This window comes from Canis lupus, chromosome 9 (assembly GCF_011100685.1).
Source record: "Canis lupus familiaris isolate Mischka breed German Shepherd chromosome 9, alternate assembly UU_Cfam_GSD_1.0, whole genome shotgun sequence".
NCBI classification, from domain to species: domain Eukaryota; kingdom Metazoa; phylum Chordata; class Mammalia; order Carnivora; family Canidae; genus Canis; species Canis lupus.
In genome coordinates, this window is record NC_049230.1 from 32,649,577 (window position 1) to 32,793,755 (window position 144,179).

General features: G+C 41.9%; 4 protein-coding genes, 2 long non-coding RNA genes and 1 other non-coding gene across 22 annotated transcripts; 5 read left to right on the forward strand and 2 right to left on the reverse strand.

The window, feature by feature from the left end:
• Window positions 1-2,329: 2,329 nt before the first annotated feature.
• On the reverse strand, window positions 2,330-6,149 carry SRSF1 (serine and arginine rich splicing factor 1). The gene is made up of 4 exons (XM_038547851.1): window positions 5,808-6,149; window positions 5,216-5,400; window positions 4,669-4,841; window positions 2,330-4,469 (listed from the first exon to the last, which is right to left on the reverse strand). The coding sequence occupies exons 1-4, from the start codon at window positions 5,999-6,001 to the stop codon at window positions 4,275-4,277; spliced, it is 747 nt and encodes a 248-aa protein (XP_038403779.1). The 5' UTR covers window positions 6,002-6,149; the 3' UTR covers window positions 2,330-4,274.
• Window positions 5,314-28,484, forward strand: LOC106559300. 5 transcript variants are annotated; one of them, XR_005364576.1, is made up of 5 exons: window positions 5,324-7,010; window positions 15,218-15,356; window positions 21,242-21,556; window positions 24,991-25,109; window positions 28,288-28,484. It is a non-coding gene; the product is annotated as an uncharacterized LOC106559300 (long non-coding RNA). The 5 variants fall into 5 exon arrangements; XR_005364577.1 differs by lacking the exons at window positions 24,991-25,109; window positions 28,288-28,484 and having other exon boundaries at window positions 5,314-6,864; window positions 21,242-21,694; XR_005364574.1 differs by lacking the exons at window positions 24,991-25,109; window positions 28,288-28,484 and having other exon boundaries at window positions 5,316-7,010; window positions 21,242-21,694.
• LOC102155836 lies at window positions 23,046-70,460 on the reverse strand. 6 transcript variants are annotated; one of them, XR_005364581.1, is made up of 5 exons: window positions 70,296-70,453; window positions 54,552-54,768; window positions 54,008-54,126; window positions 25,373-25,461; window positions 23,046-23,712 (listed from the first exon to the last, which is right to left on the reverse strand). It is a non-coding gene; the product is annotated as an uncharacterized LOC102155836 (long non-coding RNA). The 6 variants fall into 6 exon arrangements; XR_005364582.1 differs by lacking the exons at window positions 23,046-23,712; window positions 25,373-25,461 and adding exons at window positions 47,545-47,892; window positions 49,543-49,626; XR_005364580.1 differs by lacking the exons at window positions 23,046-23,712; window positions 25,373-25,461 and adding exons at window positions 49,646-51,860; window positions 52,531-52,818 and having other exon boundaries at window positions 70,296-70,460.
• DYNLL2 (dynein light chain LC8-type 2) lies at window positions 58,118-79,184 on the forward strand. 7 transcript variants are annotated; one of them, XM_038547857.1, is made up of 3 exons: window positions 58,118-58,182; window positions 74,993-75,131; window positions 77,087-79,184. In XM_038547857.1, the coding sequence occupies exons 2-3, from the start codon at window positions 75,000-75,002 to the stop codon at window positions 77,222-77,224; spliced, it is 270 nt and encodes an 89-aa protein (XP_038403785.1). In that variant the 5' UTR covers window positions 58,118-58,182; window positions 74,993-74,999; the 3' UTR covers window positions 77,225-79,184. The 7 variants fall into 7 exon arrangements, with proteins under 7 accessions (XP_038403785.1, XP_038403786.1, XP_038403780.1 ...); XM_038547858.1 differs by lacking the exon at window positions 58,118-58,182 and adding an exon at window positions 70,550-70,668; XM_038547852.1 differs by lacking the exon at window positions 58,118-58,182 and adding an exon at window positions 70,676-70,772.
• On the forward strand, window positions 71,018-71,077 carry MIR1844 (microRNA mir-1844). Its single transcript, NR_049390.1, has one exon. It is a non-coding gene; the product is annotated as a microRNA mir-1844 (primary transcript).
• A 48,602-nt stretch (window positions 79,185-127,786) lies between the features above and the next one.
• OR4D1 (olfactory receptor family 4 subfamily D member 1) lies at window positions 127,787-128,728 on the forward strand. The gene has a single exon (NM_001388877.1). The coding sequence runs from the start codon at window positions 127,787-127,789 to the stop codon at window positions 128,726-128,728; it is 942 nt and encodes a 313-aa protein (NP_001375806.1).
• A 9,468-nt stretch (window positions 128,729-138,196) lies between these two features.
• OR4D2 (olfactory receptor family 4 subfamily D member 2) lies at window positions 138,197-139,142 on the forward strand. Its single transcript, NM_001388809.1, is given in 2 exon segments — window positions 138,197-138,243; window positions 138,245-139,142. Coding segments are annotated over 2 exon segments (945 nt in total).
• The last annotated feature ends 5,037 nt before the right edge of the window (window positions 139,143-144,179 follow it).

The following is a 144,179-nucleotide window of genomic DNA, read 5'->3' on the forward strand; positions in this document are numbered from 1 at the left end:
GAGTCCATATCATGTAACAGCCCCAGCAAAGCCTATGCCAACTGTGTAATGAAGCCTCAGTATTTCCGCTAAGACCATGTAGTCCCCATAAGTACAAAACAAAGGCATCGATTCTGGTCAGGTTTCACATTTAACGTTTTCAGAATTTTTTGGATAAGAGATTGTGAACCTGTTTTCTGCCTCTGTACTCTTCATACTGGGATGGAACTAAATGAAACCACAGGATGGTTATGTTACAACAAAACGTCAGTCTAATAGTTTCTTTAATACTTTATGGTAAATACATACATAAAAGTTATTTAAATTGTAATTGCGGTACAACTTCATTATACAAAATAAAAAGACACATCTAAGAAATTGATCTACATAGACAATGTGAAGGAAAAAAACCACACCAGTCGTAATGAGCCAGAAGTTTCAAAGATAAAACTAAGAAAGCTGAAATTCTAGAATCATATTGAACTTAAGGACTACAATAAATGGACATGGGAGCACTCAAGATTTATGTGGGTATAAAACTTAGGGGAAAAACTTTTTAAACGAAGAAAATGTTCATACAGTCCTTGAAAAAAATTACTAAACCAATTTTAAAAATAAAATTCAGGTCCCAAAAAACTAGGAATCAGAAAATGGGTTTCTTACCTTTTGCTTCCAGAAGGATGTGGGCTGAACAGCAAGGTGTGTTATTCAATCTGATGTTAATGAAAAATAATTGCTTCTTAAGTTTTTCCTTGGTTAGAAAATAACAAACTAATTACAGGCTCCCTACACTATTCTAAAGGAACATAAATAGGGAGAAAAGGGGAACAATTCAGGGCCACCTTTAGTTCCAAAACTGACGTTCTTTAAATAGCTGTCAAAATGGATAAAGATTAAGGTTCTTTTCCTAAGACTGAAAAACAAAGTCTGCATCTTCCCTCAGAGGTTTTAGCTGCCTGGTCTGGTACCCGGCTACCTTCTATAAATATGCAGCCAAGTTCTCTAATCTTCAGTTTATTATCAGACAATATTTTGTGTCCCACGTCTATTCTGAGGTTGGGACTACTTAAACTTTTAGTAGAGCACAGCTCTCAACTTAGCTTAAATGCACTATCTTCAGTGAAGGCAATTTTATCTTGGTTTCCAACACATTTAATGAACACATGCTTAAGTCTAACTCATACTAACATTTCAAAAATTAGTCATTTAAAAATATTTATATTCTATACATGAAACATAGGTTTCAAATAGTAAAAATCTTTCCACTTCTTGACTGTTGTATTTTAAATCCTTGCATAAAAACTAGTAACTTCCTTAATTTATACCAACCAAGTTCTTTACTTAAAGGAGACTCTTAAGTTTTGAACTTAATATCCCATTCTCTTCCTTACATTCCGCAAGGTTCATCTAAATGTTTCGGTTGGGTGTCCTTATGTAAATATCTTAGGGCCCATTTCTTCTATTACCACGACTATGTATAGTTTTTCCAAGGTTTCAAATTATGTCACCTGCATAGTGGTCTTAAATTCAGCTTCCAGCTCTGATTAGCATCCAAGGCAAATGTTTAAGATTTAGTTATTTCTTTTGGGTGCAGAAAAAAGTGTTTTGATGGTTTTGACTAGCTATGAGGAAATCAAAAGAAAAAGATTAGGGATTTTAAGTAAAAATCTCCTCCCCCAACTCAAATGAAAATATAGCACCAAGGGGCTATCGAAATAAAAAGATACAACAACTAGCAAACTAAGATATAAATCACTGCTTTGGTAGGTTTTGGATACAGAATCAGCTTATGGTTGAGAAGGGTTTTGCAAAGCAAAATTCTAAAGAAAGCCCAGCTTTTTATTGACAAATAAGCAGTTAATATTCTAGTGTATTATTCACATTTCAGAAAAAAATGTAATTTGTGTTAAGGGTGCTAATCTGTGCTTAATTTAACATTTAATACTTACCAATTTTTGAGAAGAGCATGAAAACCTCAAAGGCTATCCCCAAGTTAACATTAACTGGTCACTACCCAATTTTGCATAAAAGCCTATGTTGTCTAGATGATCACCAAAAATTAAACATCTATAAATTTAATCATTTTTATCAAAGTATGGGAAGATTATCTTTCAGAAACTAGATCACCCCCCATTTACCATATTATATACACAATTGCCTTATTCTTAACCTTATCTCCCCCAGAAGTCTTTTACAATTAACAATAAGAGATGGCTAACTCCACTTACTAGATTACCTTTCAAGAACCTTTAATTTACTAACACACAACATAATCTCATCAAAAGTATTAACTGATAAACTAGTCACCCAACTGAAATTTTACATGAAGAGGAAAAAGGACAACCATGCATAGTTTTTTAAAAAATGTTTATTTTTTTCAAAGAAAAACGGCAATAGCCAATTGGAAACCTACTTATTCTTCAACTCCAATTTTGTTTTTTAAATTTAGAAGTGACTTACTGATTTACTATTTTAAACAAACCCCCCCTTTCCCCTTTAAATGTTTACCATCTACTCGTGCTGAATCCTTCCAAGGAGATTGCTCCAGCGTATTATCTCCAGGTCCTCGCTTTGCTCCTTTTACCAAAAAATGCAAAACACAATTCCATCGTGCATCTTAAGGGCTCCAATCGTCAAAAATAGGAAAAAAAAAAAAAATCTTTGGAATAGCCAATTAAGTTGAATAAAAAAAAAAAAAAAAAATCCACACGAATGCGGTTTGGTTGGGGCAGGAATCCACTCCTATGTTCCTGGTAATCTGATCCCGCTCCATGAATCCTTGTAATTCATCCTCCCTATCCTATCCACATTATGATTTGAATCCAATGATCCAGCTCCAAGGATTGGGATCCAGTGAGCCCTCTCCAATCCAAACCTTTATAACCAGCAAAACCAAAAAAGAGGAGGCAAAATGTTAGATACTGTAATCAAAAAAGGTTTCTGGGGAATGATGAGTTATGTCTGTCATCAGTTTAACAGATGTACATCAATAACTATCAAATTCCCCAAAACAAGTTTCTGAATGGTGTTCAGATAAATTTTAGAAACTTAATCATCATAGAGACTAATTGGAAGAAGCATTTTATATTTACAGTTCAACTGATAATGCCAACACTTGTTACTGTACAGCGTATTACAGGTTTTGTGGTTGCAAAAAGTTATGTAGTTGAAAAGTTTACTCGTATTGCTACCCACCCTAAGGCTAAACTAAACCTAATGCTCCCATCTGCAATTTAATTTGTAAATTAAAGTGTTTTAAACATGAGTCAATTATGAATATTAGTTTAAAGGGGAAGGTGAGACTTAAAAATATTCCCAACTAGATTATCTACACCAATACATTGGAATTCTATTTTGCTTTCATTTTGTCTTAAAAAAATGAAATAGCAACGCTATATCAGTCACACAGAGGACATGCAGATTTAGCAGTATTGATATTATACTCTATCTGGTTGGAATTAAAGACACCCTGTACCCACATGTACACCAACAGCAGGTCACACATTAACAGTTGTAACTAAGCACTGTGACAAATTAGCCAGTTCTTCCCACATTAGTCCCTATTAAAACAAAAAAGGGGGGAAGGGAGCAAAATAATTGTTACAAAATGGGCAATGTAATTTTGCCACAATTGCCAAGGTTTAAAGAGCAAAGCAATTGTAGCTAAAGATAACTGCACAAGATGTTTGCAAGTGTTTTAAGGTAGATGTATATATATATATATATATATAATCACTTTTATCCCTTGCCTTTTAGTATAAGGTCAATACTGCCAATTTCATCTGTGACAATAGCACTTGGAGTCATACCATTGCCTCCATTATTGATCTGATCCTCCTCAATCCTCCTTTTGACAATCCTAAAATGATTGAAATGTGCTCCACAATCCTTAATCCAAAGCATTCTTAATCCATCTCTTCAGATATGTCTACAGAAAGACACATGAAAAGCAAGATAAACATAAGAACTTCCCCAGGTAAGATAACCACAAACACCCCCAACATCCCAGTTCACACAAACCAGAGCAGAATAGACATTTACACAATATCACAGTCTGAAGAGCATGGAGAATTAACTAAATTTCAACAATCCTGTCTATGACATCACTTAAAATACAATTTATCAGACATGAGGGGAATGTAGATGTTAGGAGCAAGGGGATATTACACAAGAATGCAATTCAACACTTTAGCCCATTCTGAACAAAACAGTTTGAATTAAAAAATGAAAAGATTGTACTGAGTAAAGGAAAACTGTATACAACATGGGTTCTACAAAAAGTGTCACCAATCATCTTATGTACGAGAGCGAGATCTGCTATGACGGGGAGAATAGCGTGGTGATCCTCTGCTTCTCCTTGGGGAGTAACTGCGACTCCTGCTGTTGCTTCTGCTACGGCTTCTGCTACGACTACGGCTTCGAGATCGAGATCTTCCATAACTTGGACTTCTGGGCCCATCAACTTTAACCCGGATGTAGGCAGTTTCTCCCTATTGAATAGACAGAACTTTCGATTGAAAGATCTAAGCTTTCACCTGTCTTCAGGCATGCTGAACGAATACAATGTAACTAAAACCAGAAATCTGGTATTTTACTTGGACACCCTTGCCTGAATCTTACCTTCAAATTCCACTGTTAAGACCACTGTATCCAATTCTGGCCAAAGAAAAGAGTAAGTGTAAAACCTACCTCATGAGATCTAAACTTAGTGTTATCCAGTTTTCGAACTGCATAGGTCATATCTTCTTTCCGTACAAACTCCACGACACCAGTGCCATCTCGGTAAACATCAGCATAACATACATCACCTGCTTCACGCATGTGATCCTTCAAATCCTGCCAGCTTCCACTTGGAGGCAGTCCTAAAAAAGTATTTTTTCAATACCAATCACCCTAAATTTCACACTACACTTAAAATCTATACTAGAACGAAAACCACTTTAAAATTAATCAGATTCAAGATCGTAGGTAAGAGAGCCATTAATTAAGATTCTGGAATCCAAAGTCCCAAATTCTCTGTAAAGTAAGGATCTTCATCGTCCAGGCATCCGACCTAATGGTAGGTAACTAGCACACTGGTACACCTCCACTACGGTTATCCTTTACTAAACTCACCCGAGAAACTAAATTTAAGACCTACCACAAAAACAGGCATTTGTCAAAACCACTCACGCAAGGGAACACTTAAAAGTGGCTCCTGTCCCTCCTCAACAACCCTCACCAACAGAAAACTCACCGGAGACAACCACTCTGTTTTCAGAACGCCTGGATGGGGGCCCATAGCGGCCTCGGGGAGCCCCGCCACCTCCACCCCCGCCGCCGCCTCGGCCTGTACCACGGCCGCTTCGAGGAAACTCCACCCGCAGACGGTATCCATCGTAATCATAGCCGTCGCGACCGTACACCGCGTCTTCCGCGTCTCTGCGTGATCAGAGAAAGCAAGAGGTGTAAGAGTAAGGCCCGGGAGGGGCAGCTAACTCAGTCGGGAACTAGCGGCCCCCGCACATGCGCACCCAGCGAGGAAGAGCCCACATGCGCTGCATAATAGGAATGGCCCCTCCCCCACCCAGAAGCACGCCAGGCTCCCGACCACTACACCAGCCCTCGGCGCCTCAGTTTCCCGCTCCGAGACGGAGAGTCCACTCTGGGGACGTCCGTGGGCCCAGCCACCAGAGAAACCACATCGACTCGGCTCTTACTCGACTCCTGCATGGGCGACACAGTCTTACCCCCAACCTAAAAGCCCACCTCCCCATTCTCGGTAACAAGGCCTTTCCCCAACTACTCCAACTTATTGCCTCCAGGCGGCGAGGCCCAGGCCGCCTCACCGAGGGTCCTCGAACTCAACGAAGGCGAAGGGCGGTCCTCCGCGGCGATTCTTGAGATCGATGTCGCGGATAGCTCCGTATTTGTAGAACACGTCCTCAATGTCCTTGGTTCGGATGTCTGGAGGTAAGTTACCCACATAGATGCGGCAGTCGTTGTTCCCTGCCGGGCCACGAATCACACCACCTCCCGACATGGCGGCGACGAAAAGCGCGGACTCGAGAACAGGCCTTCCCACCAAGCCTAGCGCACGGCAGAGCGAGCCCGCAGCGACACCACGTCTCCCGCGGCCCCTCCAAAATGGCGCCTTTATCAGCTCGGCGCACGGATATGGGGGGAGGGAGGAAGAGAAGCGGGAGGAAGCTGCTATTCGGCCTCAGTACGCACGCGCAAGAGCGTAACGGGTGCTGCGAGCGGTACGCTCACGCATGCGCGACGTCACCCTCCGCGCGAAGGGAGAAAAAAGTTCCTCGCGTTCTGGATTTGTGGAGTGGCTCGCAAATGACGTGACCGGCCCTTTGGTAAAAATTAAACAGAGATCCCTCGTCCACGGAGCTACTAATCCCTGACGAATCTTAAAGGATAGTCCGTTTTCTCAGGAATGAGTCTCTTTTAAAACAAGTCCGCGCCTTAAAAGCATTGGGTGAAACCTAGCCTGGAGCCTTGTCCCACGATGCTCTGCGGCGTTAACGGCCTTTGGCGGGAAAGACTGCTGGGGGCGGAGCTAAGGGGGGAGGGACCTGGCGGTTGCTCCGGAAACGGGAACATCCTCGTAGAGGGAGGCTGGTCCCGGAGCTCCGCTGTTGGTGCTTCAGTCCCGAGCTGAGTAGTGATTTTGTTTTCCTGCCCCCTCTGGTCTCAGGCGGTGGGCTGCTCAGACAAGTGTCTCATTTAGGGCAACCCAGCTTAGACCCGGTTCCACCGCCGGCTCAGAACTTGACTTTGTATAGCTCAGCTCAACACGCCTTGACCTAGTGGCGGTGGCCGAGCCCTGACCAGTCAACTAGGACTGAGACCTCAGCTTCTCTTTAATCGCCCATCACTGGGCCTAGCGCAGAGGTGAGGTCCATTGAAAGGTTGAAGAGTGAATTGTGCCTGTTACGTATCCAACTCTTTCAAAAAAAAAAAAACAAGAAAAAGCGCGCGTGTGTTGGCAGAATCCTGGAGTTTGTTCCTCTTTCTGACCTCATTCCCGAGCCTCTCAGGTAATATTTAAACGAGCTGGGGGGATGTGTTAGAACTGTGACCCCTGGAGACCACAGTTGCTGCTCAGAACTGATCCCACTTGCATGGCGGCCCAGGGAAATAAGAACCTGTTAACATTTTTTTCAGAGATATCTGAAATCTGGATTTTTATGTAAAATGTTGGGATTTTAAAATATTTGTAATGAATTCAACTTTTAAGAAAACCCTGCCGTCATAAATATGCTAAAACATCTGCACTCTGAGTTTACGGAGGATTTTCTTCATAGTATGTATTTGTTTGCAATGGTCCCCAAGGATGTGAAGCAGTTTACAGAGGTAACCTAGAACATTATTAAAACTGTACCAAGAACTCAGGGGGAATAGGAAAATAAGAGGGGAGGAATTTAAGATGAAGTCATGGATAAGGATACTATACAAAATGCCTGAGGTAATTGCCTGCCCAGTTACTAAAGATGGACTGCAAATTTGACTCCAGTCATCCCAGAAGTCATAGGAAAGAAGGGAACACAAGTATATTCAAAATCCTAAGTGCCTTTGAGATTAAAAAATAAGTACATTGTTTAGGAGAAGGGCATGTTTTCTTCGTTCTAAAAGTTGATTGAGTGCATTTTACCAATGTCTCTGAGTGATCCCGAAATAAAAAATTCAGTTTGATCCTGAACAGATTCATAGAGGATCTTTGGTAGTTCTAGAACTCTGTGATGGTTTCCAAAATTATGCATATACACGCATGTACTTTTTCTGCAAAGAGGATTTGAATTTTTAGTTAGATTCTTATAGGGGTCTGTAGATTCCCAAAGCTAAGAGACCTCTGAAAATTTTAGAGGGAAGGACAGATTATCTATCTTTTAGAATATCCTTCATTGATTATCCATCAGTGGGATTTTTGAAACTGGGCTTTTAATTAAAAAAAAAAAGAACCTGATTATTTTCAAAATGACCAAAGAAGCTGACCAAAAAAGACACTATTTCAACAAATTTTTTTTTTAATTTTTGTTTTTATTTATGATAGTCACACACACACACACACACAGAGGAGAGAGAGAGAGAGAGAGGCAGAGACACAGGCAGAGGGAGAAGCAGGCTCCATGCACCGGGAGCCCAATGTGGGATTCGATCCCGGGTCTCCAGGATCGCGCTCTGGGCCAAAGGCAGGCACCAAACCGCTGCGCCACCCAGGGATCCCTATTTCAACAAATTTATTCAGTTTTTAGCACTGTGCTACTCGGTTAGTAGCAGAAAAGACATTAATTAATTAATTAATTTCAAGACATTTTCATTCCAGAAAAATAAGAAAATTGTAAATTTGCTTTGATTTATTCTTGTCCAATTTCAGGCAGTTATTTCTTTTTTTTTTTTTTTTCAGGCAGTTATTTCTGATGTTCAGATGAATACAAGTAGAATTTAATATAGAATGAATAGGATATTCTTGCTCCTCTCTTGGCTTCTTTTATTGTATTTGATGTAACCAAATTAGAGATTCTGGGGTCCATCATGAGGTCAGAATATAGCAGGAAAAGTCTGAGTGGCTCTTTTTTTTTTTTAATTTTTATTTATTTATGATATCACAGAGAGAGAGAGAGAGGCGCAGAGACACAGGCAGAGGAGAAGCAGGCTCCATGCAGGGAGCCCGATGTGGGACTCGATCCCGGGTCTCCAGGATCGCGCCCTGGGCCAAAGGCAGGCGCCAAACCGCTGCGCCACCCAGGGATCCCTGAGTGGCTCTTTTTTAAGGTCTACCAGGATGACATTAGTTTGGTGATTATTACAGTTAAGGCTGTGATCTTTTTTAAAAAAGTATTTTATTTATTTATTCATGAGGCACACAAGAGAGAGAGAGAGAGAGAGGCAGAGGCACAGGCAGAGGGAGAAGCAGGCTCCACGCAGGGAGCTCGGTGTGGGACTCCATCCTGGGTCTCCAGGATCATGCCCTGGGCAGAAGGCTGCACTAAACTGCTGAGCCACCCAGGCTGCCCCTCTTTTTTTTCTTTTTTTTTTTTTTTTTAAGACTTATTTGAGAGAGAGCACGAGTGTAGGGGTGAGGGGCAGAGGAAGAAAGAGAGAATCTCAAGCCAACTCTCATCTGAGCACAGAGCCCTCCACAAGGCTCAATCTTAGGACTTTGAGATCATGACCTGAGCCAAAACCAAGAATCTGAAATTTAACCAGACTGAGCCACCCAGGTACCTCAAGGGCGTAATCTTAATATCAGTATCCCAGGGGATCCCTGGGTGGCTCAGCAGTTTAGTGCCTGCCTTTGGCCCAGGGCGCGATCCTGGAGTCCCGGGATCAAGTTCCACATCGGGCTCCCTGTGTGGAGCCTGCTTCTCCCTCCTCCTGTGTCTCTGCCTCTCTTTCTCTCTCTCTCTCTAATAAATAAATAAATAAATATTTTTTAAAAATATATTAGTATCCCAGAGTTAATTAACATATTTTAGTCCACAAGAGTAAAAAATAAGAAAGCAAGCAAACCAAACCATTTATTCATTTTTTGGGAGGCAGGGAGTGGGGGGAACAGATTCATTTTTGGTAGCCAGGATGCTCAGATTGTATACACCAAGACAACTGTTTTGGCAGGTCTGGAAAACAGATCAGGCAGTTGCTTAGTAAATGAGTAATCAAAGCAAAATGAGGCGAATTGTTTTGAGAGATCTCATTCAGATAGTGGTGAGACCTTAAAAAATGACCCCTGCCCCACTTCAGAGTATATGTCTTCATTTATACCCCTTGGATTTTGTGTGTCTGCTCCCTGGACAATGATGCTGGGTAAAGACTGGAGATTTTTTTTTTTTAAGTAGGCTCCACCTCCAGCACAGAAGCCAATGCAGAACCTGAACTCAGGACCCTGAGATCAAGAGTCAGATGCTCACCTGAATGAGTCACCTAGGCACCCTGACAAGTCTCTTTCTGTAGCAGATCTTCACATAAACTTTGAACAGCATACTAGACAAATTAGATTTCTGCTAACCGATTTACAACCACTTCCAGTTTTCCTCCTGAGATTACATCCTCACCTTAATTAGGGGTTCACAGTATTTGCGAACCCCTCAATTACACATTCACTGGTAGTTTTAGGGCTGCTCCCACAGCTAGCTAATTTATGAAGTATACATTTTATTAGCTTAATCCTCAGAAGTTGCCTTATTTTTAACACTGTTGCTGTTTATAAAAAGTGACTTCCTCAAAAAATTTTATTTTATTTTTTCTTCTTTTTTTCCTCAAAAAATTTTAAATGCTTTCAATTCAGTCTAGTAAATATATACTAGTGTCGGCACTATATTTTACCCTGGAAATAATTACTTGAGGGAAAAAAAAAGGTTGAAGTCACACAACCCAGTTTTTCAGTTATTTGCCGAACACTTTATTCTCTATACCTGTGGTGATAGTTATGCAACCCTGTAAATATACTAAAAATCATTGAATTGTACGTACATAAAGCAAGGGAATTGTATAGTATGTAAATTGTAACTCAATAAAATTTTTTTTCTAAATGGGGAAAAATATTTACAAAATCAGGTAAGTCACTCGCTAATGCATTTCTCTAAAGGCATTATTGGGGATAGTGAGTATTCTAGAATAATTTGCACTGTAATACGGCTTTTTTTTTTTTTTTTTTTTTTAATTTTTTTTTAATACGGCTTTTTGAATCTGGAAGTTCTGTTTTCCATATTCATGTGTCAATCCCTACTGTCTTCCTTGGGGATTCCTTATTTTTACTGGGTAAAGAGACACAGAGATGAGGAATATTTGATTCTACTGTGTACAGGAGTTCCCTTCAGGAACAGTTCATTTGCATGACTCTGTTCCCTTGTTCCACTTGCTTTAGTGCTAAATATTCTCTGAAAAAGGAAGGACTAGTATATATCTTTTTATTTCATTTATATTTGTCTCATTTCTAGCAAACTCTACGGAGGACAGATTTCTGCTGTAACTTCTTTATTACCAGTAAAATCTCTGTTAAAATTATTGACAGTTTGGTAACTGCCTTTTGAAAGAGGTGGGCCGTTAGATGAGCAGAATGTTGTTTCTATGGAAACCTCATCATGTTGCTACCAGTGGATAGACACAATGGGTACAAGGATTGTTTTCATTTCACAGTATAAAAATGATGGCCACTTTACAGGCCCAAATAAGTCCTCTAATAATATAGTCTGGGTAATCTTATTTTAGGACTGGCTTCCCTTATTCTTTGACTCTTCTTGTTTTGTTTTTGGCCATTTCTTCCCATCGTTAATAACAATAAGATATGATCTTGCCAGAAACCAGCTATTAAAATGATGTTACAAATAGATATATTTTCACCATGTCTCCCTCTTCCTATTAATATTATGACTCTCTCTTTCTTAGTTCTTTCCCTTAAAAATTAAAACTGCAATTCATGTTGCACATTTCCTAATTGGAGTAAATGGCTCTTTAAGGAACTTTATGGTTTTTTTTTAAATTTTTTTATTTATGATAGTCACAGAGAGAGAGAGAGAGAGAGAGAGAGAGGCAGAGGGAGAAGCAGGCTCCATGCACCGGGAGCCCGATGTGGGATTCGATACCGGGTCTCTAGGATCGCGCCCTGGGCCAAAGGCAGGCGCCAAACCGCTGCGCCATCCAGGGATCCCTCTTTAAGGAACTTTATTAAAAATATGTCGGATGGGCAGCCCGGATGGCTCGGCGGTTTAGCGCCGCCTTCAGTCCAGGGCGTGATCCCGGGGACCTAGGATGAGTCCCGCGTCGGACTCCCTGCGTGGAGCCTGTTTCTCCCTCTGCTTGTGTCTCTGACTCTCTCTCTCTCTCTCTGTGTCTCTATGAATAAATAAATAAAATATTAAAAAAATATGTCGGATATGCTTTATTTGCCAAAAATGCTACTCTTTTTTTTTTTGACAAATCTTATAACTTGGGTCCTGTATAAGTGTTAGCTGTGACTATTAGTAATAGTGATATTATATCTTAGTAATGCTATAGGTATGTTAGAAATATATATATATTTTTAAAATATATATATATATATTTTAAAGATTTTATTTATTTATTGGACAGACAGAGCATGCAAGAGAGTACAAGCAGGAGGAGTGGCAGAGGGAGAAGCCAGCACCTCACTGAGCAGGGAGCCTGACTGATCTGGGATCATGACCTGAGCTGAAGGCAGACACTTAATGGAGTGAGTCACCTTGGCCACCCCTGTTAGAAATAATTTCAATAAAAATTTTTATTTAAAAGTTTTGAGAGTATAGGTATTTTTTTTTAAAGGATATCCCAGATTAGCTTAAAACTGTCAGAGTTATTTTCTAGATTTACTTGCAAAGTGGAGTAGTTGCAGCATAGACTGCATGATCCACAAGCCTAAAATATTTACTGTCTGGCTTTTCACAGAAAAAGTTTGCCAATCTCTGACCAAGAGGAAAATAACCTGTTCTTGTGATTTTTACTTAAACCAGATTCAAAATACAGTTTTGTCATGGTCTCTCTTCTTTCTACCCCAACCCCCAGGTGTTTTTATCACGGGTAATATTTTACATTGTTAATATTTGTAACCATAAGTAATACACTTTTTAGAAGTAACATTTTTTACAGGCGCTTCATTAACCATTACTGAAGTTTAGCATATGGTACCTAGAACTGGTGGAAACCAACTGCCCTGCGGGTGGGACCAGCTTTGAAAAAGAGGTGTTGTTGATCTGCTCTGCTTGCATTCTTTTGTAATTGCATTCTTTTGTAGTGTAGTTGACTGAAAATTGCCAGTGCAAGAGTGAAGGTTTCTGTAACCATTCTTGCATTGAAGTAATGCAGCATGCAAAGAGTTCATAACAGGTTTTGTTCTAAGTAAATATCTAATAATGTCCATTCACTGTGGAATTTGCAGATGAACTTCCCCAAAATTTGCAGATTATATTCTACAGTTCTGGTATCCTCCCAGCTTTCAGGCTGGTGCTGGCCCATTATCTAGACCCATGCCAATGAGGCTCTTCCTTGTCTGGCTCATACCTGCTTCCACGTGGCCAGAGCCACTATGCCTCACCAGATGCAATTCCTTCGCAGTTATTTTCTATTCTGTGGAATCCAGACACCAGGGAAGAAAACATTCTTTCCTTTGGCTTCAGAGTCTCCATTTCCAGTCTTGGGATCTATCTTGTATATGATTGAGAGTGAGACTGTTTGCCTTTAGAGGAACTTCTTCTCTTTCTGCAGGAATATAATCTCTCTCTCCACCTCCACCAGAACAATTTCATCAGGTCTTAATGGGCCAACATTGGTATATTTTCTGAAGTCTGGATTGTTCACAATTAATACCACATGTAGGATAGTCTTAGTACATAGTCAAGGATGAACCTTGCCAGCCAAACATAGTCCAGTATATTTTTTCTTTTCCAGTTCCATTTCCTTTAATAAGAGATGAAGTCTATCTTTTATGTGGTCTTTTGGATCTCAGTTTCTGATACAGTGCATTCCACATCTTAAATAACATACTCATCCCTACAAAAGCATATCAAATCAGTAATGAGCTAAGAAATATTTCTATCTGTACCTTCTTAGCCCCTCTAATAATTTAGAGTGGAATAGCATGTATTGGGGCAGCCCAGGTGGCTTAGCAGTTTAGCGCTGCCTTCAGCCTGGGCCTGATCCTGGAGACCCAGGATGGAGTCCCACATCGGGCTCCCTGCATGGAGCCTGCTTCTCCCTCTGCCTGTGTCTCTGCCTCTCTTCTCTCTCTGTGTCTCTCATGAAGGAATAGCATGTATTTACCAAGCATAATTTATATGTCCAAGTAATATATTCAGCTTCTCAATCTAAAATATCTGCATTTAGAAAAAAAGCTTTCTTTATAGTTTTTCCTCAAAATGAGCAAGTGGGTGTTGCTTTAAATTTGCACAACTAGAGGGATCCCTGGGTGGCACAGCGGTTTAGCGCCTGTCTTTGGCCCCGGTTGCCATCCTGGAGACCCGGGATCGAATCCCACGTCGGGCTCCTGGTACATGGAGCCAGCTTCTCCCTCTGTCTACGTCTCTGCCTCTCTCTCTCTCTCTCTCTCTCTCTCTCTGTGACTATCATAAATAAATAAAAAATTTTTTAAAAATTTGCACAACTAGAAAGCCCCATTAGGTAGGCTTCTTAACACAAAAGAAACAGTCTAAAGGATTATTCAGATCCTTCACCTTTATGGATACAATAACTGCTTATCACTCTAACATGGTCTTTTTTTTTTTTTAGCTTCAACTAAATACAGTTTTTTTTTTTTTTTTTTAAGAATTTTATTTATTTATTCATGAGAGACACACAGAAAGAGGCAGAGACATAGGCAGAGGGAGAAGCCTATGGTCCATCCCAGGACCCCGGGATCAGGACCTGAGCCAAAGGCAGATGCTTAACCGCTGAGCAACCCAGCCGTCCCTAAATACAGGTTTTAAAAAAGTTACAGTCATGTTTTTTAATAATGTTTTATCAAGTTACAGTGCCAAAAAGTTTCTTATAAACTCCTAGTTTGCTAGTTCACAAGACCCATAAGAATATTTGGGGCTCTAGTTACATTTCCATCTGACAATGTACTCTTTAAATACTCTAATTGCCCTTAAGAAAATCTCTCTCTAAATGTTGATGCAGCAATTTGTATTCAACAATCTGAATGCCAAAGCCACACCCCCACAGATTGAGTCTTGCCTGCAGAGCACCATCATTTTTGAGCCTTTGTCCTAAATCAAAGAAAGTACTTGCTTGGGGATGCTATAAAGCAATGGAAGCTCTCACTAAGCATGATTTGCACTGTACCAAGTTACTAAAGTGGTTTCCAAAGTTTGCACCACTATAAACAGTAAAAAAGCTACCTGTATCAACTAAATTGTGTTAGGTAAGCCTACAATAATGAAACAACCTCAGAAATTTCAGTGGCTTCACAAAAGGTTTACTTCTTATTACCTAATGGCAACCATGGGTGGGCAGAGGCACTACTCTACAGATCTTCTTCTAGATTCTAGAAATCTCGAATTCTGATCTGGTGTGATGGGTTTTTGTTTAAATTCCCTAAACCATTTACTCGTGTGATTTTGTACAAGTTCCTTAACTTGGTTAAGACTCTGTTTATAAAATGGAGATAATGATAGTACTTTTAGGGTTGTTATAAAGGTTAAAAGGTTAAATGTGATAACATGTAGAAATCGACTAGTAGTAGAGTGCCCTGTACACAGACGTTTTCACTAATTTCACAGTGCTTTGTATTCAGGCTCTGAACTCCTGTGCCCTTGGATTATCAACATTTGTGGTTCAGATGTTAGTCCACTCTACTTTGGAGGGAAGAATAAATGAAACACAACTTTGTCTTGTGACTAACTTGATATCGTGGGGATCTAGCTTAGTAGAAGGTAGGTGAAGTTCTTTTTGTTTGTTTTTGTGGCAGGCAAAAAGGGTTGGGAGATTTACCGGCCTATGCTGAAAAAAAAAAAAAAAAAAGTTGAGAAATTCCCTCTGTGTATCACATAAAGAAGCAAAAGTGTCCCTGGCCTCTAGGAGGATGCAGGATACAGCCTCCGTATCCTGGAGCCTCCTCCAGCCAAATATATAACTGGAGGAAATGTGATGTAGCTCTTTTGCCCTTCTGTGTTTCTGAAGAATGTCTCCCTTGTGGAAAAGCTGACAGGATGATAAAAACCTGATTAATGTAATGCTTTTCTCTATTGCTCAGGGCTTATCTGTGTGTGTGTGTGTGTGTGTGTGTGTGTTAAAAACTAGGTTCCGGGGATGCCTCGGTGACTCAGCAGTTTAGTGCCTGCTAATCCTGGGGTCCCAGGATCGAGTCCTGCATGGGGTTCCCTGCATGGAGCCTGCTTCTCCCTCTGCCTGTGTCTCTGCCTCTCTTTCTCTCTGTGTGTCTCAAATGAATAAATGAATAAAATCTTTAAAAAAACAAACAAATTAGGTTCCTCTTTGCTGATCTATTTCATGTGCTGAGCATCAACCTATTCTTATAACAGTATAGACTTTGGAGGTAAGCAGATCTGAATTTGCATCCTGACACCTTCACGTGCTCATTATATTATCCAGGACATCTAAATGCATGTCCTTTTAAAAAATAATAAATAAATAAATAAACAAATAAATGTCCTTTTATTAATCAATTCATCTGTTCCTGTATTCATTCTCATTCTGAACATTTATCTTGCTATGCCAGGCCCTAGCTGGGGTACTTCAGGGTTACAAACATGAAGAAACATAACACCTACCCAGAACAGTTTGCCTTTGATCCTCCACAGTAGCCTACAAAGTTTCCTGATCAGTCATACCATCATTAAACACTTTTTTTAATCATTAAACATTTTTTAGCACAAACCTCTCATGTATGTACATTTTTATATATTGACTTATATATATACATATATATATATATGTATATATATGACTTCTATACTGTTGTGTACATAATAAGACATTTGATTAAAAAACATATGGTGGGGCACCTGGGTGGCTCAGTCAGTTAAGCATCTGCCTTCTGCTCAGGTCATAATCTCAGCATCCTGGATCAAGCCCACATTGGGTTTCCTGCTCAGCAGGGAGGCTGCTCCTCCCGTCCCCCCCCCCCCCCCCCCCCGCCCCCGCCCCTTGCACTCTTGCTTACTCTCACTCTCATTCTCTCTCTCTCTCTCCCCCACTCAAATAAATAAAATCTTTAAAAAAATTTAAAAAGATGGTATTTTAAGAGTGCCTGCATAGCTCAGTCCAGATTGTCCAACTCTTGATTTTGGCTCAGGTCATGATCTCAGGATTGTGGGATCGAGCCCCACATCAGGCTCCCCTCTGGGTGCTGGGTGCTCTCCCTCTCTCCCTCCCCCTCTCCTACTGCCCCTACCTCCCACTCTCTCAAAAAAAAACAAAAACAAAAAACAAAAAAAATATGGTATTTTATTATACACCACCTGAGTGTATACACCCAATTTTATATTATTTTTTAAGATTTTATTTATTCATGAGAGACCCAGAGAGAGGAAGACACTTAGGCAGAGGGAGAAGCAGGAACCCCCAGACTCCAGGATCACGCCCAGAGCCATTGAGCCACCCAGGTGTCTTCCCCAATTTTAAAGGCTACTTATCTAGTGATAAGTTTTTCTGAACTTCACTTTCTTTCTGGGTTTTGTTTTTGTTACGTAAATTAATCCATTTACTAGGCTGGCAATGTTTCAAATGCTATAGCTTCTACTGGTCTTTTAACTTCTTCAGTTTTCTGGTGGCAGACTTTGCTGCGAGGGTACAAGTGGTGGTGTGGGTCCAGGCACTACCAGCTACTGTTTTCATTTTCATGCAGACACCACAATGCCAGATCCCCACAACTTGTCTCTTTTTTTTTTTTTTTTTTTTTTAAGATTTCATTTATTTATTCATGAGAGACAGAGAGAGAGGCAGAGGCATAGGCAGAGGGAGAAGCAGGCTCCATGCTGGGAGCCCAATGCAGAACTCGATCCCGGGACTCCAGGATCACACCCTGAGTTGAAGGCAGGCGCCAAACTGCTGAGCCACCCAGGAATCCCCACAGCTCATCTTTTCATCTTGGTTTTGCCACAGAATGAGTTAGTGCATTCGGGGTGCTGGCTTATTTCCATCTTCACAATTTTTCTGAGGGAGGCACTGGAACAGATCCTGGATTTACCAATTCCAACCTTCTTGGTGTGTTTAGCTGTGTCCCCACAAACTAGGTCTGACTCCAGAAAGGAAAAGATGCGTTAAACTTCACTTTCTTCATTAAAATTCTGATGATGAAATCTTTCCCACGGTATTGTTGCTCATTTACTCAACAAATTTCATTGAACACTCTGATGTTAGATTCTGTGTAAGGGGCTGGAGAGATAGTGCTAAATGTCAGTTGTATTTTTTTAATGTCTAAGGGGAGTTTCTGTTGCAGGGCGTTACTATTTATACCTCATGTTTTAATTGATATTCAATATATTAAAATCCTTAAGTTTTAAAATCTAGTTTCTCAGGGCATCTGGGTGGCTCAGTTGGTTAAGTGTCTGTCTTCGGCTCAAGTCCTGATCCTGGAGTCCTGGGATCAAGACCTGTGTTGGGCTCCCTGATCAGTGAGGAGCCTGCTTCTCCCTCTCCTGCCCCCCCACCTGTGTGCGCGCGCGCTCTCTCTCTCTCTCTCTCTCTGTCAAATAAAGTCTTTAAAAAAAAATGTAGTTTCTCCTATGTTTTTAGAATCAAACATTTTGGTAATTATTAATCTTCTGTAAAGATAAGATCCATTATTTTTACTTATTCTATGATTATTATTCAATTAAAACTTACTTTTAAAAGATTAAATCCTCGACATTTAGCATGTTAAGTAAGTAGTTCTCAAGTTTCACAAAACATTTAATTACAGATTCAATATAACTGATTCTTTCAAATCCTTCAAATTCCTAATGTTAGTCCTCTACCAGTCCGGGTTCAATATAGGAAACTGACATCTCTAGGTTGTCTTAAGCAGAAAGGGGTTGAATATAGGAAATTAGGTACTTGCCAAATTGTTGGAAGCAATGGAGGAGTGGACTCGAGGTATACCTCTTGGCATGACTCCCAGAACATGACAGAACTGATCTATCAAGAATGTTGCTGCTTCTGCCACAATCAGGAAAATGGAGATAGGAGGCCAGAACCTGAACTACTGAGACAAAATAAATCCAACAGGGGTCATAGAGCTGGGACTAGGAAGTCCTAGTCACCACCACCACGATTGCCTTAACACTGAATTGTGCTATTGGGCTGCCACTTCTGCAATTGTTTCTCAACACCCAAGAAGTTAGAAACTAGATACTGGCAACCCCAAATTTTACTAACACAACACACTGCAAAGTGCCAAGAAGATGGGCTTTGCCACACTTCTATCTTCTGTCTTATTTGGTCCTTGTTGCTCATGTGTATGTTGTGGTTCTTCTAAGTGAACTGAAATTTCCAGGAGGAAAGGTGTCATGCCTTCTTTTTTTTAGCCTGTCATACAGGCACACAGAGGTTGCTCAGTAAATACACACTGATGCTTGGGTATTCAGTATATTGACATTTGATACTGTCATTTTGATGTCCTGGTTTTGATTATCCTAGTCTTCCATCTCCTTCAGCTTAATTTCCAGTATGCCAACCATAAGCAATTGAGCATGCACAGTAAGTATTATTGAAATGCGTAAGAAGAACTGGATCATTTCCACTGGTAAGTCAGAGACCTTCATTGTGGACATTACTGTGTACCTATTTTGCTGTTAATAACAGATGGTTTAGGAGTGGTTGTCTATAGCAGAAAGTTTTATAGTTTATATTAGGGCATAAGTACATCTAATTGGCAGAACTTCATTTATGCCCTGTACCCTAACTGTGTAAGTGTGTTGGGAATGGTACCCGTATAGGGTACTTATGGCCATCATGCACATTTAATACAAAGCAAAATTTCCTGTTGTAACACTACTTACAATCCAATAATTATCTAAAAATTCTGTTTAGAATGTTAACCAAATTCTCTTCAACTTTTTTTTTTTTTTAAGATTTTATTTATTTATTCATGATAGACAGAGAGAGAGGCAGAGGGAGAAGCAGGCTCCATGCTGGGAGCCCGACGCAGGACTCGATCCCGGGACTCCAGGATCGCGCTCTGGGCCAAAGGCAGGCGCTAAACCACTGAGCCACCCAGAGATCCCCCTCTTCAACTTTTCATATTAAAATCAAATATTATTCAAACCTTTCCAAATAAGTATGGTTCTAGAAGACTTCTGGTTTTCAGATAGCAGAGTATAGACGTATCGGTTCCACTATCATCTCAAAAAACACAAGAACAAAGACCATAGACCAAATCCTCTTTGATAAAACTTAGAAGACGCCTGAGGCTTTAAACCATACGCACACGTAGAAAGTGGGAAAAGTAGAGAAAGTAGAAGTGGGAAGTCAATGAGTGACTTGGCAGCCTGGCAGAGTTGCAGAAGGGCACCCAAAGCAAGCTGAATTCTCTCACACAACCTATGAAAGACTCTGAAACAGGGTGCCAGGTACCTGAGTGGTGGAGACTGACACAAAAGATAGAAGCTCTGGAAAATTTTGACCCAAAGCAAAAGAATTGTAGCCAGTTCTCCCTCCAGTCAGGTCCTGCCCTTCTATATGCTGCTTACAATCAACTTTTTAGTGCCTACTCATAAATATGAACGGTCAGTCAAGGACTGCCAGAAAATATCCAACAAGAGGCTGAAACAAGTAGGGAAAAAGAGCAGATGTGTGTGGTGTATTTATAAAACAATTATGGGGGCAGCCCCGGTGGCGCAGCCGTTTAGTGCTGCCTTCAGCCCAGGGCTTGATCCTGGAGACCCTGGATGAGTCCCACATCGGGCTCCCTGCATGGTGCCTGCTTCTCCCTCTGCCTGTGTCTCTGCCCCCACCCCCTCTGTGTATCTCTCGTGAATAAATAAATAAAAAATCTTTAAAAAAAAAAACAATTATGGGGTAAGAAAGGAACACTCTTGAAACTTTTAATTATGATAGTAAAGAAATGAAACGAATTCAAAAAGCAAGGACACCTCTCAGAAACTAGAAAAACAGATGACACTGAGAGAAAAAATAAGAAAATTAGAGAATTCAGGAAGTTTAAAAACTACTAATGAGTATTCCAGAAAAAAGACAGAATGATAGGGAGAATATTATCAGAGAGGTTAGTACAGAAATATTTCCAGAACTAAAAGATAGGAGTCTTCAAATGGATAGAGATCACCAAATGCCCAGCACCATGAACTAAAAGGAAACTCCCCAAATTATATCCTTGTGAAATTTTAGAATACTATAGGTAAAATATCCTAAAATCTTTTCATGAAAACAAAATACATCACCTACCACAATCTCCCTCTCAGCCCTGAATCAGAATATCAGATTTCTCAGTAACAACACTGGAAGCTAAAACAACAATCACAATGAAACAATTCCCTGACGTTTATGAGTAAAAATTTATTTTTGGTGTTTAGTTCTATACACATCCAAACTTTCAGTCATGAGCAAAGCCAGAATTTTTATTTATTTATTTTTTATTTTTTATTTATTTATGATAGTCACACACACAGAGAGAGAGAGAGAGGCAGAGACATAGGCAGAGGGAGAAGCAGGCTCCATGCACCGGAAGCCCGACGTGGGATTCGATCCCGGGTCTCCAGGATCGCACCCTGGGCCAAAGGCAGGCGCCAAACCGCTGCGCCACCCAGGGATCCCAAAGCCAGAATTTTTAATGATTTATCTTCCATTCATTATTTCTCAGGAAGGTGCTGGAAATTTGTTCCAATAAAAGAAAGAAGTAAACCAAGAAAAAAAGAAGACATTGGATGCAGAGAACAAGAAGTTTATGTGGAGAGAAACAATGGAATTTCTAGTATGATGTCAGAGGGCAAACCCAGGAAGACAACTCTGCAGCTCTTTTTGAGGACAGCTAGTCTAGATTAGAGCAGAACACTGAAAAACTGCAAGTGTGGTGTCTTTAGCAGGGGAAAAAAGTAATGGATAGATCATCTGAAAAAAGTGACCATGTAAAACTTGTATTGAAACATTTCAGTATTGAGTATTGCAAGATTTAATGGTAAGTTCAAAAATATTTAAGCGCATGAAAAATGAGGTTGGTGTATCCATACAATGGGATGTTACTCAGCAGTTAAATGAACTATGAAAAGACATGGATGAATCTTTTTTTTTAAATAAATTTATTTTTTTATTGGTGTTCAATTTTCCAACATTAATACCCAGTGGTCATCCCGTCAAGTGCCCACCTCAGTGCCTGCCACCCAGTCACCCTCACCCCCTGCCCTCCTCCCCTTCCACTACCCCTAGTTCGTTTCCCAGAGTTAGGAGTCTTAACATGGATGAATCTTAAATGCATACTGATAAGGGAAAGAAACCAGTCTGAAAAAACCACATACTGTACGATTCCAATTATATGACATTTTGAAAAAGACAAAACTGTGGAAATGATAGATCATGGTTGTCAGGGACTCAGGAAGAGGGAAGTGAAACACATGGGCTTAGGATGGTGAAACTATTCTGTAGGATACTCTAATGACGAGTATAAAACATTAAAATCTATAGAACTTTTTCAAAAACCCATCTTTACAGCACAAAGAGTATAAAGTTTAATGCATGCAAATTTTAAGTATCATTTAGGAAGTTGAGGGAACCCAGTATAAAATGCATAATGTGACAAATCTAAATATATTGCAAATATATGAAGCAAGCTCTCTGGTGGGAGTGGGAGAATAAAGTTCTTACCTAAGTAACTTTGGAAATGAGTGTAGTCTGTAAAACTAAAGGCAGAAGGAACTGTACATAAGCACTGTATACACACTGATAAACGGATTGCTTCCTGGGTTAATAATTCTGAAAAAAAACTGTATATTGGAATTGAACCAGTAAGTAAGTGGAAGGCTGATGGTGAGAGCTATGTTCTCAGTATTGGAATGGGAGCTTATAGACAAGGAGAGAAAGACGCAAGGATGATTCATGTGGTAATTGGAATAGAGTTGAAGATGGTATGAACTCATGTTTATATATAGAGACTCAACTACATATAGAAATATTTATAGATTTGAGGGTATACATAGATTAGCATACTGTGTATATCTCCTATTTCTGTCAGCTGGGAGGGCCTAGAAGCAAGACACCCTAGTAGAAATGAGCATACCTAGCACTCAGGTCTTGGCTTCTAATACCATTCTCCGGTAGAAGGAACCAGAGTTCCTTGGAGAAATGACTGTAAGCCTGTAGCATTTTGTAGTGCCAGAAAGTAAGAGAATGCTTAAAAAAAATCTGGGAAGTCTGGGTGGCTCAGTCAGTTGGGTGTCTGACTCTTGATTTTGGCTCAGGTCATGATCTCAGGACTGTGTGGTCCGAGCACCACATCTGACTGCTCAGTGAAAGTCTTCTGGAGATTCCGGGTCTCCTTCTGTGCCGCCCCTCTGCTCTCTCTCTGTCTCAAATATTTTAAAAATAAGGGATGTCTGGGTGGCTTGATGGTTAAGCATCTGCCTTTGACTTAGGGTGTGATCTCAGGGTCCAGGAGTGAGTCCTGCATCGGGCTCCTTGCAAGGAGCCTGCTTCTCCCTCTGCCTATGTCTCTGCCTCTTTGTGTCTCTCATGAATAAATAAATAAAATCTTTAAAAAATATATTTTAGAAATAAAATTTTAAAGAATCCCACCATAATGATGGAGATATTGTCAAAGGCATATAGGAGCCCCCTGACAACTCCCAATGGCCAAACTGGAACAATTTTAAAATAATGAAAAAAAATTGTATTGGATAACCTGAAGTGTAAAAAATAGATATCCATGAGTTTGTACTGTATAAATAAATGATTGAATAAATAGGGAGAATAGACAAATCTCCCATATAGAATTCATTTATGAATGTATGTAGAGTTAACCCCCCATTATTAACTGTGGGCTGAACATAGTGACTTTAATGAGGCAGGGACTGTTGATCCTCCCTTAAGCAAGAAGATCAAGGTTAATGCCAACAGTGATAAGTCCTATCAATAATAGGTACACCTGGTATGATCTAATGAGAATAGTCTTCTCAAAAATAAATTACCCCACACTAATAATGATAAAAACATAAGACAAATCCTCATTGACAGTTATTCTACAAAATATCCGTCTAGCATTCCTCAAAACTGTGAAAGTCATAAAAACAGGGAGGGTCTGGGAAACTCTCAGAACCATGAGGAGTCCAAGGAGACAGGATTCTGGATCAGAAAAAAACAAAACATTAGGGAAAAATTGAGGAAATCGGAATAGAATATACTTTAGTTAATGCATGATTATTGATCCATTAATTGTGATAGCTCTACCCCAGTGTAAGTAATGTAAGCTGTTATAATAAGGGAAACTAGATGGAGGTGTTATGGGGTCTCTCTGTTGCTATCTTTGCAATAGTTCTGTAAATTTAAAACTGATCTAAAATAGAAATGTTTCTTTAAAAACTGAGTTAATTATTAATTCCGGGAAAGCTAAATAGGTTTATGAGAGATGAAGTAAAATCACAGTATACTGTTGGATCAGCCTTGAACAATGTTTACATAGTCATGGTAACTAAAATGTAAAATGTGGACCCAAGCAAAAACTGTGATATAACTGTATTTGGAGGTTGGATGGGGGAGGGTGTAAGAAGTAGTTAACACACATGTATCATAAGAAGTCACTGCAACTGATGAATCAATAGAACAGTATATCACATAAATGTAGAGGTAATTACGAGAAGAACTAAAAGAATGGAAAGTGTTTACTATTGGAATTGACTGGGAGCTATTGTTTTTGGTCGTCTCAAGTCACTATTTTACTTTTTAAACTATATTGAAGAATATAGTTTACATTGCAAAGCACGGAGTACTTCGATAAAAATCTTAAAATATCTAATGACAATAAACATTTCAAATTAAAATCACAAATTTGATAGGTTAAATTCTCTAATATGTTGGCTTTTCTAAAACATCTCAAACATCTACATCATCTATACCTTTATGGGATGGTAAAAATCTCTTATCTAAGAGAAGCCAACCAATGAGACTTATTTTAAAGACTCAGGACCATGATATAGTTCTAGATTTGAGATATAGTAAGATATTCTGTACCGAGACGTTGGTTCCTAGTTAACTAATTCCACGATGATTCTACCTAAACTCTAGGTTTTCATGCCAGTCTCTTCTTAAAACTCCAGAAATAACACCTGCAGATGCAGGCAGGAGAGACTTCTGCTCTAGTTTCAGCACATAGGACAAATACACATTTATTTAAAAAACACAGGCACCTTGAGGCACCTGGCCACTCAGTAGAACATGAGACTCTTGATCTTAGGGTTGGGGGTTCAAGCCCATATTGGGTGTAGAAATTACTTTTAAAAAAATCTTAAAAAATAAAAATAAAAAAAAAATAAAAAAAAAATCTTAAAAAACACACCACATAGGTTCCTTAATTTTGTTATGTGTATTTTACCAAATATTAAAAAATCTTTTTTTTCCCTTTAGGTAAAAATGACAGTCTTAAGCATAAATAAGCCTCTGAATGTGGTAACCTTTTTCCCCCCACATACATGGTAGTACCTGCTACATATTGAAGAGGAAGAAACAAACAAAAAGCCCCACAGGTACCTCTGCCATTCTTGATTCTATGCTCAGTTTAGAACCAACATGATCTCTCCTAAACATCTACTCTTTTGAGTTTTTTTTCAGGCCCCAGGGCAACACTTCTCCACAGCTCATGCCTAGTATCTGTGAAACAGAATAGGTTGGGCTGCTGTCTGTGTTGGGGACAGAATGCTATGGATTTGAGTCACAGAGGGTTTAGGTAGCAGAAAAGACTAACATTAAATTCTTTCTCTCAGATAGCATAAATGCAATAGATTCTTACGTAATGTAGTATTTCCCAGTAGTGCCAAGCATCCATTTTTCTTGCTTCTCTTTATGTTTCATTCATGGTTCACGCTGATTAGTGTGATACTTGCAAAAGTTACAGAGGACAAAAGAAAAAAAATAACTAAAATGGACTTCATTGAAAGAACATTTGCTTCCAAGGATAACATCAAGAAGGTGACAAAACTGTACAGAATGGGAGAAAATGTTTGCAAATCATATTGAGAAAGGAACCTGTATCTAGAATATATAAAGAACTCTTACAACTCAGTAATAAAATGACAATGTAATTTTTAAAAAATGGACAAAGAATCTGAATAGACATTTCTCCAAAGAAAATATATAAATAGCCAATAAGCACATGAAAAGATGCTTGACATTATTAGTATCAGGAAAAGCAAATTAAAACCACAATGAGAGTGGCGCCTGGGTAGTTCAATTGGTTGAGCGCCCAACTCTTGGTTTTATCTTTTTTTTTAAGATTTTATTTATTTATTCATGAGAGACACACACAGAGAGATAGAGGCAGAGACACAGGCAGAGGTTGAAGCAGACTCCATGCAGGGAGCCCAACGTGGGACCCAATCCTGGGACCCCAGGACCACGCCCTGGGCCAAAGGCAGGTGCCAAACTGCTGAGCCACCCAGGGATCCCCTCGACTGTTGGTTTTCCCTCAGGTCATGATCTCAGTGTCCTAGAATTGAGCCCTGCATCTCTCTGCCTTCCCCTCTACCCCTCTGGCTCATGCTGTTTCTCTCTCTCTCTCTCTCTCTCTCTCTCTCTCTCATAATAATAAATAAATAAATAAATAATAATTAATTAATTAATTAAACAAACAAATTCTTTTTTAAAAAATGGATGAATTGTATGGTATGTGAGTTATATCTTACTAAAATTGCTGTTTTAAAAAATGGCTTTGGGACACCTGGGTGGCTCAGCGGTTTAGTGCGCCTGCCTTTGGCCTAGGGCATGATCCTGGAGTCCTGGGATCGAGTCTCCCATCAGGCTCCCTACATGGAGCCTGCTTCTCCCTCTGCCTGTGTCTCTGCCTCTCTCTCTCTCTCTGGATCTCTCATGAATAAATAAATAAAATCTTAAAAAAAAAAAGTGCCATCTATGGGGCACCTGGCTGGTTCAGTCAGTAGAGCATATGACTCTCCACCCCAGGGTCCTGAGTTTGAGCCCCACTTTGGGGATAGAGTTTACTTTTAAAAATGCCATCTAGCTCTTATTCTGTGCCTGGCCTATGGTAGAGACTGAAATAAAAGTTCTTTTTCTCTTTCCTCTTCCCCAAACTTCCCAACCTAGAACACCCCTGAAAGACTTGCTAGATTATTTTACCTCTGACAGGATTTTTACCCACCACCATCTAGGTGATCAGGTTTTCTCTCTACACAAACACCATACACTTTAGACTTTGCCCTTCCTTTTTTGCTTTCCACTGATCGCCAGCAAAGGAATTTCCTAGGATAGGACAGGATACACTGACACTCATTTGATTGCTGAGGAAGCAGCAACACAGACCAGCTCAAAACCGCTTTGTCACAGACTGCTTCTGTGGGCCCTTCTCCCTCCAGGGATTACTTCGCTATATGACTTCTACCTGCCTCACCTTCCCCTCTCTCTAGTCCAAGCCGCCCATTTCCTCTACACTCCCGCTCCCTTAATAACAAAATGCTCTTTCTGTCTGGGCATCAGATTTACCTGTTATTAAAAACTTACTTAAAGTTAATACAACAGGGACACCTTGATGGCTCAGTGGTTGAGCATCTGCCTTTGGCTCCAGTGGTGATCCCGGGGTCCTGAGATCGAGTTCCGCATCGAACTCCCTACAGGGAGCCTGCTTCTCCCTCTGCCTATGTTTCTGCCTCTCTCTCTGTGTCTCTCACAAATAAAATAAAATCTTTTTTAAAAAGTTAATACAACAACTACCAGTAAATATTAGTTTCTTCACAGCTTCCTAAAACTTGATTAATATTTCCCTGAGTCTCTAATTTACCAAGGTCTCCCTGAATCAGTTCTATTGTTGGCTTGGTGTTAGATTTTGGACTTCATTTGCTTGTCTGTAAAGAGAAGTGAGTGGAGGGTGAATGGAGTCCAGATTCTCTGAGGCTCTTCTGGTTCTTAAATTTTATCTTCACTTATTCTTAAGCCTTTTTTAACAGCCACTCAAGATAACTGATCCTATTGCTGCCTGTATGTTACTTCTAATTTTTATAGCATTGGTGTTCAATAGGGAGCTGAAGGCAAGGAGGTGAGGGCAAGGATTAGAACCTGGGCCTCTGTGTTCTTTCTGTGTTTCTTGTAACCCAAACCCACTCTGGAGCACAAAACCAGGTGACCATGAGCCCTCAGTATGCTTATTCATCTTCTTGTAATATGAACTACCAGGGCAAAGAATAGTGCTAAGAGCTTCACATGAACTATTATTTAATCCTCAATATAACCCTATTGTTACTTTCCAGTTTATAGATGGTAAACTGAAAGACAGAGTAAGACCCTAGCCCAAAGGCAACCAGCTGGTAAAACAGTTGTCTAGGATGGGTAACCAGGGATGCTAAATCCTTAAGGCAAATGTTTGTATATCTGAGGAGTAATGTTCATTCTGATGATCCTATATCCGCCTGAATGGGGTTCTCAAATGGTCGTATGACTGGGAAGAAAAATAGGTGCTATGTTCCTTGATACTCAGAGTGGGACCCAGACAGTCACCCAGCAGCAGATAAGTAGGCAATCTTAACATCTGTTGGCAAGATTCTTGGAATGTGGGAGTCTCTAGCCTTTCTCTGAGTGATGAAATTTCAGTCTGTTTTTCAGTCTGTTGTGAAAATATCATTGTAATCAACTAAATCAACTAACTAACTAACTAACTAACTAACTAACTAACTAACTAACTAACATATTCTCCTTTAGAATCCTGTTCTGGTGGCCTCAAATGAACCCAGGGTCTTCTGTGTCCAGTTGAAGTTTGCAAAGCAGAACCTTTAAAATACTTGAACCATTCGAAGCAGGACCTCAAGTCAAGCTGTTGCCATAAAAACACAAATGTTGGGACCCAGAAGACACTAAGAAAAAAAAAAAAAAAAAGAAAGTTTTGTTTGCTCTAGAAATGTTCTTAAAAGTAAGACAAGCCCCGGGGCAGCCCGGGTGGCTCAGCGGTTTAGCGCCGCCTTCAGCCCAGGGCGTGATCCTAGAGACCTGGGATAGAGTCCCATGTTGGGCTCCCTGCGTGGGGCTTGCTTCTCCCTCTGCCTGTGTCTCGGTTTCTCTCTCTGTGTCTCTCATGAATAAATAAATAAAATCTTAAAAAAAAAAGTAAAGCAAGCCCATCTCTGTCCAGGACCAAAGGAGATTAAACTGTGCATAAAGGAAAACAGAAGAAAGGTAGTGACCTATCATCAGATTTAGGTCACTTGGGCCTGGGAATTACCTAAGACGCAGAAGTTTGCCTAAAAGCAGGGTTATTGGGAGAATCACTGAACTTTGAGCTAGGGAAAAAACTTCAAAGTCATTCACTTTAATAATTTTATGACAGAAGGAAAGGCTGCTTAGAAAGAAGGTGGTTTCCTGAAGGTCACCAGTCTGAAGTGGCAGTGGCAGTGGCAGAGCCAGAGGTGGTGACCAGACCTCCTTATAGTTTTACTTCTAGCAGCTCTGGCTGAGCCAGGGGAAGCATGTGAACAAGGAGAAAAGTGCAAAGCATACCTCCCCCATGCCCCCCGCCCCACGGGCTGGTAAACAAAGAAAAGGAGCCACAGGAGGAGGGTTGGAAGAAAACTGCCGTAAGAGATTGAAGAGATGGGTGACTTGAAGTCCTCCTAGGGCTCGGAGCAGAGCCAGAAGGTATTGGGGGGAATCAGAGAGATTCATGCTCGATGGAGGAGGGAGGTCAAAAGAGGGGATGAAGGATATCAATCTGGAAGTGTTGTGCAGGCTGCATTTGAGGAGGGATATTTTAAGGCAAGGAGACCAGTGAGGACACTACTGAGGAATGCATGGGCTAAAAGTCCTTTTACTTCTTAAATATATGAGAGGGAGAGATGTGTCAACCTCGTGCTCATACTCAGCTAGAATTCAGACTTGTTGGGACATATCAGATGAATAGCTTGGGCTGCCTTCCATGACCTCTAAACCCCTAGAGTAATTTCCAGAAGGTCCACTTCCATCCTCCCTTGCCGACCTGCCTGCCTCAGCCGAAGTGAATCCACTTTACCGTGGGCACTCCTACGTACAAAGAGGTCTATTGATGGCACATTGGTGGACAAAGAAGCAAGTGGCAGCAACTGCTCAATGCTTCCCCCCCACCAACCCCACCCCTTGCCCAGCCCAGGGTGGGATTCCTCCCACCGGGAAAAATGGAGCAGATTCTGTGCTCAGAGCTCCACCTGCATGGAGGTTCAGCTGTATCACCCTCCATCTCTGCTGTCCAAGCACAGCTGGTGGAGTCTGGGGAGTCAGGGCTTCCTCAGAATAGGCTTCCATCAGCTGCGGACTATGACCAGGGCCTGACCTTGGGTACCAGTTCCCCCAGCTCCACCCTGCAGGGGCAGGCCTGCTCCGGACTGGACGCTTCCTGCCAGTGGTTCCTGAGAATCTTATCTCTCATTGGCTAATCTCGCCTCTCCTTTCTGCCACCGGTTTGAGGAGTAGGGTCTGTTTATGAATGGCATAACTGTTTCCATCTTTCTTAGGGAAGCAATTGAACAAATCAGTACACTTTTGAAGAATTGTTATTAAACAAGCGCAGCTCCTGAGATGTAATTATAAATCTAAATTCGCTCTCTCGTTAACCCTTTAAGTCCAGTGGGGCTGCAGGTTTGCTGCACCTGAATAAGACTTGAGGCAGTCCTCACGATTTTCTTGTTTTTTCTTAGTCTGTGTTTACCTGAAGTCTGAATATAGATGCAACTCAGTGATTAACATGTTCAGATAATCATTAAAATTTCAAATATGCTGTGAAATTAAGGCTTTTCCCCTCTGAACTCAGGCTGAACATAGGCGGTAGGCAACACTTCCGTCCCTCCCCTCCCATCTTTTTAGCTGTGGTCTCTGATGCTTACGGTGTTGGAATGGGAAGAAGCAGGAAAGTTTCCACTTGATTGGTTCTGGCATTGGGATCTGGCATTGATGTTCTCCGAACTTGCCAGGTGTTTAAAGTGGACACTTTTATGTGCTTTATTATATCCACCCCTGTCTTAATCATTTAGGGCTGCTGTAACAGAGTACCACTGGGTGATTTATAAACAACAGAAATTTATTCATGCAGTTCTGGAGGCTGGAAGTCTGAGATCAGGGTGCCAGGAGGGATGTGTTCTGGTGAGAGTGCTCTTCTGGTTTACAGACTGCTGACCAGTCAATTTGTATCCTCGCGTGGCAGAAAGACAGCAAGCTAGCTCTTTGGCCTCTTCCTAGGAGGACATTAATCCCATTCATGAGGGCTCCACCCTCATGACCCTACTACCTCTCAGAGACCCCACCTCCTAAATATCATCACATTGTTGGGGGGTGGGGGTAGGATTCCAACATAAGAATTTGGGGATGATACATTCAGTCCCTAACACCACCATTCCTGGGGACCTCTCACTTGTAGTTCTCTCACTTTGGGTGATGCATTTTCCTTTGGCTCACTGCTTATTCCTTCTTCCACCTTTGGGAATCCAGCCACACCTTCAGGTTCTCCCTGAAATCCATTGGTCCCTCTGGGCTGCTCTCTTATATAGCATCTTTGACTATCCCAGGCCAACACTCTCCCTCACAGCTCTCCCTCTGCCCCAACAACTTAAGGATAGCTACTTTCCAAGTGTAACCCTTCTGTGCCTTTTGACATTTTGGTTTCTCAGGCTTGACATCTTTGAGATATGGGTCGAATGGAACTCAGAGCACAGCTTTCTCCAAAGAAAGTCTTTTTTTTTAAATTTTTATTTATTTATGATAGTTACAGAGAGAGAGAGAGAGGCAGAGACACAGGCAGAGGGAGAAGCAGGCTCCATGCACCGGGAGCCCGATGTGGGATTCGATCCCGGGTCTCCAGGATCGCGCCCTGGGCCAAACCGCTGCGCCACCCAGGGATCCCTCCAAAGAAAGTCTTGTCTGAAGTTTTACTTCGTTTGTAACCTAAATACTCTTTGCCATTTATTTTGTAAATCCTGGTCTAGCACTTCACTTTGTTATTTGGTATTTATTGTGATTCAGCTAAAGCTTCTATTTTAACATCTGATTTCATTTCATATAGGACACACCTTGAACCAGAATGCTTCTACTATCTGAATCCTAAGCATTACTATGACGTTTACTCCTATTTTAAAACATTTTTGGGGAGGTGCCTGGGTGTCTCAGTCAATTAAACATCCGACTTGATTTTAGCTCAGGTCATGATCTCAGGGTTGTGAGATGGAGCCCAGTGTAGGGCTCTGTGCTCAGTGGAGAGTCTGCTTGAGATTTTCTCTTCCTCTCCCTCTGCCCCACTCCCCCACGCTCTCTCTCTCAAATGAATCTCTCTCTCTTTTTTTTAAAGATTTTATTTGAGACAGAGAGTCAGAGAGCATGAGCAGCAGGGAAAGGAGAGAGAGAGGGACAAATAGATTTCCCACTGAGCAGGAAGCCCAATGTGGGGCTCAATCCCAGGACCCTGAGATCATGACCTGACCCAAAGACAGACACTTAACTGACTGAGCCACCCAGGTGCCCCTCAAATAAATAAATCTTAAAAAAATTTTTTTTTCATCATGATAAGTGTACTCTTTAATCTTCATCATCTATTTCCCCATGCCCCCACCCACCTCGGCTCTGGGGAACCATTGGTTTGTTCTCTATAACTAAGAGTCTATTTATTGGTTTCTCTCTCTTTCTTTTTACTTTTACTCATGCATTTACTTCTTGTTTTCAAGCATAGGACACTTTACCATTTGGATATATTTCCTAAGCCCCACCATTTGGATCTTACAGATTCAAATCTAGACTCAAGTGAGAGAGGGGGGCTCTAATTTAAAAGAGAGGCAGCAAAAAAGAGAGAAAGATTGAGAGAGAGGCAGCATTTCAGCTGAACTCTAAGGTCTTGGGGCATCCCTGTATGGTCCTCTAACACTGGAGGAGAGTTGCTCTCACTTTCAGATTTCTAGTGTCCCTGGGTTATGGTGTGAGATGGTGGAGCAGGGGCAAAGGTACACATCTTCAACAGCAGACTGAGACTTTGCTGGGGATTCCCTGCAGGAAGAGGCAAGAGCCAACAGAATTCCAAAACTTTGGGCATACATAACCTTGAGCATTTTACTTCTGAGTCTTGGTTTCCATATCCTGTAAAATGAGAAGTAAGGATCCCTATGTTCCTGATCACCAAGAGCCTAGGAAGTGCATTCTAAATTGAGATGTGGGTCACAAGTGTCTGGAATAGTTTCTTATAGTTACTCTACTTAGTCTCTCATCTTGGACTGTGCAGACCTTAAAGTCAGGGCCTATGTCATATTTGTTTTTCTTCTGTCCCAATGTGAGCACAATTTATTGGATGGAATTGTGACGCTGTTGGCTTGGGTCTCTTTGGAATGCTTGTGGTGTGGATTTGCTCTACAGAATCACATGTTTAACTTACACGTGCTCTCCATCATGCCAAATCTGCAAAATGTGCATGAAGGACCAGTACTACTCCAACTTCATCATATCCCACAAAACCCAAGTCAAAGCCCCGTTAATAATTGACTTGAGGGCACCTGGCCATTAAAAGTCTGCCTTCAGCTCAGGTCGTGATCCCAGGATCCTTTGGGGCTCCCTGCTCAGCTGGAAGACTTCTCCCTCATCCTCTGTCTGCTGCTCTGCCTGCTTGTGCTCTCTCTCTGTGTCAAACAAACAAATAAATGAGTAAATTCTTTAAAAATATAAATAATTGATTTGATAACTTTGTTTCATTTTCCAAGATATTTTTTGAAATGTTGGGCCCAATTTTCTTTGCTTCTACTTTTGTTGTGACTCAAAGTCTTATTCCTGAAAGAGTTTCCTTCCTTTCCCCCTTATTCTTTCAATAATGTCCTTTTTATCTTCACTTGCCTCCGAGTGTTTGGTGCGCCCTGTGAATTGTATTCATTCGCTGAGACGGGTGTGGAAGAAGCGTAGGCCAGGAAACCCCAGCAACCTCCATAATGCACGGGAGCCTTTAGTTTGGTGATTACTACAATTGTTACCTTGTGGAACAGTGAGCCATTAGCTGGTTCTCACCCCCCTATTAGTATTACCCTGTAATTTAATCACAATTAGACTCCTAGAAACATAGACAGAGGAAACAAGCGGGCAAAGGAGTCAGATAGCAGAAAGCAACAGCATTTAGGGGTTCTAATCAAAGGCATTGTTTTCGGAAGGTGCGGGGCCAAGAAGAGGGAGGTTGGAGCTCGGAATGAGGTAATTGGGCAAATGATTAAAGGGACTTTGCATTTTACTTTCTGGTATTGGGGTTGGAGTCTACTGGGCATTGATCTCTGGGCTGGGTCAAGCTGGGTTTGTTTAATAGCTATAGGGATGAGGGGTGCCTGGGTGACTCAGTCAGTTAAGCATCTGCCTTCAGCTCAAGTCATGATCCCAAGGTCCTAGGATCAAGCCCCATGTTGGGCTCCCTGCTCAGTGGGGTGTCTGCTTCTCCCTCTCCCTCTCCCCCTGCTCATGCTCACTCTCTCTTGCTCACTCTCTCTCAAATAAAGAAATAAATTCTTTAAAAAAAAGCAATAGGGATTTAAAAAGGCCTTGAGTGGTGACCCCCCATGTCCCCTTCACCTTCTTTCCCTGGAATCTGTGGGAGGAAGGTCTTAGAGAGGATCCTCAGAGGAAGTGTTTCTTTGTTTCATCTGGCTGCTTCCCTTGGGGCCCAAAGCAAGGTCTTGAATGTATGTTGAAATTGACCTCCTTTCTGAGGGGTTCACAGAGGCTCAGAGATACCATTTGCATTGGCTATGTGTTCGCTGGGGAAGTATGGATGTGGGCAGCGGACACAACCAGGGCTGGAAGTAGGGGCATTGTGAAGTAGAGGAAATTAGACCTTTTTACAGGACTGTTGTCCTACTCATGTCTCAGAAACCTGGACTGCAGTGTAGAAAGAAAGAACCCCAGAATCTGAGTCCCCAAGTGGCAAGGAAAATATTATATCACACTCCAACATGGATTGGTCCACAAAGAAAAGAGCCAAGTGTGTAAGTTCAGCACAGCCCAGTCCCTATTCATTCTTCAATAACAGTAGCCACCTTTGGCCAAAGTCAAGTTATTAATGGCACAGTTGGCTGAGGCCATGGCAGGGATATGGCAGGGGGAGGAGGGGAAGGGTGACTGGAACAAGGCAGGGTGAGCAAGAAGCTGGGAGCCCAAGCAGCTGTGAGCAACATCATGAAACACCTTGGAGGTCTCCCAGTTCCCTTTACTCCACTTCTCCTCTTACCACTTAGGATCCAGTCCTCCAGCAAATCCGCTAATGTGTTCAATAACAGAACATCCTCAAGGATATTAGAAGTTTCTGGTATTCCGGGATGTTCTGGAAGTCAAGGGTCCTTTTCCCAAAGTCAGAAGGCAAGCCCTAGGTGCCTGGGAAAGAGGACTTCTTCCTTCTGACTCTCTTGGCCTCAAATTCTCCAATTCTCATGGTAACCTTGTGATTCCCAAGTTGGGGGCTTTCCAGGACAGTGCTAGTTTTAAATATTGTATCCTATTGTCTTCATAAGTACTTGTGAGGCCACATGCCCTGATTTTGTTATGGGAAAAAACTGTAAGTACAGTCCTAGTTCAGAGCATTTCTTGTCCAGCTGAGTCTACATGAATCTTGCCCTTCCTTAGCACCTAGGCACAGTGGCATTTGGAAGATTTGTTGGAATCCCAGCTAAGGAAAAGTTAGCTTGCAGGTTGGTGTGGGAGCAAAAGTGACCTCCTGTTTTTTGAAGCTTTATTCTGGAAACCTCAAAAGGTATGCAAAAACCCACCCTCATTATGGACTAAGATTCAGACTTGTTTTCACCTGTGGTATATGGCTTTCAACTTTTCAGAATTCTCTCTCCCCCTGGCTCCCTGATAAAAGTCCCTTTATTAGAGAATAGAGCCTTTTCCTATAGAATGAGAGATGAGAGTTAACTGGCCTCTTCCTTCTGGGGCACTGTTTTTCACACTGAAGTTCTCAACCCACTGTTGGGTCATGAAATCAATTTATGGATCCTGACCTTTGGCAAAACATTGAAACTCTGTATAAATTTGGATATAGATATATATATACATATAGATATGGACACAAAATAGAAGAGGGAAGGGAAAGGAACAGATCATACTTGATTCGGATGAGTACTGCTTCAAGAAACATTTGTTTCTGTTTTATCTACCTGTGTGTGTCTTATATGTGGGTCACAACATAAAATGTATTTTCTCCCCCATGGGTCATAGTAAAAGAGTTGGACGGATACCTGGGTGGCTCAATTAGTTAAGTGTCTGCCTTCGGCTCAGATCATGATCTCGTGGTCCTGGGATGGAGCCCCTTGCTGGGCTCCCTGCTCATTGGGGAGTCTGCTTCTCCCTCTCCCTCTGCCCCCACCCATTCATGCTCTCTCACTCCCTCAAATAAATAAAATCTTTAAAAGAAAAATAAGAGACCACTCTCGTAAAAGAGGTCACCTTGGGATCCAAACTGCTAAGGCAGACCATCCCCTGAGAGCTGGTTCCTCTGGGAAAAGGGAAAGAATCACAGGCTGCTGAGCACCTGTGTGAAAGGAGCCTGGCCAAGGGCGGGAGGACAGGGAGTGCAGGAAGGAAAGAGGGAAGGGAGGCTTCTGAGCTGAACCCATTCCCCATCACCTCCAGCTCCCCATGACCTTCCGCAACAGCAGCCAGGATGCACTGAGCACCAACAGTGCGCCAGCACTCCACCAAGTACCTTAACTGAGTTATCCCTTTTTGAGTCTCACCATATCTGCCAAGATGAGTATTGTCTTTACAGTCCCCATTTTATTTTTATTTTTAAAATTCTTTTGAGGGCAGCCCAGGTGGCTCAGCGGTTTAGTGCTGCCTTTGGCCCAGGGCCTGATCCTGTAGACCCGGGATCGAGTCCCACATCCGGCTCCCTGCATGGAGCCTGCTTCTCCCTCTGCCTGTGTCTCTGCCTCTCTCTCTCTCTCTCTCTCTCTCTCTGTGCGTCTCATGAATAAATAAATAAAATCTTTGAAAAAATAAAATAAAATTCTTTTGAGTAACCTCTATGCTCAACATGGGACTGGGGCTCACGACCCCACAATCAAGCGTTGCATGCTCTACCTACTGAGCCAGCTAGGCACCCCTACCATCCTCATTTTAGAGATGAGGAAACTGAGGCTCAGGAGGTTGAATAACTTGCCTGAAAACACACAGCTTGTATCTAGCAGACAAAACTGGGTATCACACCCAGGTGTGCCTGATTTTTCAGCCCATGCTCTCATGCAGTCACAGTAGGCAGTTGGTTTCTGGCCTGGTGTTGATCAGTATCAGTGATTAAGTTGGGCCAGCCAGGGGCCTTGCCAGTGGGCACAGGGTAGGCAGGGCCAGGGAGTGAAGGAGCCTGCCTTGGGAGCCCTGGGCCAGGGGCTGGTGGCTGCTCCGGTAGCAGAACCCTCCCCCAGCCCTGCTCCCACTGGTGGCAGGCGGCAGCTTTGCCACCAGCAGAAATCGCTGCTAATTATAACCAAACAATGAGCAATCACAGCCCGCTGGCGGTTTAGCTGTCATTAGAGGTCTGGCAGGCTTTTCATTAGAACTTCCCTGCAGCCTGAAGGCTGCGGCAGGAGCTCTGGGCTCCAACTACCTTCTCCCACTCCTCCTAGCCTGGGCCCCCAGTTCAGTGAGGGCTTACTGAGCTCTTGCCCTGTGCTGGGAGGGTGGGGGTGGGGACCCGAGGCAAAACTTCACTCTGGCCTTTGGTGAGCTCACCATCCCCCCAGCAGTCTCTTGATTGGAATCCACAAAAGCCAGGCCCACTTAGCCTGGCAGAGAGGAGAAAGGTTTTGAACAGTGCTGTGTCCTTGGCTGCTTCTATCTGAAGACCTTTCTTGGGCACTGCAAAAATTTATTTTCTGCTATTTGATAACATGGAGCATCGCTTCTTGGCCTTTTGGCTAAGATCAAGTGATAACATGGAGCACAAAAATATTTGCTCCGTATAAAGGATCTCTAGTAGTGCTCATTTCTATGGAACATTCCAGGGAGAGGGACTCTCAGGATTTTGAGAAGCATAAACCTAGGTCAATAAGTCATTGGAGGCCTTGGAACCTGGAGGAGTTCCTCCAATGCCTGTTTTGAGGGCTCAGGACTTTGGGAAGGGTGTGAGGGAATAGACAGCCCCAGATGGTGGAGCAGCTGCCTCTGGTTTGGGAGAAATTTACTCTGTTAACCCTGTTAACACTTCCTGGGCTGAATTGTGGACAGGTGGATCCTTGGCCAAAACTTCAAAGTAGATGGCATTTGCCTTTGCCCCTTCATCCCCCTCTTATCTTTCCTGGCATTTCACTTCCCTCCAGTGTGCCCTGGGGACCATTCTTCCTGCTTCTATATTAGGGTTTCCTTGTCTGCTATCAACCAATCACTTAGGTCTTAGTTGGAAAGTCATCAAGATACTATCCTTCAGGGGAACCTATCATGGATGTTAGGGAGAGTTGGGGCCTATTCCCAGAGGAATCTATAATGCCTCCCTAGCAGAATGCTTGCCCAGAGCAATGGAGCATGGTATATGTTTGTGGGGTGAATGAAGGAACATCCGGGAGAGACATGAGAGTACCTCTAGTCCTCATTTCCCAGGTGAAGATCTAACCCAGAGCTGAGTGACCAACTTGGTCACTTGAGACTGAGGGGATTTCAGGACATGGGATTTTCACTTTTAAAACCCAACAAGTTGGGGCACCTGGGTAACTCAGTCAGTTAGGCATCTGATTCTCAAATTCAGCTCAGGTCATGATCTTGGGGTTGTAGGATAGAGCTCCATATCAGGCTCCATGCTCAGCGGGGAGTCTACTTGTCCCTCTCCCTCTGGCCCTCCTCCCACTCTCTCTCTCTCTCTCTCTCTCTCTCAAAAATAAATAAATACAATCTTAAAAAACAAAAAACCCAAGTTGGTCACCCTGTAAGAAGTGATAAGTAAACGGATGTGGACAGAGTAGATAGGTAACAGAAGTTGGCTGCATTTTGTTCATCAGAAAGATGGGAACAGACAGAGGCCTGTTGGAGGGCAATTCTTCTTTTTTTCTTAAAAAAAACAAAGATTTTATTTATTTATTCATGAGAGGCAGAGAGAGAGGCAGAGACACAGGCAGAGGGAGAAGCAGGTTCCATGTGGGGAGCCTGATGTGGGACTCGATCCTGGGACTCTGGGATCACGCCCTTAGCTGAAGGCAGACTCTTAACCTCTGAGTCACCCAGGCATCCCAGGGAGGGCAATTCTTAAAAGAATAAATAGTTGTGGCCACTAAGCAGAACAAAACAAATTTCAGTCTTATCGGTAATATCAAAATACAAACTAAAGCAATTTTCATTTATATTCAAACATTTAAAAATACATGAACACCTTGGGAAACTGGAAGTCTCATTCATTGCTGGCAGAGTATAAACTTCTGTTTTTTTTGGGGGGGGTTAGATTTTAATTTTAAGTAATCTCTACACCCAATGTGGGGCTTGAACTCACAACCCCGAGATCAAGAATCACATGTTTCATCGACTGAACCAGCCAGGCACGCCTAAACTGTTTTGGTCTTTCTGGAGGATAATTTGGTACCAAATAAAAAAATGTCTTTAAGATATCCATGCCCTTTGACCAAATAATTCTGCTTCTTAAAATCTGATCTGAAGGAAATAGAGATATGATCAAAGTTTTGGGTACAAGGATGTACCCAAAGCTTATTTACTCACAACAGCTTCATAATAAAGTCAAGTTGGAGGCAGCTTAAATTTCCTTTTAGGAAGCCAAATTAAAAAAAAAAAATCCTCTTGATTTTTAAGCAAAGCAATTCAACTCTCCTTATGTTCTTCCCTCAACTTCCAGCTTCTGTCTGAAAGCTCATATTTTAGACTCAGACAATTCTTTCTTAAAGAGGAATTTTGGCCTGTACAGTATTTTTTTTTTCAGCTACCTCTAGCTTGTACCACTCACATAGGGTATCCTGTCCCCTGGCGTAGTGACTCTGGTCAGAGTATTTTTGGTTGCAAATAACAGAAACCAACTCAGACTATCGCAAGAAGGAGGAGGAGAAGGACCAGGAGGAGGAGAGGGAGAAGGAGTAAGAATGGTAGCAGGGAGGGTTTGCCTAAAATCCTCTGGATGGGCTGCAGTTTCGATAATTGGATCTTACTCTCATTTAACACAAATCTGAGTTTGAGTCCCTAACTCTGGCCCTTACTGGCCATGTGTCCGTAAAGTTGATTAACCTCTCTGTACCTCAGTGGCTTCATCTGTAACAAGGGATTATTGGTATCTTATACAGCACTTACCACGTGGCAGGCTGTGGTTTAATAAATAATTACCTGGTTCTGGCACAGAGTTCCTAAAAACCATGGAATTTCCTGAGTGATAGGAGTATCTTATGTTGCTCCTAATGAACCACTCCTAATGACCACATCTGAGTTTATGCTGATGAGATGACTCAGGTTGGAACCCCTCGATAGCTTCAGGATAGAGGCTAGCCATCAAAAAGACTAACAGGTATGATTAGAGGATGGGAACTTTCAGCCCTACCCCCCAATTTCCAGAGAGGGAGGAGGGCTGGAGGTTGTTCAAGATAAAAACTCTTGAACAACGAGATTTGAAGAGCGTCTGGGTTGGTGAATATATCGTGTACAGGAAGGATGGTGCACCACGACTCCTCAGGGACGGAGGCACCTGCACTGGGACCCTTCTGGACCCGTTCTATATACCTCTTCATCTGACTGTTCATTTGTATTCTTTATAATGAACCAATAAATGTAAGTAAAGTGTTATCCTGAGTTCCGTGAGTCATTCTAGCAAATTACTGAGCCTGAGTGAGGGTTGTGGGAACCTCCCAATTTGTAGTCATCTGGACAGAAATGTAGGAAGTCTGGGCACCCCACTCATGGCTGCCATCTAAAGTGGGGGCCATCTTGTGGGACTGGGCCCTTTAACCTGTGGGATCTGATGCTAACTATGTGTAGATCGTGTCAGAATTGAATTGTTGAACACCCAGTTGCTGTCAGAGAATGTTTCGCGTCAGAAAACACAGTCAGGCACTAAGCATGAAGTGTTAGCTCTGTTAGTCCTTTTATCAAGCCTCTGAGATATGTACTATGATCTCATTGTATGTGTGTGTATGTGTGTGTGTGTCCTCAGATCCTCTGCTTCCCCTCCTCTTCTATCAAGTTTTCTCAGAACCTTGATTCCCTCCTAACTTGGGTGTGCACTTGACTTCTTAGGTGCCACTTCCGTCTTCACATGGCTACCCTCCCCCCAGACTCACAGACTAGAACCTGGAATGTCCCCTCGAGGCCCACCTGCTGTCAAGTTCTGCCCCCTGTTAACTTACTCTCTTCCCCAGTGCTCCCCATTCACTGAAGACCTTATAGCTTGTTCACTGTCTTTCTCTCCATCCCTCTATTCAGCATCATCCTGGTCCCTTCAATATCTCTTAAATGATCTTGCCAATACTCCGCCTCTCTGTTAATCTCCTTGCCACCAATGACCTTTCCCTTCTGGCCCACTTTGGTCACCACCTCCCACATCTCATCCTAGATCTTGTCACCAGCATTAATTGTGCCATGTCCAAATATCCCCATTTTGAGTTGTTCTTTCTGGCCACTACCTCATATCTGTTCAATTTGCTTCCCATTCCTGCATTCCTCCACCTTCTCAGGGACTTCATCTCTTCATGATTTCCAGTCTATTCATTCATTTCTCTAGACCACCACCTCCCTCCCTTCTCCGCTTAGAGTGCATGGTCCATTACAATAAACACATTTTCTTATATCCTTGTCCTTTGTAATGATATTAAAATATGTCTGCAAGTTCTTTGACAGTTGTTTTCATCTTCTTGGGGTGCCATAATGAAATGTCATAGACTGGGTGGCTTCTACAACAGAAATTTATTTTCTTGCCATTCTGGGGGCTGGAAGTCTAACGTCAACGTTCTGGCCAGTTTAGTTTCTGGTATAGACACTCTTCTTGACTTGCAGATGGTAGCCTTTTTTGCCATGTCCTCACATGGTCTTTCCTTGTGTGTACATGGAGAGAGCAAGCAAGTGACCTGTGTCTCCTCTTATACAGACACTAATTCTATCAGATCAGGGCCTGACTTTCATGACCTCATATAACCTTAATAACTTCCTTAGAGACTCCATTTCCAAACACAGCTACACTGAGGGTTGAATTTGCGGGAGACACAAACATTCAGTCCATAACAGTAGTCCTCCCTTCAAAAGGTGGAATCTAATTCCTTCCCCCTTGAACGTGGACTGGACCTGGTGACGTGCTTCTAAGGAATAGAATGTGGCAAAAGTAATGCAGTGTGACCCAAGTCTAGTCGTAAAAGGATAGCTTCTGCTTAGTTCTCCCTCTTGGATTGCTAGCTGTGGGAGAAGCCATATGTTTGATGGTAAGGACACTCAAGCAGCTTATGGAGAGGCTCACATAGAGAGGAACTGAGTCTGTTTGCCAACGGCACTTCTGGCTTGCCAATCATGTGTGCCATCTTGGAAGCAGATTCTCCAGCCCATTTGAGCTTTCGGATGACTGCAGCCCAGCTAACATCTTGACTACACCCTTATGACAGGTGCCGAGCCAGAACTGCTCAGTCAAGCTGCTTCCAAATTCCAAGTTCTGTCTCATAGAAACTATGAGATTATAAATGTCTATTGTTTTAAGCCACTAGGTGTTGGGATATTTTGTTTAACAGCAATTGATAACTAATACAACCATCTTGACCTTCTTCTCTCCCAACCTATAGGCCTAGTAAAACCCTAACATGGATCCAATCTTTTATCTGTTCCACACCTGCACTCCAGCTGCTGAATGTAGCAAAAGGCCTTCCTTTAAAGGAATGTTAAAGTTATGACTTCAACCTCAGAGGACCACATCCTGCAGAGCAATCCTACAATCTGCCCCCCTAGGCAAGTCACTATCCTATTCCTTGGGATAACTGCATCTCACTCCTCCCTTCTCAGGTCTTCACACAACTTCCCCTGCTTCTCACTTTCAGACATTGATATTATATTTTCCCTATTGAGAACACAGAAATCAGAGAAAAAAAATTCTTATTCTCCCACTACCAAAAATCCCAACCTTCCTGATTCAAGCTCTCCCACTCACTCTGCTTTCCCTCCTCTTACGACTATGTGTCTGAGGTCGGGCTCTTCCCTTGCACACTGGATCTCTTCCCTTCTTGCTTATTAAAAGCGATTATCTTTTTCATCTGCATTGTCAAATTTTCTCTCTTTTGGACCATTCACACCAGCACAGGAATGCACTTTAACTCTGATCTTTAAAAAACGAAATCCTTGGCTCTACCTTCCACTTCAGTTACTGCATCATGTTTCTGCTAACCATTCATAGCAAACTTAAAAAAAATTACTGTTTTGGGACACCTGGCTGGCTCAGTTGGAGGAACATGTCTCTCCATCTCAGGGTCATGAGTTCAAGCCCCATGTGGGTGTAGAGATTACTTAAAATAAGTTAAAAACAATTTCTTAAATTGTATACTGTTTTTATCTCCTCACCTCCTATTCTCTGTTACACTTACTCCAATCAGCCTTGTTCCCCCTACCATCACAGTGAAGCCACGTTGATCATGGTTCCCAATAATTTCAATGCTGACAAATTCAATGGTCAGTTCTCTGTTCCAACTTGACCCATATGCTGCAATTTCCATCACTTGATCACTGCCTTGTTGAAAGGCTTTCTTCAGTTGCTTTCAGATATCCCAGTCAACCAATCTTGATTTCTACTTTATCAGCTCTCCCTTGTTCATTTTCTTTTTCTTTTTCTTTTTTTTAAAGAGTTTATTTATTTGAAAGAGAAATAAAGATAGCCCATGTGCACATGAAATTGGGGGTGGGGCAGAGAGATATGGGGAGAGGCAGACTCCCCACTGAGCAGGGAACCTGATGAGGTACCAAGGTACTCCATCTGAGGATCCCAGGATTCCAGGATCCCAGGATCCGGACACAAATCGTGACCTGAGTTGAAGGCAGACACTTAACCGACTGAGCTATCCAGGCACTCTGCCCTGGTTCATTTTCTTTTTTGGATTCACTTACCCCTTTCACCAGCATTAAGGTTGGGATGCCCTGGGGCTTAGCTCTTGGATATCCTTTCTCTCTTCTCTCTTCTCTCCCCTGCCCTTCTCTCCTCCTTTCCTTCCTCCTGGGTGGCCTGATCTAGTCCCATGGCTTTAAACACCATCCACACACTGCAAGATCCCCTACTTATATCTCTAACCCAGAGCCTCTCCTGAGCTCAGGATGATGAAAGGCAAAGTATGTATGTCTTCAGCTTCCTCCCTTTGGGGCACATTTCTCCCCATCTCTGCAGTTTCTTTCTTTTCTGATATTCAGTTTATTCATACTCAGGGGTAACTGATAGGATTACAGTGTTAGCTAGCACTTAGTACAGTGCCTTGAGCATAATGGAAAATTAATCAAATGTAACAAAATTACACCTTTCAGGGAACAATATTTACATTTGGCCAAAGGCAAAGTTATGCCTTTCTACTGATGAAATTTCAGGTATGGGCAGATAGATTTGGTTTCACCCTCATCAGGCCTGGGATGGAAATGGGGGATGTGAGTGTATTTTTGAGGGTGAGAGGCTTTTCTACAATTGCTCAAATCATGTTGATCACTGACTCAATCTTTCCGTAGGAGGTCCTTGATATTTCTCTGTCTTTTGGTCTCTTTGTGGTCAGGATAAGGTAGATTGACTGACTAGAGCAGCAAAGCCACACCCTAAATTTTAGTGGCTCCTGCTTGGTTGTGGCAGCCCTGTTGTTAGATCACAGCTGTGACATTGTGGATCCACAGTGTAGATTCTTTTTCCACTTAACTTTTCAGAGAGATGCTGTTCTTTAGCCACTGACTAAACCCTTAACTTGGCCAACAGTAGTGGGTATTCTGGTCCAAAGATGCAAGTTAGACCTTGACATTTGACTGAATCATCTTTGAAAATCTCATGTCAGATCCTCCATAAAAAAAGACTATAATCCTACCTCCCACCACTCTCTACATTGATGAGATGAGACACAATGAGGCATCAATGCCATGGAAGTCAGGGGCACTAGTCAGTCTGGGTCCCATCACTCCAGACTTGGATGAAAGGGATGTTTACAGGTTCCAGGGAAAGCAGAAGAGTGAGGAAGCAGGGGAGGTAGTAACGAGTTGCAAGGATCAGCAACAACAGGAACTTGTTACTACCTCTAGGCTGAAGAGGCTGGTAAGGAGGAGTGACCAGATCCCAGGGGCAGCTGGGAGAGGGCCTGGGACACGAGACTTGGCCAACCATCAGCCCACCAGATGGGATCTGGCAAAATAAACATCCTGACCTCTTCTTCCTTCCCATCTCCTATCAATGCCCCCTAAGCCAGCCAGAAACCAGAGGGCAAGAAAGCCTCTTGGTATAGACCACTCAGCTCAGCCTCCTGGATCTTAGAGCAGGGTGGAGACAGCTGGAGAGTAGAGCTGGAGAGGCCATTGGAGAATATTCTAAAGACTTGTTCTGAAAAATAACTCCTGGAGTCTAAGTTATTATAAGGTAATGTTCTCAAGACAAACTCCTATCTCCACCAACAAATACAACTAAAGCTGATGTTCTGCTTCAAGATGGGGTATGTGATAGTTAATTTGTGTCAATTTGTTTGAGCTAAGGGATGACCAGATAGCTGGTTAGACATTATTTTTGAGTGTATCTGTGAGGTTGTTTCTGGAAAAGAATCAGTGGACTGAGAAAAGAAAATCCATCCTCATCAATGTGGGTGTTCATCATCAAATCCATGGAGGAGCCAAATACAACAAAATGGTGAAGGGCAAATTCTCCCTCTCCATCCCTTTTTTAGTAGTCTCTAGACCCCACATGGGGCTCAAACTGACAACTCTAAAACCGACCAGAGTCTCATGTTCTACCAATTGAGCCAGCCAAGCACCGCTTCCCTCTCTGTTTTTGATATAGAATGTCTGTCTTTTCCTGCCCTTGCACACTGGAGCTCTTGGTTCTCAGGCCATCAGGCTTGAACTGAATTATACCACCAGCTTTTCTAGTTCTCCAGCTTGCAGATGGCAGATCATGGGACTTCTTGGCCTTTGTAACCATGTGAGCAATTCCTTTAATACATCTATTATATATATTTCTATATATCTTATTGGTTTCGTTTCTCTGGAGAACCCTAATACACAGTATTAGAATAATCTATGTGTGTATGAGACTGCAAGTCTGTTCCCCAATAATGCTTATGTGACAGGGACAAGATTTGTTGAAGTGTGAGTGTTCTACAGAGAATTTTATCTTGGTAACTTTGATGCTCAGATTTTCTCAGATGGAGAATTGGGAGAATGGCTGTGGAGAGAGATTGGAGGCAAAGGGGAAAGACCTGGAACAGGAGGCTAAATCAGCCTTTGGAATCAAGAGCTCAGAGAAAGGGGAGACATTTGGGTACTGGAGAGTGTATAGAAGCTTTTGACATAGAGAAGATCCTTAAGTAGCTGTGGATGTGCCAGATTTAGGGAGGAGAAAAGGGGGCTATAGAAAAACTTTGCCAGTGCCTGGGTGGCTCAGTCGGTTAAACATCTATCTTCAGTTTAGGTCGTGACCCCAGAGTCCTGGGATCAAGTCCTGCATCGGGCTCTCTGCTCAGCGGGGAGCCTGCTTCTCCCTCTCCCTCTGCTGCTCCCCCCAGCTTGCTCTCTCTCTCTCTCTAATAAATAAAACCTTTAAGATAAAAACTTTGCAAAGTGCTTATGTCTTTTCAAGGATGCTAATACATGATTGGAATTCCTTCTTAAGTGCCTTTTAGTTGCTGAACCATATTCCTTTATATGAGTGTCTGAGGAGAGCTAAAGGCCCATAGGGAACCCATAATTTTATTGGAGTTACACTAAAAAAACCTTCTGGATGGTTTTGGCAAGTGAGGACTGGTCAGAAACCACTCCACACACCACAATCTCTATGCTCAGAGCAGTAGCTCATGAGCCTGGAATGTTTGAGGACCCAGCTTCCTTCCAAGCTGTTGCTCCTTACATAGGACTGCTGTAAAAAATGGAAGGGATGACCATTCTACTCTTTCTGTACAGAGGCCAGAGAGGATTTCATGGTCACACAAAAGACTAAAGGAGAAAGGAGACACAGCCCTGGTCTCTGACTCCGTGTGGCTTGCATTCTGCTCAGTTGACTGCCTGCAGATTCTCTTCCTTCCCTTTTTAGAAAGCAAAAATCCATTTCTCCTTACCATCCTAAGAAGGCCCAGGCTTTTGCAAAAGGCCTGTCTGTGTGGGACAAGACTGGAACACAAGCTTTTATAAAATCATTTCTTTGGAGTCCTTAATCTCTTTCTTGAAAGTAGTTTAAATTGTCCAGAGTTGGGAGGTGAAGCCCAAGGACTAGGAGTTAAAGTCTGAGCATTGAGGCATGCCATCTCTACCATGTTCTGAATTTCCCAGCCAGGCAGCACTGCTGTGTCAGAGGCTCTCATTGGGATGCGATGTTTCCCAATGTGGGCTAATGAAATGTGGGAGACATTGACTGAGGGGTTCTGGAAAGAAGCTTCCACTTTTTTCCCACATCATCAAAAGTGCAGCTTGCCCTCTCTCCTAAGTGGGGATGAGTGTGCATACAGCTTTGGTTGCTACTGGCAAGACCACATGGCAGCCTTGAAGGCTGAAAATTTTCACATGAAGTTGACACCAGCAGGAAGGACGGAGAGACCAAAAGCAAGCAAGCAAACAAAAACTCATAGGAGGGACGCCTGGGTGGCTCAGTGGTTGAGCATCTGCCTTCAGCTCAGGGCGTGATCCTGAGACCCTGGAATTGAGTCCTGCATCAGGCTCCCCACAGGGAGCCTGCTTCTCTCTCGTCTGTGTCTCTGCCTCTCTCTATGTCTCTCATGAATAAATAAATAAAATCTTAAAAAACAAAAAACTCAGAGGAAATTGATCGGACCCTGGGTGGGCTTTTGCCCACCCATGGTGAACTTTTTTATCCTCATGGTCCAGTAGATTCTTTTTATTGCTTAAGCCAGTCTGAGCTGTGTTTTCTGTTATTGCAGTACAGACCATCCATCCTCCTGATACCTTGTGTGGCAGCTTAGACTCTGTGCTGCAGGATCAGGAACAGGAAGGCGGAGTCTGGGTCTGAGAAGATCCTGTCCAACAAGGGTGATAGGTCACTGTGTCACTGGGTTTTAACTCTCTTCCTTGGGGAGGGAGGGAAGGTCAGTTAAGTTCATCTCATAGCTTGTGGCCAGGGGTGACAAGTCTGTCATTCAGCAAAGGCACAGCTGAAAAGACGCTTCATGTGCTTGAACTGCCAGAGCCATGTGGGCCAGGTGTTCTCTACTCCCAGCAGGTCTGTGGAAAGACGTCAGGAAGTCCATAAAACCCTGAGACTGCATGAGGACTTTTTGGGAAAACATTTTCATCATATTTTCAAAAGGAAAGAATCACTGCTCTGTTTAAATGGTATAAAGCCTTCTAAACCCACTTGCCTGGCTTTCCCCTTGTCATAAAACAGAGTGACTACTCCTCTCTTCCTTTTTTCCCCCCAGAGGGGATAAACATCCAAGAGATTGTAGATGGTGTATAAACCCATTAGACGGAGAAATCATGCTTAAATGATCAAGAACTGTGCTGACTTATTGGGAAGGTGAGCAGGGCGCATGTTGTGAGGTGAGAAAGTCCATCTGGAGGTGAAGGCAGACATGAGCATAGGTGAAGGAGAATGATGAAGATCAAACATGCCCTCTCTGTAGGACATCCAGGTATATGGATACACATGAACATGTATCTGTGCATGCCACATGCCATGTATATATGGGATAACAGTGAACATTTGTACTGTCTGCTAGTTTTCAGTGGGCATTTCTGTAACACTGCCTCAAACGGGTCATGGGAGCTGGGTCTCACATGTTTTCCCCAGGTTCAGAGAGTTCAGGGCTCAGGGTCCTCCAGTAAATGGTGGTGCTGTTACCCAAATTCAGGTGTTCTGTGTTCTCTCCTGGTGCTCTATCCTTTATAGCAGTGGTTTCTAAACCTGACTGGTCAGCAGCACATCTGGATGCTTCCCTGCAATGTAGAATCTTGGACTCTTCTCCAGCCCTTGAAAGGCTGATTCAGTATGTCCAGGACAGGGCTGGGGATCTGCATTTTTGGAAGCATTGCCAGGTAAATCTGAATACCACTTAGATTTTGGGAACAACTGCTATATATTAAGAGCACTACGTGTGTGTGTGCGTGCACACAAGCACCACACACATGTTCTCCGATAGGCAGGCCTAGCAAACCTGTAAGATAGGTAACATATTTTGGATGCCTCTCATCTCCTTTTTAAGGGCTCTTCTACCCTTGGGCCGTTTTTCCTGATGCCTCACAGTTCTTTTGCTAACCTCTCTTTAGGTAGCAGCTTAGTCCCTTTTAGGGGTTGGTGCATCATCCCAGTAGACTCTTAGGGATGGAGAATCATCCAAGTTCAAAAGTAGTAAATCTCTGATGGTAGAATTTCAGGCTTTGGGACAGGCCAATGGGTATGAGAGTTGTTTTAGGGAGAGGAGACATCTTATTGTGCTGTAAACAGTGGTGGCGTATTTGCCATGGCAGCTCTCTGCCACAGAATTCCCTTGTGTATTATCATACGTTTGCATGTCTACCATACAAATATAATACCCACAAAACTCTCAGAATGAAAAGCAAACACATATAATGAGCAGGTGGATTTTTAGAGTGTGCAATCTTTTTTAGGAAGAAAAAAAGCACTATGAAAGCATTTTCAGTGTCAAGTCTCAGCACAAGGCATGCTCTTGAAGCTGGAAGAGAGGCATCCAGAAATATGAGTTTGTCATGGAAACGCTGACAGAGCTTCAGCAGAGGGATGCTCACAGGTGCAGCCTGGAATGGCGCGGTCTCTTGTGGCTTATTTACATTCTGACTCACTGAATGAATTCTCTTTTCCTGTTTCCTGGCCCTGGAAAGCCAGCTGGCCTTCTGGATCTGGGGAGTTCTTACCAGAAGGGTGGCTCTGTCTCTCTTGTGATGGTTTTTAGACTTCTGGAGCAGGGAATAGAGATGGTCTTAGGATCAGTTTCACATCTGGAAGAAGGGGTCGGGAGGGAGCAGAGAAAGAAATGAGGGAAGGGGGTGGGGAGGTATGAAAGTAGGAAAGAAGGAAGGAAAACATACTGATTCCAAGTGCCAGGCACAGCCCTAGAAACATAAGCACCATCTACGTGTCTTTATCACCATCGGCTCATGGATTAGGAAAGGTTATTGCTCTGTTACTGGGGAGGAGACAGGCTGACAGCACATAGACTGTGAGCATACAACTCAGCTGTGGGTAGACTAGCTGGCAGCGTGGTGTAAGGGTTAGGAGGTTTCCCTGAACCTGCCACCTTTGTTGATGCCCAAAGCAGGACACAAAGGCCTTCCCTTTCACAAGAAAGCTATGAAAGCAATTCTTCCTGGGAGAGGCTGCGAGGTGACCACCCTCCATCCTGTCAGGGGCAGGTGACTTGATGTAGACCCTGTGCTGTGGGCCAGCATTGCTGGAGGTGGAGCACTGGGTCCTTGGAAATAGGGGCTCTTTCTTCTTCCAAAAGGGGCCCCAGGACTCCGGCAGGAGCTGAGACGGGTATCAGCCGCTTTAGGGAGCCCATGGGGGCAGGGCCTGAGAGCCTGGGGGAGAGGGTTGGGAAAAGGAAATGTGGTTTCTGCCTGTGCAGTTTCCATTCAGTGGGGACGTGTGGCCCCTTAAGGGCTCCCAATCCAGTTCTACAAGGGGGAAGGGGCTCACTGCACGTAAGTCCAAGAGAGATGAGAGAAGGCACGGCCACACAGTCCAGGGCTTCCCAGTCTGCAGAGAAAAGACTCGTTTCTTCTCTCCTGGCCATAGGCTGCCCCACCCTCCACCAGCCACGTCCAGGATCAAGCTATCAGCCCCCCTGGCCTGTGGCAAGCACTGGGGTGGGGTAGGTCCCAGGCAGCGTGGTTCCAGGCCTCAGGGCACCCTCTGTGGCCCTTTCTCTCCCAGCTGCCGGCTCCCAGGGGCTGTGCGGGGGGTGCTGGCTTGCAGTCAGGGCCTCTCTGCTCTGGCCCACCTTTCCTTCTCCACCAGGAGCCCCGGGAGCCAGGGAGACACTCCGGGCTGGCTCTGACACGTATTTGCTGCTCAGTGTGCCAGGCGATAGAACTCACTCCTCTCCCTCTTCCCTTGGAGGTGTTGATAGTAACAGCAGAGCCGCGCTGCCAAGTTGGCAGGAGAACAGAGCGACTGTGCACTGCGGCTCGAGGGGGGCGGGGAACCGCCCGCCAGCAGAGGGCTGGGCCAGAGCGCCAGTTTGTTTATCCTCCAGGCTGGCAGCCGGCGTCTTGCACGAGCAGGGGAGACTGTGCTGGGAGGTGGGAGGCTCCAGGGGAGGCCCGGGGCAGGGGGGCAGGCTGAGGCGTCAGGGTGCTGCCACAGAGGATGGGGGGACCTCCTCCCCAAGAGGCGTGCCAGGCCTCACAGGCACAGTAGAGATCCATCTTTGTTCTTGCAGCTGCTGAAGCAGCCACGGAGTTTCCAGACTGGGGTGGACCTGGGGTGGGAGCTGGCGGGTTCTGAAGCTGCTTCCCCCGAGAGAGGGAATCTTAGGAGGGGGCACCCAGGCTGTCAAGTGGACCCAGGACCTCGGGCAAGTCATTTGATTTCTTTGAGCCTCAGAGATTAGTAGCTACTTCAGAGCTTTGTGTGAGGATTCAACAAAGGAATAACAGCAAAAACTTATCTTTCTACCTGGCAGATACTATGTTAAGAGCTTTTGTATGTAAATACACTTAATCTTCAAATGACTTTACCAGGTAGGTACTGTTATTCCCATTTTATTAATGAAGAAACTGAGGCACAGAGAGGTTAAGTAACTTACTCAAGGTCACAGAGCTAGTGAGTAGCAAAGTTGGGTTTGAACACAGTCACATGTCACTTAGGCCATGCTCCCAGCCCTTATGCAAACTGCATTCATACTACAATAGTCCTTAGCATAGTGCCTGGCATAGAACAAGCATTTAATAAATGTGAGCCCTCCCCCTCACCCCAGAGCAAGTCCAGATAGGGGACCCAGTCTCCTGACATCCTTCCCAGGGACTCCGTGGGGCCCTACAGTTGTCTTCCCCTTCCATCTTTGGCCTGCACTCTTTCACTTATTCTAGGAGCTGGAACAGTTCCTCCTTTGGAATGAGAGCCACTGGCCTTCCCTGCTCCCCTCCTCCTCCTGTCCCCTCCTCTTGCTGAGGCAGAGCAGAGCAGAGCAGAGCAGAGGAATTCTCAGCTTCTTCTAGTTACCCTCAGCCTGCAAAGAAAACAGAGTCTGCTGTGTCTGCTGCCAGTTCCTTGCTGGTGACAGCCACAACCCATTTGCTCAGCACCAGCCCCAGCCCCTGCTGTGGGGAGAGTGGGGAGCCTCAGGCCAGACTCCGGTGCCCTACATTAGACCCTAGGCCGGTCACTTTAGGGCGGGACCTTGGAGGCTGTTCAAAGGGAGAGAGCTGGGCCAAAGAATTTCTTGCAGACTCTTTTGGCTCTAAGAGCCGACTGAGGGTTGATGTGCTACAATTCATAGTCTCTTCCTAGGGTAGGAATTCCATTGCATCGATAAGTTCCCATAGTTGGTTGGGGGTGGGGGGAGTCCATTAATGCAGCCTTGCAAATTAGCAACCAGCTTTAGGAATCCACTAAACTGAGCTACTGGCCGCCCTTGCCTCTTAGAAGGGACCAGAGAAAGAGTCCTTTGCCACTTTCTGGGGAGCCAGAGCTACCTCTGCCTGCTGTGAGATAGCCAAACCAAAGCCAGGAGTTTGGATTACTGACTGCTTCTAAGGCCCAAATTCCTTCCTGAGACAATTAAACCCCAATTATCAGTGCTGGGGGAAAGGAACTGCATGCAATGTAGACATCTTAAAACAGCACCATTTTGTTATGTGTGTGTGTAAGTATCGTGGGTATCTTAGCTATGGATTTACCTCCTAATTCTTTCCTTCAGGTCATGACTGATGGCAGGCCAGCCCTGAAGCAGAGGAATGCCCAAAATGACTTTTAAGAGTTTCTTCCCACTGGAAGCCTCCATAGAAATCCAGAATGAGCAAGCAGAAGTGGGTCGGGGTTCGATTTTCCTAAAGAAGCCCTGAACTGGAGACAGGATGCGTTGACTATTTATTTATTTATGAGGCTATCGATTATAATGCAGCTTTTCCACAGGATCCTGGGCTGGAGTTGGGAGAAGAATCCTCTTACCAGTTAGCTTCCTTTGCCTGGAGATGTCAGGTTCTTAGATAAGCTGCCCCCCCCCCCCCCAGCTCTTCCTCCACTCACTACCCCTTCTGTAACCCTCACCCCTGAGCTCACTGAGGGGTGGGGACTCCAGACAGCCCCCCTAGTTTTCTCTTTCTTTTCTTATGTCTGTATGTTCTGGGTTCCTTCCAATATTAAGGACACACTTGAGCACCCTAAATCTTAACAGCAGGGCATTGCTTAATTTGGGTACAGACGTCAGGGACCTCGGGCTCACCCTGGTTGTGAGCTGTTAATGACCTCTGAGATCCTTCCAGCAAAACTCTTGTTTTACTGAGAAGGAACAGAAGCCAAGGGAAAGTGATTTCCCCAAAGACACACAAAGAGAGAGACGCATGAGCTAGACAAGAATAGAGGCCTCCTGATGCTCCAGGTAAGGACACTGAGTGCTTTACTAGGTGGCCTTCCTGTCTGGCCCTCTCGACCTAGGGTTGGGAATGGTGCTGAGCTAGTAATCCTTCTCTGGGAAGCTGTTCCCTTTTGCAGGCTTTCCTTAGCTTGTTTTGTGTTTGATGAAATATTTGCTCTCAGTCTGCCCTATTCAAACATGGTATTGACGGGGCTCTGTATAACCCCAGAGCAAAACAGAAGCTCATGATCATGATTATGAGCATGCTCAGCCTCTCCTGGCTGAATCCACCCTCCATTCCCACCTCCCTTCCTATCTGCCACCTTTCCAGGGGCGTCTCCTAGGCTTTGTGCCCCAAAACCAGGCTTCAGATTGGCAGGGAGTCCCATGTCTACTTGTCCTTGGAAAAGAAAATGAGGGCTCTCCCTTGGCTCTATTTCCAGGGCTGTCTGCCAGAGGGGCAGGAACTGGTTTTTCTAAGTGGGCAGGATCCAGGAGACAGGCTGATGCACCAAGACCCAAGGGCTGGCTCCCCTCTTTGGATACCCTGAAGTTTGACCTCAATTGAACATGGCTCTAAAGATGAGGAGGACTACCAGTTGGGCCTAGGCAGGCACTCTGCACTATGTCATTCTACTTCTGTTCATTTTGGCATCCAGTGTTCCAAAGTTTAACCCCAGCCAAGTTTACCAATTTCATCTCTTTTTCATCCCTTTTCACAGCCTATTTTGTAGCCCAAAGGAATTTCATACAAGCCCCACACCTTCTTTCTGTGTCTCTATCATTCTAGAATGCCTTACCCTGTTCCACACACGCAGAAAACCCATTTTCTATGCCACTTTCCCTGAGTATAGCAGCCGACATCCACAGCAGCTGGACACTTGATCTTTACAAGAACCTCAAGATTCTCTTCATTTCTCTGTGGAGTTACATAGTTAGTAGGTGGCAAAGACAGGATTTGAACCCAGGTCTGTTGTCCCAGAGTCTGTACTCTCAGCCGTTGCACGATATTGCCTATTAAGAAACAACTACTCTTCCCCAAATTATCTTCCTCGTATCTAGGATTTTACTTGCACTCTCCTTATCACACATTACTTTTTTATGTTTTTTTTACTGTCACTGTTTACATCATATACCTTAACTTTCTTACTAACCTATAATCTCCTCAACAGTAGGGGTTGGGACACACATTTGGTGTGTCTCTAGCACCTGGCCCTATGCTGACACATGGCAGGGGGCCATTAAAATGTGTGTTGGATGAAGGAGTGAATACATGACTGAATGGATTTGAATCATGGTGAGGTCTAGTGTCTGCCCATGATAGAGTAGGGAGTTGGAACTTACTTTTCTGAAGGACCCAGCTTTACACTTCCTCGATAAAGACACCATGGGAAGTGAAGGGGACGGAAGTGTTTCATCGATGAGTGAGGTCAGGAACACAAGCCCCTGCACGTCTGTAATTACAGAGCTTCTTCATGCTGGCAGCATGCTGGGGAATGTTTTCAGTTCTCCAGGTTGAAAACTGCAGGTATTCCTGATTGCTTTGTGTGAACTGACATAGCTATGAAAGGAAAAAAGAGAAGAGGATAATACAACTTGTGAGCGGTAACTTTGCTGAGCACAGAGTCTGCCCTGAGAGCAAGGGCCTCCAGCATGTATCCCACCTTCAAGACCCACTTCATTAGCTCAGAGGGGACTCCAGCCACTATTTCTGTGCTGTATGGACTCTTTGGGGATCAGGGACTCCACATGGAGCAGCCTGTGGCAGGGTGGTCTGTAGCAGGGTAAAGGGCAGGGTCAATCCACTGAGAGTCCTTCCAAGTTGAAAAAGGATAACAGGAGGCTCTGAGATTCAGGGCACTGGACAGAGGGCCTGGAATGTGGGTATCACCTACAAAGATGCATATTTGTGTGTTTGTCCATGTTCTCCTGAATGTGTCAGAAGCCATGAGGGAGGCCAAGATGGGACTGTCTTGTTTTCAGGGACTTAAAGTCACCTGCTGGGCTCACTTTCCTCAAAGCTCTATTCAGGATTCAGCTTTTCTGGTCCAAGGCACAATAGGCAGATTAGGGTCCTGGGAGGGTCATGGCTGAGAGGATGGTTTCCCCACTCTGCCCTCATGTAAACTCACCCTAGTTGTGAGAAGATAGGTTCTTACCCAGAATTTCCAGCCTCATTCCCATAACTCTGTGTTCATCTCCTGGCCAAACAGAGCAACAGCCTAAAAACCTTGCCTGTGCATGATATTTTTATTTTGATACTTGTATTTTTAAAACCCATGCACATCCATTATTGCCTTCCAATCTTTTTTTTTAAATAAAGCTTTATTTATTTATTTATTTATTTATTTATTTATTTATTTATTTATTTATTTATTTATTTATTTATATTTTTAAGTAGGCTCCATGCCCAACACAAGGCTCTAACTCACTACCCTAAGAGCAAGAGTCACATGCTCTATGCACTGAACCAGTCAGGTGCCCCATCACCTTTCATTCTTATAGCAACCTCTCCAGAGGTGCAGAAAAGCTGATTCTTTTGATTATAGAAGAGGAATTTAGGCTGAGAGAGGCCATGTGACTTTGTTTTGGGTCACACAGCAAATTAGTGATGGAAACCCAGGCATCCCTCCTCTGGCTTCGTGACTCCAAGTACTTCCCTGCCTTAGGTTCTGTATCCCCATCTCCTCATCTCCTGTCTCCTCAAAGGAAATTTTCACAGGGAGGCTCACACTTTATTAGCAACATGCACATCAATTCTCTTGGTACTAGGTAGACAGCAACTCAAAATGGGCACCCTTCTCACCTCCCTCCCCCATTCCTATCCTACCCACCCCACCCCCATCCAAGGAGGAAGCTCATTTCTGGTGAGAATTCTCAATATGGCTCTTTCTGAAAATGTTGGGGCACATGCCAGGGAACTTTTCTGGGAGGAAATTCAGCACTATTTGCTCTTCCTGAGAAAGAGGAAGAGACTGTGGTGGCCTGGGTCTCCATAAATAAGCCAGTGCTGGCTTGGAGCAGGACTGAAGACAGGGCAATGTGTTTGCAAGTTTCCTTTTGCCTCATTTCCCAGATTGGGAACCTAATGGTCACTGGGTGACCATTTCTTTGAGACTTAGAAGTCATTTGGTCCCGTGCTGCTCTCTGAAACTTTATCTGGCTTTGGGGTGTGTCATTCATCAATTCATTCATTGACTCAGCAAATACTTGTTGACTGACTACTGGACACAGGTCAGCCTTTCCTCTGGATACCACAGTGAAGGGTGACAAGCAAGATAATCAGTCCGGAAAAGGACACATTTGGCATAGCTGTTGGGGGTGGGGTAGAGTGAGGTCAAAATAGAAATGTAAAGGGAGGTCAGAGAAGCAGTGTAGCTGGGAAGGCCTCTTGGAGAAGAGACATCTAAGCTGAGGATAGAAAGATGAGTGGCATGTCAAGAAACCAAGAGGAAGAAAGAGTGCTCCGGACATGGAATAGCAGGTGTAAAGGCCAGGAGCCTAAAAAGCACCTGGTACATTTAAGGAATGGAAAGAAGTACATGGGGCTGGAGTGCAGCATGCAAGGAGCAGAGGAGGAGGGTGGTGATAAAAGATGAGGCTGGAGGATGAGACTAGGACTGGGTCACAAAGCCTTGGAAACCATACTGAGTGGAATGAGTTTTATTTTAAGGACAATGGGGGATCCCTGGGTGGCGCAGCGGTTTAGCGCCTGCCTTCAGCCCAGGGCCCGATCCTGGAAACCCGGGATCGAATCCCACGTCGGGCTCCCGAAGTAGGGAGCCTGCTTCTCCCTCTGCCTGTGTCTCTGCCTCTCTCACTGTGTGTGACTATCATAAATAAATAAAAATTAAAAAAAAAATAAAGACAATGAATGGTTAAGCCACTGACAGGGTCTAAAAAGATGTGTGACTTGTTCAGATTTGTGCTTTAGAAAAAGATTTCTTTTTGGCTTTATGTGGAGTGGTGCTCTTCAATGGTGATGTGATGAGAGCTACAAATGTGAGCCACATATGTATTTTAAAATTTTCTAGGGCAGCCTGGGTGGCTCAGCGGTTTAGCGCCGCCTTTAGCCCAGGGCCTGATCCTGGAGACCCGGGATCGAGTCCCATGTTGGGCTCCCTGCATGGAGCCTGCTTCTCCCTCTGCCTGTGTCTCTGCCTCTCTCTCACTCTCTCTCTCTCTCTCTGTCTCTAATAAATAAATAAAATCTTAAAAAAAATTCTAGTCGCCACATTAAAAATGTAAAAAGAAATAGGTGAAAATTTTAAAATTTAAAAATGCTATTTTAACGTATAGTCAATAGAGAAATCTTAAGATATTTTATTTTTTTCATATTAAGCCTTCGAAATCCCTTGTGTATTTTACACTTACAGCGCATATCAATTTGGACCAGGCACATTTTGAGTGCTCAGTAGGTCCATGTGTTTAGTGGCTACCACATTGGACAGTGTAGATGGAGAGAATGTGTATGAGAGGAGCAAGAATGACAGAGCTGTTGCAGTTGACCTGGAGGAGGATGGTGGTAGAGAGATAGAGACAAAGGGACAGATTTCAGAGAAATGACTGACTTGCAGGCTGCCATACCAGGCCTGGACTTAATATCTCCAGACTCCTTTTAGAAGCATAAACTCCTATTTTGTTTGGGCCATTTAACTTGGGGTTTTCCTTCTACTCACATCTGGACCTAATTTTAAAGAATACATAGCACCTACGTGGAGATGTTCTAAGTGGAGTGGTAGATCTGATGGACCTAAATTAGGGGAGAGGTCTGAGAAAGCTATACATAGATTTGAGAGTTCCCAGTCCATATTTGGTCACTGAAGCTATGGCAACATAAAAGATCTCCAAGGGAAAGGGGTCCAGTGAGAAGAGAAAAGAATCTAGAACAGAACTCAGAGGAACAACAACACTTAGGATGGGCAGAGGAAGAGGAGGAGCCTGCTAAGTAGACTCAGAAGGAACAGCCAGGGAGGTAGGAAGTAATCAAGGAAGTGCTGTGCCATGAAGCTTAGGGAGGAGGGAGTCCCAAGGAGGGTGTGATCAACAGTGGTAAAGGCAACTGTCTCTACCTGCTTCTGTAGGTATGGATGGCACCAGAGTTTGAGTAAACCAGCCCAAGTTCCAACAAAGGCTGGAAAGGCTAGTTTTGTTATCCTCCTGCTCAGTGCACTTAGGTGGGCTCCTGGTTTCTTTAAGAAAAAGTCCTTGCTCCATAGGATATCCTTTAGCCACCTCCAGAGTCGATCCTAGTTTCTGTCCAGACTGTTTCCTTTTCCAGAATGCTGCGCTCCTACAAGGCCTTACCTCCTATCATTCCCTGCCTTAGCTTATAAGCTTCTCTCTGACTGAAAAATCTTCCTTCCTTCCTTCCTTCCTTCCTTCCTTCCTTCCTTCCTTCCTTCCTTCCTTCCTTCCTTCCTTCCTTCTTTCTCTTGTCTTTTTTCCCTTCAAATCCTACCATACTTCAAGACTTACCTCAAATGTCAACTCCTCTGTTCCCTGATTCTTCCAGATAGATTGCCCTCCAACCCTGTGTATCCCATTGGGAATTTGCTCACTCTCAATCACAGCCTCCATTGTAGTCTGGCCTGGAGTCAAGTTGGTTGTGTACATGGGTGTACATGTGTGACTAGGCTGTGAGCTTGGAGGTCTGAGGCTGCATCTGGATACTCATCCCCATCCCTCTTCCAGAGAACTTGCTACAAATGTTTAAGGAATGTTGTGGATTTCATGGAATTTTGTCCCTCATAGCCCCCAAGTAATAGTGATCTCTGTCTTCTTTGTCATATCACTACAAGGATATGGGGGTGAGGGAGACACTGAAATAGAGAGACTCCTGATTTAGAGGGAAATATATAAGGAGCTGAGTTTGAATCCTAGATACTTTAAAGAAATAGTCCCAGTCTGAACTTCCACTGACCCAAGCAGCTTGTATAATCTGAGTGCTCGAGAAGCACCACATTAATAGAAAAGCAAAAGAAAAATTAATGCAATAAAAGCTGGTACTTTGAACACAGCTGACAAATCTCTAGCAAGACTAACCAAGAAAAAAGAGAAGACTCACTTACTAAAATCAGGAATGTAAGAAAGGACATTACTACAGATCTTAAATAAAAAAGATTATAAAGAAATATCTTGAATAACTACATGCTATCAGATTAAGATAATCTGATAGACCTAGATAAAATGGACAAATTCTTAGAAAAGAGACAAACTGAAACTACTTCAAGAAAAAGATAATCTGAATAGACCTAAAAGTAGATATCTTTTTTTTTTAAAGATTTTATTTATTCATGAGAGACAGACAGAAGCAGAGATATAGGCAGAGGGAGAAGCAGGATCCCGGCAGGGAGCCTGATGCAGCACTCAATCCCAGGACCCCGGGATCATGACCTGAGCCAAAGGCAGATGCTCAACCACTGAGCCACCCAGGTGCTATTGATATTTTTAAAACATCCCACAAAGAAAATTTCAAGACTAACAAATGGCTTTAACTGCATTTTATCAAGTGTTTAAAGAATAATATCCATTCTTCTAACTCTTCCAAAAAAATAGTATAGTAGGGAATACTTTCCAAAGGAGTCCAATATTACCTAGATGCCAAAACTAGACAAAGACATCACAAGAAAACTATATATCAATATTGCTTATGGGGGTGCCTGGGTAGCTCAGTCAGTTAAGTGTCTGCCTTTGGCTCAGGTCATGATCCAGGATCCTGGGATCCATTCCCACATCAGGCTCCCTGCTCAGTGAGGAGGTTGCTTCTCCCTCTGCCCCTCCCCCTGGCTCATGCTTTCTCTCTCTCACAAATAAAATATTTTAAAAAATATTGCTTATGATTATAGATGCAAACATCCTCAACAAAATGCTAGTGGAACAAACCTAGCAACATATAAAAAGGATTATATATATCCAAATGGTATTTATTCCAGGAATGCAAGATTGGTTTAATACTTGAAAACCAGTTGTAATGCACCATATTAGTAGAATAAAGGAACAAAACCACATGATCAGCTCAATAGATGCAGAACAAGTATTTGAAGAAGTCCAACACCCTTTCATGACAAAAACATTCAACAAACTAGGAATGAACAGAAGTGAACTTCCTCAACTTGTTTTTTTAAAGATTTTATTTATTCATGAGAGACACAGAGAAGGGGAGACACAGGCAGAGGGACAATCAGGCTCTCCGCAGGGAGCCGGATGCAGGACTCCATTTCAGGACCCTGGAATCACGACCTGAGGACCTGAGCCCAAGACAGACACTAAATCACTGAGCCACCTAGGTGCCCCTGAACTTCCTCAACTTGATAAAGAGCATCTACAAAAACTCCACTTCTAGCATTAAATTTAATGTTGAAAGACTGAAAGCTTTACCCCTAAGATTAGGGGTAAAACAAGAAAAGGATGTCTCTCATCAATTCTATTCAACAGTATGCTGAAGGTTCTAGCAAGGACAATTAGGCAAGAAAACAGAATAAAAGGCACCACAATTAGCCAGGAGGAAGTAAAATTATCTGTTCATATGTGATTTGATCTTGTATAGAGAAAATTCTGAACTATTAGAGATTAATGAATGGGGTCAGCAAGGTTGCAGAAGACAAAATATAATATACAAAAATCAATTATATTTCTATATACTAGCAATGAACAATCTGAATATGAAATAAAGAAAACAATTCAATTTACAATAATATTTTCATTATTTTATTTTATTTTTTTACAATAATATTTTTAAAAGAATGAAATACTTAGGAATATATTTACCAAAAGAAAGATATGTATGCTGAAAGATATGTAGACTGAAAATTATAACACATTATTAGAAGAAATTAAAGAAGACCTAAATAAATGGAAAGAAATCCCATGTTTGTGGATCAGAACATGTTAATATTAGCTTAATTATCTTAATGTTGTTAAGATAACAATAAAAATACAGCTAGCTTTAAAAATTTTTTTAATTTAAATTCAATTTAGTTACTTGTGCTCTCTCCCTTTAAAATAAATAAAATTTTTATAAAAATATAAAAACACGAATTCAAAGGGATATATTCACCCCAATGTTTACAGCAGTATTATTAACTATAGCCAAATTATGGAAGCAGGCCATGTGTCCATCGATAGATGAATGGATAAACAATATATGTTTATACAATGGAATGTTGTTCAGCCATAAGGAGGAGTGAAATCTTGCCATTTGCAATGACATGGAACGAGCTAGAGAGTATAATGCTGAGTGAAATAAGTCAGAGAAGGACAGGTACCATATGATTTCACTCATATGTGGAATTTAAGAAACAAAAAATTGAGCAAAGGGAAAAAAGAGAGACAGACCAAGAAATAGACTCTTCACTATAGAGAATAAACTTGTAACCAGTGGGGAGGTGGGGCAGGCGGATGGGTGAAATAGGTGATGGGGATTAAGGAGCACACTATGATGAGCACTTGGTGATAGATGGAAGTGTTGAACTACTATATTGTACACCTGAAACTAATGTAATACTGTATGCTAACTACATTGGAATTAAAAGAAAATAGAATATGTTAAATGTTAAGAAAAATAAATTCAGTTTAGTTAATATATTGTGTATTATTAGTTTCAGGGGTAGAATTCAGTGATTCATCAGTTGCATATAACACCCAGTGCTCAGCGGGGGCCTGGTGGCTCAGTGGGTTAAGCATCTGCCTTTGCATCAGGTCATGATCCTGGGGTCCTGGGATGGAGCCCTGAGTTGGGCTCTCTGCTCAGTAGGGAGCCTGGCACTTCTTCTTCTCCCTCTGCCTGCCACACTGCCTACTTGTACATTCTTTCTCTGTCAAGTAAAATCTTAAAAAACAAAAAACAACCCAGTACTCATGACATCAAGTGCCCTTCTTAATGCCCATCACCCAATTACCCTATCCCCCCACCCCTCTCCCCTCTAGCAACACTGTTTGTTTCCTACAGTTAAAAATCTCTTGTGGTTTTGTCTCCCTCTCTGTTTTCATCTTATTTTATTTTCCCTTCCCTTCCCCTATGTTCATCTGTTTTGTTTCTTAAATTCCATATATGAGTGAAATCATATGGTATTTGTCTTTCTCCGACTGACTTATTTCACTTATATAATACCCTCTAGTTCCATCCATGTTACAATTGGCAAGATTTCATTCTTTTGATGGCTGAGTAATATTCCATTGTATGCATATACCGTACTTTCTTTATCCATTCATCTGTTGATGGACATCTGGGCTCTTTCCATATTTTGGCTATTGTAGACATTGCTGCTATAAACTTTGGGGTACACGTGCCCCTTCAAATCACTATTTTTATCCTTTGGATAAATACCTAGTAGTGCAATTGCTGGATTGTAGGGTAGTTCTATTTTTAACTTTTTGAGGAAACTCCATACTGTTTTCCAGAGTGGCTGTACCAGTTTGCATTCCCACCAACAGTGTAAGAGGTTTCCCCTTTCTCCACATCCTTGCCACCATCTGTTGTTTCCTGAGTTGTTAATTTTAGCTATTCTGACTGGTGGGAGATTTGGCTCATTGTGGTTCTGATTTGTATTTCGCTGATGCTGAGTGATGTTGAGCATTTTTTTATGTGTCTGTTAGCCATTTGTATGTCTTCTTTGGAGAAATGTCTGTTCATGTCTTCAGCTTGTTTCTTGACTGGATTTTTTTTGTTTTTTCGGGGTGTTGAGTTTGATAAGTTCTTTATAGATTTTGGATAGTAGTCCTTTATCTGATATGTCATTTATGAATATCTTCTCACATTTCATACGTTACTTCTTAGTTTGTTGATTGTTTGCTTTGCTGTGCAAATGGCTAAATGCTTTTTATTCTGATTAAGTCCTAATAGTTCAGTTTTGGTTTTGTTTCCCTTGCCTTTGGAGATATGTCTAGCAAGAAGTTGCTATGGCCAAGGTCAAAGAGGTTGCTGCCTGTGTTCTCTAGGATTTTATGGTTTCCTGTCTCACATTTAGGTCTTTCACCATTTTGAATTTATTTTCCTGTATGGTGTAAAAAAGTGGTCATTTCATTCTTATGCATGGGGCTGTCCAGTTTTCCCAACACTATTTGTTGAAGAGATTGTCTTTTTTACACTGGATATTCTTTTCTGCTTTGTTGAAGATTAGTTGACCATAGAGCTGAAGGTCCATTTCTGGGTTCTCTATTCTGTTCCATTGATCTATGTGTCTGTTTTTGTGGCAGTTCTATACTGCCTTGATGATTACAACCTTGCAATACAGCTTGAAGTCCAGAATTGTGATGTTTCTAGCTTTGTTTCTCTTTCTTTTTTTTTAAGGTTTTATTTATTTATTTGAGAGAGACAGAGATAACAACAGAGATAGTAAGAGGGAGCACAAGTAGGAGGAGAGGGAGAAGCAGGATCCCTACTGAGCAGGGAGCCTGATGTGGGGCTAAATCCCAGGACCCTGGGATCATGACCTGAGCTGAAGGCAGATGCTTAACCGACTGAGTCACCTAGGCTCTTTTCTTTTCAACATTACTTTGGCTATTCAGGATCTTTTCAGGTTCCATACCTTTTTTTTTTCTTTAAGATTTTATTTATTTGAGAGAGAATAAGAATGCACAAATAGAGGGAGGGTCAAAGGGGGAGGGTAAGGGACTCTGCTGAGTATGGAGCCCATCAAAGGGCTTGACCCCAGAACTCTGAGTTTATGATCATGGCCTGAGACACTTAACTGACTGAGCCACCCAGGTGCCCCACAGCTGGCTTTTTTTTGTACAGAAATTGGGAAGCTGGTCCTAAAAGTCATATGGAAACACAAGGGACTCAGATAGACAAAGAATCTTGAAAAAATAGAGCAAATTTGGAGGACTCACACTTCCAGATTTCATAACTTATTAAGCTATAGTAATGATGACAGTGTTGTACTGGCATAAGGATAGACAGATCAATGGAATAGAATTGGCAGTTCAAGAAGAAACTTATATTTATGGTGATCTTTCATAAGAGTGTCAAGACAATTTAGAGGTGAAAGAATAGTTTTTTCAAATAAAGATGTGGGACAATTGGATATTCACAAGCAAAACAATGAAGTTAAGACCCACCTCACACCACACACAAAAATTAACTCAAAAATGTTCATTTAGAAAGAGCTAAAACTCTTGGAAGAAAACAAGTAAACTTTTGTGATCTTGGGCTAGGCAATGATTTCTTGGAATGACATCAAAAGCACAAGGGATAAAAATTTTGACAAGTTGGTCTTCATCAAAATTAAAAACTGTTGGGACGCCTGGGTGGCTCAGCAGTTGAGCGTCTGCCTTCGGCCCAGGGCGTGGTCCTGGAGTCTCAGGACTGAGTCTCGCATTGGGCTCCCTTTGTGGAGCCTGCTTCTCCCTCTGCCTGTGTTTCTGCCCCTTTCTCTCTTTGTGTCTCATGAATAAATAGGTAAAACCTCTAAAAAAATTAAAAACTGTTGGGCTTCAAAGGTCACCATTAAGAAAATGAAAATACAATCCATAGAATGGGAGAAAATGTAAGCCATATCTCTGGTGAGGGCCTAGTATCTAGAGAATATAAAGGACTCTTACAACTCAATAATAAAAAGATGACCTAATTTAAAAATGGAGAAAGGATATGAACAGACATTTCTCCAAAGGAAAGATACACACTGCCAATTACATGAAAAGATGCCCAAGGTCATTAACCACCGAGGAAACACAAATAAAAGCTACAGTCGGGTATAGTTTCATACCTACTAGGATGGCTGTAATATAAAAGACAATAACAGGTGTTGGTGAGATTGTGGAGAAGTTGCAACCCTCATATGCTTAGGAATGTAAAATGATGTAGCTTTTTGGAAAATAGTCTGACTGCTCCTCCAAAGGTTGAGCATAGAGTTATTACAAAACCCAGTAATTCCACACTCGGGTGTATATCCAAGGGAACTGAAGGCATATATCTACACAGAAACTTGTGTATAAATACTTATAGAGGTATTATCCATAACAGCTAAAAAAGTGGAAATAACTCAATGCCCCTCCACTGATGAATGGATGAACAAAATGTGGTATGATTATATGGTGGCATATTAACCAGCCATAAAAAGAAATGAAGTACAGATTCCGTGCTATAACATGGATGAATCTGGAAAACAGTATACTAATTGAACTAAGATAGTCACAGAAGACCATATGTTCTATGACTCAATTTATAGAAAATGTCCACAATAGGCAGATCTATAGAAATGGAAAGTAGGGATCCCTGGGTGGCGCAGTGGTTTAGCGCCTGCCTTTGGCCCAGGGCGCGATCCTGGAGACCCGGGATCGAATCCCACGTCAGGCTCCCGGTGCATGGAGCCTGCTTCTCCCTCTGCCTGTGTCTCTGCCTCTCTCTCTCTCTCTCTCTGTGACTATCATAAAATAAATAAAAATTAAAAAAAAAAATTTAAAAAGAAATGGAAAGTAGATTAGTAGAAACTGGAAGGGAAAATGGATGAGTGACTTTTTTTAAAAAAATTATTTATTTATTCATGAGAGACACAGAGAGAGAGAGGCAGAGACACAGGCAGAAGGAGCAGCAGGCTCCATGCAGGGAGCCCGACACGGGACTCGATCCCCGGACTCCAGGATCACACCCTGAGCCAAAGGTGGCACTAAACCGCTGAGCCACCTGGGCTGCCCAGAGGAGTGACTTTCAATGAGTACAGAGTTTCTTTTTGGAGTGGTGAACATGTTCTAAAGTTAGATAGTGGTGATGGTTGCACAGGTTTGTGAAAGTGAAAAACCAGTGAATCATGCACTTTGGAAAGGTGAGTTTTATGGTATGTGAATTGAACCTGTATCTCAATAAAGAGGCTATATATGTAAAAAACAGAACTAACTTAATACATTACAATGTAAGGTGTACCTCCGTTTCCTAATGAGATTTTTTTTTCATGTTTTTATCAACTGGAATATACTGTGATATGCCTAACAAGGCAAAGTTTTCCTTCGAAATTGTTCTCAGAGAGGAGGGCAAAGTTGTACAGACCTCATTTTTTAGGACCCCACTCACCATCCCCCATCTCACTCTGTGGGACTGAGGGTGAGAGAGCTTAGTGTTTGTTTTTATGACAGTGGGGACAAGGATCTCCCTCATAAATAATCTCGCCTCCCACTCTGGAGGCTCTCCAAGAGTAGACATCTGTGTTTCTGCCTGCCCAGCACCCACTCTCTTGCTTCTTGTAACTTCATGTAGGTTTCCCTTCTGTTAGATATTCCCCTTTTGATCTTAGAAGGTCTCTCAGGCTGCCTTTCACTTCCATGGCCAAAAAGTGGGCCTGAGACCCAATGTGTCCAATGAGATGCCCTTGTTCGGGAATTTGAATTGACAGTTGGGTGACTTAAGGAAAATGCCAGTGATTTGTGCCATTGGGATGCTCTGAGGAAACCATTTCATGGTTCCTGCTCCCTGGAGTCTCGGGTTGGGGGTGATGGTGGCTCTGTTGGCCCTGTTTTTTTCTTCAGGTGTTACCTGCACACAAGAACCTTAGCTTGATCTTTTGGACAAGTACCGACAAATTCCATATTATTGTCTTGGTTCTCCCATGGCAGGGGCAGGGTTCCTCAGGATTGTGCAGATAACAAAGGAGAGGAGGACTCCTGAATTAGGAGGAGTCATGATCTGGAAACCGCTTTGGAACATCTTTTCTTCAGTTCTTTCTTGATGACCACTTGCTTTCATGTTTTAATTGAAGCTCAAACATTCATTGAATCTTAACTATGTCAAGGCACTTTGAGAGGATACACAGCTGAACAGAATGATATCCCAGCTGTGTTGAGTGACGGGAGGGTAGAGAAATGCTCTCCGAATTCTAAGTGGATCAGAGAGAAGGATAAGAAAAGAGGTATTTAAGCTTGGCTACATGTAGAGAAATTTCTCTGACCCACAGGTAAGATATACTTTGTGATAGGGTATTGGAATCAGAAAATCATAGATTTAGGGGCTGACAGACCTTATAGATTATTCAGTCCTACGTTTTCTAGATAAAGAAATCTAGATTCTAAGGAACGAAATTATTTGACTAGGGCCAAATTGGTTCAGGAATTCTCTGACTCCCAGACCAGTGCTCATCTCACTAGTTGTCAGCACATTGTTGACCATGGCTGGTTCCTCCAGTTTTCAGGAGACTTGGGAAGTAGGAAAGGTGAGGTGTGCTAAGTAGTTGCCTAGGGAAGTATATTTTATGAGGCCACTCAAGAAATCAGTGAGGAATTAGGGCAGATTCCACTAGTTCTTATCACATTACTTTCTTCCTTAGGTTCCCCCCCCCCCCCCCGGGGACTTGGCAGAGGGGACTGGCACTAGGGTTTACACTGTACTAAGTGTCAGGGTATATGTATGTAACTACCCTTCTCCATCCTTCTGGAGTCTTTGAAGCAAGTCAACAGCTGAAGGGCTTAGTGAAATGACTTTTGTCAATGCCATCCTCTCTTTCTTCTGGGTGACCCAGTCACCTGGGGTAGAGAGTCTTTGACTGTCTACCTGTAAGGGTCAGGATATCAGCCAACTACCCAGCAGGGAGTATAAGGAGAAAAATCCATCCAAGAGTCAGGCCTGGGTGTTCCCCAGCATGGACTATGATTTACCTCAGCCAGCAACTTGCTCTGAGTGGGAAGGCCCCAGTGTAAATAGCATGTGTTGCCAGTTCTAGTAAAAGAGAAGAGCCCTAATGTGGTTCTTTGGATGGAGGAAGGGATGGAGTGTCTTTTGAACCCATAGTTTTCCGCCGTGTAGTAGTTTCATTCACATTCATGGTTGTTATCACCATGTAGGCTCTGATGGTCCCTTAAGTCCTGACCTCTCCACTGTGGGAATCCCACAGGTCCTACCCTAATCAGCATAATTAATTTAACTAATACTTACAAAGAACTTCCCGTGTTCTAAGAACTATGCTAGGTTCTACAGCCCACATATAAATAAGATGTAACCTCTGCCTGCAAGGAACTACAGACAAACTTAAGCCTTACAAGTTTAATAGAATGTGGTTAGTGATAAACACCTGAGATTTCCAAGGCATTAGCCAGTAAAGAAAACCACAAGCCTCACAGGCAAGGGAACCACATGAACAAAGGTGTGGAATCTGGGTGTGGGGGAAATTCGTAGGCAGTAGCCCACATTACTAGAGCACAAAGAGGGAGCTGGGAAGTGTGGAGAGATAAGGAGGAGGTGGGGGGATGTAGAGGGTGAGATGGGGGAGGGAAGTTATGGGAAAGAGCAGTTTTTGTATTGTTTTGTTTTGTTTTTCTGAGTAGGGAGGAGGGAAGTGCCTGGGAGATTTGCATTTTAGATGGATCAGTTCAGTGTGGGTTGGGGAGGAGATACTGGGATTGCCGGCAGGGAACCAACTAGAAGAGATTGAGTTCCCCATGCAGGGTATTCATAGTGAAGGGGAATGGGGGCTGTAGAAATAACTAAGAGCTGAGTGATGATAGACACATGGTGGGCAAGAGGGTTCGCAGGTTCCTGACTTGGTCCCTGGGTGGATAATGGGGCCACGAACCAAGGTAAGAAACACAGGGAAGGGAAACAAGTCTGGAAAAGAAATGATGATGGCTAACCTTTATTAATCACATTTATGGATGAGGCATCATGCCAAAAGGTTTTTTTTTATGCTGCGTTTTTAATGCATTTTCTCATAACTATGAAATAGATATTATTCTTGATTTATAGATGAGGAAAATGAAATTTTGAGATGATGAATAGCTTGACCAGTTCTGCACAGCTGGTAGAGAGGTGACAAGAGCTTTGAATCCAGACATTCTGGCTCCAGGGCTAGTGCTTCTAATGACCAGACTTTATATGTGTGTATGGGAAGAGTTGGAGAAGCCTGTGGAATACTCACAGTAGAGAGGTCTGAGATTTAGGGGGGCCACCAGGACCGAATTATGGTAAAAAACCATGAACGTGAATAAAAGTAAAGTTGAACAGTGACCAAAGCACAATGCCCTGGAGAACTGTTAGGTTAAAGAAGGAGGCAGAGGGTATGGGGCCCACCGATAAGACAAGAACGAAAGTCCTTTCTGATTTATAAATCTTAAGACATAATTCTGCCATCTGGGCAACAACAGATAACTGGGCAATCATGAATTTGTAGTGGCATCAAATAAAAAGGTCCACCAAGTTAAGCTGACATGTTAATTACTACTGTTACTAACATTGCATGGTAATTAAACAATAAGCATTTCATGTAAATAGCAGTAATTAGTATAGCACACAGTTTCTCAAACTGTATCCTATGGAATAGTAGTTCCCTGAGATGTTAATAAATGTTTGGATAAAAAAAGGCTTTGGGGTGCCTGGGTGGCTCAGTGGGTTAAGCATCTGCCTTGGGTCAGGTCATGATCCCAGAGTTCTGGGATGGAGTCCTGCATTGGACTCCCTGCTCAGCTGGAAGCCTGCTTCTCTCTCTCCCTCTGTCCCTCCCCTTGATTGTGCTCTCATTCACTCTCTCTCAAATAAATGAAATCTTAAAAAAGGGGAGGGAACTTCAGAGCCAGATACGTTTACGAAATGCTGGTATAATTCAGATAGAGAGCCAAACCCCCGGTCTACACTTTTTTTCTTTTCTCTGTTAGAAGGCAGGATAGTGGAATGGCTTAGAGAATAGGTCCTGGGAACAGACAGCCTGGGGCTAAATCCTGCTCCGACAAAAACTGGGTAATCTTGAGCGTGTTACTGAACTTCTCTAAGAGGTAGTTTCCAAATCTGTACAGGAAGATGGTAATACACATTCGCTGCAATTGTTCCAGATTTAAATGCAACAATACATCTAAAACATTTAGACGGGAGCCTGACACAGAGGACTTTATAAATATGAATTATTATCTATAAACCATACTATTAGTAAATCTTCCCAATATCCCAGAGCCGATTTATACGTCGGCAGTATGGCCTTGGAAGGGCCACCACTAGTTCAGTCACTTTTATGCACACTTGAAGAAAGTATGCATCTTATGGGTGAGCACTGGCCTGTACCAGGGCACACAACTTAGCAAGTAGTGTGCAGGCTTTATTTTAGCCCCTGGTTGCTCTTTGGGCTGGATGTCATTGTATAGTGAACAACCTGCACAACCATACATGGCAGTTCTGACCTTCAGGCCATAGAAGGGGCTGGAAGCTAATGACCACTGGAGAAAGAGGGTACGACTTCTCTTCCCAGTAGTCCATGAAATCAGCTCTCCACAAGCCTTGAGGTGATAGAGCGACCTCCTTCCTGCCCTCCGTCTCTGCCCACAAGTGCCCCACCCCCCATTCATCCACACTGTGGCTGACATCACAATACCCTAAGTGTGAAGGGATACATCAGGCCTTGCCTATTTCTCTGAAATGCCCGCTGAGGCTGGGAAAGGACAGAGCTGTGGAAAGCTGAAGTAGGAGGGCATGATTTTCCAGGCTTCCCCTGACACATAATGAATATTAAATTATGGGTACCACCGCCAGGGCAAGTCCGACTTCCTGACCAAGGTTTGGGCCAGTAAGGGGAAACCGATGAGAAGGGGAGCTTCTTAATCCTCACTGTTGTGGCCCAATTGCATGGCTCCCTATAAAGATTCTCACCACCCCTTTAGGTAGACACTTCACTTCCTTTGTGAAACCGAAGGGAAGAAAAAAAGGCAGACATTTCCTGTTCTCTGGAGGTGGGTGGGGTAGAGTGGAGGCCGGCACTCGCCTGCGTGCACAGGCATCACACACACTCCCACAGAGAGCCTCCTGGGCCACCGCGGGGGCCGCTGCCTCCAAGCACCACTTTTCAGCCTCGAACCCAGGACCAGGCCTGCCCTCTCTGTGCTTTGGTTCTCTCCTCGGTAAGGTGAGGACTACGGACGGGCTGAGCTTTCAGGCTCCCCACAGCTCTGCCCGACTCTGGTTCGCACCTCTCCGGGGTTCCAGGCACTCCCCCTCCGGTCTTGACCGGCCAGAAAGGGCTCTCTGCCGCCTCTACCCCAGGACCCTGCGTGCCAACGACCAACCTCCCCTCTCCCAACTGTGCCTTGGGTCTGCCTCCATCTTGCTCCTGGTGATAAATAGCAGCGGGGGCTCCAGCTGGGGGTTGAGGTCCTGTGGCCTTGAGACTCGGAACAAAGGCAGAGCTGCGTGGGGAAGGGACTTCTCCCGAACGTAAGGGGAGGGGAGCCCTGGGGCTGTTTGTGCCTTTACCTCTCCGCAGCGGGCCGGGCCGTTCCTTCCTACGGATCTGGGGGGAGGGAGGGGGTCCTGTCTTTTCCTCTGAGGCTGATGACTTCACCTCCCTCCCCTCCCTCCTCCTCAGGTTAGGATCTCTACCCCTTCCCCATCTGTCCCCTGGGTCCTTAACCTCCATCCCTCTCTCTCCGTTTATTCTTCTAGGGATTGGGGTCTTTAACCCCCTCCCTCTCTTGAAGCCTCGCCTCTTTATTCCTTTTTAGGCCTGGCCTCCTAGCCCGAGGTGGCGGGGTCTGCATTCTTCGTCTCCTTTCTCTCCTTAAGGCCACAGCTCCCTCCCCCCACCCTTTTCAGCTCCCCCCTCCCTCCGCCCCGAGGCATTGTGGGAGGAAACAAGATGTGGGGCGAGAGCGGCGCGGGGAGAAGCCCGCAGTGCGGGGCCGGGCGGGCGCAGCCAATGGGGAGCGCGGACGGCAGCGCGCGCGGCGGGGGGGCGGGGGCGGGGCGCTATTTCAGGGGGGGCCGCGCGTCGGCCGTGCTCAGCGGCAGAGCGGAGCGGAGCTGCGAGGCGCCAGCGAGGAGCAGGCGGGCGGGCCGGCGGGCGCGAGGCGGAGCGCGGGCGGCCGGGGAAGCTCGAAGGGCGGACGGCAGCGGCAAGCCATCGGCCCGGGGCTGCGGGAGCCGGAGACCGCGGCGGCGGCGGCTGCTGCTGCAGGAGAAGCCGAGGGGACACCGCCCCTGCCCGCGCCCTGCCTCAGGCCATCGCTGCTCCCCCGGGGCCCCGCGCGGACTAGTCTCCGTGAAGGTGAGCGGTGGGTGGGGGCGTCCCCGGGGCGGCGGCCCGCGCCGATCGCGTGCGGCGCCACGCGCGGGGCCCAGCCCCGGGGCCCGGAGCGGGGCTGGCTTCTGAGTGACGCCCCTCGGGGCCCCTCCTTCCTGGGGCTGCGCCACCCTGTGCCCTCGCGACCCCCGGGCGCGGCCGGAGGCCCCGGGCTGCGGAGGTGCGGCTCCCCGCCCCCTCCCGCCCCGGGAGTCTCCTTGCGCTGCGTGGAGGCCTCCTCTGGTGTTTGGGGCCGAGGGAGAGGGGGTGGAGAGGGCTCGGGCGTGACGCGGCGCCTCCTGCCGCCGCCACCCTCTGGGGCGTCCTTCCTGCAGCGAGGACGCCCAGTCACTCCGGCGCTGCTCCAGGCCAGGCGGGGGAGGGCGGCTGACCGGCCGGAGCGGAGGTGGGGGGAGGATGCTTTCTCATGCCCCCAGGTGCCGTTCTTTGGGGGCCGCAGCTCTCTCTGGAGGTTGGCATGGTGGAGGGATAAGCCCCCTTGGAGATCTCAAGGGAGGAAATACCAGCGTTTGTGTGTGTATTGGGGGCTGGGGAGGATGGTCCAGGTCTCTGAGGCTTGGCCTTTTCTGTCCCCAAATCCGGGATCAGGGAAGGAAGGGGAACTGTCCTGGAGTGCCCTCTTGGCTTTTCCAAGGAGCCCCTGCCTTTTAATTGAGGCAGCTGGCCTGGGGCCCTCTGGTCATCCTTCTCTTTGGAGGCCCAGGTCCTTTTTTTTCTCAGGAGGGAGGGGGTAGACCGGGCACCTGCCTATCTCTTTCTCGCTGGCACCTTGGACAGGGCAAGATTGGGGCTAGGCCTCACTTCTCGGACGCCTGGGGGGCCTGGGGTAAAGAATCGTAGCATTGTAGTCACAAGACCAGCGTTATGTAACCGCAGGCGCTCTCCTAGTAGAGAGTAAGGTGGCTTTTAATTACTGTGACAAAGTTGTTCCCTTGGACTTCGGGGATAAGGCAATGGAGCAGGTGAGCTTGCTGGGAAAACCGATGCCAATTTCAGCTTTAACTTCACTCTCTAACCAGGCCCCACCCCCACCCTTGCGTTTGTAAACAGTGCCCCCTTCTGAGTGGTAACCTGGAATAGGCCACCAGGTGACACTAGTTTTCGTCAAATATAGAGTTTTATAATCAGAACATTGCTTGCTGATTATATATCTGCTCAAACTCATTGAAGTTGCCTCATTTATCTTACTTCAACTTGACATTGATTCTTAAAATGAAGATGTTGCTTTGCCCAAGGTCATGTAGCTAGTGAGGCCTTGAACAACAAGGTTCTCCTGACCTTTCTTCAGCACCAGGTGGTGCTCACATACTCCTTGAAGCCCTGACTTTTCCTTTCAGGGTTGTGAGGTCAGAGGATGCTGAAATAGAACCAGCCCTGCTTAGTTTGAGGTGCCTTGGGTGTGGTCAAGGGCTGTGTGGCTAGCAGCTGGCACGTATGCTTTCTTTGCATCTGGTGCAGGCTAAAGGAGTAATCATGAGTTCTGCTTTCCTTTTCGGTTCACTCAGCCCACAGGCTAGTGTGGACTCAAGAGATCAGAGTGGCCTGGGATGATACCGGGAATCTCTCCTTAAGCAGGCAGGCCTTCGTGCAGCCTTAATATCAGACAGGACTGGAATGATGACATCTGCCCCCTGGGCTGGGTGACAGAGTCTTTGGGGGGGGGGGGAGTGTGTGGGGGATCTGTGTGATGGGACTGTGATCAAGGACAGAGGATTGGTTTTTGTAGCTCGTCTTCTCTGTTCTTGCAAAGCACTTGGAAGCTATAGAGTGCTCAGCAGGTTCTGACCAGCCTTCTTGGGATTCCTGTCATCCCAGGTATGGATGGACCATGCAAGATCTTCCCCAGAATTCTATTTACTGTAGGATGAATGCCGTGGCTTAGATAGCTGGGATATGAAACAGGGCTCTTAAAATAGTAATTCCTCACCTTTTGTTATCTCTGTCACCATTGGACATTGATAACCTTTTTCTGTGCAAGGCCAGATAGTAAATATTTTAGGCTTTATGGGCCATGCATTCTCTTGCAACTACTCAACTCTGCCATTGTAGCCTGTTCCTATAAAACTTTATTTTGCAGAAACAGGTGGAGGGCTGAATCTGGCCAGCAGACTCCAGCGCAGACTGTCCTTGTTTGCAGATGTTCTCATATAACCTTAATTAATCTTATAACAAACAACCCCTGATAGAGAGCTAGCCTTGTTGCTAAAATGGAAGTAATGAATGCAGTAAGGCTGAGTGTCTTGTCCAAGACTGCGAGAGTTCATAGTCAGGACCAGAAGTCAGGCCTCCTGATTCCTAGTCCATCTTCTTTCCACTGTGATACCAATGATGCAATAATGGTCATTAAATCAAGGGCTTATTGTCTTCAGGTGTTAATGTCACCTGCTTTGCCCTCAGTAGGGCAAAGTCTCCATTTTAAGATGATGGTATAAAAGCACAAAGGTTAAGTAACTTGCCCAAAGGCACAACTAGTAGGTGATGTATTGTAATATTTTGGCAATTGGTGCTATTCAAAATATCAGAAATAGATAAATTTAGAGTTGGAAAAACCTCATAAATGATAAAAGAAAGTTGATGGCTCTTTATGTCTTTTTTCCCCCATCCATCTTGTATTTCCCAGATTTGGGGACCAGGTCTCAGCTAAAAGCTTAAAACCTCCCCCTTCTAATAATGCCTCATGTCTGTGTTTCCTACTGCCCTCACGTTCTGTTTTCAGCTCTCCCACTGAGGCTCCACACTCAGCTGTTAATGTTCATTTCTTAGAGCACTGGGGGTGTCAGCTTCACCTCTCTGCTTCTTCTGCAGTGTCACGATGTCTGACCGGAAGGCAGTGATCAAGAACGCAGACATGTCTGAGGACATGCAACAGGATGCCGTTGACTGCGCCACGCAGGCTATGGAGAAGTACAACATAGAGAAGGACATTGCTGCTTATATCAAGAAGGTGCACCAAGAGAGCTGTGGCTTTTGGTCAGGGGTGGGGATGGGCATCTGAGCTGTGCCCTCAGGGAGGCCTAAACTGGGAATTTAGGAAAGCGGGTATATCCCATGCAAACAAAAGCCAGGAGCTTGCAAAGCAGACAAATTAGGGAGTGATTCTTGCCAAAGCATTCATCTTAGTAGTTCTTATTAGGAACTCAGTTCAGGTGTGCTTGTATGTATATATGTTTACAGATAATTATGTGACTCTAAGGCATTGGGGAGAGAAGTTTAGGAACAAATATAACTGGCTCAATTCAGAGCTATTCAAAATGTAGATCAGGGATATTTGAACAGATAATATAAGATTATATACAAACTTTTCAGGGAACTGCATCATTTAAAGTGGGATATCCCCATTATAACCCTTATCATGCAGGAGGTTTCCTTTTCTTTCTCTTAAAAAAAAAAAAAAAAGACTCTTGCATCATCTCCTCCCAACCTTCTTAAGAAAAGGGTAGGCTGGAATATATAATTTGCTTAAAATGGATGAGCAATATTGGGGTAATAGGTTTAATCCCTGAAAAATTCCTGAGTGAATGGGTGAATGAATATGGTTTACACAGTGAGGAAGCAGCTGAGCTAGAAATGGGAAGTGGTACCCAGGGCCTCTGATTCCCAGTCAAAATTCATGTCTACTAGTGGCATAATTCCAGTCTTTGATGTTTTTAGCTCTATCCCAAAGGGAGGCCTAAATGTTAGTGGTATTATGGTCCATAGAGGTGGTAGGGCATCCTTAAGTTTTACAGACTTCTGTTTTCCTACTTAGGCAGGGTGGGATGAGAAAAGGAAACTCTGGAGTCCTGAGAGACTTTCTGAATAAGGAGCCAGTGGGTGCAGAGCCCGTAAGGATGCTGGGGGTGCCGGCTCCTTCCTAATTGATGGCCTTATCTGTCCTGTACACGGAGAGTATTTGGAATCATGGACTCTCCGAAGAATCTTTAGATTGTATCTGGTCAAGCTTCTTTGTTTTGCTGATGGGGAAAATGAGACCCAGGGAAGTGACTGTGGCCCTTCTATATTTTACAGAATCTTGAGAGGCAACATTAAGGCTGGATTTGGTGACCCATCCCCTTTCCACTGCTCCCTAATACTTCTTGGAGTTCCTTGGTGTAGGGTCTGTGAGGAGACCAAACAAGTTGTATGTTGAGCACCTGGGGGACAGTCCCAGGGTTGGCAGCTTTGCTGGGTCCATTGTGGAGGGCTGTTGCATGGCAGGGTGCATCTGCTGAGCCATCTGTTTCCTGCTGCATCCATGGAGTGACAGGGAACTGCCTGTCTGATTAAGTCACAAGGATTTCCTAGGTTGCTTTGATGCTGAACTTGTGCTCCTGAGAGAAGTGAGGGAATTACCCTGATCTCATGGCTGATGTCCTTGTTCTGCTTCTTACAGCCCACACAGTGCCTGGCACACAGGAGTGCCTTTAATGTTGACTTACAAAGAACTGTTTCCTGGTACTCCTGACATTTGGCTCCAGTGTCTTGGCTTTGGCATTTGAAAATGCGGGTTTAGTAATGTGGGAGGCAGCAGGTGGCAAGTCAGGGAGGCTTGATCCTCCTCTGCTTTCCTCATGCTGTGTGACTCTGGAGTGGTCTCTTCTGCCCCTGGCTTCCCCAACTCTTTTGCTAAAGAATCACAGGGTAGGCTGTGGAGTCAGGATAGCTAGGAGGAGGAGGAAGAGAGATGATCAGGGTGTAAAGTGGCAGAGAGAAATAATGGAGCCTTTGCAGTGTTCATTATTAATGAAGGAAGGAGTGTCCTAGCCAGCCTTAACCTGAGCTCCTGAGGTTTGGGGAGCTGAGGCCATGGGCTAGAGGGGGAGGGGGAGTAATAACTAAATTAATCAGATTCCTATTCTGATTTCTCATCTTCCAGCTGTCCTAATCACCTTTCTTCTCTCCCTTTTGTTCTTGTTTTAGGAATTTGACAAGAAATACAACCCTACCTGGCATTGTATCGTGGGCCGAAATTTTGGCAGCTATGTTACACATGAGACAAAGCACTTCATCTATTTTTACTTGGGTCAAGTTGCAATCCTCCTCTTCAAGTCAGGCTAGGTGGCCACAGTGAAGGTGTCAGTGGCGGCGGCAGCGATGGCAGGCGGCGTTGCTGGGACTGTTTTGCACTGGGGCCAGCATCAGGATGTCCTCTCCAATGGCTGTGCTACTGCATGGACTGTATACTCGATTTCATGTGTATGTCGCAGTAAACAAAACCAAACTTCTTTCTGTTTAGTTGCCTGGGGAAGAAGGCTGCTTTATGTTTATTTTTCAAGACTTTAAAATTTTTTTCTTTGGTTGTATTGCACTAGGAAATCTCTCCCATCCCTCCCTCTTCTCTTTCTCTCCCTACATATAATAAAAAGCCCTCAACGAAGCCTGAAAGACGGGAGGGCTAGGGGAGAGAAATCAGTTTCTGGAGGCGGAACTCAAACTGTGCAGCTGCCTCCTCCTGGTGGTGGGTGCTGCTTTGGGAGGTCCAGGGAGGCTCCAGGGGACAGCATAAGGGTTGGCAAGGAGAGAGGGATAGGAAGGAGGGTGGGGGATTGATCTAGTACCAGGGAGAATATTCCACTGAACTGTGATTCCACGGCTTGGGGCAGAGGGTAGGGTGGGGTGGGGGGTGGATTCTTTAAGGGGCCCTGAGACGTGTTTGTCTGTGGTGTGTGGGAGTGGGGAGCAGACTTGTCTTGCTGTCTTTGTCAGAAGAGTTTCTAAGTAAGGGCTGTGTCTTTGTGGATTACCTTCTTTTATTCTTCCTGCCAGAGCTCATGCTAGGAGGATGTTGGGGGTAGGATTAGCTTGATTTTTCTCTATTCATTCTTCTCTCCTTCTGTCTGCTCCCTGCTTAGCCCTCGGTTTTCTCATTCCTCTGGAGTTCTCTTAAAGCAGCCCCTGTTAGTTGGCTGGCAAGGGAATTTCTGGTGACTGTAGTTCCTTAGTTAAGTCTTAGCAATCAAACCAAATCAATGTCTCCCTTGATTCTCCTCTGTATATCTGTGTGTATGTATGTGTGTGTCTTGGTTTGGGGTAGAGGGGAGGGAGGGGCAGGACAGTGTGGAATCTCTAGGGTGTATGCATAGGTAGCCTACACGGTTAGTTCTAATTGGGCCTTTATGTTAAAAACCTCTGGGGGTGTCTGCTTTGGGGGTGAAGACTGGTCAAGCCCCTTAGGCCATCTGGCCCAGATACTACTTGGCCTATGGCTGTCTGCTTCCCAGAAGGCTTTAGGAGAATAGCCCATGAGGAGATGACCATGATGCCATCTGCTCTGGAACTGATTCTCAGTGACTTTGGGGTGACTTTGTGGGGGAAAGTGACTTTGTGGGTGGTTGCAGCCTCTTGTGGGAGGTGGGGATGGAAGTGATAGAGGGCTGCAAGGACCTTTGGGGGAACTTCAGAAGGGATTAGTCTTACAGTGGTGGAGCCCAGGTATCAGGAGATGGAGCAGGGCCCCTAGTGGGAGGAGATTCCAAGGAGAGTGCAGGGGGAAATCTTGTCTGTTGGTCAAACAGGGATGGGGGGGGGGGCGGGGGAGTCATTGCCGACTGAGCTGCTGATTCTTGTAAATCGCATTTAAAACTCATCTGTAGGGTTGGCACTCTGGGAGGGGGGTGGTTGGGATCCAGCTCATTCATTCTTTTCTTTTTTTCCCCTGAGTCCATCCTTGGGGCCTGGGGAGGCAGGAAAATGCCCCCTCCCCAAGCCTTTAGTGTGTGCTGAGCTTTCTCTTTGATGCTGACAGGGGAGGGTGGGTACTGGGATGGTGAATGAGTTCCCTATATCAAACCCTTCAGTGGGCACAAGATTGAGTGCTTGGTTTTAGGTTTTATTTTTTTATGAATGTCCAAATCTGTGTTTCCCCCTGCCTTCCCAGACTTGTGTGGCCAGTTGGAAATGTCTGGTTTGTGTTCATCTCTCCCTCGTTTCTGGAGCAGGGGCTCAGACCCCACCACATCTCCTATGCTCTGCATCCATGCCTCTTTTGGACATTAAAGGTCGAATGATGCACTTCTGAGCTGTTTGGGTTTTTTGGGGGAAGGGGGAACAAAAGGATTGCTCTGGTGGCAGTTGGGCCACACATGGGTGGGGGTAGAGTGCATCAAAGGTGAAGTAGAATGAGGGCTGAAGAGTTAAGACCAGACAAAGAGACTGATTGGCCTGAATCAGATCTTAGTTGTAGGGTCTAGTCTAAGGCCCTTTAATTGGAAGGAAAATTAACCAGTAGTACTTACCTACAAGGCTTTCTAGGTCCCTTAATAGAGATGGCCAGGTGAGCCATATTTTGGGTCTTTGGTACAGATGTTGCCTTCCCAGTTTCCAGCCCCAGGTCCAGATGGCAGTTTTCCAGCTGCTGCTTAGACCTGAAGGAGCTTAGCTTCTTAGAACCTTTGGCCAAGGAGTTCATAGCCTTCTTACTCCTCCTGTGCTTTCCTGAGACCTGCACACTATATCTGGTAAGTTCTGCTCTAGCTACTTAGAAGTGGAAAAGTGGGGGATTTCTAGAAAGGGGGGAAACAATCTTGGTGGAACACAGGGATTCTCCGACTCCTAGGTTATCCTGGTTGTCCTGCTCTAGGGCTCCTCCCCCCACACACCTAAGGAGATGGGCAGTACTTTTGAGAGTATCTGCCCACCCCTGGTACCAAGCAGTTGTCACAATCGTTGTGGGAGTATCGGAGAGCAGGGGTGCTTTGTACTCCTTTCCATTGCCACTTACTCAAAAACATTTACTGGATTTTTATGTACTTGAGCCTAGGATGCTGTCACAGCAAGACAAGTTCTGAGCTTCCATAGCACATATATCCTAATCAGGTGGTAGAGCAGGCCTACACATAATATGCTCTTTCCTATAGTGATAAATGTACAGTCAAGGAGATAAACTGGGTAATGAGCTATTCAATGTTGGAGGTAGGTACAATGAATTCCTTCAGGTACAAAGTTGGTAGCCTGGATCTTGGAGAAGGTTTTACCTCTGGGGCAGTGGCTCTAGGGACTCTAGACCCCCAATTTCTGTTCCTACCTTCGCTAGTATGAAAAATTGGACAGAGCTAGAGCATTGAGGGATGAGTGAGGCCACTGTCCACATTTTGTCTCTGATGGCACTGATGTCTCTAGTGCCCAAACTCCTCTTCTGCCCTGGTGAGAGAGGCTGTCCAACTGGTGTCTGTGGACACATACCTTCACAGGTAGGTACACTGCACATCTGGAAGGCTAATCTTTTTTTTTTTTTTTTTAAGATGTATTCATGAAAGAGTGAGAGACAGAGGCAGACACATAGGCAGAGGGAAAAGCAGGCTCCATGCAGGGAGCCTGATGTGGGACTCGATCCCGGATCCTGAGATCGCAGGATCACGACCTGAACCAAAGACAGGCGCTCAACCGCTGAGCCACCCAGCCGTCCCTGGAAGGCTAATCTTGCAAGGCTTTGTGGGGAGGATGGTTTCTAGAAGGGGCTATGGATGGCAGATGGACATCATAGTACAGAAGAACACAGCCACTGTCAGAATGGGCCAAACAGTGGGATTTTCCATATCCTACCTCTCTTTTATCCTGTTCAGTCTTCTGGGGCCTTTGGCTGAACATAACCAAAAGGCAGATGGCAAGGCTGACCCAGGGATGCAATCTATAGGGAACAGGAAAGAAGAGTGGAGAATAAGTCCAAATGGGGGGCAGACTGAACCAGCATGGTAGTTGTCTCTGTTGCCATGGATGTGTCTGTGTGTCTCCAGAATTCTAGTGTCCACTAGCCTAGACCTAAAGTGTGGCTGTCCCCCAGACTGTCCTCTCATTTCTTAATGTCTATACTCAGACATCCTGTTATCTATCAGAGAGGCCTACTGACATCCTGTATGAAGCAGCACCTCCCTACTACTGCTACTAACCTTATCCAGTTTAATTCAGCACAGAACCTGCCAATGCTTGACATGTTTACTATTTACTTGTAGGTCTCCCGCAACTAGAAGATTAACTCTGTAACAGCAGGGCCATTTTCTCTTTCCTTCACTGCCTTATCTTCACACAGAATGGCACTTGTCCTATATTAAATGCTTGGTAAATGTTGGTCAAATGAAAAAGGAGTGTAAGTGAGCATCATTAGGCCCCTCTACCCCAGGGCAGCCCAGCCTTTCCTGAAGACAATTCTGTCTGGCTTGTTGCCCTCTTGCTACCCAACCTGTACATAATTACCTGCTGCCTGGAAAGGAGTGAGTGGGTCACCTCCCAAGTGTGCTCAAGCTTTGGCCCTTCTTCCTTGCCAGCCGTGGAAGAATGAAAGCGTGTGTTCATAAAGTAGATTTAAAGACATTTCAGTTTGTTTATGAACTGGAAACCTCCAAGCACCCCTCTGAGCTAGACTCAGCAGTCACTAGCCACATTTTGGATAAGCAGACTGAATTATAGAGGGCGAGTGACTTGCCAAAGCTGGTAGTGTTACTAGAGCCCAGGCACTGTGACTCATAAGGGCTGAACTGGGTTTGACAGAAGTGGTTTCACTGATATTCCTTAAGGTTTAGGCCCAGCTCTCTAAGCTTAGGAGCAAAGCCCTGGTTCCACCGATATTCCCTTTCCTGGCCTCTGCTTTAGCAAGGGCAGGGAGGTTAGTTCCCTGTTCTTCCCTTCTCGTTCCTCCCATATACTAAGGATTGAGGACTTGCCCCTTTTTTCTTTAGGTCTCACTAGAGAGGTAATAAGTCTTGTGGACTTAGAGAACAGAATCGGAGTCCTGGCCTCCCACAGCTTCTCTACCATTCTGGTAACAAGGAGTGCCCTATATCACCTGTTGAAGAGGTCAAGTGTACCTTTATGTATATCTGTGATGTCATAGCCTTGGTGTCCACACCAATGTAGAGGCGTACTTCTATGCATAGACTGCTGCTGTGCCAGTATAGACAGGTTCATGAGCAATCAGAGAAGACCCTAGATCCCTGCACCTCTGCTCTCTTGCTTTGTCCAAACAAAGGTATATAGTGTTTGCACTAAGGCTGCTAGACATTGCTCTCTTGAGTTCCCAGAGAGAGGCTAAACATGCAAAGACAGTGTGATAGTGTGGGCAGAGAACCCAGGATCTAGGATTTGAAGACCTGGAGCTGAGTCCCATCTCCAACACTTACCCACTGTATGAACTTGGGCAAGTCCTCTCAGGTTCAATTTCTTCATCTGAAAATGGGAATAATACCTATCTACCTTAAAGGTGGTTATGAGGATCAAATGACATATGTGAAAATGCTTTGAAATTGGAAAGCAATGAGGAGGAGGATACGTATTATCGAGGTCTGACAATAAAGCTTGGGGAAAGAAAGGATTCTGGAGAGTCAGGCCCTTCAAATGCTCCCCTCTCTGTCCAAATGCATCCATATTATAGAGAAGGAAATTAAGGTCCAGACAGAGAAAGAAACTTCCCTAAAGTCACATAAATGTTGGGGACAACTGGGGTGTAGAACTTGATCTCCTGACTCCCAAGCCAGTTCTGATTCTAGTTTGAGGTGGTGGAGAGAACTAATTTATCAGTAGGTGCTGAGCCCCCTAATGAACTCTGGAATACCCTGTATTTGGTGATGGGCATACAATTCAGTGTTTTGGTTTCTTAAAAAAAAAAATATTTGAGAGAGTGTGAGTATGCATGAGTAGGGAGAGGGAGAGTCTGAAGCAGATTTGGCACTGAGCCACCTAAGCACCTCCAATTCAGTGGCTTTTAGCATTTTCAAAGTTGTGTAACCATCACCACTATCTAATTCCAGGACATTTTTATCACTCCCCAAAGAAACTTTGTACCCATTTGTGGTCACTCCTTATTCCTTTTTCCCCCTAGCCCCTGGAAACCACTCATCTACTTCCTGTCTTTCTTAATTTGTCTATTCTGGACTTCCACGTAAATGAAATCCTACAAATGTGGCTTTTTGTGTCTGGTGTCTTTCACTTAGCATAATGTTTTCAAGGCTCATCTGTGTTGTAGCGTTTATCAGCACTGCATTGTTTTTTTCTGGCCAAGTAATGTTCCATCATATGAACATATCTCATTTTGTTTATGCATCAATTGAGGGACATTTGGCTTGTTTCTGCTTGTTGGCTATTGTGAACAGTGCTTCTATGAACATTCATGTGTATGTTTTTAATTCTCTTGGGGCATCTTTTATTTTTTTAATGCCAATTTGCCTTTCTATTTTTAAAAAATCTCCATTGAAATGGGCATTTTTTTTTTGTAAATGGTCAGATACTATTTTAGGCTTTATGAGCCATATGACATCGTGTATATAGTTGTCGCAACTGCTGAACTCTGCCATTGTAGAATAAAAGCTGCCATAGGCAATATATAAACGAATGAGCATGGATGTGTTCCAATAAAACTGTATTTTTTAATTTTAATTTTTTAAAATTTTATTTATTCATGAGAGACACACACAGAGAGACAGAGGCAGAGACATAGAAGGAGAAGCAGGCTCCCTGTGGGGACCCTGATGTGGGGCTCGATCCCAGAACCCAGGGATCATGACCTGAGCCAAAGGCAGACACTCAACCACTGAGGCACTCAGGTTCCCCTCCAATAGAACTTTAAACAGACAGTGGGCCAGATTTGACCTGTGAACCATAGTTTGCCAATCCCTAGTCTAGATAATACATTTACATGATTCAATATTCCAAAGGTAGGGGTGCCTGGGTGACTCAATTGGTTAATTGAGTGTTCAATTAACTCAATTGAACATTGGTATATTGAGTGTTAATTAACACTTAATTGGTGTTCAACTCTTGGTTTTGGCTCCGGTCATGGTCCCAGAGTGGAAAGATTGAGCCCCACATCAGGGGGGATGCTCAGCAGGGAGTCTGCTTGGGATTCTCTCTCTCCCTCAGCCCATCACCTTCACCTCTACTTGCTCTCTCTCTTTCTCTCTCAAATAAATACATCTTTAAAAAATATTTCAAAGGTAGAAAAAGTGAAAATTCTCCCACTTCTGTCTCCCAGCACTAACTGGGTTTCCCTCCTTAGAAACAATGATGTATTTTATATTCCTCTTTCAGAGAAAGTTGATAAAAAGTTTTTTTTTTTTTAAGATTTAATCCATTTATTTGACAGAGCCAGAGAGCACAAGCAGGGGGAAGAGGCGGAGGGAGAAGCAGACCTCCTGCTGAGTAGGGAGCCTGATGTGGGGCTGGATACCAGGACCCCGGGACCATCAAGTGAGCTGAAGACCGAGCCTAACTGACTAAGCCAGTCAGGTGCTCCTAAAAAGTCTATTTTTAAGTGGCTATGCAATATTCCAATGTATTGTGTATACTTTAACATCCATGGAAGGACTAAGATATCTGAACGCATGCCCTAAAAGAACAATGATCTAGGTGCGTTGCCCTGACCTGCCTAATTCACTCCTTCATCAGAATACTCTCTTGAACTCCTGGGATTTGCCTAGGAGTTCTGGGGATCATGCCTCATCCCTTTTGGGTCAAAAACAAGCTCTGACTCTTGGAGATGCAATACATTTTTTTAGGTGGTTTATGTTACAGTTCCACCGGAGAAACATAACCAGTAGGAAGGATATCTGTTTATCTATCTATCTATCTATCTATCTATCTATCTATCTATCTATCTAATCTAATCTATCATCTATCTATCCATCCATCTAATCTATCTAATTTATTACCAGAGTTGGCTTACTCGGTTGTGGGGGCAGGTTGGCAAGTCTGGGAATATTAGTGCAGTCTGTAAGAAAGGTCAGGATGGAAGCTCAGGTGGGAGCTGACACTGCAGTACACAGGTAGAATTCTTCAGGGAAACCTCAAGCCTTTAAACTGGTTAGAAGTTGGACCACTCAGATTATCTAAAACAATCTCCTTTGTATAATGTTAACTGATTATAGATATTAATCACATCTACAAAATAATTTCACAGTAACACCTACATTAGTATTTGGTTGAATATCTAGGTATTATATATAGCCTAGCCAAGTTAACACATGAAACTGATCATTTTAGTCCACATCTGGTCAACCCAGCACCCATATGCATCTCCTTAAACTATACTTAACTTCCAAGTAAAAACAATAACAAAGTCATACTGCCACCTAACATGATGCAATTACCCTAGTACAACTGAAAATGTGCTAACCTTTTCCCCAAAGAGAATTCAAAGTCTTTGGGTGATGTTCACTCTTCTCCTTGATAATCCTGTAACTTCAATAATTTAAGGTAAAGTTAACTATTAATATCTTTTATGTTAGAATACAAGGGGGATAAGAGAGGGAAAATACACAGAAATAAATATATTTATAATAAAATAAGGAATGAATACTCATAGTCCCTCTTTCTGCAGTTGGTTGGGTGGTCATAGGTGGTATTTATAACTACCTTCTTCTACTGATTACATATTTCCTTTGCCCTCAGCAAGCACCTTAGTGCTGGTTGTGGTTCTTTTCCTAGCAGAATGCCCCCAAACCTTCATTCTTGAAAGGTCTGTGCCATTAGAAGTTTTGGCTTAAATTGGGTTGTTACAGTTTCCCTTTGGTTTTAATCACAGGACATAATAGTACCAGTAGATGCCTTAAGGCTCTCTTATATTCCAGACATACTTTTCCTTACCTCCATTATGTAGTAGAATCCCAATTTCCCCTTGGTGGTCAGAATCAACCACCCCAGCTAGTACAGTAACTCCCTCCTTGGTTTGTTGATTCAGAGGCATGAGGAGCTGGGGTGGCAGTCCTAACTTCCAATTCAATGGAATCATGTCTTCTGGGAAAAGTACTCTTCCCTTTGGCATGAAGACTTATAGACCAGCAGAGCATAACGCAAGGATGGGAAGAAAAATTGTACTAGTGGGTCACTGGGTGTTACTACTAGTGAATAGTAACATTCCATTTCCACTCCTTAATTCCTGGAAGCATGAATCCTAGCTGTGGGAGAAACAGCACCATACCTGAAATGCTGATATAGAACATATATAGTATCCTGAAGTACATTGCTACAGTCCTGCAAAGTATTGTCTACTAGATCTTCAAAAGGCTATTCAACCTTTATAACAAGCTGGCTATTTCAGGATAATGGGGTAACATGATAAGACCGGTAAATTCCATGGACATGGATCCATTGCTGTACTTCATTTGCTGTGAAGTGAGTTCTTTGATTAGAAGCAATGCTGCTTGGAATACCATGACGGTGGATCTGGAAGTCCACAGATGGTAGTTTTGGCAGAAGCATTATATGCAAGGAAAGCAAATCCATATCCAGAATAAGTGTCTGTTTCATGAAGAGCAAAGCACTATCCCTTCCATGATGGAAGTAATCCAATGTAATCAACCTGCCATGAGGTAGCTGGCTTATCACCCCAGGGAATGGTGCTGGCTCTCAGTTTTGGGCTCTACTGCTGGCAGATCAGGCACTCAGCATTGGCTGCAGCCAGATTGACTGTGGTGGGTAGAAGTCCATGTTACTCAGCCCATATATAACCTCCATCCCTGCTACTGGCTGCTATGTTCATAAGCCAATGGACAATGACAAGGGTGGCTAGGGAAAGAGGTTGACTTGTATCCACAGAAGAGGTCATCCTATCCACTTGATTATTAAAAATCCTCTTCTGCAGAGGTCACCCTTTGGTGAGCATTCACGTAAGATACAAATAGCTTTACATTCTTTGCCCATTCAGAGAGGTCTATACTACTAGGTTTCCTGTCACCAGTTTTCCAATCATGTTCCAAGTCCCTAACTATCCAGCCAAACCACTGGCCACAGCTCGTTAATCAGTATAGACTTAAGCCTCTGGCCATGTCTTTTGCAGACAAAATGAATGAGCAGGTACTCTGCTCAAAGTTCTTCACCACTGTTCTTCTGGGATGTCCTAGAAAGGGGCTATAGTGCTATAGCTGTCCACTTTTGGGTGGTGCCTGCATATTGTGTAGAACCATCTATAAACTCATCCTGAGGGACTGTTCCTCAGTCAGCTGGTCATAGGGAACTCTCCCTGAGGCCATAATTGCAGACTGGGAAGGTAATGTGACTATGGTCATTTAGGGCTACTTTATTGTACCAGGAAAAAAGAACTAAGCCAGAAATAGGGAAAAAAAATATATTTATATTTATATATGCCAAGTGCTTGCAAAAATTTTTTTCCATTGTTAATAAAAACATTTATTTTGCATTTTATACAGAACAACCTGAAGTCTGGATCATAACTTGGCAGTTACCCAGGGGTTTACAGACAATGTGTCCATCTCAGTGTGGTTCTGGGGATTAGGGAATCCACACAAACATAGGCAGGAGTTGCAAGAGAAGGAAGGGGGTACAGTAGGAGTGTATTTCAATCCTTTCTTAAAGAAAAAGTCTCAAAAAAAAAAAAAAGAAAAGGCAATCTCTCTCTCTCTCTCTCTCTCTATATATATATATATATCTTCAGAACCAGCATCATGTATAATATATATGATACATAAATCTATGTATAATTATTGATAATATAGGATCAATAGGATAATATAAGATCCTAGTAGATCATATATATAATATATTATATATATATAAAGAGATTTATTGTAAGCACTTAGCTTATGTGATTGAGGGCTGGGTAGGGTAAGTTTGAGGTCCGTAGGCTGGCAGGCTGGGGCCCTGGCAGGAGCTAAAGCTGCAGTCCGCTGGCAGAATTTCTTCTTCCTCAGGGAAACTTCAGTTCCATTCTTAATGCCTTTCAACTGGTTGGATTGGGCCTGCCATATTATCCAGGATAATCTCCTTTTCATAAAATCAACTGATTGTAGATGTTAATCTTACCTGGAAAACCCCGTTCCAGCAATACCAGGATTAGCGTTTGATTGAAAAATAGTTGATACATAAAATTGACTATCATAGTTTGCAAACTGAGATTCTGTTACACCTTCTCATAGAGGAATCCAAACATGTACAGAGAGGCAAGCCATTTTTAAAAGCAAGTTTATTGAAGTGTAATTGATACACAATAAATTGCACATATTTAAATTGTACTATTTGGGGCACCTGGGTGGCTCAGTGGTTGAGTCTCTGCCTTCGGCTTAGGTCATGATCCCGGGGTCCTCGGATCGAGTCCTGCATCAGGGTCCCCATAGGGAGCCTGCTTCTCCCTCTGCCTATGTCTCTGCCTCTCTCTCTCTCTTTCTGTCTCACGTGAATAAGTAAATAAATAAAATCTTAAAAAATATAAAGTGCACAATTTGATACATTTTGACATATGTATAAGCCACTAAAACTATCAACTACAATCAAGGTATCAAACATTCCTATCCACCCAAAATCTTCTCATGACCCTCTCTGACCCTCCCTCTGCCTTCCTTGCCACCCTCCAGCCCCAGGCAATCACTGAGTTGCTTTACCTCACTGTAGATGAATTTGCATTCTCTAGAATTTTGTAAAAATGGCATCATGTGGTATGTACTTTTTTGGGGGTTTGGTTTCTGTCACTCAACATAATTAGTTTGAGATTTATCCATGCTGTTCTTCTGTGTGTCATAGTTTATTGTTGAGTAGTCCTGTCATGCTGATATACCACAGTGTATTTATCCATTCCCCAATTCAGGAACATTTGAGGTTCCATTTTGACAATTATGACTAAAGCTGCTATAAACATTGTATTCAGGATTTTGTGTTCAGGTTTTTATTTTATTTGGGTAAGTAACCTAGGAATGGGTTTGCTGCATTCTATGGTAAACACATGTTTAACCTTCAAAGAAACTGCCAAAATAATATTCCAGAGGTGCCACACCATTTTATATTCCCACCAACAGTGTGTGAGATTTTCAGTTTTTATTGTCAATTTTTCTTTTTCTTTTTCATTTTATTTCTTTATTTTTTCAATTTTTCTTTTTAAATTTAACTTTTCAAAAGGTGTGTAGCAGTATCTCATTGTGATTTTAATTTCCATTTCCTAAGTGACTAATGATGTTGAGCATCTTCTCAAGTGATTGTTATCTATATATCCTTTCTCATGTTTAATTGGGTTATTTTCTCATTGAGTTTTAATAATTCCTTTTTTTTAATAAAAAGATTTATTGATTAATTTTAGAGAGAGAGCACATGCAAGTGCCTGAGTGGGAAAGGGGCAGAGGGAGAGAATCTCAAGCAGGCTCCCCACTGAATGTAGAGCCAGACTTGGGACTTGATCTCACCATCCATGAGATCATGACCTAAGCCAAAACCACAAGTCTGTTGCCCAACCAACTGAGCCACCCACATGCCCCTTAAGAATTTCTTCTGTGCTCTGGATCTGAGTCCATTCTCAAATACGGGATTTGCAAAGACTGTTTTTCAGTCTGTGGCTTGACTTTTCATTCTCTTAATTGTCTTTTTACAAAGTAAACATTCAGTCTAACATCTCTTTTTTGCATTGTGCTTTTGGTATATCTAAGAACACTTTTATAACCTAAGGTAACAAAGGTTCCTCCTACTTTTTTCTAAAAGTTGTTAAGTTTGTTTGTTTAGATTTTATTTATTTATTTGAGAGAGAGAGTGTGAGAGAGAGCACAAGCAGCAGGGAGACGCAGAGGGAGAGGGACATACAGACTCCCCACTGAGCAGGGAGCCCCTTGTGGGGCTCTGGGGCTCTATCCCAAGGCCCTGCAATCATGACTGGAGTCAAAGGCAGACACTTAACTGACTGAGCCACCCAGGTGCCCCTAAAGTTTTACGTTTAGATCTATGATACATTTGGAGTTAATTCTTGTAAATGATGTGAAGTATGGATCATGGTTTGCTGCTTCTCTTTTCTCTTTTTTCCCTCCCCTCTCTGTCCCTTTTGCATATTTCCATATCTTCCAATTGTTTTGACATTTTTGAAGACTCCATTTTTTTGTTCAATTTCCTTTGTGTCTTTGTAAAAATTCAATTGGCCATATCTGTGTGTTTCTGGACTTTCTGTTCTGTTCCATCAATCAGTGTGTCTATCTTTCTGCCAATACCTTACTGCAGCTTTATAGTAAGTCTTAAATTTGGGTAATGTGAATCCTCCAAATTTGTTCTTTTTTTTCAAAATTATTTTGGCTGTTCTAGTTTCTTTGCCTTTGCATATAAATTTAAGAATTGTTTTATAATATTTACAGAATATCTTTCTGGGGTTTTGGGTTGGATTGCATCAAATTTATAAATCAATTTGGAGACAATTGGCAGCTTAAATTAGTTTGCTGATCCATGATCCTTCTGCCTTTTTTGTTTTCTGTGACTTTTTTCTATGATTGTTCTGCACATATTTGTTAGATTTATATCTAAGTATATCTGTGCTATTGTAATAGTAATGTTTTTATTTTTACTTTTTAAAAAGATTTTATTTATTTATTTATTCATGAGACACACAGAAAGAGAGAGATGGGATGCTTGGGTGGCTCATCAGTTTAGCACCTGCCTTTGGCCCAGGGCATGATCCTGGAGTCTTGGGATCGAGTCTCACATGGGGCTCCCTGCAAGGGGCCTGCTTCTCCCTCTGACTGTGTCTCTGCCTCTCTCTGTGTCTCTCATAAATAAATAAAATTAAAAAAAAGAGAGAGAGAGAGAGAGGGAGATAGAGAGAGAGAGGCAGAGACCTAAGCAGAGGGAGAATCAGGCTCCCTGCAAGGAGCGCAATGTGGGACTGGATCCTGGATCCTAGGGTCATGCCCTAAGCCAAAGGCAGACGCTCAACCACTGAGCCACCCAGGCGTCCCAATAGTAATGTTTTTAAACATTTATGTTTCCACTTGTTCAATATTAGAATATACAGAAACATGATTGATTTTTGTGTGTTTACTTGGATCCTGTGGCTTTGCTAATTATTAACTCATTTTTAAGTTCTAGCACATTTTTGAAGATTCCATGGCATTTTCTACTATCTGTAAATGGAAACAATTTTATTTCTTCCTTTCCTTTCTGTAAGCTTTTCTTTTTCTGCATTTGCTACAACTTCCAGTATATACTGAGTAGGAGCGGAAAGAGTGAACATCTGGGCTGCTTCTAGATCTCAGGGAGAAAGCATTCAAGCTTTTACCATAAAGTATGGTATTAATTGTAGGGTCTTTGCTTTATTTTTATAAAATATCTTTTTTCAGGTTAAGGAAGTTCCATTTTACTCCTGGTTTCTGAGAGTTTTTGTCTCAAATAGACATTGAAATTTGCCAAATGCTTTTTCCATGCCTGTTGAGATGATCATGTGGTTTTTCTTTTATATCTATTACTATGGGAAATTACATTGATTGATTTTTAAGTGTCAAGCCAAACTTGCATTACTAGAATAAATGCCACTTGATCATAACAATTATACTTTTTATATGTTGTTGAATTTTATTTGCTAAAATTTTGTGAAGAAGTTTTGCACATGTTTTCAGGAGGGATGTTGGTCTGTAGTTTTCTTTCCTTTTTATATTTCATCTGGTTTTGTCATCAGACTCAGGTTAGCTTCCAAGAATGAGTTAGGAATTATTTCCTCCTCTTTAATTTTCTGCAAGTGTTTGTGCAGAATGGTTATTATTTCTTTCTTAAATGTTCAGTAGAATTAATCTATGAGTCCATCCATATCTTGAGTTTTCTTGTGCATAGATTTTTAACTGCAAATTCAATTTCTTGAGTAGATTTAGAGCTATTCAGATTATCTACCTCTTTTTTGAGTAATCTTTGCTATTGCAAAGTTATTTCTCCATTCCATCCAAGTTATAGAATTCATCAGCAAAAGTTAATGATATTTCCTTATCATTTTATTTACATGGGATCCGTAGTAATATCATCTACTATTAGTGATTTTGTCTTCCCTCCTCCCCTTTAATTAGTTTTGCTGGAAGTTTATCAACATTATGGATCTTCTCAAGAAACCAGATTTTGGTTTCATTTATTTACTCAATTTTTATGTTTTCTATTTTGTTTATTTCCACTCTAGTCTTTCTCTTTCTCTTACTTCTTTCTTTCTTTCTTTCTTTCTTTCTTTCTTTCTTTCTTTCTTTCTTTCTTTCTTTCTTTCTTTCTTTCTTTCTTCTTTCTTCTTACTTTGGGGTCAATGTGCTGTTCTTATTTTTGTGGAAACTGAGGTCATTGCTTAAGATCTTTCCCGTTTTCTAATATAGGCATTTAGTGCTATACATTTTCCTCTAAGCTTGGGCTGCATATACAGATTTTGATAGGTTGTATTTTGATTTTCATTCAGTTCAAATTAATTTCTAATTTCTTTTTAAAATTTAATTAATTAATTAATTAATTAATTATTTATTTATTCATGAAAGACACACACACACACACACAGAGGCAGAGACACAGGCAGAGGGACAAGCAGGCTCCATGCAGGGAGCCTGACGTGGGACTTGGTCCAGGGTCTCCAGGATCACGCCCTGGGCTGAAGGCGATGCTAAACCGCTGAACCACCCAGGCTGCCCTTTTTATTTCTTTTTTAATTTTTTCTTTGACCCATGGATTATTTAAAGTAAATTATTTAGTTTCCAAATACTTGGGATTTTCAGTTATTTTTATGTTACTGCTTATTTAATTTCATTGTAGTTAGAGAATATACCTTTATGATTTGAATCCTTTAACATTTATTTAGATTTGTTTTATGGTCCAGAATCTGGTCTGTCATGGTAAATATTCAATATTCATTAAAAAATAATGCATCTTCTGCTATTGGGCATTGGGCCAATTTGATCAATATTGTCTTCCGTGTCCTCATTGGTGTCTGTCTACTTGTTTTCTAAATTACTGATAGAGAAGTGTTGAGAATTCCAACTATAATTATTACCTTTTCTATTTTTCCTTAAATTTCTAGCATTTTTTTTTGTTTCATGTGTTTTGAAGCTCCGCATAAACATTTAGGATTGTTTATCCTTTTGATGAATTGATTTATTTATCATTATGAAGTTATTATTCCCAGTAATATTCTTTGCTTTGAAATCTATTGCATCTTCAACTTTCTTTTAATTAGAAGTAAAATAGTATATCTTTCCCCCATTTTAAATTTTAATGTATTTATGTTTTTATATTTAAGTGAGTTTCTTGTATGTAGCAGATAGTTGGGTCTTACTTTCCATTTTTTAAAAAATTGGGATATAATTTGTATATAACACTGTGTAAGTTTAAAATGTACAATATGTTGATTTGATATATTTATATATTACAATATGATTACCACAGTAGCTTAGCTAACACCTCTATGATGTTGTATCATTATCATTTCTTTTTTGTGGTGAAAACAATTAAAATGTAGTCTCTTAGAAACTTAAAAGTTTATAATGCAGTATTTTGGTGATAGTCACTATGCTATGCATTAATTAGATCTATGGAACTTATTTATCTATTTGCATTCATATTTTTATTTGCTAAATATGGCAGTCCTGGATGGAGAAGAACTGAAGCCTTCCGCCAACAACTAGCACTGACTCTTCATCTATGTGAATGAGACATTTGGGAAGCTCCAGTCATGTCTTCAGGTGACCACAGTCCTTGCCAATATCTTGACTGCAATCCCATGAGAGAGCCTGAGTCAGAAGCAACTAGCTAAACCACTCTAGAATTCCTAATTCTTAGATACTGTGTGACATAGTAAATTCTTATTATTGTTTTAAGCCCCTAAGTTTTGAAGTAATTTGTTACACAGCAATAGATAATATAAGTACATATACATTTGAATACACGTGCAGAGAAAAATTTGGATAAACTTTAATCTTCCAGAGAGGGGGTTGGCTTTGGGTGGTGGCAGTGTAAGGCAACTTTAATTTTACCTATAACCTTTTTAAAAATTTATTTATTTATTTATTTATTTATTTATTTATTTATTTGAGAGAGAGAGTGAGTGAATGAGAGAGAACATGAGTGGAGGGGGGGCGGGCCTCCAAAGGCCATAGCTTAACCAACTGAGCCACCCAGGCACTCCTTATCTATAATTTTTAATAAGGAGAAATGAAGGATGGAAAAAATATGTGCTATGTAAGTATTAATTAAAATAATGTCCATTAAGGGGCGCCTGGGTGGCTCAGTTGGTCAGCTTCAGGTCAATATCCCAGCATCCTGGGATTGAGGTCCACATTGGGTTCTCTGCTTCTGCCTCTCTCTCCCTGCTCATTCTTTCTCTTTTTCTCTCTCTCAAATAAATAAAATTAAAAAAAAAAGAATGTCCATTAAGAAATAACAAGTGTAGGCGAGGATGTGGAGGAAAAGGAATCCTTGTGCACTGCTGCTGGGAATGTAAATTGGTGTAGGCACTGTGGAAAAAAGTATGAAGGTTCTTAAAAAAATTAAAATTAGAAATAACATGATCTAGTAATTCCACTACTGGATATTTACCCAAAGAAAAGGAAAACACTAATTTGAAAATATAGATGCACCTCTATGTTTATTGCAATATTATTTACAATAGGTAAGATATGGTAGCAACCCAAGTATCCATTGATAAGTGAATGGATAAGAAAGATGTATGTATCTACAATGGAATATTATGCAGCCATGAAAAGGAGGGATCTTGCCATTTGTGACAACATGGATAGACCTAGAGGGTGTTATTTTGCTAAATGAAATAAATCAGACAGAGAAAGACAAATACCATATGATCCCACTTATATGTAGAATTTAAAAACCAAAACAAATGAATAAATGAACAAACAAAAAGCAGAATCAGACATATAAATACAGAGAACAAATTGATGGTTGCCAGAGGGAAAGGGTAGGGGGGTGGAGGAGATGGGTGAAAGGGAACAGAAGATACAGCCTCCCATATATGGAATGAATAAGTCACAGGAATAAAAGGTACAGTATAGGGAATCTAGTCAGTGTTGTAATAGCATTGTATGGTGACAGATGGAAGCTACACTCATGGGGAGTGTAGACTAATGTATAGGGAAGTCAAATCACTATCTAGTATACCTGAAACTAATGTAACATTGTGTGTCAACTATACTGAAATTAAAAAATTTGTAAAAATAAAAGAATGTCTATTAACTTATGTATAGCTAAAGAAAAGTGTGGTATCCATACAATGGAATATTTTTTGGCCATAAAAAGGAATGGAATACTGATTATGCTTATAATGTGAATGTTATGCTAAGTGAAAGAAGCCAGATATAAAAGACCAAATAAAACCTGTAAAATAATAAATACGTATTGTTTTGGGCCACTACGTCCTGGAGAAAATTTGTTACACAGCAATAGATAACTAATGCGGTGGGTTTATAAGAATTAGTATGAATAAAGGAATATATGTGAAGTGTCTGACATATATAAGGCCACCATAATAAATGGTGGCTAGCATGAGTGGGAAAAATGTCCTCCAGTTTCAGAGATTATCTCTTGTAGGCAACCAGGGATGAAGAGAAGTATGGGACCAGGGCCTCAGCCCTTGTCCCAGCTGGACATAGCCCTCTGTGTTCATTCTCCACTTGACCTCATCCTTTATCTCCACCTAAGTCCTTTTCAGGGTACTATCACTTTGTCTGTTGAGTAGAGATATGTAAATACAGTTATACAATATGTAACTAGTATGGATATAATAGTTACCTATGTGATATATATTTATTATATAAGTACTCCTTAGTGTTTATGTGCCTGGCCGGCAGAGCCTTGTCTTGTTTACTTCTTCTGCACATCCAACACAGTGCCTTGCACACAGCAGACACCCAATGCATATTTGGAAAAAGAACAAATGAAGAATAACATAGGAAACAGCTATTGAACTAAAAAAGAATGACCCACATGTTGACCTAGCTCACTTCTAGGAATCTGTCACAAAGTGGGTGTAGAGGAGAAAGCCATATATCCAAGGATGGTTATTGCAACATTGCTTCTAACAGTTAAGAAGGAAAGCTTGGAAACAACCAACAATCTCTTCTTAGGGGAGTGGGTGAATAAATTGTGTTACAGCCATACTCTGGAATGTTATGTAACCTTTCAGAAAGAATGAGTGTCTGTACACTGACTTGATATTAGGTGAGATGAACAAATGGCAGAGATGTGCATATGGCATGATCTTAAGTTGTCAAACAAATGTGACCAAAGAATCCTCTAAATAGGGTATGTGTGTTTGGACATGGCTACATGAGTATGGAGTTGAGGATAGAGCTATGTTCAAGCTGCTAGTATTGAGGGGAGCTGGGAAGAGATTAGTGACTTTTTAAAGTATACGATTGTCCCATTAGATGCAATAAACACGAGTTACTTCCATGATTTTTGAAGAGTTAAAATTCTGAAGGAAACCAATGGAAACCTTGGGTCTAATTGTCCTTATTCTCAGTTGCCTGGAGGTGGATCCTGGATCTTTTATCAGGGAGTCAAATGAGAGGAAGGTGGACCTACTTCACCCTTGATTTTGAGGTCCACTACCCTCTTGTGTGTGTGTTTTAAAGATTTTATTTATTTATTCATGAGAGACACAGAGAGACAGAGACACAGTCAGAGGGAGAAGCAGAGTCCGTGCAGGGAGTCCGATGTGGTACTTGTTCCGGTGACTCCAAGACCACGCCCTGAGCCAAAGGCAGACGCTCAACCACTGAGCCACCCAGGCAACCCCACTCTTGTGTTTTTTGTGAAACCATTTGAGAGTCTCCTATCTTCTACAGGAAACCCCTTTTTAGCCTCAAAGCCAACAGCCTCTGGCCCCTGCTAGCCAGGAAAGACTAATGTGAGCAGGGACTGCCTTTCTCTCTCCCCACATCTGGCCTGAGAATGAACTCTTCCCTGTTTTCTAGGGAGAGTTCTTCCTATCCAGAGAAAAAAAAGTCTGTGGTTATGGCCCCTTTCTCAACCGAAGGGGATATGGCCAGTGTTTCTCTAACCTGTGTGCACAGTCTTTTTAAAGGGAAAAAATTCCCAGCACTCCCAGTGTTGACTGATTTTATTATATTACTTAAGTATGTATAAGCATAAAACTAGGTATAAATGTATGCTTATAGCTCTTATGTGACTTTGAAACCAAAAGCAAATTGGCAAATTAAATACCAACAAGATTACAGAACCCATAAAATTCAAATGAACAGCGCGAATGCAATTTTTTTCTCTTTCTGCATCTAAGTCACACTTGCTGCCAGGAATATATGCCTGCTAGCCACAGCACAGGTTCTAATACCTGGGATGCTCTACTGGACTGGGCCAGGAGGACCGCTCACCTCTTGCCACCACTTGGCTTGATGTGAACCCTTATGAATCCTCCCTTCTAACGGTGCTTCTGGGAGTCATTTGGTTTCTCCGTGGTATGAGTACATTTTCCTCTCATGGACTCTGAATAATGAAAGTAGCCAAAGCTACCATGGACAGAAACAGGCACATTAAAATGGGGAGGGAGCTCTTAGTTTTAAAGTGGACACCCAGGGATCCCTGGGTGGCTCAGCGGTTTAGTGCCTGCCTTTGGCTCACGGTGTGATCCTGGACTCTCGGGATCGGGTCCCACATCGGGCTCCCTGCATGGAGCCTACTTCTCCCTCTGCCCATGTCTCTGCCTCTCTGTGTCTCTCATGAATAAATAAAATCTTAAAAAAAATAAAGTGGACACCCAGCATTCACTAAAAAAAAAGAAAATTATAATCGTCACATGGATGGGCCTTGAGGGTATTCATCTTTTTTTCCAAATGTTATGCTTTTTAAAAATTTTTATTTATTTATTCATGAGAGACACACAGAGAGAGGCAGAGACATGGCAGAGGGAGAAGCAGGCTCCCTCTGGGGAGCCTGATGTGGGACTTGATCCCAGGACCCTAGGATCATGATCTGAGCCAAAGGCAGACACTCAATCATTGAGCCATCCAGGTGCCCCAAGGGTATTATTCTAAGTGAAATAAGTCAAAGACAAATACTGTATGGTCTCACTTATCTGTGGAATTTAAAAGCATCAAACTCATAGAACAGGGAGTAGAGGGGGTTGTCAGGGGCTGAGGGATGGAGGACATGGGGGGTTTTGGTAAGAGGGTACAGGGTGACAGTTTTAGGATAAGTCAGTGTCAGGGATCTAATGTGGAGCATGGTGACCATAGTTGACAGTACTGTGTGCTCCAAAGTTACAATGGCAGTGGAGCTTGAATATTGTCACCACCACTACAGCAAATGGTAGTTGTGTTAGGTGAAGGGTGTATGGACTAACCTATGTAAGGTGGTAAACATATCACATTAAATACGTGGATCAAATCACCATATGTTACATGTCATTGAGTTACTTACACAATGTTTTATGTCAGTTACATCTCAATAAAACTGAGAAAAGTTATCAAAAGAAAACATAAAGTAAAAAATTATTCTAGTGAATTCTTGTAACCCCAAGAACAGTTGAGTTAAACTGATATAGGGGAAGTGGGGCAGACTCAGAGGCTGTGGTCTTCATCTTCCCCTCAGCAGTCATGTGTACTTGGGCAGACAATCTTGCAAAGCCTCAGTTTCTTCATCTGCAAAATAAATATAGTAAAAGCTTACTCCTCAGAGTTCCTGTGAGGGTTTATTTATTTTTATTTTTTAAAAAAATATTATTTATTTATTTATTTATTTATTTATTTATTTATTTTAGAAAGCAGGAGGAGGGGCAGAGGGAGGGAGGGAGAGAGAGAATCTCAAGCAGACTCTCTACTGAGCATGGAGCCCAGTGGGCTAGATCTCATGACTCTGAGATCATGCCCTAAACTAAAATCAACAGTAAGATGCTCAACTGACTGAATCACCCAGGTGCCCCTCCTATGAAGGTTTAAATAAATTAGAGTGTATGGGGGGGGGGGGGGGGCAGCCCAGGTGGCTCAGCGGTTTAGCGCCACCTTCAGCCCAGGACCTGATCCTGGAGACCCCGGATCAAGTCCCATGTTGGGCTCCCTGCATGGAGCCTGCTTCTCCCTCTGCCTGTGTCTCTGCCTCTCTCTCTCTCTCTCTCTCTCTCTCTCTCTCTCTCTGTGTGTGTCTCATGGATAAATAAAATCTTAAAAACATGTATATGAAAGTGGTTGACAAATTCTCAAGAATAATAGAAATATCAGCTATTAATCTTGGTGGGGGGGCACAGTATGCTTTGAAGTCACCTTGTGATTTGGCCAGGTCTCTTATGGTAGCCTCCGTTTTCTTATCTGTAGAGTGGGAATAACAACTGTTGCATTGGGGAATAAGTGACAATGTAAGCAAAAGTACTTTATGTATTAAGTCAGCAGATATTTGAGGAGAAGCTGCTTTGTGCCAGGTACATCATTTTTCTTCCCATCTCTCTCCAAGACTTATTCTACATCTAGGAATTGTAGTGTTCAGACTGAATACTCTTTGGTCCTGCCACCCTGGCCTTACACTTAGGTCTCTAACCTGCAGATACAACTCAATCAATCAATACAAAGTTACTGACCACCAACCAAGTGCCCCATGCTGTTAAAGCTACAAAGTGAAAATCAAATCAACGTTTAACAAGCACCTACTTCATACTTTTACCATCTCTGAGCATAATTAGAGTGCCTGGTGTTTAAAAGTAGGGTTGTAAAGCGAACTCTGCCCAGAGCAGCATTTGATGCACAGAATAAATGCAGTTGAATGGACACGGAGAAGCAGCACCATCTTCTGGCATATATGGGTAATGCTGCACCACTGTGGGAGCACAGAGGCAGTTCTCCTAGATGCAAGAAACCTCAGAAGAGAGCTCCAAAAGAGGCTCCCTGAGTGTGTGTGTGTGTGTGTGTGTGTGGGGGGGGGGGGTTTGTTGGATACCACTTCGCTTTTCCAAATTTACCATCCTCTACCATTAGAATTTTAGCCTGAGAATGGTTGAGGCATCCTGGCCTCTGGAATGAGAGGGTTGCTCTGAGGAAATTTAATCTAAATTATCCCCTGCCACCCCATTGCAGATGAACAGGCTCAGAGAGATGAAGGGCTGGCTCAAGGTCACCCTGCAAGGTAGTGCCAGTGGCAGGACTGGAACCAGCACTCCTGACTCTTCATTCAGGACTTTTCCCAGGACCCCAGCTAAAGACCACTTTTCTCCTGAAGGCCAAAATTTTTGGGTTTTATTATTTTTTTTAAAACCATAGTCTCTTTGAAGTGGATGTGCAATTTGGAAAAAGTCATTTGGTTGGTGGGGTGCAAGAGTGGGGAGTTGAGGGAAATATCATTTATTGAACATGTTATGTGCCAGGCCCTTAATATATATTATCTTAAACTCCATCGTCTTGCACAATTGGGGTGATAATTGCAGCTATTTGAAGGGATCATTATAAATAATATAAATGTAGTGATATATGTAAAATACTAATGTATGTAAAGTTGATGGAATATAGTAGACGCTCCATAAGTTTTAGCTTTAGTTAGATTTTCTATGATGCAGTAAAGTTACTTATAAACAGTCTGATTGGTTTAGATCTTGCTCTTATTAGACAAGTCTTGGAGTTCCATGTAGGACAAAGTATTCCCCAATATGGAAGAATGACCTTCCTGAATATTCAATGCCCTGTGATTATGAGTTTTTATAGTCTAGCTGGTGGCAGTGGCCTCCATTTCCGGCTCTGTGAGAATGCAGGGCACTGTTCTTTTTCCTTTCACAGGATTATTTCCCTGGCCTCGCATAACTTCCTTACTTGCATGCACTGATGAGCCTTCTGAGAGAGACCCTCTGGAATCTCCAGAGGTCTCTCTCCTCCACACTCTGTCCTGAGAGCTTTATCCACGTTGGTTTCCCCAGACTCTCAGTTACATCTCCTCAACTCAGGAATTCCCCAGACTCCATCTGGGTCCCCACCCCCCATCTGTACTGCCACCTGGAAACTTTTTCTAGGCAACAAGCTGGGGCAATCTTGGGGCTCACATCATTTATTTTTCTGTCTTTTGGGATCACAGTCCTACATTACCCACCCAAAGTCCAGAGTCTTGCTGGGTTATTTTCATTGTTTCAGGTAGGAGGATAAATCTGATCCCTGTTACTTCATCTTGAGCAGAAGCCTAAGTCTATCAATTAGATTTTGCTGCATAACAAATCCCCGAAAATGTGATGGGCTTAAAACAACCATTTATTTGCTTATGTTTTGGCAGGTTGGCAGTCAGGGCCAGGCAGTTCTGCTGGTCTTGGCTGGGTGAGCCCTGGGGTCTACAGCCAGCTGTGAGTCAGCTTGATGGTTCTCCTTCCTGGACATTTGCTGGCTGTTGGCTGGCGTGATGGGGGCACCTGGGCCATGTGTCTCAAACACAAGAGAGCAAGCACTAGTGATGAGTAATATTCTAGTCTATTCTAGCAACACCTTTGCTACTGTTCCTTTGGCCAAAGCAAGTCACAAACTCAGATTCAAGGAGTTGACAGTCTCTTGATGAGAGGAGGTACAGAGTTACCCTGCAAGGGCATAAATACTGGAAGGCAAGAATGTATAGCCATTTTTTTCAAAGATTTTGTTTATTTATTCATGAGAGACACAGAGACAGAGGCAGAGACATAGGCAGAGGGAGAAGCAGACTCCCTGCAGGGGACCTGCAGGACCTGGGATCACAACCTGAGCCGAAGGCAGATGATCAGCCACTGAGTCACCCAAATGCCCCTATGTAGCCATTTTAAAGGTTAGTCTTTTTCTCTTTTAAGATTTTATTTATTTATTCATGAAAGACACACACAGAGAGAGAGAGGCAGAGACACAGGCAGAGGGAGAAGCAGGCTCCATGCAGGGAGTCTGATGTGGGACTCAATCCTGGGACTCTAGGATCACGCCCTAGGTCAAAGGCAGGTGCCAAACTGCTGAGCCACCCAGGGATCCCCTTTCTTTTTCTTCTTTTTAAAGACTTTATTTATCTTTTTTTTTTTTTTATAGTAAGTGCAAGCAAGGGGAGGGGCAGGAGGAGAGGGAGAGAGCAGACTCTATACTGAGCACAGAGCCCAACATGGGACTCAATCCCATGGCCCTGAGTTCATTATCTGAGCTGAAATCAAGAGTCAGATGCTTGACCAACTGACCCACCCAGGTGCCCCAGAAATGACTTTCTTCTAACCTAGCAACATCTCTCTAAGATCCAGAAATAGGAAATAAAAGAGTGGGGAAAAATAAGAGATGAGGGAGAGAGGGAGAAAATGAGACACAAAGAGAGAGAGAAAGAATATACAGAGGCTGTTAGAAAGGCACCAGCCCAAAAGAGTATCAAACGGTTCTTTGGTTTAGAAATATTTATTTCTACCATGAGAGAAACGACCCTAGACCTAGACTATGGCCAAAATACTGAAGAACTGAAGAATATGGAAAACTTTGTACACCAAGCTAAGCAAATGTAAGTAAATATGGATAAGATTGGGAGAATAATATCAAAATGGTTCAAGTGAGCTGGTGGCTCAGCTGGTTAAAGATCTGCCTTTGGCTCAGGTCATGATCTCAGGGTCCTTGAAATCGAGTCTTGCATTGGGCTTCCTGCTCTGTAGGGAGTCTGCTTTTCCCTCTCCCCCTACCCCTCTCTCCGCAATGCTTTCTCTCAAATAAATAAATAAATAAATAGAATCTTAAAAAACAGATGGTTCAGGTGAAATAATACCAGTTATTATACAAAAAATCGCATAGCTTTTATTTCATGATGAAAATAAAGCCATATGAAAAGTTTACATATTATGTAATATGTATATTGAAAACTATCAGGTTATATGTTTTATACACACTATATCATGTATTATATAATATATTGTGCATAAAATATTATATTTGATATATGCTTAGAATTATATATTACATGAAGATCGATAATATTCCCTTGAATATTATATATTAAAGATTTATTTATTTAATATAGATATAAGTATATCTATGTTAAATATTTATTTATTTATTTTAGCTAAGAGTGTGCACTCAAGTGAGGGGAGGGGCAGAGAGAGAGGGAGAGATCTCAAGCAGGCTCCCCACAGAGCTCAGAGCTCCTTGTGGGGGTCCATCTCACAACCCTGAGATCATGACAAGAGCCAAGAGGCACTTGCTTAACCGACTAAGCCACCCAGGCACCCCTTTAATCATATATTCATTATAAAATTGAGCCATATAGAAAACTTTAAAGAAGAAAGCAATAAACTATCCAGTTCTATCACTCAGAAATAGCATATTTCATTAAATCTAGGTTTTGATTCTAAGACAAATTATCTTCTTATATTACTAAAAGAATGCTGCCAATTAAACCACGATATAATGATTTTTTATCACTTAGAATGTTTATGAAAGAACTCTTTTAGACTTACTTAAACTTGTATTTTGTGATATATCATTCTTATGCAAACATAAAAAGGCAAATAGAAGTGAAATTGGATAACATATTCCTCAACCTTTCACATTTATTTTTTAAAAGATTTTATTTATTTATTTATTTAAAAAGTATTTTATTTATTTATTCATAAGAGACACAGAGAGGGAGAGGCAGAGACATAGGCAGAGGGAGAAGTAGGCTTCCTGCAAGGAGCTCAATATGGGACTCCATCCTGGGGCCCTGGGATCTCGCCCTGAGCCCAAGGCAGATGCTCAACCACTGAGCCACCCAGGTGTCCCTTTATTTATTTATTTGACAGAGAGAGAGACAGAGAGAGTGCAACATCAAGCACCAGTACGGGGAGTATCAGAGAAGAGGGAGAAGCAGGCTCCCCACAGAGCAGGGAGCCCTGATGCAGGTGCTCCATCCCTGGATCCTGGGATCATGACCTGCACTACAGGCTGACACTTAACCAACTAGCCACCCAGGCACCCCTAAAACCATTTCACACTTAGAGTTTAACTCTTCTGAGTCTCTTCTTGATTCTAAATCACTGTGTGTATGTGTATGTGTATGTGTATGTGTATGTGTGTGTGTGTGTGTGTGTGTGTGTGTAAATACAATATAACCCTTTGTGCATTAAGAGTACAGGTGATGGAGTATTGCATTTCTTAAAAGAGTGATCAGCTATCATCTCTGGACTTTTCATTCAAAGAACTGATACCCTGTTATGAATTTTGATGCTGGGCTTCCTTTATCTTACCAGAAGGTGTCAGCAAAAACAACTACTTCACTGTTGGCACCTGGCCAACAGCCTTTGCCTGAGCTCACTAAATTTCAAAGTTATTTACATGTGAAAAAAAGAAATCTGCATTTTAGAATGGATGAAACAGAAATTCTGATAAACATTATTTCAAATCGCTCTCTATGCTCATATACAAAAAAGAAGAATGAATAAGTGAAAGAAAGTTTTAGATAAAGTTAAACCAAAATGATTTTGTAGGGACACCTGGGTGGCTCAGTGGTTGAGCGTCCGCCTTTGACTCAGGGCCTGATCCCAGAGTCCAAGACAGAGTCCCACAACGGGTTCCTGCAGGGAGCCTGCTTCTCCCTCTGCCTAGGTCTCTGCCTCTCTCTGTGTCTCTCATGAATAAATACATAAAATCTTTTTTAAAAAAATGATTTTGTAAAAGTTGATCCCACTCTACATTTTATCAAAATATAAACTCAATTCTAATCAAATTCAATGGAAGAGAAATAAATTGAAATAGATCTGAAGGAAATGCTGTACTTTAAATATTTTTTTCCACCACAGGAGATATATTTTTTTTTTGTACACCACAGGAGATATTAATTACCAAAAGATCTCCCCAAGGTTAAGAAAAAATGATTATGAAAACCATAAAAACCAGAAAGAGGTTAGAGTCATTGATTTTTCAAACCTCACATTTCAATTTGAGACAGTATGGATTGATTCTTTGCTATAAAAGGTGCTGTGGTTAGCTCATTTATAATTCCTCTCTTTACCAATCTCCCAATTTGGTTACTTCTGCTGCTTTTCCTTTCATCGGGGTTTATATTTCATATTCTGTTCTGTAATTACAATTTCCAGATTATATAATTAAATGTATCTAAAGCTGGCTGCCCAGTCTTTTTACACTGGCTTTTCCATTCTTAGTTCTTCTGGTTTTGTAATTCTTTCTTTTTTTTTTTTTTAAGATTTTATTTATTTATTCATGAGAGACACAGAGAGAGATTGAGCATCCACATGCTATAGAACAGGTTCATCACCTAAAAAAACTCCCTGATGTTGTTACCCTTTGTAGTTACACTTTCCCCCAACCCCTGAACCCTGACAACCACTGATATGTTCTTTATCACCATAGTTTTTTTTTGTTTTTTTCAGAGTTTCATGTAAATGAAATCACACAGTATGTAATCTTTTGAGACTGGCTTCTTTCACTCAGCATAGTGCCTTTGAGATTCATTCAAGTAGCTGCATATATCAGTAGTTCATACTCTGAATACTGAGCAGTATTCTATTATATGGATGTAATGCATTTGTTTATCCATTCATCTATAAAGGATATTTGCATTGTTTCCAGCTCTTTTTTTAAAAAAAGGATTTATTCATTCATTTAAGAGAGAGAGAGAGCATGAGTGAGCAGGGGGAGGGGCATAGGAAGAAGACAAGCAGACCCCCTGCTTAGTGGGGAGCCTGATGTGAGGCTTGATCCCAGGACCCTGAAAACAAGACCTGAGCCAAAACCAAGAGTCAGATGTTCAACTGACTGAGCTACTCAGGCACCCCATTTCCAGCTCTTTTTTATTCCAGGTAGAATTGTTACAAATCTTTATTCATAGACTTTGTATGAACAGATTCCCCCCTCCAGGATCAATGCTTAGGATTGGATTTGCCAAGTTATATGGAAGTATATGCTTGACTTTATAAGACTGCCAAACTGTTATTCTGAGTGACAATGTCATTTTATATTCCCATCAGCAATGTTTGAGCTTGATATCCTTGTCAACATTTGGTATTGTCAGGTTATTTATTTATTTTAGCCTTTCTAATAGGTGGGTAGTAGAATCTCATTGTGATTTACTTTGCATTTCCTTAATGGTTAATGATATTGAGCATCTTTTCATGTGCTTATATATTTTAAAGATTTTATTTATTTATTCATGAGAGAGAGAGAGAGAGGGGCAGAGAAACAGGCAGAGGGAGAAGCAGGTTCCCTCTTGCAGAGCCTGATGCAGGACTTGATCCCAGGACCTCAAGATCACCATCTGAGCCAAAGGCAGACACTCAACCACTAAGCCACCCAGGCGCCCTTTTTCATGTGCTTATTGACCAACTGTAAATCCTCTTTGGTGAAATGTCTTTTAATCATCTTAAACTTGGATTGTTTTCTTACCGTTGAGTTTTGTACGTTTGTTTTATTATAAATCCTTTGTTGGACATGTGACTTACAAGCAGTATATTCCAGTGTGAGATAGTCTTTTCATTTTCTTACTGGTGTTTTTCACAGGGCAAAATTTTAGTTTTGATAAAGGTCAACTTACAATTTTTTTCTTATATGGATCATGCTTTTGGTATCATGTCTAAAAATTCTTTTTCCCCCCAAGCTTTCCTTTATATATATATATATATATATATTTTTTTTTTATCATGTCTAAAAACTCTTTGTTTAATTCCAGGTCACAAAGATTTTCTTCTATGTTTCCTTTTAAAAGATTTATAATTTTACATTTAGACTTATAGATCATTTTGAATATATTTTTGTATAAGGTGTGAAGGTTAGGACTAAGTTCATCTACCTGTATATGGATGTCCAATTGTTCCAATATCATTTGTTGAAAGAATATCATTTCTCCCTGAATTGTCTTTGCATCTTTGTCAAGAATCAATTGGCCATATTTGTGTGGATCTATTTTTAGGCTCTACTCTATTTCATTAATCTCTGTGTCTATCTTTTTATCAATATACACACTATCTTGGTTACTTGACTTTATAGTAAGCCTTAAAATCAGGTAGTGTGATTCCTCTAACTTTATCCTTTTCAAAATTGTTTTGGGTATTCTAGATCTTTTGCCTTTCCGTGTATATTTAATGTTTTAAATTTTTTAAAAATATTTTATTTATTTATTCATGAGAGACACAGAGAGGCGCAGAAACATTGGCAGAGGGAGAAGCAGGCTCCCTGTGGGGAGCCTGATGCGGGACTCGATCCTAGAACCCTGGGATCGCAACCTGAGCCGAAGGCAGACGCCCAACCACTGAGCCACCCAGGTGCCCCTCCATGTGTATTTTACAATCACTTTGTCAATATCTACTAAAAAAACCTGCTGGGATTTTTATTGTGTTTACATTGATTCTATACATCAATTGGGGGATGATTAACATCTTAACAATACTGAGACTTTTGGTCTATGAACACAGTATGTCTCTTCATTTTTTTAGATCTTCTTTGATTTTTTTGATCAACATTTTATTAGATTTATACCTAAGCTCTTCATTTTCAGAGCTATTTTAAATGCTCTTCTTTACATTTTGGTTTTTGATTGTTCACTGCTAATATACTGCTAAACTCATTCAGTACCTTAGTAGATTCTTTGTTTTGTTTTGCTTTGTTTTTTTGTTTTTGTTTTTGTTTTTTTGAGGAAGTGTTTTGAGGTGAGGGTTTCTTTTCTTTTCTTTTTAAAGATTTTATTTATTTATTCATGAGAGACACAGAGAGAGAGGCAGAGACACAGGCAGAGGGAGAAAGCAGGCTTTATGCAGGAAGCCTGATGTGGGACTCGATCCTGGGACTCCAGAATCACTTGCCCTGAGCCAAAGGTAGACACGCAACTGCTGAGCCACCCAGGTGTCCCATTCTATGGATTTTCTGTATAGACAATGACGTTTCCTGAGAATAGGGACAATCTGTGTGATTTTTAAATTCCTTTCTATTGCTTTAATTTGCTGGCAGGGAATTCCAGTATGATGTTGAATAGGAGTAGTGAAAATGAGCATTCTTGCTTTTTTTCAATTCTCACAGCATCTTAATAAATGCCTAAGCAGGAATTATTAAACATTTGAGGAAAAAGGGCAATAGAAGTCTTTCTTAGTTCAGTTTGAGCTGTTTTAACAGAATACTATAGACTCGATGGCTTATAAACAACAGACATTTATTTCTCATAGTTCTAGAGGCTGGACAGTCTAAGATCCAGATGCCAGCTGACTTAGCGTCTGGTGAGGTCCACTTCTTGGTTTGTAGATGGCTGTCTTTTCACTATGTCCTTACATAATGGAAGGAGGGTGAGAGAATTCTCTGGGGTTCCTTTTATAAGGATTTAATCCCATTCTCGAGGGCTCTACCCTCATGACCTTATTATCTCCCAAAGGCCCTCCTTCCTGATACCACCATGTTGGGTCTAGGACTTCAACATACGAATTTTGGGGGTAACTCAAACTTTCAATCCATTGCAGAGCATCCAGCTTGCTCTGAGGAATCTGAAGCTGTTCTGCTTGTTCTCTTGTGATAGCCCATTACTTACCTCTTATTCTTATCCTTTTAAAACCTCCTTTTTGTCTTTAGTGTCCTGAAATTTTACAAGAAAGTGTTTAGTGTGGGTTTTATTTCTTCTGCTGATATTTGGTGGACCTTTACAATTTAGGAAATTTCTTGTATTATTTCTTCAATAGTTTTTTTCCACCTCTTAGTTTTTTATCCTATATTCAGAGGTAATTTCAACTTTATCTTCTAAGACCTCTATTGAAGATTTTATGTCTATAAATATATTTGAATTTTTAAGAGCTGTTTCTTGTTTTCTATTTTTTCTATTCTTATTTTTTAAAGATATCTATTTATTTATTTATTTGAGAGAGAGAACGAGAGAGTGAGTGCACGGAGAGGGACAAGGGAGAGGGACAAGCAGACGCTGAGCTTAGCATCTGAGTCCAATGTGGGGCTCAATCTCATGACCCAGAGATCATGATCTGAGCCAAAATTAAGAATCAGATGCTCAGCCAACTGAGCCACCCAGTGTCCCTTTCTTATTCTTAGAAGTATTATATCTTCTTGCTTCTCTCTAAAGATGCTAATTATATGAACTAGGGATTTTTCTTAAAGGTATCTTATGTTACCTGCACCATTTTGTTTACTTCTTATTCATTTTTCTATTTGTTTTGTCTTGAAAGCCTTCCTTAAAATGCCTGTTGATCCTTCTTTTTTTTTTCCTGTTGATCCTTGATTGTCTATATTCACTTAGGAGTAAGACACTGAAATGTTGACTGAGACCTCTATGCATAGGGGGAGCTTTTATATTGATAGAGTTGCCTTTAAGGGATCAAGTGGGAAATCAGTAATTCACTAGAAGACCTCCAAGTACCAGCATATTGAGGCTTACATTTCTGGGGTTATTGATTCTCCAAAGAAAAATCTTGTTTTTTTTTTTTTTTTTTTCACCTTTTAGTTAGATGCTATGCTAGAGTCTTACACTGGGTTAAGGAGTGAGATGAAACTAAGTTTTCAGTTAGTCAGGGAAGTTCCCACCCACATTCTTTCATTTATATTACCTACATTTTAGTTTGTGAACCATAGCATTGTAAGAATTTTTCTGTACAAGGTAGGCTTAGTGCCATTCTCAAAATTCTCTTGTTTTTCGCCCACCATGTTCATTCTTATTGCTAGATACTTTACAACAACATGGCAGAGACTGCAAGTTGCCTACTCAGCAGCCATTCCAAGTGCCTGCTCTCTTTGCTGACTCCTACCAAAGTAGTTGAAAAAGCCAAGTATTTATGTTCCCAGACTACTTAGTGGCCAGGAGTAGTCATGTGACTAACCTAGTAATGACCAATAAGATGTAGGGCTACTCCCTGGGGAGTTTGGGGATTTTTTTTTTTCCTACATGATTAAAGGCAAGAGATATAGGAAGAGCAAGAAACTGTTCCACATCATTTTCCTCACTTCCAGTCTTTGAATTAGAGTGTGTGAGGATTGAAGCAATGGAGTCCATCTTGGCTCATGATGGAAAGGCCAAGAGCATCACAGAGTCACTGAAGTAGTGTCTTGATATTGGGCTATGGATCCCAATTGGCTCACTGGTTTTGACTCCCTGATTTTGCTGAATTACCTTTTTATCCTCCTCTTTCTTCTCTTATCTCTCATCTCCTTTCCATCCTCCTCTCTTCTCTTCACCCTCCTCACATCTTTAAGGGTTTTTGAACCTGGGATGGGATGGGTCAAGGACTCAGGCAAAGCTACAGACCCTTAACTGCTGCCCTCATTAAGTCTTTTATGAAACAAGATGGGGTACAAAGAAACAAAGGAATGGCTTCCCCTCTGTCTTTCTCCCCCATCTCCCCTCCTCCTGTGGCCAAGGAGGCCTTCATCTGTAGGTCACCCTCCTGCTCATGTCCTCCACTGGCTTCTCATGTCCTGTCAGATTAACTCTAAATTTGTTAACCTGAGTTCTCAAAGCTCTCTGGGGTCTGATCCCTGCCTCCTCTCCAGCCTCATCCCCCACCACTTGCCCTGTGCTCTGGCCTTGCTGAGGCACTCAGGGTTCCTGGAGCGTATGCTGTGCCATTTCATCTCTGGGCTTCTGTTCTTCCTGTCAGGAACGCACTTTTGCCCACATGCATGAACTGCCCCTTTGTTCAAATGTCACCTCCTCTGGGAAGCTTTCCCCTCGTTCCCAGGCATGGCTAGCCACTTAGCCCTTTAGCCTTTGAGCTTTCTCCTGATAGAGCTGTTTCCTCTTTGAAGTAAGTGCATTCATGTGTTTCTGGGTCTGTTTTCCCCACTAGACTGTGAGTTTGTTGAAAGCAAAATATATGTCTTATTTTGGTATCCCCAGCACTGAGCATGGAGGTTTAACCAGACATGCCTCTTGCTTTTTAACACTTCAAGACATTTCATTTCAAATTATGAATACCATACTTAACAAAAGTTTGCTGAATGCTCACAATAGACCAGGTACGATATACCAAAATAATCACATTATAATTAATTTGTAAAATAGAGAAAAGAAGAGGATTAACCATCCATAGCCCTACATCCCTTAACACATTTGTTGTTGGGATTTGGGTATTTACTGCAGGTATTTTTGAACAAACCAACTTTTAAAGTGGTTCCAGTGAGCCTTATTAGCTGCAGTGGCCGTGGATCTCTTCCCGGTGCTTCCATTAAAAGTTTACAGGCCTCAGGAGAGGTGGACGAGCCAGCTTAGCCCTCCCGTGGGTTCTGACCTTCCACTGGGGCCCATCAGTGAGTCATTTTCTAGTGGGGATTGTCAATGAGGTTGATAACCTATCATTTGAATATACTTTCTATTTTTCATAGTCCTACAGTAGTGGTAGTTCATTTGCTCTCATCTATAACCCTCACTGTGCCCACTGTGCAGATGAGGAAATAGAGGTGCTCAGCAAGGGGTGATGGAAAGAGCATTGGCATAATAGTGCTATGTATAAGAACCACTATGGGGGATCCCTGGGTGGCTCAGCGGTTTAGCGCCTGCCTTTAGCCCAGGGCGCGATCCTGGAGTCCGGAGATCAAGTCCCACGTCGGGCTCCCGGCATGGAGCCTGCTTCTCCCTCCTCCTGTGTCTCTGCCCCGCCCCATGTCTATCATGAATAAATAAATACATCTTAAAAAAAAAAAAAAAAAAGAACCACTATGCCATTAGCCAATCAGGTTTTATCATGTCTCTAGGCCTCGGTTTCTGCATTTGTGAAATGACTTCTCAAGGCTTCACATAGCTTCAAAATTCCATGACTTTTTGTGCTATTCCAGGTTATGTAGGGGCCAAAGGGCAGGCTTCCTCAAAATTTGCCACTTTGTTTATCTTAAATAATTGATTGATTATTTTAATCAAAGTTACTTGAGAGGTATCCTGTGCAAGAAGGACACTTGGATCCTCCTCTGTCCCCCTGAAAACAGGAAATCAGTCTCCCATATGAAATGTACCCTCCCTGTACCAGGAGGTTAAAAGACACCCTTATCACCAGAGGCAGGAAATTTAAAGCCAAAAAGGCAGTATAATCAAGTTACTTTTACTAATTTACTCCCCCAGCCCAAATTCTGTTTAGAATTCCTTACTAACTGAAGCTCACAAAGTTGTTTTCTTTGTCCCATCAATGCCTCACAGATATATTGTCAGGGGTGCCTGGGTGGCTCAGTCAGCTGGGAGTCTGCCTTCAGCTCAGGTCATGATCTGGGGGTCCTGGGATTGAGCCCTGCATCGGGAGTCCCTGCTCAACAGGGAGTCTGCTTCTTTCTCTCCTTCTGCCTGCTGTTCCCTCTGCTTCTGCTCACTTTCTCTCTCTGTCAAATAAATAAATAAAATCTTAAAAAAAAAGAATCACCCTTAAAAAAATAAAAATTATAAAAACTATTTGCCCTGGTTATTTCTTTAAGTTTCAGTTTCATTGTTGGGCCTCAGTACACACATAATAAAACCATGTGTTATTTTTTTCTCCTCTTAATCAATCTCATATTAATTTAATTCTTAGTCCTGCTGGAAGACCTGGAAGGGTAGAGAAAAACTTTTTCCTTCCCTGAATTTAGTTACATGGCTTGTTTGTAGCAGAACCATGTCAAAAATCCAGGGTTTTTGGCTTCTGGTCCAGTGCTTATCCAATCAAACCACAAAATAATCTGAGTTCCTCCATGAGAATTTCCTCCAGAATGAGCGGATGCTGTGGCTTCTATCCTCTGCCTCCATCCATTGTTGATATAGAAAGATTTGGCAGGAGGGAAGAAACAAGGAGGGGGTTGGGTGAGCTGAGAGCATAGATAAAGTAAAGAAAGAACAGAGATGTAACACTTTGCACTTAAATCTGGGCTATAAGGAAGAGTAATCCAGGGTATAAGTAGTGGAAATCTTGGGGGACAGTGGTCAAGCCAATTTTTGAAGCATTTTGAGGAGGAAAGGAATGAAACTCAGTTACATATCTTCAATCTTGAGTAAGGCAGCTTTTAAAATAGTGGGATAAAAATAAATCTGATTCTAGGGCACCTAGCTGGCTCAGTCAGTAGAACATGCAACTCGTGATCGTAGGGTCATGAGTTTGAACTCTACACCAGGGGCAGTGTTTACTTAAAAAAAAAAGTCTGATTCCATGAGCAGAGATACCTCTGAAAGATAATGTATGGCAGGAGAGACGGGAGAAGCATCTAACCAAGGGAAGATGTGGAAGCTTTGTGAATCTATAAAATAGCCTCAAGGTTAAAGCAGTAACGAGCTGAGACTTTGGATAAGGAAAACAAATCCAGAATTGCCCAGGAAACCAGAGACACCACAGAACTCTCGAGCTCCTGTTAACTTCCTTTCACTTTAGCAACGGGGTGATTTTTAAAGCAGAAAGAGAACAAGAACACACATGCATACACATGGAAATGAGACCCTGCAAAGGTGGAAAGATGGTAAATCCATATCATCAGGCCCAGACAATCTCACCTCTCAGGCAAACTCTCACTATGTGTGAACTCTGCCCTGTTTGTGATCTTTTTTTCTCTATTTTCAGATTGGATAATGTCCATTGCTCTACCTTTAAGATCAATTCCCTCTGTCATCTCTGTTGGGTCCCTTCAGTGAATATTTTATTTCTGTTGCTGTATTTTTCAGTTCAAAAATTTCCATTTGGTTCTTTTTCTACAGTGGTCATTTCTTTGCTGAAAACTGCTGTCTTTCCATGTGTTTCAAGGATATTCACTTTTACCTCAGGGAACATGGTGATAATAGCTACTTTAAAGTCTCTGTTTAATAATTTCACATCAGCATCATGGTAGAGTCAGTGTTTGTTGTCTTTTCCTTGCAAGTTGTGGAGAGTTGCCCATTTTTTTTTCTTTTAATGTTGAATAATTTTGGATTGTATCCTGGAAATATTACATTGTGAGACCTTGAGTCTGTCAACACCCTCTGGAGAATTTTGTTTGTTTAGCTGTCAGTTAACCCTTTAGTCCTGACCTGTCTTGTGTGAGGTGTACTTCCAATGTCAGCGGACCTCAAAGCCTTTGCAGTGCTATTTTGGGTCAGTACTATGTGCCTCCTAGGAGCCAGGCTGGGACCCCGTTGGTGGTGCACGCTATACCTCAGTTCCTAAAGCCTTTGCTATGCTACTTCACATCAGTGCTGCTGATACACAGATGTAAGGATCCCTTTCTCTCCATAATTTATGCCATCGGGCTCCTAGGGACTCCTTTTCCTGGTGCTTTGGATTACAAAACCAGGGTTTTCACATCCCTGTGCTGTCTTGAAAGTCCTATGACTAAATTTGTCTTGGAACAAAGTGGTGAAGAGAGAGAGAAAGAGAGAGAATGAGAGAGAGAGAGAGAGAGAGAGAGAGAGAGAGAGAGAGAGAGAAGAAATCATGAGGCTTCCCTATTCCTTCCCCCAGCCCCATTATTTGGACATTGTGAGTCAGTTTATTCAGGTCCTCTTGCAAGAGAAGGTTTTTGGTCAGAGTTTTAAGTGTCTGTGCAGTTGCTGCAAAATTGTATTTCTATGACCAGGCTCTCCTTAGGATAGGGCCAGGAGAAGAAAAAGAGAAAAAGGAGGGATCCCTAAAGAGAAAAAGGAAAAATGTTGATTTCCCCATGTATTCTCAGTTCTGTAGTGGCCCTTTTCCCAGTCCTCTGACCATAAAGAGAGGGCTTTTCTTAGATGTTTTTTGGTACACATCCACTGTACACTTCTGGGACTCTAGAGTCTAAGGCAATAGCTATGGAAGGAAAAAACAAATCAGGGAACCAGCTACCATATTGATCGATATTCAAGGTTTGACTTTCCTTCCCAAGCTGCCTGCTGTTGTTTTCTGTTTGGTGACAGATTTTAGTTTTTATCTGTAATAAATGGGAGAAGTTGGATGGTGTTTTAGAATCTCTACATTGTATTTTTTATTTGTTTAGTGGACATGTCCTTCTGGTGTGATCATATTGTCCTTGGGCTATTATTCTGCTCTTTAGGTTTTTATCTCTTTAGTCTTTTATTTCTTATAACAACTTTGTATGGGATTTTCCCTTAAATTTTTTTTCCTGTGGCTTATTTTTTATGTGAAAGTAGTTTTGCTGAGCTTTTGCTCAGTAGTTTTACATGCCCTTTTGGAAAAGGGCATGATTCATGCATCTTCTCTTCTGTTGTTTTTATGTAGTATCTGAAAATATGGTTTCCTGCTTTCTGAGATCTACTAGCTCTGTTAGAACTAGCTCTGTCTACACCACCATTGTTATGTGTACCTTCTATTTCTTTTGTCTCTTTGTCTCCTCTGGATCAGTTTTGAGCTCATCTCCAGCAGCTTCTCTTCCATGTAGGGTATGTGCTGGAAAGAGGCTCTCTGGTTTATCAGTTCTCAGAGATTTGACTCCAAACTTCTTGCATTTACTTTCTACCCCATTTGGAAGAACCACACTGTTTTAGCTGCTGTAATTGAATTGACCTGCCATACTTTCCATAGAATACTTGCTGGTTATTTTTATTTTCTTCCTTTCAGGTCTATTAGGCATTTTGTTGCTTCCCTCTGCTTCCTCTTTCACAGATTCTAAGACCATGCAGCTCTTGTGCAGGGATTTTCCTCACTTGCTTGTTGGGGTCAGTGGGTCTTGTTATATAATTTTATTGTAAATGTTGTCCATGGATATTTACTTTGCTATCTATCACTCTGCTGTTATTTTCCTAATTCTTTTATTTTGGAGATACAGAATAGAAGTTGAGAAAGCTTAAGTATATTCCAAAGGACATACTGTTAATTTGTCCTGGAGTTAATACTATAGCATATGTCTTCTGGATCCTGGTCCAGTGTTTTGTTGTTGTTAACTAAATATTGTAGATTGATACACAATTGTAAGAAATAATAGAGATTTCTTATACGTTTTCCACAATTTCTTCCAGTGGTAGTGCTTTGAAAAATTATAGTGTAAGATCTCATCCAAGATATTGCTGGATGTTTTAAAAGATTGAAATCGTACAAAGTATCTTCTCTGACAATAGAAAGAGGCTGGAAATTAATAAAAGGAAAGCTGGAAAAATTTCAAGTATTTGGAAATTAAATAACATTCTTAAACAGCAAATGGATAGAAGAAGAAATCACTAGGGAAATTAGAGGTCAGTGAAACAAAAACACAACACACTAAAACTTATGAGATGCAGTAAAAGCAGTATTTAGAGGGAAGTTTATAACTTACATGCCTCCATTTAAAAAGAAGAAGGGTGCTGGACTGCTTCAGTCAGTAGGATGTGTGACTCTTGATCTCAGGGTTGAGTTCAAGCCTGACATTGGATGTAGAGATTACTTTTTAAAAATCTAAAAGAAAAAAAGAAAAATCTAAAATCAGCAATCCAACTTCATACTTTAAAGAACTAGACAAACAAAAGTAAACTAAACCCAAAGCCAGCAGAAGGAAGGAAATAATAAAATTAGAGCAAGACAAATGAAATAGTGGATATAAAAAAATAGAAAGAATCAACAAAATCAAAAGTTGATACTTTGAAAAGATGAACAAACTTTAGAAACCATTTTCTAAACTAAGAAAAATAGAGAGAAGATGCATATAAATAAAATCAGAAAGAGAAATCAAGCTTATGGAATGAAAATTTGCTACAATAAAACATATTACCAATCTTATAGAAATGAAAAGGATTAAATAGAATACTCTGAGCAATTATATACAAACAAATTAGATGATCCTTATTAAATGGACAATTTTTTGGAAACACAAATTACAAAAGTATTGCTCAAGAAGAAATAGAAAAATCTCAACAGACTTATACAAGTAAAGAAGATTGAATTAGTATTTAAAAACCTCCTAACAGGGGCACCTAGGTGACTCAGTGGTTGAGCATCTGCTTTTGGCTCAAGCTGTGATCCTGGGGTGCTGGGATTGAGTCCCATATTGAGCTCCCAGTGGGGAGCCTGCTTATCCCTCTGCCTATGTCTCTGCCTCTCTCTGTGTGTCTATCATGAATAAATAAATAAAATCTTTAAAAAATAAAAAACTTCCTAACAAAGAAAAGCCCAGGAGCAGATGGCTTCACTGAATTCTATCAAACATTTAAAGGAGAATTAACAACTACTCAAATGTTTCCAAGAAGAAGAAGAAGAAGAAAGAAGAAGAAAGAAAGAAAGAAAGAAAGAAAGAAAGAAAGAAAGAAAGAAAGAAAAGAAAAAGGAATGCTTTCTAGGGCATTGTATAAAGTGATCATTACCCTGATACAAAGTCAAACAAAGGTAACACTAGAAAATAAAACTTCAGGCCAATATTCTTTATAAATATAGAAGCAAAAATCCTCAACAAAATACTAGCAAACCAAATCCAACAGTATGTTAAAAGAATTTACACCACAACCATGTGGGATTTATCCCAGGAATGTAAATATAGTTCACCATAAGAAAATAAATCAATGTAAGACATCACATTAATAAAATGAAGTAATACCCCACATTATAATGTCAATAGATGCATTAAACACCCTTTTATGATAAAAACACTCACAAAATTAGGAATAGAAGGGAGAAATTTAAAAATTTATTTATTTATTTATTTATTTGAGAGAGAGAGTTGGGGGTGAGACACAGACGGAGAAGAGCAAGCAGACTCTGCATTGAGCACAGACCCCAATGTGGGGGCTCAACACCATGACCCTGAGATCATGTCTTGAGCTGAAATCAAGAACAGGATGCCTAACCAAATGAGCCACCCAGGTGCCCCAAGAAGGGGGACATTTATGAAACTCATAGCTAATATCAAACTCACTGGTGAAAACCTGAAAACTTTCTGCTCACTAAAATCAGGAACAAGAAAAAGATGCCCACTTTCGCCACTGCTATTCAATACAGTATTGGAAGTTCTACCCAGAGCAAATAGGCAAGGAAGGGAAATAAAAGGCAGGAAGAAAAGAAGGAAGAAGTAAAAATAATTGTGTTTGCAGATGACATGGTTCCATATGTGGAAAAACCCATAGAATCCACAAAAAAATATTAGAACTAAGAAATAAATTCAGCAGAGTTGCAGAGTGCAAGATCAAAACTAGTTGTGTTTTTTTTCTCTAAACTAGTAAAAACCAATCAGAAAAAGAGGTTAAGAAAACATTAACAATACCATTCAAAAGAATAAAATCCTTAGGAAAAATTTATCCCAGGAGGTGAAAGACTTGTACACTGAAAAATGAAAAACATTGCTGGAAAAAATTAATGAGGATTTAAATAAATTAAAAGACATCCCATGTTCATAAATTGGAAGGCTCAATATTAAAATGGCTATACCCTCCGGGGTATTGGTCTACAGAATCAATGTAATTCCTATCAAAATTCCAATGGGCTTTTTTTTTTTCAGAAGTAGAATACACAGTTTTCAAATTCATTTGAAGACAACAGTGGAGCATTTCCTTATTTTCAAAAACATGTTTTCTCAGCATTAGGGGAATGTTTTTGTTGAACATTTTGGAAACCTATACTAGGAAAAGCTTAATGAACAAGAAACACATCTGAGGCATTTAAATAAATAGTAAGCCAGAAATTTTTTTTTCAAATTCATATGCAACTTAAACATATAGGTTTAAGCTTAAGCATTAAACATATAGGTTTATAGCTTAAGCAACATTGAAAAAGAAAAACAAAACAGGAGGATTCACAGCTCTTAATTTCAAAACTTACTACAAAGCTATAGTAATCAAAACGCTATGGTAGCGTTAAGGATATGGAAGCATTAAGGTACAAGGATAGACATCTAGGCCAACGGAAGAGAAGTGAGTGACCAGAAATAAACCATACCATCTATGGCCAATAGTGCCAAAGATGTTCAGTGGAGATAAGATAGTCTTTTCAAAAATGGTGTTGGGACAACTGGATAACTATACGCAAAACGATGAAGTTGGACTCCTACTTCATTCTACACATAAAAATTAACACGAATCAACTACTACATAAAAGAGCTAAAACCATAAAATCATTAAACAAAAACATAAGAGTAAAGTTTATGACCTCAAATTTGTCAATGGATTTTAAAATTTGACACTAAAAACACGAGCAACTTAAGAAATAATAGATGCATTAGACTTCATAAAAACTAAAATCTTTTAGGCATCAAATACATTATCAAAAATATGACAAAATAACCTACAGAATGGGAGATGATATTTGTGTATCACACATCTTATAAGAGTTTAATATCTAGAATATACAAAGCATCAAAATAACTCAAAAAAGATGATAACTCAAATAAAAAAGGACAAAGGATTTGAATAGACATTTCTCCAAAGAAGATATACAAATGTCCAATTAGCCCATGAAAATATGTTCAACATCATCGATCATTAGGAAATGTAAATCAAAACCATAATGAGAGGAAGACAAGGATGTCCACTCTCACCACTTTTATTCAACATAGTACTAGAAGTCCTAACCACAGCAATTAAACAACAAAATAAGTAAAAGGCATCCAAATTGGTAAGGAAAAAGTAAAATTTTCACTACTTGCAGATGATATGATACTATATATCAAAACCCCTAAAGACTCCACGAAAAAGCTACTAGAACTGATGAATGAACTCAGTAAAGTCACAAGATACCAAAATCAATGTACAGAAATCTGTTGCATTTCTATACATAAATAGTGAAATAGCAGAAAGAGAAATTAAGAAAACAATCCCATTTATGATATGCCAAAAGTAATAAGATGCCAAGGGATAAAGCTAACCAAAAAGATGAAAGACTTGTACTCTGAAAACTATAAAACATTGATGAAAAAATTGAAGATGACACAAAGAAATGGAAAGACATTCTATGCTCATGGACTGGACAAACAAATATTGTTAAAATGTCTATAGCCAAAGCAATCTACCAATATAATGTAATCCCTATCAAAATACCAACAGCATTTTTCACAGAATTAGAACAAAAATACTGAAATTTATATGGAACCACAAAAGACTCTGAATAGCTAAAACAATTTTGAAAAAGAAAAGCAAAACTGGAGATATCACAATTCCAGACTTCAAGTTATATCACAAAGCTCAAGTAATCAAAACAATATGGTGGTCCTGGCACAAAAATAGACACATAGATCAATGGAACCCAATAGAAGACCCAGAAATAGACCCACAATTTTATGATCAATTAATCATTGACAAAGCAGGAAAGAATATCCAATGGGAAAAAGACAGTCTCTTCAACAAATGTTGAGAAAACTGGACAGTTACATGCAAAAAAAAAAAATGGAACTAGACCACTTTCTTCCTTCATACACAAAAATAAACTTGAAATGGATTAAGACCTAAATGTGAGACCTGAAACCATAAAAATCCTGAAGAGAGCACAGGCAGTAATGTTGGTAGCAACATTTTTGTAGATGTGTCTCTTGAAGCAAGATAAATAAAAGCAAAAATGAAATATGGGACCACATCAAAATAAAAAGTTTCTGTACAGCGAAGGAAACAATCAACAAAACCACAAGAGAACCTACTGAACAGGTGAGGATATTTACAAGTGACATATCCAACAAAGGGTTAGTATCCAGAAGATAAAAGGAACTTCTACAACACAACAAACAATCCAATTTAAAAATGGGCAGAAGACATGAACACACATTTCTCCAAAGAAGACATCCAGATGGCCAAAATACACATGAAAAGACATTCACATCACTTATTATCAGGGAAACATAAACCAAAATCACAATGAGACATCACCTCACACCTGTCAGAATGGCTAAAATAAAAAACACAAGAAACAGCAAGTGCTGATGAGGGTTTGGGGGAAAAAAGAACCCTCATGCACTTTGGTGGGAATGCAAACTGGTGAAGCGACTGTGGAAAACAGTATGGAGATTCCTCCATAAAACTACTCCATGAACTAGTATTGCACTATTCCATATTCACCCAAAGAATAGGAAAACACTTATTCGAAAGGATATATGCACCCATGTGTTTCTTAAATTATTTGCAAAAGCCAAATTGTGGAAACAGCCCAAGTGCCCATTGATAGATGAATGGATAAAGAAGATGTGGTATATGTATACAATGGAATATTATTCAGCGATAAAAAGAATGAAATTTTACCATTTGCAACAACATGAATGAAGCTAGAGAGTGTAATGCTAAGTGAAATAAGTCAGTTAGAGAAAGAAAAATATCATATGATTTCACTCAAATGCGGAATTTAAGAAACAAAATAAATGGGCAAAGGGAAAAAGAGAGAGAGAGACAAACCAAGAAACAGATTCTTGGGGCACCTGGCTGGCTCAGTCAGTAGAGCATGCAACTTGATCTCGGGATTATAAATTCAAGCCCCATGGTGGGTGTAGAGATTACTTAAAAGTAAATTCTTAAAAAGAGAGAGAGAGAAAGAAATAGACCTTTAACTATAGAGAACAAACTGATGGTTACAAGGGGCGGGGGTGGGGGGCAAAATAGGTGATGGGGATTAAAGAGGGCACCTCTTGTAATAAGCACCTGGGTGATGTATGGAATTATTGCATCACTGTATTGTACACTTGAAACTAATACAACACTGTATGTTAACTATACTGGAATTAAAATTAAAACAAAACCACAAAAATACTTCACTCCCACTAGGATGGTTATTAAAAAAAAAGACAGATGATAAATGTTGGTGGAGAAACTGTGACTGCTCATACACTGCTGGTGGGAATACAAAATGATGCACCTGCTGAAAAACAGACTGGCAGCTCCTTAAAAGATTAAACATAGAATTTTATATGACGCAGTATTTCAACTTCCAGGTATATATTAAAGGTATGTAAATATTCAATTATATATTAATTGAAAACGTATGTTCACACAAAAACATGTGTGCAAATGTTACATTATAGCAATGTTATTCATAATAGCCAAGAAATAGAAACAAGCCAAACATCCAAGAACTGATTATGGTAAACAAAAATGGTATTTCCACACAATGGAGTATTATGCAGTTGTTTTTAAAAAATATTTTATTTATTTACTCATGAGAGACAGAGAGAGAGAGAGAGAGAGAGAGAGGCAGAGACACAGGCAGAGAGAGAAGCAGGCTCCATGCAGGGAGCCCAATGCGGGACTCGATCCCGAGACCCCAAGACCACGCCCTGGCCCGAAAGCAGGCACTAAACCACTGAGCCATCCAGAGACCCCAGAATATTATGCAGTTGTAAAGAGGAATGCAGAACTAAGAGAGGAACTTTGGAAACATTATGCTTGGAGAAAGAAGAAAGAAGCAAGAAGACAACATGTTATATGCCTCCATTTACAGGAAATGTCCAGAATGGGCAAATCCTCAGAGATAAAAAGTAGATTAGTGATTAGTGGTTCCCAGGGCCTGGTGATAGACTAGACTGAGGAGTCGTGCTAGAGAATAGGAGGTTGCTCTATGGATTTTCTTCAGAGAGTTGGAACAAATAATCTTACGATTTGTGTAGAATCAGAAAAGACCCCGAATAGCCAGGGGAATATTGAAAACCAAAGCCGGGGGCATCACAATGCTGGATTTCAAGTTGTACTACAAAGCTGTGACCATCAAGACAGAAAAACACAGGCAACACCCTTTTTGAACTTGGCCACAGCAACTTCTTGCAAGATACATCTATGAGGGCAAGAGAAACAAAAGCCAAAATGAACTATTGGGACATAATCAAGATAAAAAGCTTCTGGACATCAAAAGAAACAGTCAACAAAACTAAAAGACAATCACAGAATGGAAGAAGATATTTGCAAATGACGTATCAGATAAAGGGCTAGTATCCAAGATCTATAAAGATCCTGGAGATCTATAAAGATCTATATTAAACTCAACAGCAAAGAAAACAACAATCCAATCATGAAATGGGCAAAAGACATGAACAGAAATTTCACCAAAGAAGAAATACACATGGCCAACAAACACATGAGAAAATGCTCCACATCACTTGCCATCAGGGAAATACAAACCAAAACCACAATGAGATACCACCTCACACCAGTGAGAACGGGGAAAATTAATAAGACAGGAAATAACAACAAATGTTGGAGAGGATGTGGAGAAAGGGGAGCCCTCTTGCACTGTCGGTGGGAATGTGAACTTGTACAGCCACTCTGGAAAACTGTGGAGATTCCTCAAAGAGTTAAAAATAGAGCTACCTACGACCCAGCATTTGCACTACTGGGGATTTACCCCAAAAATACAGGTGCAGTGAAATGGCAGTACACCTGCACCCCAATGTTTATAGCAGCAATGTCCACAATAGCCAAACTGTGGAAGGAGACTAGGTGTCCATTGAAAGATGAATGGATAAAGAAGATGTGGTCTATGTATACAATGGAATATTACTCAGCCATTAGAAACGAAAAATACCCACCATTTGCTTCGACGTGGATGGAACTGAAGGGTATTATGCTGAGTGAAGTGAGTCAATCGAGAAGGACAATCATTGTATGGTTTCACTCATACAGGGAATATAAAAAATAGTGAAAGGGATTACAGGGGAAAGGAGAGAAAATGAGTGGGAAAAATCATGACAAAACATGAGAGACACCTAACTCGGGGAAATGAACAAGGGATAGTGGAAGGGGAGGTGGGTGGGGGGAATGGGGTGACTGGGTGTGAGCACTGAGGGAGGCACTTGGTGGGATGAGCACTAGGTGTTATACTGTATGTTGGCAAATCAAACTCCAATAAAAATATACATATAAAAATAGAGTGAGGAACGTGCTCTGGAGTTAGATCATGGCTGGTGGTGGTTACACAAACCTGTGAATACGTGAAAACCCACTGAACTGTGCACTTTAAAATCGTGAATTTGATGGCATGTGAGTTACACCTGGAGAATAAACTTAGCCAATTTGTAGTGAGATGGTCACGCTGGCTGTGAGGAGAGCAGGTCAGAGGTTGGGGTGAGATATGCTTTAACAAATGGACATGTGAAAAAGGCTTTGGAGTTGACTCTACCAAAGGCATGACCTGGACCATGTCCTGGAATAGAACTCACTTTTTCAACTAGAGTGGTGGAAGCAGAGGGTGGAGGCCTTGTACTGCCCATGGTGCTGACCTCCAAGGATTTGGTGCTTCTAAACCTCCTCAGGAATTCATTTCCCATAAGGGTTCTTCCTCTTCTTCATCTTGGTCCTATGATCAGTGACCCTGGAGTGTTGGAACCCAAGACGGCTTTTCAATGATAATGTACATCTGATGCAACAGCTCACAGACTTTTTTTTAATAACTCCCATTGCTCCTGCCCCTGGCAGCCTCAGCCAAGCTTCATTGCGTGCATTAAGCCTTTTTTTTTTTTTTTTTTTCCCTGAGGAGTGTCCTTTCCCTTAAGGCCAATCCTCTGTGTGTTCTTGGTCTGACAGAGGCCAGGAGAAGAATGGAGCTGCAGGAGAAGGGTAGCTTGGAGGGTGAAGATTCTAAGTCCCTGTGGCCATTTTGGGCTGGAGGTCAGTGATGGCCACAGTGTCCTTCCCATGGACAAGCCAGCACTGAGAAGGCTCCTGCAAAGCCTATTGTAAGACAAGCATGGGGTAGAGTGAGGGTATGGAGAAGTCACTGGGCAAGAATGCTGGGGGACGGGGATTGGGGGAACAGTTGATTTTATCTGGAACTAAGACTTTTGTCTGTACTGGCTTATGTGTTGTGTGGAATTCAGGACAGAGGGTGGGAGGGAGAGCAGAAGAGAGACACAGCTGGTTTCTCCCCCATCTCCCACCCACATACTCCAGCTTCTTCCCACACCTAGAAGAAAACACACCAGGTCTTTCTCTCACACATCCCACCCTCTAATGTTTCCCTTTTAATCCTCTGTTCTTCCTCCTCCTACCCACTGCTCTCCCACTCCAAGTCTCCATTCCTTCTCTACAGCTGTACCTCCATCCTCTCTTCATCTATGTCTTGTCTTAATAAGATCCATTAATACTTCCAAGCTGACCACAGACTATATTTACCCTTATTTTTGGAACCACTTGTTCCCCCTTCCCCACCCCTTTCTCGGTCCTGCATGGACAAATTTCCTACAAGCAAAGTGGATGGGACACAAGGTTGAGCAATAACAGGAAAGGGTCTAGGATCCTTCTCTTTCCCTATTCATATCTATGCCTCTCAGTATGTCTCTTTATTTTGCTTTCCAATCTAAATCTATTCTTTTTTGCATGTAGGTGGAAGAATCATTTCTAAAGATTCTTACAAGTTTGTGCAAAGCATGCTGACCATGCTAAGATGATGCTTTTAGATTTGTAAACCTGATGATGCTGGGAATTAGGATTTGGGGTTCCCTTGAATTTGGCGGTGACTTGCTCTCTTCTGACCTCTCACAGTGGTCTGGCCCATCCCAGTACTCTGCCCACCATCAAGCCATCAAGCACTCTCTTGGGAACCATCTATGAGAAAGGCTATGCATGTCCTAGGAACTGTGTAGCACTCAACATATCAGACTTGCACTGAAATTACATACACAAGTGAGGAGATAGAGCCATCTTTGTGGGAAAATACCAGTCCATGCTAACATTAGGGAATAGCTCATTACTCTCGGGCCTTGAAGGAGGGGTAGGATTCAGATAGATGAACAGGATGGGAAGGCAATCCAGGTGGGGTGCTGGCCTGATGAAAGCTCCTGATGCATAAAGAACTGAACAGGGGATCCATTTGGTTGAAGCCAAGGGTTCTTAGCAAGAAGCAAGTAAAAAGAGAATAGTAGTTAAGAGTGCATATTCTGAGACTAATCAGACATGAGTGAGAGTCCCAGTTCTGCTACTCACTCTCAGTGTGACCTGGGACAAATTATTTAACTTCTTTAAGCCCCAGCTTATTTATCTGTAAAGTGGGGATAACTAATAATACTATATTTTATAAGCATGCAAATACTATATGAGAATCAAACAAGCTAATATTTATAAATTGCTTAGCATAGTGCCTAGCACATAGTGAACACTCAATAAATGTCTACTCCTACAATGACAGCAATTACTGCTAAAACTACAAGAAATGTTTACTACTTCAATAACTGCTAAGTGGCAGGTGGATCTGCAAAGAAAGGTAGGAGCCCTTGAAAGACCATCTAAGTGTGAATTCTTTCTTTCAGGCAATGAAGAATTTTTTAAAGTTTTTATTTATTTATTTTTAAATTTTTATATATTTATTCATGAGAGATACACAGAGAGAAGCAGAGACATAAGCAGAGGGAGAAGCAGGCTCCTTGCGGGGAGCCTGATGTGGGACTCGATCCCAGGACCCTGGGATCATGACCTGAGCTAAAGGGAGATACTCAACCACTGAGCCACCCAGGAGCCCCAAAAGTTTTGATTTAGAGGAAAAATATCTTTTAGGAAGTTGACATTACATAGTGTGCATCTCTGACTGATAAAGGCATATAAAAGTGTGAGATAGTTGAAATCTTTATAGGGATAGAGATAAGAAAATAATGCTATTTGCATTTTAGCAATCAGTAATTAAGTGGGAAGGTTGGAATTGAGGATAAAGTGCTAAGGATCAAGGGCTTTCACAGAGAGGCCAAACCAGGCCATTTAAGATGCTGCCCACCCAGTCTAACCTTGGCACCATGTGCTAGAGCAAGGACACAGAGCTAGAGACAAAGATGTGTTATCCTCTGTTGGGGTTGCTCCGAAAATGCCCTTGGAGTATCTGCTCCACTCCTGCCTGTCTCGGGGCTTTCTACCCTAGTGTGCTGGGATAAGCCTATTTTAACTGTTTCATCATGTCATTTCCCACCAAAAGGCTTACAGAGGTTCTCGATTGTCCATAGGGATGCTTTTCAAATAGTCTTATGCTAGAAGTTGGTGAAGCCACAGAATAAAGTGCATCTTCCCAGAACACCATTTTTACACAAACATTGGGGGTACACGTGAATTTTAGATAAGATAAACATGATACTGTTTTAAGTACTGAAACACCTCACAGATAATTTCAGAGATAATTCTGTCTAATATTTGTTGATATAAATCTTTTTACACTTTTCAATTCTCTATGAAAACTACTTTAGTGCAATTGCTGTTGTTCTTCCCATATATCAGGTGGGACTCAGGGAAGAAAAATATTTTTATGTTCTATTATCTTCACAGGGTCAAGCCTCAGGGCAAATTTTCCTGAATGATTAGAGAAAACAATTTTCGAAAGGTGTAACACAAGGGGATGAGTTTTAACATTAAAGAACTCCCTTTATTTTTCAAGTGAATGTCTTTTAGAACTTTCACTTACTGAACTAAAGAAATGTTTCTTCTCTATTTTATGTTTTCTATAACTCCTTGGTCTAAGCAATTGAGGTTTATGAGCCACAATACTTATTTTTTAAAAAGCCCCTCAAAGATTGTCTAGAGATAGGTGTATAATAGAAAGTTCACATAGTTTTTAAAATATAAAGCTTGAGAATTCAAGGAAATTTTGCATTTGTCCTGCGCTGTTTTGAGTTACCTTTGCAGACGGCCCAATGGCAACAATGCCATTAGAGAGGTATTTATGTAGAAAAGTCTGAGAAGTACTAATCATCCCACCTTCAGCCAAGATCATCTGCTTGTTGGCTTTACATCTGGTTCCAAATTAGGGCATGACAATTTCTTCTCATCCACACCTCTCTTCCTTCGGCAATGAATCATATGCAGCTAGTCAAACCTTTGCCATGAAGAAGCATCTATTTGTTTATCTAAAATCATTAGTCTCTATATCCTCTCAAGATTTTTGAGATGATGCTGATATTTGTGGTCACGTGTACTTGATGACATGTTTATTAATTGTTTTTTTTTTAATTCTACCATATTTGTGGAACCTGTATTTCACAGGGCACTATGTTGGGCACCTCAGGTATGAATCAGACATGAAACCTGTGGACAAGGACAGAGGGATACAAAGGGGGAAAGACTTATAAATAAACGCCTGTGATACAATGTAGGGTGTGGTTAAGGAAAGAAGTCTGTGAGAGCCTTGAAAATGTATTTATCTCCATGGAAGGTTCTCCTAAGCTGCATCTTGGAATATATTTAACAATGACCTTGGTTAACTTATTCCTGACTCTCCAAAGGAAAATGATGGAATTTTCATGACTTTTTTTGCTTTGCATGATTATTCTTTAGGCATGTGGTGAAGATCACATGGAAGCACAGAACATCACACAAGTGTTCCAGTTTGTCCTTTTAGGATTTTCACAGACCCAGGAGCTCCAGAAATTCCTGTTCCTGGTGTTCTTATTTGTCTATGTCACCACCATTGTGGGAAACATCCTTATCATAGTTACAGTGACTTCTGACTCTCGGCTCCACACGCCCATGTATTTTCTGCTCCGAAATCTGGCTGTCATAGATCTCTGCTATTCCACAGTCACTTCTCCAAAGATGCTGGTGGACTTCTTTCATGAGGTCCGGACCATCTCCTACCAGGGCTGCATGGCCCAGATCTTCTTCTTTCACCTCTTGGGTGGTGGGACTGTCTTCTTCCTTTCAGTAATGGCCTATGACCGCTACATAGCCATCTCCCGGCCCCTCCACTATGTCACCATCATGAACCCTCGATTGTGTGTGGGGCTGGTGGTGGCTGCTTGGGTAGGGGGATTTGTTCACTCCATTGTCCAGCTTGCTCTGATGCTCCCGTTACCTTTTTGTGGCCCCAACATCCTGGATAACTTCTACTGTGATGTCCCACAACTGCTGAGACTCGCCTGTACTGATACCTCCCTTCTGGAGTTCCTCATGATCTCCAACAGTGGGATGTTAGTTCTCATCTGGTTCCTTCTCCTTCTGATATCTTACACGGTCATCCTGGTGATGCTGAGGTCCCACTCAGGGCAAGCCAAGAAGAAGGCAGCTTCCACATGTACCACTCACATCATTGTGGTGTCTATGATCTTCATTCCCTGTATCTATATCTACTCCCGGCCCTTCACTCCTTTCCCCATGGACAAGGCTGTGTCCATCAGCTACACAGTTATGACCCCCATGCTCAACCCCATGATCTATACCCTGAGGAATCAGGAGATGCAGGCAGCCATGAAGAGATTAGGCAAGCGCCTCATGGTATGTAACAGAGAGTGGACTTAAAATATCTTGGCTTTAAATGACAAGCCCTGCCTCTAAACCTTTGTTTTACTATGTGAAAAGTGGAAAGAAGTCTTTATAGAGTGTGACATTTGAGATTAAATCGATATTTCTATGGACCTACTCCCGTGTCAGGTACTGTGTCAGGCGCTTCTCACTTTTATCTCATCCTCATAAAATGGACAGTGGTTATATTATTTTATGTTAAACACTTTAACAAATGAGAAAACTCAGAGAGAAGTGACTTACTTAATGGTGACCTGCAAGTATGTGGCAGAGCTTGGCTGGGACTTGGATCCTCTGACTTCAAGTTTAGAGACAAGGGCTATGGGTGGGATGTGAAACTCAAGGTCTCCCACAAACACAAAGGAAAACCTAGAGAGTTCCTCAGCTATGGGTGAATATCTGTGGTGACTGGAGAACAATTTCATCTTACCTCTGGAACAATCACAATCTTTTCTGCTTTCTGCTTTTAATCTTCTTTCTTTATCTTTGGAGTTCTGTAATGTTACTCAGCTATGTCTTTGCATTCACTGGTGGTTGTCAATTTTCTTGTGCCCTTTAAATCTATTGACTCCATTTGTAAATGACAGAATGACCAGAAGTCACTTACTGGTTTAATTTTTTTAAAAATTATCTTGAGTCCCTTTTTTAATTTATGAAAATTTTACTTATGTGATCCAGAATATCAATTCTAAGGATGGAAGGAAGCATAGAAATGCTAATTATAATCTATAACATTGACTTAAAGGAGAGAAATGGGAGACATTTCCTCAGATGTATCTTAACATGTGGTCTCACAACATGAGATACTCAATTCTGAACTGAATTTTTTTTAAAGACTTTATTTATTCATGAGAGACACGGAGAGAGAGAGAGAGAGAGAGAGAGAGAGAGAGAGGCAGAGACACAAGCAGAGGGAGAAGCAGACCCCATGCAGGGAGCCTGATGTGGGAATTGATCTGGGGTCCCCAGGATCAGGTCCTGGGCTGAAGGCGGCGCTAAACCGCTGAGCCACCAGGGCTGCCCTCTGAACTGAATTTGTTGAGAAATACCTCCTTTAGAAGGACACAGCTGTAGACCTAAGAATTTAAGACATCTCTTACTGAGGCTATGCTATGTTTATGATATAAATGTGATTCAGATCCAAATTTATTAACCTTAAATGGGTTGGTGCAATGTCTTTCATGACAAAGGCTGTACAGAAAAAGTTTAAAATAAGTTGTTCATGGGGTACATGTGTGGCTCAGTTGATTGGACATCCAACTCTTGGTTTTGGCCAGGGACATAATCTCAGGAGTCCTGGGATTAGCCTCAGGTCAGGCTCCGTGCTCAGCAGGGAGTCTTCTTGAAGATTCTCTCCCTCAGCTGATCCACCCACTCATGGGCTTTCCCTCTCCCTCTCCGCCCCCCTCTCTCTAAAGTAAATGAATGAATCTCAAAAAAAAAAAAAAGTTGTTCATAAAATAGTTTAAATTAAAAACATTCCCCACGTTCTGATGCTGTCTTTAATTGTATAGTGAGACACTAACAGGATTTGTGGCCAAGGCTCTCTCAATCTGGGCTCCAGCTCTTGTTAGTTGTGTTCCTCTTGGACATCATTGAATTTCTACTTCTTTAGCTATAAAATTTACATAATTGCTCACAGTGTTGTGTGGGTCAGTGGGGTAAATGGAAAACATCCAGCACAGGACTTGGCATATAGTAGGCATTCAATTAATGTTAGTTCCTCCACCCATTCCCATTTATAATTATTTTTTTACTTCCCATCAATACTTTCTCTTAAATTTCATTTCCAGTATCATTCATATACAGTGTTAAATTGGTTTCACATGTAAAATATAGTGATTCAATAATTCCATGTATTACTCAGTCCTCATCAAGGTAAGTGTACTCTTAACTTCCTTCACCTAGGGGTGCCTGGATGGCTCAGTGGTTGAGTGTCTACCTTTGGCTTAAGTCGTGATCCTGGGGTCTTGGGATCGAGTCCCACATTGGGCTCCCCACAGGGAACCTGCTTCTGCCTCTGCCTATGTCTCTGCCTCTCTCTGTGTGTCTCTCATGAATAAATAAATAAGATCTTTAAAAAAGTCCTTTACCTAGTTCACCTATCCCCCAACTACCTCCCCTATGTTGGCTCATTATCTGGTTTGTCTCTTTTTTCCCTTTATTTGTTTTGTTTCCTAAATTCCACATATGAGTGAAATCATATGATACTTGTCTTTCTCTGACTTATATCACTTAGCATTATACTCTCTAGTATGTTGTTGCAAATGGCAAAATTTCATTCTTTTATATGACTAATATTCCATTGTGTACATATATCACATTTTCTTTATCCATTCATCTATCAATGGACTCTTGGACTGTTTCCATAATTGGGCTATTGTAAATAATGACTCAGTAAACCTATGGGTGCATATATCCTTTCAAATTAATGTTTTCCTATTCTTTGGGTAAATATAGAGTAGTGCAATACTGGATCATGGAGTACTTTTGTTTTTAATTTTTTGAGGTATCTCCATACTGTTTTCCACAGTGACTTCATCAGTTAGCATTCCCACCAAGTGCTTGAGGATTCCATTTTCTCCACATCCTCTTCAGGACTTGTTATTTCCTGTGTTTTTGAGTTTAACCTTTCTGACAGGTGTGAGGTTATGTCTCATTGTGGTTTTGATTTACATTTTCCTGATGATGAGTAACTTGAGTGTTTTCTCATGTCTTTTGGTCTTCTGGATGTCTTCTTTGGAGAAGTGTATGTTCATGTCTTCTGCCCATTAAAATTTTTTTAAAATTTAATTGAGAGAGAGAGGGAGATCACAGAGGGAGAGGTAGAGGGAGAAGCAACTCACTGATGACAGGGAGCCTGACTTGGGGTCAACCCCAGGATGCTGAAATCATGACTTGAGCCAAAGGCAGATGCTCAACTGACTGAGCCACCTAAGCACCTCACTCCCTTTTTTTAAAAAAAGATTTTTAAAATTAATTAATTAATTAATTAATTAATTTAGAAAGAGCAAACATAAGGAGAGAGAGAGAAAGAGAGAAGCAGACTCTGCTAAGTGGAGAGCCTGATGTTGGGTTCAATCCCAAGACCCCAGATCGTGATCTGAATTGAAGGCAGACCCTTATCTGACTGAGCCACCCAGGTACCCCTGGATTTAAATTGGATTTCTTGTTTTCTGCTGTTGAGTTGTAGAAGTTCCTTATATCTTTTGAATACTAACTCTGTTGGGTATGTCATTTGCAAATATCTTCTGCATTTCAGCAGGTTATCTGTGTTGTTGATTGTTTCTTTTACTCTGCAGAAGGTTTTTATTTTGATGTGGTCCCATATTTCATTTTTGCTCTTATTTCCCTTGCCTCAGGAGACATTTCCACAAAAAATGTTTCTATGGCTGCTGGAGAGACATTACTGCCTATACTCTCTTCTAGGATTTTTATGGTTTCAGATCTCACATTTAGGTCTTTAATCCACTTCCAGTTAATTTTGTGTATAGTGTAAGAAAGTGGTCCAGCTTCATTCTTTTGCATGTAGCTGTCCAGTTTTCCCAAGACCATTTGTTGAAGACACTTGTTTTTCCCATTGGATATTCTTTCCTGCTTTGTTAAAGATTAATTGGCCATATAATTGTGGATTCACTTCTGGGTTTTCTATTCTATTCCTTTGGTGTTTGTGTCTATTTCTGTGCCAGTACCATATTGTTTTGATTACTTGAGCTTCGTAGTATAAGTTGAAATCTTCTCAACAACACTTTTAAGTTAAATCAAGATAGTTAGGGCAGCCTGAGTGGCTCAGTGGTTTAGCGCCACCTTCAGCCCAGGGCCTGATCCTGGAGACCCAAGATGGAGTCCCACGTTGGGCTCCCTGCATGGAGCCTGCTTCTCCCTCTACCTGTGTCTCTGCCTCTCTCTCTCTCTCTCTCTCATTCTGTCTCTCATGAATAAGTAAATAAATAATCTAAATAAAAGAGATAGTCATCTGGTTCTTTAGGGTCTAAACAATCAGGTCTAGTCAAGTAATGGTCTTTTGTCATTTTATTTATATAGGATTAGTGAAAACAGCGCTCTCAGAAGTTGTTGATGGAAGGCTGTACGTTATTTCAGTAGTAGCAGGTTAAAACGATATTTTGTTTGAGTGTAACTATACTCAGCTGACACACAACGGTACATTACTTTCAGGTGTACAACATAGTAATTCAACTTCTTTATATGTTATGCTCAGTGATAGTTTGATTCTGGCTCAGAGAATACTCCATGTCTTAGCCTCATTAATCTGCAAATCTTGCCATTCCAGTTGCATTTATGATCTAGTTCAGGGATGACTGAGGTATGAGGAGGAGAAGACCTCAATTAGCCCTGCCTAGGAGTTAGTTTTACATTTGATCCATACAAGGTGGTGTATCGGTCAGAGTTCCACCAGAGCAACAGAACCAGTTGCATAACCAGATAATATGAATATATTAAGAGATTTATTACAAGGAATTGACCTACATGATTGTGAGACTGACCCCTGAGCCAGTAGAAGTGCATAGGACAGGCATCAGGAAGGGCAGGCAGGGGCTCTGAAGCCACAATCCAGAATGTCACCTTCTTCAAGGAAACCTCAGTCTTGCCCTCAAGGCTTTTTAAGTCACCGACTCACGCACATCCAGGTTATGTAGGAAATTCTCTTTTACTTAAAATCAACTGATTAGGTAGCAGTCACAAGTGTGAAGTACCTTCATGGCAACACTTAGATTAGTGTTTGGTTGAATAACTGGGAACTATAGACTCATCAAGTTGACATATGAAACCAGCCATCATAACAGGAGAATTATTACTATCAGTGATGCTGGGCACCCTTAATGAGAATATAGATGAAGTTCCTTCCAGATTTATCTTGCATCCATACAAGTTTGAGGTGGTAACAACAGTTAAGCCTGACAAATATTTATTTTCTTAGATATATGGTACATGGGGAAATCATTTTCTCAGTTCAGTTTTCCATGACTGGGTCTTTAGCATGATTACTCCTTTCCTGCCATTCTGGTGTTGGGAATTCATTATGTTGGCCAGTGGATGCAGTGAACAGATGAGGTTTGGTGGACATTCTACAGACCCATAAGTGTCTTGACAGGGGAAATACATTAACTGAAATATCTCAGTTTTCTCTTAGTGAAAGCTAAGTCAGAATCAGAACTCAAAAATCAGCCACATGATCATCAACAAAATGTACAAGCCCTGTCCCTTTCCCCAGAATCAATCCAGACCACTTGGTTTCAAGTGATTAAATTTTAAATTGGACTGAAGCTCTAAACAAGAGTTAGTGGTTGGTTTCTCTTTTAATCTACATTTCCTGTATGTGGAAAATCTTCACATTGTATTCTTATCTGCCAGAGATACCCTATTAGGCCAACTGTAAACATGTCCAATGCAAGAATATAGACCAACCTGGAAATGCTATGTAGATCAGAGAGACCTAAAAAATCAGATTTTACAACACATCAAGCTTACAGTGACAGTGAATTTTGGTTTTGATCGCTTTCTCATAAGGAGACATTTTAAGAGTTTCTTGTAGCAATCAGTGTGCTAGAATCAGTAATAGTTCGCATATAAAACGCTAGCATTTTATATGCAATGGCATATTACTCAGCCACCAAAAAACTGAAATCTTACCATTGGCAACAACATAGATGGAACTAGAGGGTAATATGTCAAGGGAGATAAGTCCATCAGAGAAAGACAATTATATGATTTCACTCATGTGTGGAGTTTAAGAAACAAAACAGAGGATCATAGAAGAAGGGAGGTAAAAATAAAATAAGATAAAAGCAGAAAGGGAGACAAACCATATGAGACTCCTAACTATAGGAAACCAACTGAGGGTTGCTAAAGGGGGGTGGGTTGGAAGATGGGGTAACTGGGTGATGGGCATTAAGGAGCGCACTTGATGTAATGAGTACTGGGTGTTATACACACCTGATGAATCACTAAACTCTACCTCAGAAATTTATAGTACACTATGTTATAATTAATTGAATTTAATTACAATTTTAAAAAATTCTACCATTTTATAAATAGTATGAGTAGACCTGGATACAGTTGGTAAATCGACACTGTGGTTCTGGTTGGTAAAATAAAAGACAACATTTTTTTTTTAAAGATTTTATTTATTCATGAGAGACACAAGAGAGAGGCAGAGACACAGGCAGAGGGAGAAGCAGGCTCCATGCAGGGACCCTGACGTGGGACTCCAACCTGGGTCTCCAGGATCACACCTGGACTGAAAGTGGTGCTAAACCACTGAGCCCCCCCGCCCCCCGCCCCCAGGCTGCCCCAAGGACAAGATTTTTCATGAGTTTCCATTGTAGTATAGAAACATTTTCCCACATACGACTTTCCCTAAATAAAGATCAATTAAGTTTAAAAGCAGAAGGAGGAAGAAAGAGAAGAAGGAGGAGGAAAGGAGAAGAAAAAAGGAAGAAATGTTAGCTTGAATATTCTGCACATGCGCATGAGAGAGAGAGAGAGAGAGAGAGAGAGAAAACAGTCAGCGGTGCTAAATGTGTAGCCCAGGAACAGGAGCAACAGAATTATCTGAGAACTTGTTCCAAATGCAAATTTTTGGCCCTATTATCGCCCAACTGAATGAGAAAGTCTGGGGCTGGGGACACACTGTCTTAAGCTCTCCAGGTGATTCTTTTAAGGGTAAGAGTCACTGATCTAATAAATGGGTTTGTCTAAAACTCTCAGAGTCTGTTTCCTTGGAAGAGACTCTTGTGCTTTCGGATCATGGTCTTAGAATCCTACATCCTGCAAATCTCTAAAGTTTTCAATGTCCTTGGTACTTTGGCCCCCAAGGAAGACCTCTCAGAGAGTATATGTTTTTGAGACATTTAGAAACTCTTTTAACAACTCCCATTGTTCCCTGGCCTCCAGGGGGAATCAGTGATGGTGGGGGGGGTGGGTGTGGAATCACCCTAGCTCTGCTTCCAGAGGTGAGCCCAGTCCAATAGTGTGTCCCCAAGGATATGCCCTCTTTCCCTAGGGTCACCCCTGCCGTCATAGGTGATCTGTGGGCAGTGGCCAGGGAACTGATGCTGCAGGAAAAGGCTCTTCAAGATTATGTGAGACCTGAAGCCATTCTTTGGTTCTGGGCTGGAGGAAGGTAAGACACCAAGGTTTTCTTCCTTGTAGATAAATCAGCTGCCAGAAGGACCCAAAACACTTACTGGAACGTAGGGGAGAATAAACATAAACAAGTGACATAGACTGGATGGTAGTAAGTCTGAACTATGAAGAGAGTCTCAGGAAGGAATTCAGGGGAAATGTGACATTGAAAACAGATGCCTCAGGTTGCATGTGAAAATCCAGGCTTTTTTTTTTTTTAAGATTTATTTATTTGTTTGTTTGTTTATTTATTTATTTATGATAGACATAGAGAGAGAGAGAGAGAGAGAGAGGCAGAGACACAGGAGGAGAGAGAAGCAGGCTCCATGCCGGGAGCCCGATGTGGGACTCGATCCTGGGACTCCAGGATCGCACCCTGGGCCAAAGGCAAGCACCAAACCACTGAGCCACCCAGGGATCCCCGAAAACCCAGGCTTTTAACAACCAAGCAGGAACGGAGGGTGCTGAGAGCAGAGTGTGAGGAAATACACCACAAAATCCCCACCTAGACCCAGAAAACAAGGTCACAGAATTACCTACTACTAATCCATTTGTTAGCAAACATGTTTGGAGCAACTGCTAAATCAGCATTTCTGTTCTAGGTGCTGAAGCTATTGAGTCACCGAATTTACACTCTAGTTAAGAGAGAGGGACAAGAGAAGAAAGGGAAAAATGCTCTAAGGGAGCTATTTATAAAACCTTGTTGGCACCCAGAGAAAGAGATTAATTCTGCATGCAAGAGATGGGGGAGGAGTCACAGAGCAGGTGATATCCCAGTCCTTGTAGGGTGAGAAGGTAGTAAAAGGCATTTCAGGAAACAGAACTCATTACCAAGGCTACAGAAAAAAACGAGTTTATGGCACATATGAGAAGCTATGAATTTCTTAAATGGCAATCAGTTCCTGGGTGACAGGGATACAAAGGTAGGTGAAGGCTATATTTTATAGCCTTGTGTGACTCGCTGAGAGGGAGTTGCATGCACATATGTAAGCATGTGTTTCAACTCTGTACAAATGCACAAAGCATGTTGAGCAGCATGGAAGAGTTTGAGTTTTAATCTAGGGGCACTAAACAGTCATTGGAAGCAAATGGAAGCCAAAGAATGAGATTAACATGACCTTTAATCTATCTAGACTGCAGAAAGCTCATGAGAGAGGATGGGACTGAGACAGGGCAGGAGGAGTGGGAGAGGCCCCTAGCCCGAACCCCACACCCCTTACCTCTTCCCCTCCACCTCCTTCTCCAGTTTTGCCCCATTCCCTCTCCTTCCCCACTGCAACCATTTTCCCTTCCTTCACCTGCTCTCTTCTTCCCTCTCCCATCCTCTTCCTCTCCTGCCTCGATTCCTTTGTCTGTTCCTATTGCTCCTATCTCAACATCTTCCTTCATCTTCTCCCCTTACACCAGTAACATCTTCTAAACTTCTTGTTTCCTCTCAGTAGAGCTCTCTGAGTCCCCATCATGCAATATTCGTCATCTATTTCTTAATCCAGAGACTCTCTCTTGTCTCAGCACACATCCATATATTTCAGGCCTCAGGAGGTAAGGGGCTGCACCCCACAGTTCCTCCTCCACACAGCAGTGAACACTACCTGCTTTTGGAACGTTGACTATCCACAAAGATGGGCACAGGGCAGAGCAGGAGGAGGGGGCAAAATAAAGATCCATGTCTCTGCCTCTGGGAGCTTTCAGTTAAATTGTGGAGGAAAAACATAGTCACAGGAAAAGCTCATTAACAGGAAGACGTATTAAATATTGATTGAAAACTGGTTATTAGAAAAATTTATTTGAGACTAGTAGAAGGGAGGATGTCTTTAGAGGAGGGGAATATCCAGAAGAAGTGATTGCCAGAATGATTTATTTCCAGGCTGTTCTAGGAACTTGATGTGTCATTTTATTTCATCTCCTAAATGGTTCTATAAAGAAATGTTTTTATTCCTATCTTACAGACGTGGAAACTGAGGCTCAGAGAAATTAAGTAGTTTAATCAAGGTCAGATCTCAAGGAAGTAGAAACCCTGAACTTGACTGCTGGTATGTTGAACTCCAACTGTCTCCCCACCCAAATATCCCATGTAATCTTTGAAAGACAGGTTGCATGTGGCTCCGGATGGCTTTAAGATATCTCATGAATGTATATTACAGCACCAACTTGTAAATTGTCCAAGGTAAGCCCAATTAATCAGCACCTGGTGATATGGTCTGCACAAGAGGATCCATCATCTAGGCCTGGAAACTCGGTTTGAGTCCCTAGCACTAAAAGCGACTTCATGCATCAATGCCTGTGGTTCAGTTTCTTTAGGTGTATGGACAAGATGCCATGGAGCCAGAGAACCTCACGTGGGTATCAGAATTTGTCTTCTTGGGAGTTCTCCCAGACTCGAGAGCTCCAGCTTTTCCTGTTTCTGGTGTTCTTGTTTGTCTACACCACCACTGTCGTGGGAAACCTCCTCATCATGGTCACGGTGACCTCAGACACCCGACTCCACACACCCATGTACTTTCTGCTCCGAAATCTGGCTGTGCTGGACCTCTGTTTCTCCTCTGTCACTGCCCCAAAGATGCTGGTGGACTTTCTCTCTGAGAAGAAGACCATCTCCTACCAGGGCTGCATGGCCCAGATCTTCTTCTTTCACTTTCTGGGAGGTGCCATGGTCTTCTTCCTCTCTGTGATGGCCTATGACCGCCTCGTTGCCATCTCCCGGCCCCTCCACTATGTCACCATCATGAACACTCAGCTCTGTGTCCAGCTGGTAGTGACAGCCTGGATGGTAGGTTTTGTGCATTCCATTGCCCAACTGGCTCTGATGCTCCCGCTGCCTTTCTGTGGCCCCAACATCCTGGATAACTTCTACTGCGATGTGCCACAAGTGCTGAGACTTGCCTGCACTGACACGTCCCTTCTGGAGTTCCTCATGATCTCCAACAGTGGGCTGTTGGATATCATCTGGTTCTTTCTCCTCCTGACCTCCTACTCTGTCATCCTGGTGATGCTGAGGTCCCACTCTGGGCAGGCGAGGAGGAAGGCAGCTTCCACCTGTACCACCCACATCGTCGTTGTGTCTATGGTTTTCATTCCAAGCATTTACCTCTATGCTCGGCCCTTCACCCCCTTCTCCATGGACAAGGCTGTGTCCATCAGCCACACGGTCATGACCCCCATGCTCAACCCCATGATCTACACGCTGAGGAACCAGGAGGTGCAGGCAGCAGTGAGGAGACTAGGGAGGCGCCGGCTGCTTTGTAAAAGGGATCTTGGACAATGAGTAGGTCACTTCTCCCTGGCTTGCTTTTCCATTTGTGAAATGGAGGGAGAGCTACTGTTCCTGCTGTCTTCACAGCTTGTGGATACGTTGTGGAGGTCATCACAGAAGTGACTGAGTTCTGAAACTAAGCACCTTACTCTGATTCTTCGGAAAAAGGAACAAGTCCTGTTTGGTGGCTAAGGTTTATGCTGGAGTTCTAAAACTCCTGCTACAGTGAGAAGTTCTCATGGCTCCAGAAAGCCACCCTTCTTTTCTCCTTGGTGGATGGTTTCCCCTTACAAGAAAGGTATATCCCCAGTGAGAGCAGTTCTAGTTTACGTGTTTTCCCAGCCACTTTTGGTCTGTGTCCAAACATGTTAGAGAAAGCACAGGCCTTTGAAGACTTAGCCCTAAACTGGGAGCCCCTGGCCCATTTGTCACCAGACTGGTGACCTCGGAGAGGCCACCTGGCCTCTCTTGAACTCGTGGATTCCTCTGCACAGGACTGGCATGAAGCAATATCTGTCCCAACAATCTCACAGACTTGTTACAAGATTCCAAAAAAATGTGTACGAATATTTTATAAACCTTACATAGAACCTAGGTAAGGATTATTGTCATTGTTATCATTCTGCCTGACATTTCTTCTCTCATCGGATGGGTAGTGTTTTGGGAGTGTTTGGTGGCAATTCCTCAGTCAGTGAGGGGGGCCTGGGGAGGGTGTGAGGGCCATGCAACATGCCCAAGAGTGAAACAGAGAACAGAGAGTGAACATAGATTCAGGGGCATGTCTGCAAGAAAATGTTCTTATTTTTATTCATGATGGATGATTTGAGCTCTTCTATGACAATAAGATGTAATCTCATGGAAGCTTTCTGGAAAACCACACTCTAATTTCTGCCTTCCTGGTGGATGGTTCCCGGTTATGATGACACCATTCCTCCATAAGAGCTATCTACTGCCTATCTATTTTCCAATACTCTGTTTTGGTGTGAGTCTGGATTGTTGGAAACAGTACAAGATTTCAAGGTTAATCTTTAAATGAGAGCCCTAACCCATCACTTACCAAATTGATGATGACCTGGGATGAAGCACTTGGCCTCATGACTTCTTCTTCAATGAACTTGCTTAAATTATTATCTGACCTCCAAACCTCACACATTTATTGTAAGAATCAAATATAAAAATCATGTGATATAACATCGGGCAAACCATGTAACTAGTTTTTTTCTTTCAGTCTTTTTTCGAGGCTTTTTATTTTCAAATTTGAAAATCTAATGAACGTTCAGAGTATTTCCTCTTTCCATTTTCAGTGTAGTGTAATAATTGTTACAAAAAAGATTATGTGTAAAGTGCATGTGAGTTATAAATCATTATAGCATTATGAAAGCTCCCATAAAGACTACTTGATTCAAGAAATAGAAGTTACCAGTAACTGATACCTACTCACAGGGTCCTCTTCCTCACATTCATTCATTCCTCCCCCAATGAAACCATTTTCTTGAATTTTTTAAAATATTTTATTTATTTATTCATGAGACACACACATACACACACACAGAGTGAGAGAGAGAGAGAGAGAGAGAGAGAGGCAGAGACACAAGCAGAGGGAGAAGCAGGCTCCATGCAGGAAGTCTGATGTGGGACTCGATCCTGGGACTCCAGGATCATGCCCTGAGCTGAAGTTGGCGCTAAACCGCTGAGCCCCCCGGGTTGCCCCATTTTCTTGAATTTTGCATTTGCCGTCTTACTGCTTATAAAACACTTTTATCACTTTTTCACATAAAAATTAGTATATTGTTTCGTTTTGCTTTTTTTGAGCTCCCTGAAAATATCCTACTGTATACATAATAAACTGGGAATTGTTTTTTTTTTTTTTCCACTCAACATTCTATTTTTAATCTTACTTGAGTTGTTTCTGGTTTGTTGTGGGGTTCTTTTGTTGCTGTTTTTTATTTTTTGTTTTTGTTTTTGTTTTGTTTTTTTTCTATTGCCAACAGTGCTATTTTGAATATTCCTCTATTTGTCCTCAGTTGCTATGTTGAGGAGCTATGGGTTATATACTTTGTAATGGGATTGCTAAGTTTTGAGGTTTCCAAAGCTATAACTTTACAGAATAGTACCAAGTTGTTTTCCAAAATTTTGGTGCCAGATTACACGGTCTTAAGTGGTGTCTTAAGTATTCCCATAGATTCACATTCTTCTAACAGTTGATATTGTCAGAGCTGTTAATTTTTGCCAATTTATTTTATTTTAATTTTATATAAATCCAATTAGCCTACATCTAGTACATCATTAGTTTCAGATGTAGTGTTCAGTAATTTATCAGCTGTGTATAACATCCAGAATTTTTGCCAGTTTAGTAGGTAAAAAATATTTCTCTGTAGTCTATAGAAATTTGCATTTCTTTCCTCCCTGATGTTTCTTTCTATGTTTTTATTGCATTCACTTCTCCCATGGATACCTTTTGTTAATTTTTCTTTTGACTCTTTTCTAGTGAATGTAGGAATTCTCATTATCACCTGATTACTGCTCTGTTGTCAGTTGTATCATTGCAATATCTTCTCTATATGTGATGTTAATTTTAACGTAGTCAATGTATCAGCCTTTCATTTTAATATTAACTCTTACTGATACCTAATTAAAAAAAATTGTTTCTCACCCAGAGGATAGAAAGATATCCTCTGTATTTTTTTTTTTTACTTTAACTTAAACATTTATTTAACCTAAAAATTTTGGGGGGTGCCTGGATGACTGTCGGTTAAGCAACTGACCCTTGATATAGGCTCAGGTCATGATCTTGGTCCTGAGTTGGAGCCTCCTGTCAGGCTGCTCACTCAGCAGGAAGTCTGCTCCTCTCCTTCTCCTTCTGCCCCTCCCCCTACTCACAAGTGCACTCTCTTTCGAAAATAAATAAATATTTAAAATTTTTAAAAAATTTCTTGAAAAATTTCAAACTTACAGAAAAGTTCCAAGTATAGTATAAAGGACTATTTCCTGACGGCTTGAGGGTAAGTATCCAATATGATGCCCACCATTCCTTAATACACCAACATGCATTTTCTACAAACACATTTTCCTATGATACTGCCATACAGTCATTAACATTAATGCCATAACAACACATTGCTAGAATCCAGTCTTTGTCAAACGTCCCAGTCAAGTCATATGGAAAAAGAATCTGATTCAAAAGTGCATGTTGCATTTCATTCTCGTGTCTTTTTAGGGTCCTTGAGTCTGGAAGAGCTTCTCCTTGAATTTGGTGATTTTAGCACTTTCAAAGATAACGGGCCAGTGATTTTGTACAATGTGCCTTAATTTGGATTTTTCTGATGTTTCATGGTGATTAGATCCAGGCAATGCACTTTCGTGACTTTTTCAGGGACTTCCTAGGAGTCATGCTGTGTTCTTATTGCATCTTATAAGGTGCGAGTGATTTCACTTTGTCCCATTACAATCATCCCATCACTTTGATTACTTGTTAGACTTCTCACGTTCGTTATAACTATCTTTAAAAATAGCAAATATTTTGTCGGGAGGTACTTTGAGACTATGCAATATCTGGTTCCTTAGCAAATTTCTGATTTATTCTTTTGTTTATTTCTATCTGTGTGGACTTATAGTTTCCTTTTTTAAATCAATTGAGTTATAATCTATTATAGCTAGTTGAAGTCTCTCTTAGCTGGCTCCTGTGTTCTTTTTCTTCTTTGAGCACATCCTTACTTTCTGCCCCAGTGACATGCCCACGCTTATCTTGCAGTTTCCCCTTCCAGCTCTGGAATCAAGTATTTCTCTAAACAGTCCTGATTCTTTTTGCTGAAGAATGGCTTTTAGGAGCCATTCACTGTTTGGGTGCTGGGCATGCTCACTGCTATTTTTTTTTCTAAGAGTTTTATAGCTTTAGCTTTTATGTTTTCGATCTCCGATCCATTTTGAGTTAATTTTCACATATGGTCTGAGGTAGTAGTCCGGCTTTTTTCTTTTCATGGGATATCCACTTGCCCCAGCACCATTTGTTGAAGAGACTAGTTTCCCCCCCCCCCCATCTAAGAGTCTTTTGAAAATTAATTGACCATAAATTTATGGATTTATTCCTGGACTCTCAATTCTATTCTTTGATTATATATATATATTATATATATATATATATATATATATATATATATATATATTATATATATCAAAGTGTTTCTATGGAGGGATGGACCCTTGGAGTTCTCCATTCCACCATTTTCTCTGATATCACTCTATTCTTAATTTACTAACCTATTCGATTCATTGCCCTCTATACAACCAATCTCCCATATCAGTTCCATTTTCTCCCTTCTTATGGGCTTTGGTATCACACTGCAGGGCAGCCCCCAAGGCAGGCAGCTTTCTTATCCTACTCATGCTCCCAAACCTCACATCCCAACATCCATCCCCGCCAGGTGGACCCCATCCTCACCCTGCTTGGTCTCCAACACCTGTGTCAGACCTCTACACAAACATATTTCTTATCCCTTTAAACTGGCTCCGTGCACTGAGCTGTCTCCCCATGGAGACATTGTGCTCACCTTGCTTGAACGCCCACAAAGGGGAGCTGCCAGGAGGGGACACCCAGGCTTTGACAATCCACACTGATCCCCATCCTGTGGAAACCCTATTCAAACTACGTTTTCAGTCTATATCAGAAGCGATTCTCTCAACTCAATTTTCCAATTCCTCCATTATAGTTTTCATGTCTGTCAATATATTTTGATTTTTGAGAGCTCTTTCTTGTCCTGTTCTTATTTTATGGTTCTTATATATTCTTGCTTCTCTCAAAGGATGCTAATTATAGAAACAGGAGATTTTTTAAAAGTTTTTTTCTGCTTCCCAGGCCATTTCTGTTTTCTTCTCATTCATTTTCTATTTACTTCATGTTTGCTCTTTGTGTTGGTGGTCTTTCTTAAACTCCTGGTGACCTTCATTTATCTACAGGAAGAGTAAGGCAATACAATGCTAATTGCTTCCTCCATGTATAGGTAAAGCTTTCAGACTTCGCTTTAGGGTTCAGGTAGAAACTCGCTATTTGCT

Coding starts and splice junctions, on each gene's coding strand:
- SRSF1 (XM_038547851.1), bottom strand. CDS start 6,001: ATGTCGGGAGGTGGTGTGATTCGTGGCCCGGCAGGGAACAACGACTGC. Junction 5,401..5,807: donor GTTGAGTTCGAGGACCCTCG/GTGAGGCGGCCT, acceptor CTGATCACGCAG/AGACGCGGAAGACGCGGTGT. Junction 4,470..4,668: donor CTAAGTTTAGATCTCATGAG/GTAGGTTTTACA, acceptor TCTATTCAATAG/GGAGAAACTGCCTACATCCG.
- DYNLL2 (XM_038547852.1), top strand. CDS start 70,738: ATGGCTCCCTATAAAGATTCTCACCACCCCTTTAG. Junction 70,773..74,992: donor GATTCTCACCACCCCTTTAG/GTAGACACTTCA, acceptor CTTCTTCTGCAG/TGTCACGATGTCTGACCGGA. Junction 75,132..77,086: donor TTGCTGCTTATATCAAGAAG/GTGCACCAAGAG, acceptor TTCTTGTTTTAG/GAATTTGACAAGAAATACAA.
- OR4D1 (NM_001388877.1), top strand. CDS start 127,787: ATGGAAGCACAGAACATCACACAAGTGTTCCAGTTTGTCCTTTTAGGA.